General features: G+C 53.9%; 7 protein-coding genes and 1 non-coding gene across 21 annotated transcripts; 4 read left to right on the forward strand and 4 right to left on the reverse strand.

Annotated features, from left to right (window-relative positions):
- The first annotated feature begins 378 nt into the window (after positions 1-378).
- P2RX6 (purinergic receptor P2X 6) lies at positions 379-10,716 on the forward strand. The gene is made up of 12 exons (XM_036013626.1): positions 379-600; positions 1,327-1,477; positions 2,841-2,912; positions 6,294-6,369; positions 6,549-6,642; positions 6,715-6,795; positions 6,879-7,020; positions 7,109-7,218; positions 8,542-8,635; positions 8,726-8,791; positions 8,953-9,030; positions 9,117-10,716. Exons 1-12 carry the CDS (start codon positions 467-469, stop codon positions 9,198-9,200), a joined length of 1,182 nt encoding a protein of 393 aa, XP_035869519.1. The 5' UTR covers positions 379-466; the 3' UTR covers positions 9,201-10,716.
- A 1,505-nt stretch (positions 10,717-12,221) lies between these two features.
- On the reverse strand, positions 12,222-14,857 carry SLC7A4 (solute carrier family 7 member 4). Its single transcript, XM_036013658.1, is given in 4 exon segments — positions 12,222-12,751; positions 12,753-12,800; positions 12,802-13,121; positions 14,843-14,857. Coding segments are annotated over 4 exon segments (582 nt in total). The 3' UTR covers positions 12,222-12,552.
- Positions 14,858-16,486: 1,629 nt separating this feature from the next.
- Positions 16,487-21,035, forward strand: LOC114510140 (tubulin alpha-3 chain). Its single transcript, XM_028528854.2, is given in 5 exon segments — positions 16,487-16,519; positions 16,521-16,776; positions 17,628-17,776; positions 18,045-18,725; positions 20,582-21,035. Coding segments are annotated over 5 exon segments (1,416 nt in total). The 3' UTR covers positions 20,879-21,035.
- A 616-nt stretch (positions 21,036-21,651) lies between these two features.
- On the reverse strand, positions 21,652-27,922 carry MZT2B (mitotic spindle organizing protein 2B). 2 transcript variants are annotated; one of them, XM_028528855.2, is made up of 4 exons: positions 27,460-27,922; positions 27,056-27,204; positions 25,970-26,149; positions 21,652-21,916 (listed from the first exon to the last, which is right to left on the reverse strand). In XM_028528855.2, exons 1-4 carry the CDS (start codon positions 27,615-27,617, stop codon positions 21,759-21,761), a joined length of 645 nt encoding a protein of 214 aa, XP_028384656.1. In that variant the 5' UTR covers positions 27,618-27,922; the 3' UTR covers positions 21,652-21,758. The 2 variants fall into 2 exon arrangements, with proteins under 2 accessions (XP_028384656.1, XP_028384657.1); XM_028528856.2 differs by lacking the exon at positions 25,970-26,149 and having other exon boundaries at positions 27,460-27,915.
- A 20-nt stretch (positions 27,923-27,942) lies between these two features.
- Positions 27,943-50,983, forward strand: SMPD4 (sphingomyelin phosphodiesterase 4). 3 transcript variants are annotated; one of them, XM_028528850.2, is made up of 20 exons: positions 27,943-28,306; positions 30,592-30,675; positions 32,071-32,157; positions 33,250-33,392; positions 33,542-33,617; positions 33,908-34,016; positions 34,126-34,178; positions 34,695-34,846; positions 37,564-37,696; positions 39,869-39,940; positions 42,898-42,984; positions 45,709-45,854; positions 46,569-46,659; positions 46,962-47,062; positions 47,624-47,787; positions 48,276-48,481; positions 48,839-49,069; positions 49,314-49,445; positions 49,618-49,746; positions 49,874-50,983. In XM_028528850.2, the coding sequence occupies exons 2-20, from the start codon at positions 30,637-30,639 to the stop codon at positions 50,201-50,203; spliced, it is 2,481 nt and encodes an 826-aa protein (XP_028384651.1). In that variant the 5' UTR covers positions 27,943-28,306; positions 30,592-30,636; the 3' UTR covers positions 50,204-50,983. The 3 variants fall into 3 exon arrangements, with proteins under 3 accessions (XP_028384651.1, XP_028384653.1, XP_035869509.1); XM_028528852.2 differs by lacking the exon at positions 42,898-42,984 and having other exon boundaries at positions 27,944-28,306; XM_036013616.1 differs by lacking the exons at positions 27,943-28,306; positions 30,592-30,675; positions 32,071-32,157 and having other exon boundaries at positions 33,308-33,396.
- LOC114510541 lies at positions 36,051-36,157 on the reverse strand. The gene has a single exon (XR_003685701.1). It is a non-coding gene; the product is annotated as a U6 spliceosomal RNA (small nuclear RNA).
- Positions 50,984-55,217: 4,234 nt separating the features above from the next.
- Positions 55,218-61,012, forward strand: CCDC74B (coiled-coil domain containing 74B). Its single transcript, XM_036013627.1, has 8 exons — positions 55,218-55,934; positions 57,118-57,162; positions 58,235-58,294; positions 59,222-59,381; positions 60,041-60,230; positions 60,314-60,393; positions 60,474-60,530; positions 60,649-61,012. Exons 1-8 carry the CDS (start codon positions 55,676-55,678, stop codon positions 60,785-60,787), a joined length of 990 nt encoding a protein of 329 aa, XP_035869520.1. The 5' UTR covers positions 55,218-55,675; the 3' UTR covers positions 60,788-61,012.
- A 642-nt stretch (positions 61,013-61,654) lies between these two features.
- MED15 (mediator complex subunit 15) lies at positions 61,655-115,774 on the reverse strand. 11 transcript variants are annotated; one of them, XM_036013617.1, is made up of 18 exons: positions 115,610-115,772; positions 94,657-94,744; positions 87,997-88,048; positions 86,283-86,312; positions 84,364-84,576; positions 79,739-79,986; positions 78,373-78,699; positions 77,106-77,213; positions 71,906-72,025; positions 66,472-66,608; positions 66,248-66,375; positions 65,882-66,016; positions 65,737-65,800; positions 64,772-64,838; positions 64,200-64,360; positions 63,932-64,098; positions 63,385-63,504; positions 61,655-62,667 (listed from the first exon to the last, which is right to left on the reverse strand). In XM_036013617.1, the coding sequence occupies exons 1-18, from the start codon at positions 115,675-115,677 to the stop codon at positions 62,531-62,533; spliced, it is 2,370 nt and encodes a 789-aa protein (XP_035869510.1). In that variant the 5' UTR covers positions 115,678-115,772; the 3' UTR covers positions 61,655-62,530. The 11 variants fall into 11 exon arrangements, with proteins under 11 accessions (XP_035869510.1, XP_035869512.1, XP_035869511.1 ...); XM_036013619.1 differs by lacking the exon at positions 115,610-115,772 and adding an exon at positions 99,312-99,330; XM_028528088.2 differs by having other exon boundaries at positions 62,029-62,667; positions 63,385-63,483; positions 115,610-115,773.
- Between the last annotated feature and the right edge of the window lie 9,346 nt (positions 115,775-125,120).

Raw genomic sequence — 125,120 nt, forward strand, 5'->3', positions numbered from 1 at the left:
ATATGCAGCTTCCTCCACCAGGAACATCCATTCCTCCCCAGCTTTGTTGAACTTCAGCATCTTCAAGTGTGAGTTCTTTCTGAAGATTTCCTTGGCCCTTCCTGTGGACTCCTACAGCCCCAGACCGTCCTCTCACAGCACCTATAACACCTATCATCCCCTCGTCACCCAAAGAAGTGAGGCCAGAGGGCAGCAGACAGGGGCTGCTCCTCTCTGTGGGCCCAGGGTTCCCCCAGAGAAAGACTGGAGAGGGTGAAAGGTCCAGAGTGGCTAGGGAATGGGACTGAACCCAGGGCGGGGGGGTGGGGGATGTGGGGTGGAGGCTGGATTCTGGCCCAAGTGGATTCTGTCCCTTTAATAGCTGCTGGCCTGGTCCTCCTTGGGCTCCCGCTTTATCTCCTGTTCAGCTGTGACTGCAGCTGCTGTGCTGACTCATGTGCCCCAGAAGCCAGCAGGAGCTGGGAGCATGGGCTCCCTAGGGGCCTTGACCTCCTGGGGGCTTCTGGATTACAAGACTGCGAAGTATGTGATGACCAGGAACTGGCGGGTGGGCGTCCTGCAGAGGCTGCTGCAGCTTGGGGTCATGGTCTACGTGGTAGGGTAAGAGAACGGCTCTTGGCCACACTGGCCAGAGGGACCGTGAGCGGTCCTGCTGGGCTGAGGGTTGAGGGTTTGACTCTTCAGGGGCCGGGCTGGTGGTAGTGAAGGCAGGGCAGGTTGCTTTACAGGGTAGTGGGTAGGAGGAAGGAAGGATCTCTGTCTGTGTAGGGGCCTGTGGGCACAAGAGCAAGCTGTGTGTCTGTGTCTTCCTGTGTGCCCACTGCCTCTTCTCCTTGGCCTTGCCCTCAGCCCCTCATTGAGCTGTGCACACAGAGCAGGAAGGGCTCCACCCCCGCCCCTGGCAGTGCAGGGTGTAGTCTCTGACACCTGTGAGAGCTGGAACCTAAGACCCCGGACAGAGAGCATGAGTTCTGGCTGGGTCAGGGGAGTCATTAAGGAGGAAGCTGGGTCTGGCTGGGACAGAGGGAGGGGGTTGACTGATGAAGGAGGTGGTAGTGGGCATATCCAAGCCCATGGCTGCCTCATAGGAGACACCCATGTGGGCACTGGCTCCCCGATGATGGCCTGGGCTTGTAGCCTATTCAGGGTGTTTGGGGCGGGGGGGGTGGTTGGGGGACGTGAGGGTAGAGAGGAGGCAGGGCACCTGAGTGGTGTACTGGTAATCTACAGTGAGTGAGGGAGAGAGACCGAGCAAGTAGGGCCTAGCTCTGCCACTGCTCACAGTGTGCCAGGGACATACCATACTGCCCATCACCTCCTCCCCAGGTGGGCCCTCCTCGCCAACAAAGGCTACCAGGTACAGGACGTGGACCCCCAGATTTCTGTTATCACTAAACTCAAAGGGGTTTCTGTGACCCAGATCAAGGAGCTGGGCGATCGGCTGTGGGACGTGGCTGACTTCGTGAAGCCAGCACAGGTGGGTGTCTCAGGGCTGCTGCCAGGCACTGATGCCTCTGATACCACAGTCGCAGCAAGTGTGTGCAAGAGAGGCATGTGGTACCAGAGGTGGGTGCTGGGGGCTGGGCTTGGGAAGGGCCTCACAGAGGAATGGCACCTGGACAGGGATATAGGGGGTGTGTAAGAAGTGTCCAGGTGAGTGAGAGGAGGGATCAGAAAGGCAGGCCAGGAGAGCTACATTTACAAAGGCTCCATCTGAAAAAGGATGGCATGTCTAGAAACTTGACATTGAGCTTGAGCTTGAGGGTAAGATGGGAGGGGATTGGGGGTGGGGGGGCTAGGGCCTAGAATTTCCTGCATGCTCACCTCCCTGACCCAGGGTGCTGCTGTCAGGCCCTCCTCCTCTGCTCTTCCACACTGTACTTCTGGCCGCTCCTCCTTCTACCCAGATTGTCCACAGCCTGTTTCTCCTCTGTCCTGCAGGTGCCCAAATTGTGACCCCAGTGAGCAATGGCCCCAAGCACACCCACCATGTCCAAAGAGAAATCTTCTCCCTTTCCCAATGTGTTCTGGGCTCATCCATCAGTGCCAGAGCTGGACTCAAGTGGACATCTTCCTGTCCCTCCCCTGTCCTATCCATCTCCTAACAGTTTCCACTGCAGCACATGCCCTGCCTGGCGGAGGCTGTGGCCTTCTAGTGAGTCCCCAGGTGCACCCATGCTGAGCCTTCACATGTGACATCACATGTGCACCCAGGTGCAGCAGCCAGGCAGAGCCTTCACATGTGACGTCATCCGAGACTGCCAGCCCTTGCTTTCACCCTCGGAAGGCTCCCTGTCCATGATGGTGGCCACCAAGTCCTGGCCACTGCCATATCCTCTCCCTCTGCCCAGCCCTTGCCTCCCCTTCCTAGGTGTACGTTCCCCCAAGTTCACAAAGCTCTTGCGCTCAGCACATGGGTGCCAGCCACCTTTCCCGTTCCTGGCCACCTTTTGCCCAAGCAGAACTGACCACCTGCTCCCCTGGCTCTTGGCCATGCCTGCAAGGAGGGGTCCACCTTCCCACCAGCCTGGGCAGGTGCTCGGCCTCACTCAGTGCTGGATCTTTAGTGCCTAGAAACAAGGGGCTCTTAGAAAATCCTGAGTGAGTGAAAGTGGAGATGAGAAATAAACCTCAGAGAAGCAGACATCGGCTCAGAAATGGCCAGAAACTCAGTCAGCCTCCCATCATCTCTCCTTGAATTTGCCCCATGGAGGCATCGTCCTGGGCCCGGGTGCTGACTTGATGAGGCCAGGGCTCCTTCCTCCCACACAAAGCTGCCAGCGCTGTCCTCTCCCAGGCAGGGAGCCTTGCAGGTGCAAGCCCTGACCCTTGTCTTCCAGGGAGAAAACGTGTTCTTCTTGGTGACCAACTTCCTTGTGACACCACAACAAATTCAGGGCAGGTGCCCAGAGGTAAGGATGCCCAGGAGCCTTGCAGCTTTGGGTCACCAGCCGCGTCCTCCCTTCTTCCCAGGGTGACTGATGGCTCAGTACGTGCTGTTGTGTCCCAGGCACTGGGACAAAGCCTTTATGTGAATGTTCATTTAGTTTTCACAAGCGCCCTGCCTGCTGGGAATTGCTGCAATTCCCATTTAAGATGAGAAGGCTGAGGCTCAGTGAGTTGAATCACTTACCCAAAGCCTCCCAGCCTGTGGGTAACAGGACTCTGGACCTCTGAGAGGGAGGCTTCCAGAGCCTTCCACTGTCATTCCCTGTGGGGTATCCAGGCCCCTCCCAACCTGGCTCTGCCCCTCGGCGTGACAGTGTGACACCCAGAGCTGGGCACAATGCCCAGGGGGTCTCTAGCAGCGAGGGCCAGGCTGGGAGGTCACCTCCCCTTCTCTGTGCCCAGCCTCTACTGATGTGTCCCCAATTTTCATTCTGGGTGACAAACACGCCACACTCCTGCGTGTGAGTTCAGGCGCACTTATGATCTCCGGGAGCTTTTTGCTGTGACTGTGGGCAAGCAGGAGTCCCCACCCTCTGTTCACTTCTCAACAGAAATGCAGATCCTCCCCCTGAAATCCCACCTTTCCCCCTCGCCTGGACCCGTGACTGAGCAAGAGCTTGAAGCCCAATGCGCATATGCAGAAGCCCACACTGTGATGCCAAAACTGTCACCAAGCAAGGGCTCACTCCCCAACGCACACTGGGGCAAATTCTGTGGCACCAGCTCTTGGGAAAAGAAAGTTTTTATTTGCAAGTTTGGCCAGCAAGGAGATAAGCAAGGCTCAGATTTGCCTTAATCCAGGGTTGGGGTAGAGGGGGCATTATAAGGGGTCTCAGCTCCCATTCTTCCTGGACAGCAGACCCTTTGCTCCTGAAAGTTCCCACGTGATCAGGTTCTGGTCCTGTCCTGGTCCTTAGGTCCCGTGGTGGTGGCGGGGGCAGTTGAAGGCTCACAAGGGTTAGTTTGTACCTGGCGTCCCAAGGCATAAACTCTGGCTCTGCGTCTTGTGAGAAGCAGGGCCAGTTTTAGTTCGTCCTGCAGGTACAGGCACGCCCCTGGGATCCGGGTATGTCACAGAGCACACTCGCTCTCCTCCCCACCTGTGGGGTTTCCACCCCAACTTTTTAATTGCAATAAAATACACAAAACGTAAGATTTACCATCTTAACCATTTTTAAGGGTACAGTTTCCCAGCTATAATTTCGTTTGAACAGTCAAGACCAGGACATAGCCCTGGAACCTACTTCCAGGTGACACCTTCCCTGGTGACACCTTTCTTCAATTGAGTACAATATTTAATTGCTTGCTGGGCTGGATTAAATACTGGACTGTGTGATCACCTGTCCCCTGAACCCTGGTGGTTGGTCCCGCCACAGTTGTGGAGGGTGCCACATGTCCCTGGCGGGCCCTGTTCTCAAAGGAGGGGAGTCACATGCACAAAGCTTATGCTTGTCCTTCCCCCTCTAGTGCTCAGAAGACATCTGTTTCACATTCAGTTTGTCGGCTGTTCTGATTTTTGCAGGGGCCATGGTTCTGTGTTTTCTGGCTCCACGTGATTCCTCTTTGCCCATGTCCTGACTTTTGGCCCTTCCCAAGAAACTGCTGGGGCTGGGAAGTAATTAATTTAATCTGAAAACTCAGCTGCCTAAGGCTAGCCAGAGTTCCTGCCAGCTCCTCTCAGGGGCCCTGGTAGTCTGGTCCCTCCCAGCACATGCCCTGTGTTCCTACAGCAAACACCTGCTGAGCCTCCCCCAGGCCAGTGCTGGTCTTGCAAAACCCCATCCCCGTACTTCAAGAAACAAACCCCTGCCCGGGCAGCCCAGCCAAAGGGATGATCCCAAGATGGGGGCAGAGGCTGCAGCCGGAAGACCTAGGGAGGTGCTTCTGCCAGCCCGGGGCCTCAGAGAAGGTTTCCCGCAGGACTGGAGGCTCAAGTAGGATCTTAAATATGTGCAGGCAGAGGGGGCCGTGTGGGCAGGCAGCGTGAGCTATGGGAGGTAAGGCAGCTCCAGAGTCAGTTACTGCCGAGTGGGTCTGGAGCCTAGATTTGGACTGGGGTGGGCAGGCAGTGACCCGAGATCTCAGGGCCCTGTGAGTCCCACTAAGGACTGAATTCGGTCACAGGAGCAGCAAGCAGCCACAGACGGGCTCAGGGGGAGGGTACTCCATCTCCTGTACATGGGCAAACAGTTGCTGGTGGAGGCAGATGAGGGCAGAGGCAGGGCCCTGTGGTGGTCACAAGGGGGTCCAGTTGGGGGATATGGTGGCCCAGTCAGCGTGGAGAAGAGGGGCAGACTCAGGACTCAGGTGGGGACAACTGGGCAGAACAGGTGGCGCCACACTGTCTCCAGCCCACTTATCACAGTCCCGCCACCCACAAGGTCCCATGGTCTCATTTGGCTGTTCAGAGTCCCCGAGCCCTTCCCTGTTCCTCCTGCTGCCCCTGAGCTGGGCTCCCTGGACAGTGGTGTCTGTCCTCCACCCCAGGCGGAGCTATGTCTGTGCAAGTGCCTGATGCCCAAGGGTACCTTCCTCTCTGGGGTCTGGGACCCCAAGAAAGCTCACCACCTCCCCCCTGCTAATCCCCAGAACTCTGTGCACTCACTAATGCCCTTGTTTTGCTGAAGAATAAGCGAGGAAGGGCCTAGCCTTTAAAGTCCTACTTCCCTACCCAGGTGCCTTGGACTGGGGTCCCATCCTTGTCTACCACATCCAGTGCCTCTAGCACGAACTTACCCTTCCCAGGGCCCCTCCACCTTCTCTGTTGTGTGGTCTGAATTAGGGTAAGGCCTGACCAATTAGGATGTGGCTCAGTTCTTGGGCATCATTCCGCAAAGCAAAAGGTTGCTGGTTTGATTCTCGGTCCAGGCATGTGCCTGGGTTGTGGGTTCAGTCCCCTGGGTCAGGGTCAGGGTCAGGGTTAGGGTCAGGGTACATATGAGAGGCAACTGATGGATATTTCTCACTCACATAGATAGTTCTCTCCCCCTCTCTACTTCCCTTCCCCCCTCTCTAAAAATGAATAAATAAAATCTTAAAAATAAAAATAAATTAGGATCAGAGGAGCTGGGCCTGGATGAATCACTTCTGCCCCCATCAGAGAGAGAACCTCCAGGAGGAAAAGTCTTGCCCTGCCCTGGAGCACAGCACCTGCACCCCGTCTGGTTGGGGGCTGCCCGTGCCCCCAGCTCTGACTGCCTCCGCTTATTTTCACCCTCCAGCTTTTCCATGTGCCCCCAAACTCAGGGAACCCTGAAGGGCTAAGGCAGGAGGGACATGTCCCCGAGGACAGCGGGGCTGGTCACCCACTGGGCCATTGACAACTGTGCTCTCATTCATCTCAGCACCCATCCATCCCACTGGCCAGCTGCTGGGCCCATGAAGACTGTCCTGAAGGGGAGACAGGGACACACAGCCACGGTAATGGTGGGCCCTGCCTTCCAGTGCCTCAACTGGAAGTGAGGTTCGGGGGGCAGACTGGGACCCTGGGTGGCTCCTGAATGTGGGCCTGGTGGTGCCTCTGTGTCTCTCCTTTTTGTCAATAGCCCCTTGTCCACCCAGCCCTACTTCAGGTCCAGAGACTGTCTTGTGTTTTCAAGGCATTAAAACAGGCCAGTGTGTGGTGTTCAACGAGACCCACAGGACCTGCGAGATCCAGGGCTGGTGCCCAGTGGAGAGTGGCACTGTCCCCGTGTAAGTCTCTCCCAACTCCCAAGGCAGGGCCCAGGACGGCAGAGCCTGCCCCTGACTTCCCCTTACCCACAGGCAGCCCCTGCTGGTCCAGGCAGAGAACTTCACACTGTTCATCAAAAACACTGTCACTTTCAGCAAGTTCAACTTCTCCAAGTAAGCGTGGGTAGGTCTTCACAGGCCCAGGCCCTCCTTATCACCATCCTGTCCTGACCTTTCCTCCCTGTGGCCCCTCTCAGGTCCAATGCCTTGGAGACCTGGGACAACACCTATTTCAAGCACTGCAGATACGATCCCTTCTCCAGCCCCTACTGCCCAGTGTTCCGCATAGGGGACCTCGTGGCTGCAGCTGGAGGGGACTTTGAGGACCTGGCATTGCTGGTGGGTGTGTGGAGGACAGGGTTTTGGGAGGACTCAGGGGGAGGATCTGAGCCCAGGTGCCAGCGGAGCAGCGATGTGCTGTATGCAGGGTGGTGCTGTAGGCATCCGTGTCCTCTGGGACTGCGACCTGGACATCAGGGGCTCTGACTGCCGACCTGAGTACTCCTTCCAGCTGCAGGAGAGGAGCTACAACTTCAGGTGCCACCCCCACAGCCCCCAGTGCCTGCATGCTGCTCCTCGGCCAGGTCCACCTCCACCTGTCCTCCTGTGGAGGCCAAGACAGACCCCAGCCCCCTGGATGCTCTGCTCTGTGTAGGAGGGGGTCCCAGGAGCAGAAGGGGGGATTCTCAGCTCCAAGTCCCCCAGCACAGGTTCTGTCCAGCCTCTCTCCTGAGCTCTCCCCTCTTCACCCCATATGTCCCCACACCCGTGTTATTGCTGGGACCTGTCACTTCCAGCCTCTCCTCCACGCCACCCTGCCTCTAGCTTCTACTCTCCACAGCACAGGGAGCTTTCTTTCTCACTTTTCCCTTAAGGTTTTATTTTTGAAATCTACAGAAAAGTTCAAAAATTAGTACCATAAGCACCCAAATACTCTATCTGGGTTCACAGGGTTTGGGTTTTTTTGTACCCTTTTGCCACCCTTGCTTCTCCCCACTTCTCTAGAGTGGGCCAGATGTATTTAGATAGATTTCGAGTGCAACCATTTAAAAGTAAGTGGCAGACATCCAGATCCTCACCCCTCTCAACACTGCGCTGAGCCTGAGGACCTTCCCCGTGGGACCACTGTCCTACTGTCACACTCGAGAAATGTAACATTGGCAGACTAAATCTCATGTTCCAATTTCCCCAGCTGGGCCAATAATGCTCCTAAATTTTTGTTTTCCAATCTAGGATGCACTCGGGAATCTTGCATGGCATTTACTGTCACGTCTTTGTGTCCAGCAGACCTCCCCTTCCCTGCCCAGAATCCTTCTGCCACCTCAGGCCACCTTCTCACTGTTGCTCCCACACACGTGCACACAGCCACCAGGCCTGGACTCGGCGCTCCTGACTCCACTGCCTGGCCTGGCCTCGCTGCCTCCCCAGACCTTGGCTCCCTGCCTGCACCCTGCTCCCCTCACCTCTGTGTTCTCACCGGCCCTACTTTCTCAGCCTAGAATCCTTCCAGAACCCTGAAGCACCGGCCTGAAACTCTCCCCTGCAGGGAGCCTGCCCCGGTTCCTGCAGGAGCGTGAGTTCCCCACTCTGGACCCTTACAACCCTGGCCTAACCCCACGTCCTCCCACCCCCACCCACTGCTGGTGTCTATTCAGAGACTCTTCCGTCCCTGTCCCCTCAGGAAGCAGGAAGCTTCCGAGAGGCAGGTCCTGGTTTGCTTTGCCTGTGTGCCCTCAGCAACGACACAGAGCTGAGCCCCGGGATCTGGGCTAGGGCTGGGGGTTGATGGAGTCAGTGGATGAACAGAAGGAGGCCAGGGAGTGGGGCACAATAGGCCACCAGACTCTCTCTTGCCCTCAGGACAGCCACTCACTGGTGGGAAGCCTCGGGTGTGGAGGCCCGGAGTCTGCTGAAGCTCTACGGGATTCGCTTCGACATCCTAGTTGCTGGGCGGGTAGGAGCAGCTGGGTAGGGTGGGCGAGGGTAGGGGGATGGGAGGAGGTGACAACCATGGACTGAGAGGCTCAGCCCAGGTATCTCTCAGGCAGGGAAGTTCGGGCTCATCCCCACAGCCATTACTTTGGGCACCGGAGCAGCTTGGCTGGGCGTGGTGAGTGTGGCCAATGCGGGCTCCCTATGGCAGCAGACAGGGTGCACCCAGCCCCACCTGCATGCACATGAGCCCCCTCTGCCTGCTGTTGAGTCTCCGGGTAAGGGTTGGGGAGGAGGGTAGGCTGGGGCCCAGACACGGGTCTATCCTGACTCTCCTAGATCACCTTCTTCTGTGACCTGCTGCTGCTGTACGTGGACGGAGAAGCCAATTTCTACTGGACGACCAAGTATGAGGAGGTGAGCTACAGGCCTGCTATGCCACCAGGTGCTGCTCCACTTGGAGGGTGTTGGCCAGAGCCCCAACCGAATGTCCTCATCTGCAGGCAAAGGCCCCGAAGGTGACCACCAACCCTGAGCAGAAAGACCTGGCCTCCGCACCTCCGAACCCGGCTGCCCAGGTGCCTTAGAGGAGGCCCAGCACCTGCCCCCATGGCTACTGCTGCTGCTGGGAGCTAGACACTGAAGCCAGAGTGGCCCTGTCCACGCTCTGGCCCCCACTTGCTTGCCCATTCTTGAGGCCTGTAACCATACCCTGTGGCTGGGAAGGGTCGGGCCCCACCTTGGGGACGTCAAGGATGAAGTCCCAGCAGAAACACTGTTGGGGGGTGGAGAGAATAATACCTTCAACTCCCAGGCCGACAGTCCTTCAGCCTTGGCTCCAGCCTTTGGCAGAACGCTGCCTGGGGAGCGAGAGAAGCCAGTTTTGCACAGAGATCTGCAGTGGCACAGAAGCCATAAAGAAGGGGAGAACCCTGGGCCTATGTTTGGAGAACTCTCTCCCAAACTCCACCCCCTGTGCTCCTAGCAGTGGCCTGCTCACCAGCTGTCAGCACTGACCCTCTCACTGACTGTAGTCAACCCCATCCCTGCCTGGCTTCCAGCCCTCCTCCCCATGCCAGCGCCCCCCTGGGAGGAAGAGCCCCTACCCTATCAGCTGTACCGTGATGTGCTGCACTGGGGGCCATGTGGCTGGAGTCCACAGCAAGGTAGAAGGAAGCCTGACAAGAGGTGCTGCCTCGGCTGCTCTGGTGTTGGGTTGCAGGGGGCAAGTGCCCCTAGACTTGGGCCTCTTCCATGGGAAGGGAGTGGGTGGGCAGAGGATCCCACCAGGCACCCCAGGCAAGGGCACAGGCACCTCTTGGGCCCATACCTGCTCAGCTTATGGTCATCGGGGCCTTCGTGACCTTCTATATGCCTCCTTGGTGACCATCCCAAGACCAGCCCCCTGGACCCTGCTTTCTGGGTTTCCTGGGAGCCATGGGGGTGGGAAGAATATATATCTGAGACCCAGTCCTGTCCACTGCCATGCCTAAAAACCTGTCTGGACAGCTGCAGGCAGGAGGCCTTGTCTATGACCGCAGGTGAAGCCCAGTGGCTGAAGGAGTGTCCCTGACTTAGGACACAGAGCCCCCAGCAGGCTGGCCCAGTTTTGGCTCTGGAATCCATTGAGGCTCTGTGTCCTGCCTGCTGGAGAATTTCCCCAGGTCTGGGAGATCCATGGTCAGGAGCGGAGGGATGGGGACTACAGGAGTCAAACCCTCTCTTAGTCCTGGGGCAGGGATGTGGGGGTACTCACCCCAAGGAGGTGAGTGCTGCTTCCTCATGGGTCCCTGGTGATCAGGGGCATGCTGGCAACTTGCTAATGGAGTGATGTGGGTCATTTGGGTAAGGCTGGGGTGGGGCTCAGGCCGGGTGAGCATCTGGAATCATCTGGGGCCTGAGCAGAGCCGTGGGCCCCTGCTCCTCTCAGTCCCTAGAGCAATGTGTATGAGGAGGCAGGTTCGGAGGGGCCAGGGAAGGGAACATGGCCTTGAGGCCTGGTTGTTGGAGCAGGGTCTCATGAACCTGGTTGTCCTCAGGGCCCAGACAAAGCTGATAACATGGCTGCAGGAAGCCAAGGAGTAAAGCCTGCCAAAGCCAGCAGCCTCCTGTGTGGTCCTTACAGGCAGGAACAGGGAGCTGGACATGTCTACATTTGCCACAGCCCAGTGTGGGAGGGGCAGAGTGGGCCTGAGACTCCCCCAAAGGACTGGGGTCTCACAGCCACCGAGTGGGCTGGAAGGTACTTGGAGCAGGCCCAAATGCTTGAGCACCCATACATAAGCGTGTGTACCATACACACACCATTCTAAGCCCTTATCACAAAACCCTTGAAGGGGCAGAAGGAGAGAAAGAGAGAGAGAGAGGGAGGGAGAGGGACAGAGGGAGAGGGACAGAGGGGGAGGGAGGGGGAGGGGGGGAGAGAGAGACAGAGAGAGAGAGAGAGAGAGAGAGAATGAGAATATATATGAGTGCCAGCTGGGCCTGAAATTAGAAACAGGTATTGCCTCCATCTGCACACATCTGTGCTCCCCAGAGCACCCTCTCGGACCACGTGGGCTCTTGCCTGAGAAGAGCCTATGCCCATGCAGGCATGCCTCTGCATCCCCGTGCAGGCTGCAGGCACACACCGTGTTCTCTGGGAGCCTGGGGAAATGAAGACAACCCAGAACTCCCCTGCCCTTTCCAGGCCGCTTGCTCTCTGGATGCACCCCTGAAGGACATGTGGAGAGCCTGTGGGGAAGCCCTGATCTCACCTGTCACCAACCCCTCCTTGCCTGGTGCTTTTTGGGGGTTGTGGCTCCCTCTGAGGTCAGCAGAAGGCACTGGCCTGAGGACAGGACCCTGGGACCTTGGACTGGCTGTGTTCCTGAGTCAGGGCTGTCCCAGGGCTGGTGCCTCCCCGTTGCAGAACCTAGGTGCCTTTGCTGGGGATTGAGGACAATCACCCAGTTCCTGGGGGCAGGCAAGGACTCAGTGCTACAAAGAACATCACAGTGGACAGGGTGGCAGATGGTTGCTTGAATAGTTATTGTAGATCCTTGGGGCTATGGGCCTCTTACCTACGCACCCCACCCTAGCTGCCCAGGTGGCTGGAGTTGGTCATAAACTGGAAGATGCTAAGCAAAGTATCCATCACACCAGCCCTGGCCATGGCCCACTCCCAAAGGCTGATAGCATGGAACCTGGGCTGAGCTCTTAGGTCCTGAGGACTACTCCATGTGAGTAAGCCTGCAAACATGAGCTGCCCCAGACGGAGGGGACTCCCAGGCCTCCTGAGGAGGTGTGGGAGGGTGGGCAGACCTCCAGCTCTCCTCACAGACCGATGGGCTGCTCCATGAAGTAGAGCTGCAGGGCTGGTGCCCTTGGGACTGCATGACCTGCACTGTCTCCTCCAGGCTGCCGTGGGGGGACACCATGCAGTGTGGGGTGGCTACCTGCTACAGCTGCTGCTGATTCTCCATGCTGTGCCAGATACCAGAGCTGAAAACACCACAGGTCCTGCAGGATTGCACAGGCCTGAGGGGCAGGTTCCAGCCCTTTGCCCTCCTTGCCCTCCCTGCTCTCCTGCAGCCCACCCATGGCCCCAGCTTGGTCCACATTCACCCAGTAGCAACCAGATGGACAAGCACAACCAAGTCAGGTAGATCAGCTTCAGCCTGAGGCAGGTGTTAAGGAGGATGATCAGGGCTGCAGTCAAAGGCACCAGGAAGGTCTGCAGGCCCAGGACCTGATTTCTTGGGAATCCACAAAGCCCTTCACTTCTCCAGATTCTGGAGACAGCTGCCCACTCCCCATGCAGAGAGGGGTATGCTGGCCTCCCCAGCCTTGTGATACCCTGGCTCATCCTGCCACAGCAGAGGAGGAAGGGGCAGAGGGAGCTGGCTTGGCTGACAGTGAGTGGGGGTTGGCCACGGGATGTACCTGGAAGGTGACCTGCTAATGAGGTTGCTGGTGGGCCCCCAGGATGAGGAGACTAAGCACAAGCAATGTAGTGCTGAGTAGGAGCAGCAGGATGTAGCCCCAGCGTGGGAGGTGCACAGCTGAGTCCCCAAAGACCAGTGCACAGCCTGGGCTGATGGCCGAAGCCACCATGACACCTAGTGCCCAAGCCACAGGGGCTCCAAGGCTGCACCCCCAAGAAGCCCAGGTAGGGCGTTAGCATTGGCCATAGCTGCCTGAGCTTGGGCTGAGGCCTGATCAGTGCCCACCAGCTGGCAGCAATTTTGGAAGGAGTTGTATTCCTTGGCCATGAGGCCAGAGCTGGCTGGGGCTGGGGAGCTAAAAGGAGGGAACTCCTGGAAGCATAGCACGGTTACAGTGGTGGCCACAAAACTGTAGGCCAGCAGTGTGCCAATGAACAGGAACTGGACTACTGTTTCAAGGTCTAGCAGCAGCACCATGAAAGCCATGAGGACCCCAAACACCAATATTCTCACCATGGGCACCTACATCTGGGAGTGCATGTTGGCAAACACCTGGAAGAAGAGTCCATCAGTGACCACTTCCTGTCAGCCTCTTTCTGCCCAAGGCTGACCCTGGTTCCTTGCACTCACTGTAAGGCTCCTTGGTAAGAGTCCTATATCTGATTTTCCAAACACCAATCCCTGGAAGCCCCAGCTAGCTGCCTAACCCTCTAACCCCCAGACCATGCTCTCTGAAAGCTGCCAAGCAAAGAATGAGTAGGCAGCAGAAGAGATGGCTCACTGAATCCACAGTGTGTGGGGTGGGGGTGTGGGGAGGATGTTGCTTAAACCCAGACCATTTGAGCAGCCACTGTGAAAATGACCCCATGCCTCCCTTGACCTAGCAATGGTAGGCAGGGTAAGAAATCTGCATTTTGCCATTTTTAAAATTTACTTCAGCTATTTCTTATGTTATCTATATTTAACTCCTTTCAATTTCTCTATGAAAATTCTAGCTCATCCAGGTTACACTTAGAAGAGCTAAGAAAAGGGGCTATTTCCTCTGTGGGGTAAACACACACACACCCATGGGCCAGCAACAGGCATGGAGGGAACTGGAGCCAGAGGTGAACTGAGGGCTCAGTCACCCTTCCAGGAGCCTTGGGAATTCTGTGTGTGTTTTCACTAAGGTGTGTGCATGTGTGGGTAATCCTTTGGCCTCCTGCAATGACTCTTTGTGGGGTCCCCTGCCCTATCTCCCCCTCCTGCCATGTGCTCCCCCTAAATGGCCAGTTCAACCTGTGTGTATTGCTGGCTGGCTTCTGCCCACCAAAGTCAGGCCAGTACCCAGGCAAACCTTCCAGTTCTCTGACCTTCTTATTCCACTGCCTGCCCTGCACACACCATCCATCCCTCTTTGCTGAGATGTTCTAAGTCTCCATGAAGGTAGAATTAACACCTTTCTCCCTCCTAGAGCTTCCCAGCCACTTCCTTCTGGGACCTTATCCTGGTGGTCCATATCTCATACTCCTGCAAGAGCTCCAATGCATAGGTTGGCCACATGGCACACTCTGGACTTTAAAATTCTTACCAACCTAGGACACTAACATCAGCACCAGTAAAAGGATGCTAACTGAATAGCCCTCACAGGTATTTGCTCTAGCTTAGGTCTGCAAAGGCCCGTCACAGTTACTGGCCGTCCTAACTCCCAACACCCCTGGACAGCTTTGTAGTAAGACTATATTTTGTCCACAAACACATGGAACTCAGGAGGTGTCAGCTGCTAAAGAGTGGCCTCCACTCATAAGCAAGGGCTCTTTCTTTGCCCTGCCGCCGCCTATCAAAGCTGCTCAGCAGGCGTCTGCTCACTTGGCCGCGGTGGAGTCGCCACTTCCCGCCCAAAGTGAGGACCAATCAAAAGAGGTTTTGTAGCTTTAGATAGAAACTGACCAATCACAATTGGGGTTCCAGTCTAAGGCCTGCCCCCTGGAGTAGTCAGAGCCAATTGAAGTTGTACAGGCGGCGTGTCAATCAGGACTCGGTCCGCAGCGTGGAGGGCAGGCCATTGGGCGTGTGGAATTGGACGGAGTGGAGGTGGCAGCGCGGCGTGAGGCTAGGAGGTGACCACCATGGTATGGCGGGCTACATAGTGGGGGGTTAGGCCCAGGGGGCCGCAGGGCAGGAGAGTGTCATCCCTGACCCGGTATCGCTGAGACCCGGGTGTATTCCGGGGTCATGTCCGGAGCCGTGTCCGGAGCATGTGGGTCAAAAGTGGAAGCCGGACACACTCCGCAGATGCAGTCATCCTCTGCTCTCACACTTACTTTCCAAAGCAACATCGTGTTGACCTTGAACTCTCTCCTATTTGCCTTTGCGATGCTGTGTGTGAGCTTCTGAGGGCGCTAACACAGAGAGGCAGTATTTACAAGGTCTCGAACAAAGAATGATAGAAAATTGTATATGCTGAAAATCTGGCTTGTTCCATTAGGTAGGATTTTTAATTTTTGCTTATTTGTTTATACTCATAATTCCTTAAAAACGAAGCCAAACAAACAGGCATAGATATGCTTATACTGTCCCCTTTCTTGCACCAAAGGTAGCACATAGTATATGCTCTTGAGCCTTGGTTTTTTGTTGGGCAGAAAAATCCAACTCCCTCCTTACCAACATACAAAGACCTGCATTACTGTTCACTGCTGCATAGTATTCCAGCGAGTGGCTGTAGGTTATTCGGCCTGTTTTGTATCGCTGGTTACTTGGATGTTTTGTGGTGTTTTACACATGAAAAGTACAATAAGTAATCTGTGTACCAGCCGTTTCCTACCTGTGTAGGTGTGTATGTGATGCCAGAAGTGGATGGCTGTGATTTTGTAGATATTATCAGATTCCTTGTCATCAGCAGTATATGAGAATTACTGTTTTTCCACAGCATGGTAGTCTTGTGCCTTTATTTTGCTGATTTTTATCTCCTTAGTGCATAGGTATGTACTAGGTATTGTTGAATTAAGACAACGGATAGTTTAAACATTGATGGAAACCAACGCCCCTGTCACCGTGCACTTCTAAAACAAGTGGCGCCTAAGAGACAGCCGTATGTGGAGCCAGGCCAGAATGACCCTCTCACAGGAATTGACATGACCCAGTTCAAGTGTCACTTGTCAGTTAACGGAGGCTGACAGCTACTGATTCAGCCTCAGTTTCTTCCCCTAATCCCCATGGCAGCTTCCAAACTTTGTCAAAAGTGCACCTACATAATTACCCACACTAACCTCAGCTTTCTCCCTTTGTAAAAGTTAGTTTCAGAGCTTCTGTTGTTGATCATTGTATGGCATGAAATCAAGCTCAAAAATTTTTTTCTAAGGGTGAGTTATTTCAAGTGTAAAGGAAAGGTAACATCTATTACATGACAGCTAAAAGAAACTTCAGGACTAGAAAAAATGTGTGCTTTTCATCATTTTTAGGAGTTGTTATTTTTAGCAAAGACTTTGTCTTAAGAAAAATGCCATGATTAGTACTTTCAGAAGAACTATTCAGCTATTGCTTGTTGGCATGATAGGGTTTTCTCAAGTTGAAATGCCTAAACATGAGTTTAAAAGTTCATAGTACTTACACCAGCCCTGCAAGTTCCCAGGTAAGTGCCCTATACAGGTGTACCTTTTTAGAAATCTTTTATACTGTATTTTCACTGTACTGTACCTTTTCTGTGTTTAAATACACTGTTACTTACCATTATGCTATAATTACCTACACCGTTTAGTATAGAAACATGCTGTACAGGCTTGTAGCCTCGGAGCAACAGGCTGCAGCAGTAGCCTCAGTGTGCAGTAGGTTATGACATCTAGGTTTGTGTCAGTGCACTCTGATATTTACACAAGGACAAGAAATTGCCCAATGATACATTTCTCAAAATGTATTCCCGTCATTAAGTGTTACATGACTATGAAGTTATGGTATCAGCTTTTGTTTTCATGCCATGTAGTGATGATTGCCTTAAAGATGAGGGGCAGGGTTCTCACATTATGTTCTGTTTTCCAGCGAGAGTGCATTTCTATCCACGTGGGACAGGCCGGTGTCCAGATCGGCAATGCCTGCTGGGAACTGTACTGCCTTGAACATGGAATTCAGCCTGATGGGCAAATGCCAAGTGACAAAACCATTGGTGGTGGGGACGACTCGTTCAACACGTTCTTCAGCGAGACTGGGGCTGGCAAGCATGTGCCCAGGGCAGTGTTTGTGGACCTGGAGCCCACCGTGGTGGGTAGGTACTCGGGCAAGTAGGGTGGCTTTCCAGGGAGGCAGGGAGAGCCTGGCTAAATCCCTAAGGGTGCTCCTCGGAATCCCCCTGCAGAAAGGATGGATGGACACACAAGTATATCTGTAACCATATTGGGCAAGCAACTGAAAGATTAGTGCTTGGAATGTAGGGTTTAGGCTGCTGATTTAGAGCAACCTAACATACAGAGAAAGCTACTTTGCCAGAAGGTAGATGGGCTGCGGACAGATACATTCATGGCTGCCTTAGCCCCAGGCAGCTGTAGACCCTGCCTACGGGTGCTGGTGGGCTCATCCCTCCTTATGCCGTGCACTCTCTCAGGCTGGTGCAGGAGAGTCTTGACCTGTATCTCAGACACAGAAATGTAAGTAGGAAACATTCATTGGGTTCCTCCAGATTAGACACCTGAGGTAGTTTCTAAGGAGGGTGCAAAATGGGCACCTGTCAGCAGCTATCCAGGAGATGACAGTGTATCAAGACAACACTGTAACCAACTGGGCTAACCGGCCAAGGCCTGAAGGGTTTGTTTAATCATACCTTTTGGTGCAAGAGAAATCTGCACATGTAGAAGTGCCTGTGTGCAGGGCTGTGAGCTCTGCTCCTTCTTCGGGAACCACTCAAGCTGGTATCTGTGCCATGAGCTGAGTTTACCTCCCTAGAGCCACAGAATGCAGGAGTGCTCTGTGTATTGCAGAGCGAGTCCCTCTGATACACTGATGCCGTGGAGATACGAGGAACAGCACGTGCTTGGTAGAATTGAACGGGCCCCAGGTCTGTCTGTGCTGGCGAGTTAATAGTGTCCTTAAAGAGCCACTGCACATGTGTCGTCTCTGTAGATGAAGTGCGCACGGGGACCTACAGGCAGCTCTTCCACCCAGAGCAGCTGATCACCGGGAAGGAAGATGCAGCCAACAATTACGCCAGAGGCCATTACACCATCGGCAAGGAGATTGTGGACCTGGTCCTGGACCGGATCCGTAAACTGGTAAGAAGAACGCCGGGAGGCCCTCCAGGGTCCCTTTGGCAGAACCCAGGCCAGAGTAGCGGACCCGTGGTGTTCCTTTGGGGTGTGGCTGCAGTGCATCCATACATCTTCATGCCTGCTCTGCCTGGGCCCTAAGTGCGATGCGTGTTCCCTGGGGACAACTGGGATCCATTTGCTGTTGTGGAGGCCGAGACAAGCGAGCTGGGCTTGTGGGAGGCTGGTGGTGTGGCTGGGACAGGCGCTGCTCACAGTCTCTGCTTCCTCTCAGGCGGATCTGTGCACGGGGCTGCAGGGCTTCCTCATCTTCCACAGCTTCGGGGGCGGCACCGGCTCTGGCTTCGCGTCTCTGCTGATGGAACGGCTCTCGGTGGACTACGGCAAGAAGTCCAAGCTGGAATTCGCCATTTACCCAGCCCCGCAGGTGTCCACGGCCGTGGTGGAGCCCTACAACTCCATCCTGACCACCCACACGACCCTGGAACATTCCGACTGTGCCTTCATGGTGGACAACGAAGCCATCTACGACATATGTCGGCGCAACCTGGACATCGAGCGGCCCACGTACACCAACCTCAATCGTCTGATCGGGCAGATCGTGTCCTCCATCACGGCCTCCCTGCGCTTCGACGGGGCCCTGAACGTGGACTTGACGGAATTCCAGACCAACCTGGTGCCGTACCCCCGCATCCACTTCCCCCTGGCCACCTACGCCCCGGTCATCTCGGCCGAGAAGGCCTACCACGAGCAGCTGTCTGTGGCCGAGATCACCAACGCCTGCTTCGAGCCGGCCAACCAGATGGTCAAGTGCGACCCTCGGCACGGCAAGTACATGGCCTGCTGCATGTTGTACCGCGGGGACGTGGTCCCGAAAGACGTCAACGCGGCCATCGCCACCATCAAGACCAAGCGCACCATCCAGTTTGTGGATTGGTGCCCAACGGGGTTCAAGGTAGGACTGGGGGGTCGATAACGAGTGCTTTTGCCTTTCAGCATGCAGCAGACCCTGGGGTCGAGTGCTGCCCTTGTGGAGAATCCCGTTCCCTGGCAGCGAGGCTCTGGGCATCAGTTAGTGAACCAGAGTGATCACTTACCCAGTAGTGTCTTTCTTTTTTTGATACTCACCCAGTGATATGGTGTTTTAAAATGGATTTGAGCAAGCGAGAGGAACATCAACAGGTGGCCTCCCTTACATGCCCTCACTGAGGATCGAATCTGCAAACTAGCTGTGTGCCCTGACCTGGAACTGAACCTGCAAACTTTTTGTTACGGGGTGATGCTTCGGCCAACCGAGCCACCTGGCCAGGGCTGCACTGGTGTCCTTTGGACTTCCTGAATCATCACGGTGTCTTTGTGTGGTGAGAGAGGTTTTTTTTAACAGAACAGGAAATTTTCTGCAGTATCTCTGTTCCCCTGTTTGAGGGTGGAGTTAGTGTGGGAAATGTTGGTTAGCCTTAAAAATAAGACATTTTTTTCTTACGATAGGAATTTTCTAGGCATTTTTGGTCCTTCGTGTGGATATTTGAAATTGGGACATTACTATTGGTGTCACTAAATCCCACTTAACTCTATACACATATAGAAAGTAAACCCAATTTAAATGTCCTATGAAGTGTTTGATTTAAAGAAAAACCGTCGTGAATCTTTTTATGGAAAAAAAAATGATGACATCTTTCTTTTTCTCGGTAAGCCTAGAAATTCTGGCCTGAGTGTACCTCTGGCCTCCACTTCGTGCGAGCCTTCCATTCGAAACAGCGAAGCAGCCGTGCCGTGGAGTTTCAGTCTCGCGCTGTGCTTGACTCCTGAATCCTGCCTGTTCTTTCCCTCTGGGAGCTGTTGCTTCCCTGAGCCTTGCTTTTCATGCCGCCTCCTCAGGCTCAGATTCTCACCACCTCTGGGGGACTTGCTGTGCTGGGGGTTCTTAACTAGGCCTTCCTACACTGGCTTCTCGTCCTCTAGTTCAGGGGTCAGTGTGGGTGGTGGACCAGCGCCTGATTATGTCAAGTTTAACATGAACACAGCCTCCACCATGTAGTGGCCTATTGTTATGGCTGCTTTTGTGTTCCAAAGACATCACTGAGTGGCTGTAACACACTGCCTGGCCCACCCAGCAGAGCTTGTGTACTGTCTCACCCTTCATGGACAAAGTTCGCCGACCCTGGCTTGAGCTAACCCTGTCTGATTCTGCTGCCCAAAGCTCTGGTCCTGTCTCCTCGGGTTCTGAAGCCTAGAATGGCACCCCCTCCCTCCTACTTAACACACACACAGACCACCTGCTTTGCAGTTGTAACAGTGGCCCTGGGTCGTCTGGCCGTGTACCTTTTACTCTGCTGTGCACACGCTGATTGTTTCGTGGGAAAGCTGGGGTAGGTTCTCCCGTGAAACACCATCACAGTTGTGTGCTGGGTGAAAGGGCTTCTGCTATGGAGATGGACTCCCTTCTTGTTGAAGCTTAAGGAGAAAGTAACCTACGAAGAATCCAGGGCAGTGCCCTCCCTCAGAAGGAAGACAGTTCTATCAACCGGGTGCCTATCACATGTCACAGTTGCTGGGACACAGCCCTTCAGGCAGCTTGGGACTGAGCCAGAGTGGCCGGCTCTAGCCACTTCCTTGTCTGGAAACCGGCACCCTGCTTTCCTGGCACCTTGCCTGGAGCAAAGAAGGGCTCAGAGACCGCAGGGCGAACCAAGCCTCTGCCAGGTCACCAGAGGGCAGGGCACCCATATGTTGTATGTTTCTGGGAAAGCAGCTACCATTTCTGGGTTCGACAGAGGCTTCACACAGTGCTTTATTCTCCTTCTCTGGCAGGTGGGCATCAACTACCAGCCCCCCACCGTTGTCCCAGGGGGAGACCTGGCCAAAGTGCAGAGGGCTGTGTGCATGCTGAGCAACACCACCGCCATCGCCGAGGCCTGGGCCCGCCTGGACCATAAGTTCGATCTCATGTATGCAAAGCGAGCCTTTGTGCACTGGTACGTGGGGGAGGGCATGGAGGAAGGGGAGTTCTCCGAGGCCCGGGAGGACCTGGCAGCTCTGGAGAAAGATTACGAAGAGGTGGGCGTGGACTCCGTGGAAGCGGAGGCTGAAGAAGGGGAAGAATACTGAGTGGGAGAGCAGGGCTGGCAGGTGTACCTCTCTCCCACCCTTTCCTGCCTCCTCCCAGCTCACCTGGTTTCAAGCTGTTTGCCATTAAAGTTTCTGTATCACACCTGCCTGCTGTGATGCCTGGCTGGGACACACTCATCTGCCCGCTGGAGTGGTAGGACCCCAAGGCCAGCCGGGCCTGCGTGGAAGGCTGGTCTGGGCTACATGGTGCTATGCTTTGGGTGGGTGTGGCACTGACCGCACCTGTGAGGAGCTACTGCTTACAGGACAGACCCAGGGGAAACAGTATTTCCGATCCAAGATTTCAAAGCATAAAGATTTACTAAATTTCAGGAAAATCGAGTTAGGTTTTTCAACTGAATGTCATTAAGGCTGCCATTTTTAAGGCCCACACTGATGAGATGTATGGACTAAAGTATAAAAGCTTAGAAGTGGAGTTTTAGAATCTGAGATCCATAGATGGGGAGTGCCTGCAGAACCCCTAAAACCCTGAGTCACATGTGTAAGGTCAGGACATTTGGGGCAGGGGTTTATTAGAGTCCCCAGTGGTGTGCCTGGCCCACAGGTTAGAAGCCCTGCACAGTTCATCTGTCCTGTGGAAACCCCTGCCCCCTCTGCACCTGAGCACCTGGGAATGGTCTCCAGGAGAGTGATGTCACTGGTTTAAGTCACTGGGTCAGTTCAGCTGCAGTAGAATCAGGATCTGCACAGAATTCTAAATATCTGTACCTTAAAATATTGAAAAGATGGTAGAAAACATCTTGAATGGATCCTCATTTTTTCAAAAAGGTTTATTACCAACTGGAGGAAATAATACATAACCTCAGCCAGGAGGTCGGTGGAGCCCACAGCAGGTGGGAGTGACAAGTCTCTGCTTGGCTCAGGTGCTGCCGCGGGTGGGGCTCTTCCCAGGCCCGCCCCCCTTGGGCAGCCTGGTAGCACTGGGCTGTCGGGGCATCCTCTGGCTGGATCCTTCCCTGCCGCTTCGTTCTGCCAGGCCTGGGCCTCCACCAAGAGCAGTGCTGCCTTTGTTTCTCCCTGAGCAGACACAGAACGATCGTTAGGAACCAGGGCAAACCCCACAGTCAGAGTACCTCCCTAAACACTGACACATAGTATGTTTCTGAGGTCACAGTCCTCTCAGCCAGGGACCCTCTATCAGCACAGGGTTCTGAGTCTGAGTAGTCCTTGGCAGAGCACAGGCACCCTCGAGGGTGTCCTAGGACGGAGGTCATGCACGGAAGGAAGGGGAAAGTGTCGACAGTCAATTTAGGGGAAGCTCAGAGTGCTGACTCCGACTCCTGCCCAGGGAGATGTGTACATGGTTGTAGCTACAACTGCCGGTAGCACAGGAGGGCTCGCTATCAGCAGGGCCACCAGCTCACTGCCGCCCGGGCACTCTCCTCCTCCCTGGATGGTCTGTGTCTGCGCAGATCAGACTGGTAACAAGGAAGCACCTGAGTCATTTGGGTCTTCTGTAGCATCTGGGTTAGGGACCCCAATCCTGGGTCCCTGGGCACCCCACAAACTTTCAACAGGGGTGTTTGCTGAAGGACTTAGACGTACAGCTCAGGCATAGCTCACCTGCAGCAAGTGGCAGGGCGGGTCTCAGAGGTGGGCCTGACTCTGAAGCCAGCTTGCTTCAGCCTGTCATGCGAGTTCCCCCTCCCCCTCAATGTAATGATGAGGGTCCTTTGGGAAACTCAAGGATGAGGGAAAAGAAGAAACGGGCAAATAATGTTTCTCTGTAAATCTGACAAGGCCCTGAACTCTGGAAATAAGACACTACAGTGGCTTTGAGCCATAGGACATTAAAAAAGCCATCTAACAATGAAAGTAGACCATTTAGTGGGCTCTGTGTGATTCATGAAATGCTCAGAAATCCTGTGCTATTGGGGTTACTGGGGAGATCTGTTCAGGCCTCTTCAAGGAGACGGAGGGTGGAGGAGAAGGGTCTGCAGTGGAAAGACCCACCGTGTTCAGCTGGGCTCAGGCTGAGGCTCAGCCACGCCCTCCCTGGGGGACCCAGCACGGGACTTTTTGGAGCAGGTTGAGTGGAATGGGGGGCCAGGCTGGGCAGAGGATGACCACGGGCTGGGGAGGAGTGGGATGTGCCCAGTTCCTGAGGGCACACCGACTGACATCACTGGACACTATGAGCGGTGGTCTGACTCACTGTCTTCAGAAGTCAGTGTTCCTCTACCCCCCAAACCAGGCTGTGTCCACTCAGGGTTTTGTGACCCCCTAATGAAGTAAACTCCCAAAGCACACCAGCCTGTCCCCAGGTGACTTAGGGAGCCCCTGAAGCTGGGGAGATGGCCAGACATAGAGGGACCCTGTCTATCATTCACCTTTGATGTTGCCCACCCACGTGAGTCCCACTCACCAGCCCCTGCAAGCTCTGCGGGCAGAGCTGTTTGGGAACAAAGATTTATAAGAAGTCCCAGGAGGAGCTGCTGGTCCCCAAGAGGCCTTTCTCCTTTGCGGTGCGAGCGCCCCCTCATGGCAGTATGGGCCAGTGATGCCACCAAGACAAAATATTAGTGACTGGCCTGAACCTGCAGTTGAATGCATTTTGTATGAGGAAGAAAAAGAACCGGGTTGGCCAGGGTGGGTGGGGGGGTAGGGACGGGGGACAGGGGAGTGAGAAATGAGGAGACGGAAAGAAAGTGCTACAGGCCACAGCCAGGTGAGGCAGCACAGGTCACCTTAGCATCTTCAAGGCCACTGGCCATTCCTGGAGAGCCACCGAAAGTTCTGCCCTCTTTTTAGGGCTGGGCACACAGGGGTTAATCAGTGCTTCCAGAACACATACAGACAGTAACAAAGACTGGCATGCCACATGGATGTGCACACATGTACTTCTAACCCTTAACTTAGCCCATGCTTCGTGGAAGGTGCTGTCCACAAATGCACCCGGCGCTGACAGTGTTTCAGGAACAGCGTTACTGCCACGTTCTGCAGCAGCGCTTGCTGTCCGACAGAAACATGGTACGAGCCACATACGGCATTTTAAACTTCCTAGCAGCCACATTAAAAAGTAAAACAAAAACCAAAAAAAGGCCCCAGGAAATTAATTTATGTAATATATTTTAATTAACTAAAAAGCCCATTTCCAACATGTACTCAAGGTAAAAGTTATTTGTGAGGAGTCACGTTCCCTTTCTGGGCCCATTCTTCGGCATCTGGGCCCGTGGTGCAGACTCGCACTCACGGTGCCTCTCGAGCACACCCCAGGGCTGTGGCTCCCGCACTGGACAGCAAAGCTCTGGGCTCTGCACGCCACACTTCACCTGACACGTTCTGGAGGGACATCTTTTTAAAACTTAACAGTTTCCCTAAACTTCAACAGACAGCACTTAGCTGAGTTAAGTTTTTTCCTCAGTGATACCACATCCTCCCCATGACAAGAATTACTCTTCTGTGTTTTGGGGCCCTGTTTGCCCCTTTTCTGCAGGAACAGGCAGAAAGGAGTCAGCCTGCCGGTGAAGTCCCTGCAGGCCACCTCGATGGCTGGGGGGTAGAAACCCAGACAGAGTCAAGACCGTGGCCGGGAACAACTCTAAACCCCAATTCTTTGAGAAGCCTAAGGCCAGTCAGCCCCAACAGCCCCAAAGCCCCATCGTCACCCTAGGCCACCACGGTCCCCAGAGCTGGATGGCTCTGACAATTCATTTTCCCCACCCGACCCTGCCGTTAATGAGGTGGCTGGAAGGTCTGTATGAACAGATGCTGCAATTCGTGGCCTCAGAGATGTCTTGTCTGGTGGCCTCTGCCTCTCGGCTGTAGCACACTCCTGGCAGGGCCCCTTAACTGCCCTGCTCCCCTCCAACTTCTCCCCATCAACAACCACCCAGGCTGCCTTCTGTGCACACCATGCATCTCCCCAGGGCCCCCCGTGTCCTCCTAGCCTGGCTCCTGGCCACCAGCCTAACAGGACCCAAGGCCTGAGCACCAAAGAGAAGTGACCTCAGTTCTCCACTCCTGTCCCCACCTACCTCTGAGCTTCCCAACCCCTCTAGGCTGGTGCTCCCAGCACCATATCCGTGGCGCACCTCCTGACTCTCCATCCTCCTCTCGCCCCCACCCTCCAACGCAGGCCCAGCTCCCACCGTGGCCTGGACCATACCATGCATTTCAGCCACCCCTCCTCTCTTAGCACCTCCCGGGGCTCTGCAGCTGGCAGAGGACCCTGTCCCCTACCCCCCCCCCCAACACACACACACCCCACAGCCTGCTTAACCCCTGCAGCTTCAGTTCCTGTCTCTGTCATTCATCTAGCCATCTCCCTCACCGGACTGAGAGCATATCCATCTTGCAGCCCCACTGTGCCCTTAGCACTGAAAGGTGGCCTGGCACCCAGAGTCACTGAGTGAACAGTGCCACCCTTTCGAGTAAGGAGGGCTCTGTTCCCAGTTTCTCCCTCCCTCTGGGAACTCACCCATCAGTTCCTCAGCTCAGCCTGTAGTCCACCCACCCCTACTCTGAACTGCCTCTTAGCCCTTCCCTACACCTCCCTGGCCTGAACTCCAAGTGACGCCTGGAATGCTGAGGTGAGGAATGTGAGGCGGGGTGTGTAGGAGAGCAAAGCCAGAGCACCTGTGGAATCTGAGGCCCCCAGCCTCCTCACACCTGGCAATGCCTACAAGGTATCCGCAGATCTGGAACCAGGCAGGAAAGGGGAATCATGGCTTTACCCTCCAGACTGCCCATCCAGTTATGTGACAGCATCTAAGAGACCAAGGTGTTTTTCACACCTAAGGCTTTGCTGTCCACAGCATGTCACACGCCTCTTCCCTGCTCCTCAACCTCTTGTCTTCCTCTGGTGCAGGGGCATTTCCATAGAGCGCAAGTCTCACTCAGCAGAGTTGGTCTCTGTGGGGTAAGGGGTGTTGGTCCCATCCTAGAAGTACTGGGGTTGTCTCTTAATAAACCATGAAATCATGTCCTCACTCTCTAAGCTGCATGGCAGAGATGGCCAGCAGGACCCTGCCCTTGCAGCTAAAAGCTGTCCTGGTTTTCTTGAGGCATAGCAGTTTCCATGGAAACAGAGAGCACACCATCCCCCAGAGATAAACCAATAAATGCAACCTGCAAAAGGAGAGAACAGGCAGCAAGAGAACCGTAGGGAACCGGGGGGCCCCGGAGAGAGAGGCGAGTGCGTGGCAGCTGGGCTGTGATGCAGAACCGGAGAGGCCGCAGGCCGCGGGGCTGAGGAAAAGGAGGGCCTTGCAGAGGGGCTACAGTTCTTGGCAGAGAGAAAGGAGGCCTCTGCAGGTCAGAGAGAGACACAAAGAGAGGAGATGGAGCATGGGTCAGTGAGGAGGCTCAGGGCCTCTCAGGAGAGAGGGAGCGCATGCCTAGGACCCTGGCACTCCCACCCAAAGGAGCTAGCCTGCCCTTTCCTCCAATGTCAGCTGCTTCTCAGAATGTAAGTGCCTGCGTGCTCTGGCCAAGAAGGTTCTGCTGCATCTCAGAGGGTTTCTTACAGCCCTCACGAGTATAAGTGACATGGTGTTCAGTCATAACATCCTCACCACCACCAGCACCTGTTCATCCCCTAGTCATGACCCTTGAGGGTAAGACGGTCCCTCAAGCCTGAAACCAGTGCTCTGCCACTCAGGCCTCTGCCCGCTGACTGTCTAGGGCAGCAAGGACTGCCACGCTGACGCCTGGCCCAAAATCCAAGGAATGCTCAGCTGGCCAGGCTCCTGGACAGGATCTGAAGCTGGGTGAGGTACATATAGGGTAGCGGGCTGTAGGAAGGCCTCTGCCTGCCCACTCGGAAAATTTCTGTGGAGACCTCACACACCAAGAGAACAGGAACCAGGGCAGTCTCGTCCCTGTATGTGTGGTTTGAAGGCATGAGTGATGAGGTGAGAAGAGGCTGGGACAGCAAAAGTCCCAGATGAACCCTAGCCTGCTTGGGCCACGCTGGGGCACTCACTCTGCCTCCTCCCTCTCTAGACGTGCTCTCAAGGCTAGCACTGAAGCCAAAGCTGGGAACTGAGCCAAAGGGGAGAGCCCTCGGATGGGGCCAGTGGGTCCTGGGAGAAGACCTACAGAAAGGCCTGGCCCCTGAGGATCTAGCCCTGCTGTGCCGGGCACTGCCCACCTCCTGGCCCCGGAAACCCCACCTCCTTGGCCACAGGGGCAAGAGAGCACCCCAACTCTGACCTCGGGTCTCCGGCATGCTCGATGTGGGCAGGGACACAGCCGCAGAGTCCTGGGGCTCGCTCGCCAGTCTCTGCCCGGCACACATGGACTTGAGCATCTGGAAGACTGCGAGGGGCGCGACGTTCAGCTTCAGCAGGTCCACCAGGATCCTGGTGAGAACAGACGCGGTGCGGAGTGAGCCCTCCTGGTCACCGGCCCACGAGCTCTGGAGAGAACGGGCCAGACATAGCTACCAGACTGGGGTTAGGCCGAGGAGGGCCACCTCCCTCAAGGCCCAACTCTACTCTGGGTCCCCAGGGGGTTCCGACAAGGACAGGGGACTCATACAGATCAGTGGCCCGGCGGGGAGCTGGGAGCAAGAATGTCTGGGGATCGGAGGAGCGCGCAGCCCCCCACCCGCTCACTTGAACACATCGGGGTCCATGGCACCGCCAGCCGCCTGCGCCAGCTCGTACAGCTCCATCTCCTCGGCGCTCAGCACCTTCTTCCGCCGCAGCGCGAGCTTCTGCAGGGCCGCCTCCAGCCCCGGGGGTGGCCCGGGCCCGGAGCCCGGAGCCGCCATCTGCTCGGCCAGCGGGAAGAAGAGCGTCCCGACCCCACCCTGTCTGGCTGGGCGCTCCTAAGAGAGCCCTGGGCTGGCCCCTCTGGCCGTTCCTCTCTCAGCAGCGCCACCGCCTGGCCTCCGCGACAACCCAACCCCGGAGGGCGGGGATTGGGCCGTCTCCCCTCCGCCGTTCTATCCACATTTACGTGCTGGGCAGTGTTAGGCGTGGGGATTCCGGTGGCGGGCCAAAGAAACCTGGTCTTTGGTAATAAGGACTTCCCTGCTAGGCTGCACTGGTCGTTGTCGCTGAAATAAAAATATCGCTCAATAAATCCTAGTGTGACGAAGGGAAGCCAATGCACAAAGTGTAATTGTTCCGCGCCAGGACGCCCCTTTGGAGGAGCGCTCTGAGGGCCCTAATTAACAGCTTCTCCTGATGCGCATGCGCGCTGCTCGCCGCAGATTCAGTGCACAAGTTTAGGCTTGAGGGGCGCAGAGGCATCGCACCTACCGCGCACTCACACGCAGAAGTGAACCCATCAACCTGGGCCACCGTCGCTTTGCGCACGCGCCATTTGAGGTAGCGGCGCGTTTCCCGCCAGGCTAGGGGGCGTGACGCCACGCGCAGCTTGATGACGATACCGCGGCGCCGGGTAACTGAATGGTGGCCGCAGACGGTGAGATGAACGAAACTATGGACTCCACAGGTGAGTGGCCAGAGCCACGCGCAGGATGGTCCCGCGTCCCGGCAGCCTCTCCGAACTTCCGCCGAAGCTGTCTCAGTTCCTCCGCGAGCCCCGGGTTCGGGCCGGCGGGGAAGTCGGGGGTCCGGGCTGCGCTCTCCTGCCACCTTCCCGCGCGGCTCGCCCATGCCGTCCCGGTGGGTGCTCGGTTAACGTTCGTTGATTGAGTTGAGAGGAAGGAGAGCTTTGAGTTCAAGTTTACTCTTGGACTCAGCAAACCGTGTAGGAGCAAGAGCTGGGTGTGAGTCTCAGCCCGAGCCTTCTTCCCTGGGAGGCTCGATTTTTTTCGAGCCTCAGTTTCCTCACCTGTGGTAGCTTAGAGCAGCTAGGGGGAGTCCTTGGCAGGAGCATGATGTGCTTGACAGGATCGGCGACCGAGGGCTGCCGCCCCCGGAAGAAACCCCCAGGCAAGGTCCGAAGCAGCTCTTGCAAAAAGTGGTCTTTGAAGTGGTGGGATGAAGCAAACGCTGGGTGCACAGTGCAGAAGGGGGTCATGGGGGGCACCTGCCTGTGGCAGGGCCAGAGAACAGACGCTGCTACCCTTGGAAAGACTCCTAGTTTGGCGCCTCTGGCCTCATTCCTTCAGGCCTTGCCTCTGCAAGCTTCCTCTGAGCAAGGAGGTGCTTTCACTTCATCTCTAAATCTCTGCCCTTTGCAAACAGTTCAGGATTTTATAACGCTTGGTCATTTTAGAATAGCTCTCTTGGCCATTTGATTTAGGACTGAGGTGTTTTATGTGTTTTAAGTCTTTCTCAAAACTGGAACTGAGAGTTAGTTTAAGAGTTGAGCCCTGGCTGGTGTAGCTCAGTGGATTGTGTGCTGGCCTGTGACTGAAGGGTCGTGAGAGGGATTCCCAGTCAGGACACACGCCAGGGTTGTGGGCCAGGTCCCCAGTTGGACGTGTTTGAGAGGCAACCGGCTGATGTATCTCTCATAGGTCGGTGTTTGTCTCCTTTTCTTCCTCCCTCCCTTCCCATCTCTCTAAAAGTAAATAAACAAAAAAAGACTTGAGAAAAACCTTGGAAGTCTTTGTGTTGCCGAGTGGCAGATAGGCACATCTGTCAACCCCTCAACTGCCTACGCAACCCCCTTGCACCCAGCCACTCCCCACCCAAGTTAAGCTGTGACTTGCCCCCTCAGTGCCTTTACTCAGGCCATGGGCAGGGCTGTGCCAGGAAAGCCGTCAGTTAGCCCATCCTTGGAACGAGGCAGGCTTCCTCTCTATGCAGTCACGTCTGGATTATTTCATCTCCTGACCTGAGCGGGCAGAGAGGTAGGAGTATGGAGAGCTGCTCCTGACTCTCTGGTGGCCAGACCAAGGCTCCTGTGGCAGGGCTTGTTCACCCCTCCCTTCGTTCTCCTAGAGCACAGGTAACAGGGGAGATTTACCCACCTGTCTCTGTGAGAGATGGGTGGTGGGGGGGGGTCTCTGTATTTGAATGTTGGTTCTGCCATTTACCAGCTTGGTGAGGGCCAGGGCCTTGCCTTCTCTCTGTCTCCGTTTCCGCATCTGTACTGACCTTGTAGGGTTGTTGTGTGGATGTATTTTCTTTTTCTTTTCTTTTCTTTTCTTTTTCTTTTTGCGTAACAAATTTAGCAGCTTAAAATGTCACCCCTTTATTATCTCACAATTTTATAAGCAGGCTTGGAATTCTCGGCTTAGGGTCTCACAAGGCCGAAATCAAGGTATGGGCTGGCTTTGCTCTTATCTGCATGCTCTGGAGAAGTATCTCCTTCGAAATGTATTCAGGTTGCTGTCAGAATCAAGTTCTTGGGAGTTGTAGAACTGAGGTCCCTGTCTCCATGTTGGCTGTCAGCCAGAACAGCTGTGTTTTATTTTATGGTCCACTGACCTGACCCTTTAATGGTGTCTGTGAAGTCCCTTCACAGCAATACCTAGATGAATGTTTGATTGAATAACCAGGATGGGCACTCGAAGGGCTACCTTTAGAATTCTGCCAAACACCGAGAATTAAGTGAGAAATACATGGAGAACCCTTAGAACCAGGCCTTACATGTAGCAAGTACTATACAGGCACGGCCACGAGTTCCCAAGGATTCACCACCACGGAGTCGGCTCTGATGCTGGCTGCTGTGGACCTCGTGAGAACAGCATGTTTATAATGCGTGGGGCATGGCAGTGCAGTGTGTGCTGAGTTACACACAGGTTCTCCTGGGCATTGTGAAGCAGTGCAGTAAGTATTCTGTGGTTGGCCAGGTGTTGAGATTTCATCCTTGCTTTTCCACAGTGGTTTCCTAAGACAGCCATTTTCAACTCTCCACGGGAGGCTGCTATGGCGTTCCCTCACCTGCAGCAGCCCAGCTTCCTGCTGGTAAGTATCAGGTGCCCCTGTGAGTGCCCACATAATGGTAGTTCCAAGCTGGGGGACTGGAGAGTTCTTTCCATTGGCTTAAACTCCGCAGTGGTTGTTTGGGGGGCGTGTGATGGAAGTAGCACTGCACTTGGGATTGAAATCCTTAGGCTGCCTCTGCCTCTGCCGGACCTTGAATTTACTCACCCGCTGAGCCCTGGTTTTCTCATCTACAAGGCGAGTTGATTCAAATGCCATTTTCCCCTGCTTCTTGGGGTGTGAGGAAGAGCAGTGACTCAAAAGGATGTACATTTGAATTTTTAAGTACTGTAAATTCTTACACAAAAGAGTAATAATTACAATTGTCATCAGTGAAAGATAGCAGGACACCGCTTTGCTGAGGACGACCAGGCCTGCACTGTAAATATTAATCATGATGCGGAGAAGTTGAGCGTGAGGCAAATGTCAGTGGTAAAAGTTTCAGATTTCAGTTCCCAGAAGATACTTCACGTAAACATTTCTTTGGAAGGACATTCTTCCTCAGTGAACTCACTTGGGCCGATAGAGCCAGTCCTGGCCTCCACAGCCCAGGTCATTGGCTCTGACTGAGGCCCCAGGGACTCCACCCTTGTCTGGAGGTGGACAAGGCCTTAGATAACTCTTTGCTGAAACTCGGGCACTTCCTCTCGATCTTCATTTGTGCAGCGGCTTCTTTTCTTGGTGTAGTCAGGATTCGCACACCCCATGACCTCGGGTAGATTTCTTCGCTCTGTCCCTGAATGCCTTCTGCTCTTTCCGTCGCCTTTGTGATTAGTGCCAGCACCTGGCTGGAGCCGTCTGTGGTTTTGAACCTGCCTGTTTCTTCAGGTTGTGAAGGTTCAGTAGGTTCATTAGCTACTGAATAAAGGATAGTTTGGTAAGGGCTTAAATGGCAACAAAAGACACCCTCATTTCATTGGACATTCTTACCGACGATCATAGTCGTGTGAACTGTGGGTGGGCAGTCACACAGGGAATTTCCAGTTCGTGCACACACACCTGGTGGATGCTGTGGTCTGTGAGGGGAACCCTGCTCCCAGGGGCCTCTCCTGGGTGTGGGGCTGACCCCCTGCTTATGGGCCAGGCAGAAGTCGATTTTATTTGAGAACGTGCAGCTCTTTGAGGTAACTGGCGATGCCTCACAGTTGCTGGTCTAGAGAGCATGGGGCCTCAGCCTCTCTTCTAGTAGCATCCTTTAAGTCACTGACACGTGCGTGACCTGACGTAGGAGGTATTAGGGAATCAGGCCAGTGGTGTGTGTCTCCCTCCTGAAGTCCAAGCCTGCCACTTGGGCTTCTGTTTTGACTCCAGCCAGAATATCATCAACAGCCGCCAAGCGAACATGCTTATGATTTTTTTTTTGGTTTCTTCCCCTAGGCTAGCCTCAAAGCTGACTCTATAAATAAGCCCTTTGCACAGCGGTGCCAGGACTTGGTTAAAGTCATCGAGGATTTTCCAGCAAAGGTACAGCTCTGCTAGCTGTGGCGTCTCTTCGAGGCACGTCTCATGGCGTGTCTGTCACTGCCCTTGACAATGTTGTTGCAGACCCCGGTTCCTACCCCCAAGCACTGCCCTGCATGGAGGCCTGACCTGGCACTGTCACTGTGACGTTTGCAGACACATGTAAATGTGTGACTGTGTAGACCAATGGTTTTCCCTTATGGACGCTTCCATCCCACATGGGGTGCTTGGCAACATCCAGGGACAGTTTTAGTTGTCACATGGGGTTGGTGCTACTGGCATTGAGTGGTAGAGGCCAGGCGTGCTGGTAAAGCACCTCGTAATGCACAGGACAGCCCCCACAACAAAGTGTTCAGCTGAAAATGTCAGCAGTGCCGAAGGTGACAAACCTGATCTGAGCACCGAAAGTGTGTTTGTATCACCCCCAGAAATGTCCAGTAATAAATGGGGTAAGTTCAAGAAGCCAGCCTGGAAAGGGGCAACTGCCAAATAAATGGTGGCAAGTCTCGGTTTCAAGGGCTCACTCTGAGAAAGAATGTTGCCACCTTTTATAATAAAGTTCTCTTCAGATGAGAAGTTTTTGACATTTTTTTTTAAAGATTTTATTTACTAGAGAGGGAAGGGAGGGAGAAAGGGAGAGAGAGAAATATCAATGTGCAGTTGCTGGGGATTATGGCCTTCAACCCAGGCATGTACCCTGACTGGGAATCGAACCTGTTACACTTTGGTTCACAGCCCGCGCTCAATCCACTGAGCTATGCCAGCCAGGGCTAGTTTTTGACATTTTTAAGGAACTTTAAAGACGCTGACTTGTGTAACTGGCCCAGATAAGAAGCAGCACTGCTCAGTATCTCATGGGGCCACCGTGAAGGAATCCACAGTTGCTGTGCCTGTCGGTGCAGCTGTGCCAGGGTCCCTGAGGGTGCCGGGCTATCCGTGGGCCTTTGGCCCAGGGAGTGACATCCCCAGAGGTCAGGTCCAGCTAGGGAAGTGGGCAGCGCGTGATCCACTGGAGCTGGCACATGGCCCAGCAGTGGGCTAGTGGGCACTGTCTGCAGCAGGCCCGGCCAAAGCCCAACTCACACACTGTTTTAGGAGCTGCATGCCATCTTCCCGTGGCTGGTAGAGAGCATTTTCGGCAGCCTGGATGGCGTTCTCCTCGGCTGGAACCTCCGCTGCTTGCAGGGACGCGTGAGCCCTGTAGAGTACAGCCTCGTGATGGAATTTCTAGACCCTGGGTAGGTAGGTTTGTCACCTGAGGAACTGGATGTGTCCTCTGGCAACCCAATTTTTAAATCACTGTATTTTTCAAAGTTAAGAAACCAGTCAAAGCAAAGTGGTCTGTGGTTCATTTGCCCTATTCTTGTTGGTTTAATTTCATGTTCAGTGGCCCAATGATGAAGTTGGTTTATAAACTTCAAGCTGAAGACTATAAGTTTGATTTTCCTGTCTCCTACCTGCCCGTAAGTAAGCCATGGGGGTGAGAGCTGTGCTTGGGGCAGAGAGCCCTACCCAGTGGCTGCAGGGGTGGTGGGTGGGCAGGGGCCCTTGATGTTTGCCGATCTTTATGAGGAGGACGTGAAAGATTCCAAGTAAAGACTCTTTGGCTCAGGTGCTGTGCAGAGCATAGTGCTGTTCCCACGGGCAGGGTCCATGTGCTGGCCGCCACCTCAGCAGCTTTCCCAAAGGGCTGCGCTGCATGTGGGGCGCCAAGCCGGAGCCTGCCTGCGAGCCTGCCTCCCTCTCCCCACAGGGCCCCGTGAAGGCGTCCATCCAGGAGCGCGTGCTCCCTGACAGCCCTCTGTACCACAACAAGGTCCAGTTTCCCCCCGCCGGGGGCCTCGGCCTGAACCTGGCCCTCAGTATCCTTTGCTGGTACCATGGGTAGGGAGGCCGGGGTGGCCAGCACAGTGCAGGGGTTGGGGTGGTGGCCCAGCAACTCTGCCGTTTGCCCCCTGATGCTGCCTTCAGATCCGTTCGAGTATTACATGTTCTTTTTCGCTTTGAGCCTCATCACTCAAAAGGTATAGAAAGAATTCCTCTCTGCAGAGCGATTTTCTGGAGACCCTGTGAGGGTTGGGGGCCATGGCCCTGGGCTTTTGTTTTCATCCAGCAGGGGGAGCTGGGGACCTGCCTGGGAGCCGGCTGCCAGCCTTTCTTTGCCTTCCGTTTCTCCTCTTCCTTCCTTGCCTCCTTTCTCTGGATTCTCCTCTCCTTCCTCCTCCAGCCTTTGTCCTTCTGATCATCCTCACAGAGGGGAACAGTCGGGTGGGCGGACTTGATAGGGGATGTGTGCTAACCTAGGCACCAAGAGTGGCAGGTGGGGCTTCCTGCAGGAGGTGCCCACTGGATGTTGGGACGGGTGGGACTGCGGGTTTCGTCAGGGTGTCTGGTGGGAGCTTTTCTCCTGGCACCACCCTCAGTGGACTGGCCGCGGGCACAGCCCACATCCCACATCCCAGGGCCTTCGTGTGATTGCTGGGCTCAGCAGCCTGGGCCGCTGCCCAGAGCCACGCACTGACTCAAGTTTTGTTTCCCAGCCACTCCCTGGGACCCTCCACGTCCGTACTTCAGACTGCGCCTATTTCATCCTGGTGGACAGGTACCTGTCGTGGTTCCTGCCCACAGAAGGCAGCGTGCTCCCCCCGCTCTCCTCCAGCCCAGGGGGGCCCAGTCCCTCCCCAGCTCCCAGGTAGGCTCTCTGGCTACCCTGGCCCTTCTGCAAGGGAACGGCCTGGTCGGTAGGCATTGCTCATGGGACAGTGGTGCCACTCTTTGTCCAGGGCTCCCTGGTGTTTCCTATGTCTGAGATTCCCCAACCCCAGCTGCCATAGCACGGACCAGAGGGCAGGGGTGAGCAGGGGTCTGTGTTTTGGCTTTCAGTGGCCATCCCTGGTCAGTGGTCAGGCCCTGTGGCTACAGGGCTCTACTGTGAGAACGGGCTACATTCTGCCCATAGCAGCCCTCCCCACAAGCAGCAGCTAAGCCCTACCCTAAGGTGGTAAGAGGGTGGCAGGTGACTCGGAGCTGCACGCTGGTTGAAGGTGCCGGGCTGGTAGTTCTGGAAAGAAAGACCTTGTAGGCAGCCTCAGAAGAGCTGACCTGTGGGCAAGTAAGACTGTCATATATCACTTAATGATGGGGATACATCCTGAGAAAAGTGTCATCAGTGATTTCATCGTTGTGCAAACGTAGAGCATACTTACACAAGCCTCGATCGTGTGAGCTACTGCACACGGAGGCTGTATGGTGCAGCCTGTTGCTCCTAGGCTGCTGCACGCACAGCACATCACTGAGTGCCGCAGGCAGTTGTAACAGGATAGGTTCGTGTGTCTAACGTAGAACAGGGGCCTGGCCGGGTGGCTCAGTTGGTGAGAGCCTCATCCTGATGAGGCGCCACGGTGGCGGGCTCCACCTCTGGTCAAGGCGCACAAGAGGCGACCAGTGAAAGCATCAGTAAGTGGAACAACAAGCCCATGTCTCTCTTTCTCGTTCTGTCTCCCTTCCTCTGTCTAAAAGTCAATTGATAAAGAAAAGGACTTAAAAAGTAAACATAGAAAAGTTAAAATGTGGTATAAAAGGTGACACCCCTGCACAGGGCACTTCCCCTGCTTGGGGCTTCAGGACCGGAAGTTGCTCTGGGCGCGGCAGTGAGTGGGTGGTGAGTGAAGGTGAAGGCCTAGAACATTACTGTGCACTGTCGTCGGCTTTATAAACTCTGTACACTTAGGCAACGCTGAACTGGTTTTTTAAAAACAGCCCAGTTAAAAAAAAAAGAAAAGGAGACCAAATAATAGTGCAGTGTCACATTCAGAGACCCCTAGGCTGCAGAAGCCTCCCAGCTGCGTTGTAGCTGTCAGGAGGCTGCCGCTGAGTGTGTGCGCTGTGGGCTCTTTCCTTTTCTTTAAAGCCTCACGCATGTGTGAGTCACCCTTGCGCAGGGGCCACGCTAATGTTCTCTGGATCGGTCCAGTTTTAGTAGACGCGCCACTGAAGTGAGCACGCGCTGTGTTGTTGGCCAAAACATGACATGAGGCACGACTGTAAAGGGAATCTGAGAGCTCCAGACCCTGGTCTTGGCCTGAGCCAGAGGTCCCGGGATGGAGAGCCTTTCGTGCCGGTCTGAGCAGACTGGACTGTGCTGAAGGAGTGTGTGCGGCCGATCTCAGCCCTAACGTGACCTGGGGCCTTTGAGCTGACCCTCCGCAGGAGACCGTCCTGCCCCAACAGCCACTGCCTGTGCTCCTCTGATCCTCCCCCGCCTCCCTGGCCCACTGCTTCCCTGGGAGGCGGCAGGCAGGCTCTTTCTTGCACATGCTGGCCTACCCCACACCTGGCGCGCGCCGTACCCCAAGCTCACATGTGTGGACAGAGGCACCCAAGGAAAGGGGGGTTGAAAGGGGAGGGGGGGGACTTGGGGTGGGCCAGATTCACGCCCTCTCAGAAAGGCAGACTGCAGCTGCCAAGTGGTTTTCTGACACTGATTTTGTTTCCTTGTTTTTACATATTTAAGACTTACAAAAACAGTTGCTATTTTTAGACCCTTTGTGGGTCTACACAGGTTCTTTATATTATGCATAGACCCAGATCTCCAAATTGTTTTTATCCTCTATTTATATGTGTTTTTTCTGGGCCCTTAAGTAAGTTATAGACACGATGCCCATTATCTCCTGATATTTCAGAGTGTATTTCCTAATAGCGAGTTCACTCCTTCGTAACCACAGAACTTATATCCAAACCAGGGAATAAGTGTTAGTTCAAGGCCACTATCTAGTCCTCAGGCCCCACTAATAGCTGTCACCTAACCAGGATGCAGCGCGGGGTTACTTACTACATAGAGTTGTCTCTCTAGTCCTCTTCAGTCTGGAACTGAATCTCGATCTTTCCTACCTTGACACCTTTGAAGCGTGAAGTCTAGGTGTGTGTGGAGTGCCCTTGACCTGGCTTCTCAGTTATTTTCTCAGGTTGGGTGTTGTTTGGTGGCAGCACTGGCCCTTGGGGGCAATGGGCCCCATTATTGGCAGCATTAGCTCGATCACTGGGCCAAGGGGGTGTTGGCCGTGTTTTCCTGCTGCAAAGTTAAGTGCTTTGTGCCTAAATTCATTGAAAAGGGGGATTTAATGGGAAGATACAGACTCTGCAGTTATCACTGGTGTTAGCAACCCTTGGCCAGATCAGTCATTAATACGAGGGTTGCTAAGTTGTGATTTTTTTTTCATTTTCATCACTTCTGTGTTGATTAGGGACTCTCGTCTTCCCATTATTTATTTGTACATATCAGCACAGACTCGGGGGTCGTCGTGTGATTCAGTGGGTTGTAGCTGTTCCTGTGGTCATTGATTCTGATGTCCAGGTCGCCCCTGGACAGTGGGAGCCCCTAACAAAGGCCTGTGTCGGTGTCTCCCTCAGGACACCATCCATGCCTTTCGCTTCCTACGGCCTCCACCACACCAGTCTCCTGAAGCGACACATCTCTCATCAGACATCTGTGAACGCAGACCCTGCGTCCCATGAGATCTGGAGGTCAGAAACTCTGCTGCAGGTGAGGACCACGGGGGCTCTTCCCTGCTTTCATTTCAGATAAACGGCTCAGCCACCTTCCACCCCGGGGGGCAGAGGCTTGAAGACCTCCGTGACGTTTAGAACACAGACGGGAAGAAACTTACCCACCTGCCTAACCTGTATCTCATTGGCAGTGTTTGTCATCCCAGGATGCCCTGTCCACCCAGATTTGTTTGTTTTTCTCATGGTGGTGTAAGCAGTGCCCACTCCTGCAGTTGCCAGTGGGTCTGTGTGAATGCTCTCCCCACCCCCACCCCGCCGCACTGACCCACTCCCGTGTGCTTAGTGGTGCTTTCTGTGGTCACTGTCCTGTGGATAGTAAATGTTGCCCCGGCAACATTTTCATGATGCTGAATAGAGTTCTTTGAAGCCTTCACCTTGGTCAGCAGGCAACCCCCAGCCCTTCTGTGTCCCCGGTCCACCTGGGAGGTAGCAGTGCCCCTTGTCTGCCCTTGTGCGGCTCCAGGTTCTCCTGCAGGCTTGGTCCGGCTCACTGCCGCCGCACAGTACCGGCCACCACCCAGGCCTGGCTGTCTCACCTTGGAGAGTGAGGTCCAGCTGGTTCTGACGCAGGATTCTGCGGCTGAGTTGGTAACAACAGACATTGTTGGCAACGTGGAATGTGGATAAGATGGGATTCTGACCCTCCCACCTTGTGTATAACTCTTGGCGTGTGGGTTGCTGTGTTTTTAGAGGCTTCTATGTTCTTGTCACAGCTGGGAGGTGGGATGGCTGGAATCCATCTTCCCTGTTCCCCAAGGAGCCTGGTGCTTCAGATGGCTCCTGGTCAGTGTGGACTGTGGGCTCCGCTGGCCTGGGGCGGTGGCAGGTGACCACGGCATGGCCTTATAGGACAGCACTGGAGGGGTCTGTCCTGGACTGAAATGCTAGTACTTTTTTTCTTTAAAGCTTCTTTCTAAGTTACAGTAAAATACACATAACATAAAATTTACCATCTTAACCATTGTTAAGGGTCTAGTGTAGTGTCCAGAAAGTGTGCAGCCATGTAATGCAAGAAATAGAAACATTTATTGAAGAAAAAATATGAGAAATATTATACATAGGACAATGACACTTCCGTTCCCTTCAAAGTAAGTGCCCTGCGACCTCACACAGTTCTCCTGGCGTCTCTTTCACTGTTCAAAACGCTGTGAAATCCTTTGTTGGAGCCACCATCAGCTGCCCCGTCGTATTTTCCTGAATCTCGTCAATGGACTGAAATCTCTTCCACGGTGGCTGCATCATTTCATGTTCCACTAGCAGTGCATGAGGGTTCAGTTATTCCCCTCCAGCGCTCATTATTTTCTGCTTTTTTGTTATAACCACCCTTGTGGATGTGAGGTGGTGTTTCACTGCAATTTTGATTTGTGTTGCTGGAATAATTAGTGGGATTGAGCACCTTTTCATGTCCTGTTGTCTGTTTGTCTATCTTTGGAGAAATGTCTATTTAAGTCCTTTGCCCATTTTTTAATTGGGTTGTTTGTTTGTTTTTTGTTACTGCATTTTAGGCATTCTGTATATATTGGGGGCATTAATCCCTTATCAGATACATGAATTACAAATATTTTCCCCCACTCTGTGGGTTCCTTTTTTTTTAATATTTATTTATTTTTTTAGAAAGAGGGGAAGGGAAGGAGAAAGAGGGAGCGAAACATCAATGTGTGGTTGCCTCTCATGCTCCCCCTACTGGGGACCTGTCCTGCAACCCGGGCATGTGCCCTCACTGGGAATCGAACTGGCAACCCTTTGGTTTGCAGCTCATGCTCAATCCACTGAGTGTGGGTTGCTCTTTTACTCTCAATAATATTTTTTGATGCACAAAAGTTTTTCATTTTCATGAAATCCAGTTTGTCTGTGTTTCCTTTATTGCCTGTGGTTTTTAAGTAATGTCTAAGAAACCATTGTCAAATTCAATGTCATGAAGGTTTCTCCCATACTTTCTGCTAAGAGTTTTATAAGTTTGGCTCTCACATTTAGGTCTTAGATCCATTTTGAGTTAATTTTTGTCGTGGTATTAGGAAAAGGTCCAGTGTCATTCATTTGCATGTGGATATCCTGTTTTTTCAGCAGCATTTGTGGAAAGGACTGTCCTTTCCCCCATTGGTCTTGACACTCTTGCTAATTCATTTGACCACCTGATGCTCTTTTGCAGGTTTTTGTTGAAATGTGGCTTCATCATTACTCCTTGGAGATGTATCAAAAAATGCAGTCCCCTCATGCCAAGGTATGTCACCACAGTTTTTCTTTCCATCCCCTGCTCTGGTCCTGGTGTGTCTGGTCAGCCTGCTACTTCTTGTCCTCGGTGTCAGTCAGTTTCCAAGGGCTAAGGGACCCTTGATGGTGGGGAACAAGCCTGCCACCAGCCCTCACTGAGATGCTGCACTGCAACTGCATTTTGTTGTGTGGCCGCCTCACACCCAAGGGCTGGAGGCCTGTCCCCTCTGGGGTCCTTCCGAGCCACGTCCAGAGCCCCCTTCCCAGTAGTGGAAGCAGATGAGGTGGTGGTGCTTGCACTGTTGGGGGCAGGGGAGCTGCTGATGCTCCTGGGAGTCGCATCTGGGTCCCCCTCTACCATCATAGTGCCTCTTTCTGCTGAGGGGGCGCCCAGCAGACACCCACTACCCTGGTTCTCCACCTCCTCCAGAGCATCCGCAGGCTTTTTGGTTGTGGGGCCTGACGCCCTCCTGCATGTGGCCTGGCCTGTTTCCTCTCCTTGCCTTTCCCCCTTCTTTGGCTGGGCTGCATACTCATGTGCAGAGGTGTGGAGGGGGTCGAGACCCTGGCACCCTCCCAGGGTTGCTGTCCCTGGGGCCCATGGCCCACTGGCCCATCAGGAACAGAACGGTTCTGTTCGGTTAGTAAGGTGGGCACTTGGGTTCATGCTCGGAGAGACTGCAGTGCATGGCTCCTTAGACTTGGCTTTTTCGTCACTGCCAGACAAAACCCTCACAAGCTTCCTTAAGAATTAGGACATGGGGTTTGTTTAAAAATGGGAAATGGCTGTCTGTAACTTTCCCTCCGTGATTCTGGGAAGAAGTGGCGGTTCTGTTCCTGCTGCGGAGTCTCAGCAGCCAGTTGCGTGGCCCCAGTGCTCTCCGTGTGGAGGGCTGGGGTGCGGCCCCCCCATCACTGCTCTTCTGAAGTGCAGGGCTCCCCGAATCCCCTTCCCTGATGTCACACAGGAGGAGGAGGGGAACAGGGGGCTCTATTCCGGGCTGGGCCTCTCACGTCACAAAACTCTTGCGCTGCCCTTCCTGCTTCCAGAGTGGACTCTGCATGTTCCTGGCTTCCTCGTGGGATCCTGGGAGGCTCGCTCGCCCTGTGCATGTGGCTTGGTCTTGCAGAGGCAGAAGCCACTTCACTGCGTTGCCTTCCTGGTCTGCTTATTCTTGGGTCTTCTGAGCCAGTGGAAACACGCCCACTTTAAATTTTAGCAGATGTGTGAGGCAGAAAGGCCTTTCTGGGCTGTCTGTCACCTGTGAGGATTCTGAGTCCACGTGGGGAAGGGGCAGTAGCCTTTCTGTGCTGGGACAGGGGGCCTTCCCCTTCTCCCCACATTTGCTTCCTCTTGGCCAGACCACGGGGCCAGTGAGAGCTGCTCAGAATGGCTGGGAGCAGGTGGTGGGGAGGGCAATGGTCATTCCCACCAGGCACCCAGGGACATTCAGCCCTTTGCCTCCTATTGAGGTAGAAGAACAAAACCTGAAAAAACAGTGTGTGGCAGAAGCCGGGCAAGACTGCTGTAGAGGTCTGCTCCATCTGCACCATATGGAAATCATGGCAAACGCTGGTTTTAGGGAAGCAGTTAAGCGTAGCTCCCGGAAGTCCCCCAGTGTGCCCGTGGCTGGACTGGGTGCAGCGGTGCATGCTCGCTCCCTGGAGGCCTGGCCTCCACCCCACCCAGCTTGCTGAGTGGCGCTTCTGGAAGGGCAGTAAGGATGGCTATAGCCCTGCAGGCTGGTGTGGAGCTGCCCTGTGTCTCCACAGGCCAAGGCAGGGACCCAGTAGGAAAACTGTGCCTGGAATCCTCACCGAGGACTGTAGTTGAGCCCAAGGTCTGGCCCAGAGGAAGGCTGTGAGCAGCTAACACCCCCTTGCTCTGCTCCTTCCCGTCCTTGCTCTGCGTGTCTCTGGTTGCGCCTGTCTCCTTGGAGTCTGGCACACTTATTCTGCCCTCTCCCGTGTGACGCACGCTGCTCAGGCATGGCCTTCCAGGTCAGGGTGTGTGCTGGGACTGCCTCTGGGCTTGGCTGATGGAGGGCTGCTTTCGCGGGGAGGCAGGGCGGAAGGTCCCAGGGTGGGCCAGACAGCATGCTTGCTCAGCTGTCATCCCCGTGTCCCGGGCTCAGGGCTCCAGCTGCCTCTGGGAATGTGTGACCGTAGCCAGATTCTTGCCATCGGGACTGATGAAAGTCTCCATGTATCTGGAGGCTGGGAGCCCCTGGTGAGGTAGAGGCTGGTCTTCCCAGAATTAGAGCCAGGGAGCATTTGTGCCTCCTTTAACCGTATCCAGAATGTCCACTGTGGAGGGCGTTTGGCAAGGCCTGGAGGGCTGAGCCTGCACTCACCTCCGCACCGCCTTTCGGAACCAGCCACCATCAGGACAGAACACTGATTGGATCTTAGACACATAGGGAGTGTGCTGGCAGATTTCTCCTCAGGGCAACCCAGGGAAGTCCAGTAAATTTCATATTTTTGTGTTCTCGGCAGGAAGGTCTCCATCTAGAACTGGCTCCTAAGAAAGTTTCTTTCCTGAGCCTCGGGCCTTCAGGGCCTTGGTGGTTGGCTGTGTGTCCTAATGAGGCACCTGGGTTCCTGGCGGGTTGCAGCGTGCATGCGCAGTGCTAGCAGGGTCAGGGGAGAGCGGGAGCCTCTGGAAGGAAACTGAGGCAGGCCGGCTTCAGGGAGCTGGAAGGTCCCTCAGGCCCCAGTGACCTAGAGGGTCTGTCTACTCCTCCGCTTGGCAGGTGCCACTGGGAGGGGCTTGGTCTGGGTTGCTGAGAGGGTGGTCTCACTGGCCTGAGGTTGGTGGGCCGTGATTATTAGGATTGTCACTGACGTGCTTTTGTTTTTTGTTTTTTTCTCCTTACTTATGGGCTTTCACTTTTTCTTTCTTTCCCCACTCTCCCCTTTCCCTCCCCTTCTTCCACCCTGTCTGGCTTCTGTGTTTTGTTGTCTCAGCTGGAGGTTCTGCACTACCGACTCAGTGTCTCCAGCGCCCTTCACAGCCCTGCCCAACCCAGCCTCCAGGCCCTCCACGCCTACCAAGTACTGGCTACTCTTGATCTGTTCCGTTTCACCCCTGCCCTGTGGTGTAAGCCACAGAGCTCATATCAGTGCAGTGGTAAAGCGAGGGCATGGCTGGGAGCCTGCTGGGGCTGCTGCAGAGACCTTGTTCACACAGAGCAGGGTCCTGGGGCTCAGGGGGGAGCCTGGCCTGGCCTCCAGGTTTGCAGAGTGGCCAGGGTTTAGGATGTGCAGCCATGTGGCAGGGAGTGAGGCACAGGATCCCTGCTGGCTGTGGGGTCATCAGATCTGCCTGGCCAAGCCTCAAGGCAGCTGAGGTGTCACAAGTTCTCGGGTGTTGTGGGGGCTCCATGCTTGGCCCTGATTCAAGGGAGCGAATATCTCTGCCTGTGCCATGGCCTGCCTCACCCTGCAGTGCAGGCCTGGTACTGAGGAAGTGACCGAGCATGCAGGGGCCCAGGGGCCATGGGCAGTGCACCTGCTGACCCGAGCCTCTGTGTGAGGCAGAGGGGCAGGAGAACTCTGGGCTTGGCCCTCTCACCTGGAGATGCGGTCGGTCCCTGCGCAAGTAGGCCTGGCCTTCTACAAGCTCAGCCTCTTGTGGACGCATGGAGTCCTCCACAAGTGGACAAGAGTGAGCTGTGACCTCATGAAGATTGTGGTCTGCTTAGGCAGAAATGACCAGTGTGATAGATTAGCGGTCAGCCCTGCAGGGTGTTTTCTCATAGCTCCCTCATGTATGAGATGAGCCCGGAAGTCTGGGCAGAAACGGCCAAATGGTGTGTGTGGAGCCATGCTCACAGCCAGGGCCTGTTTCACATAGCACTGGATTTGAACTCAAGGTACAAAATCTTGTTTTGCTGGGGTGGAATAGTCAGCGTGCAGCACATAGCAGGGTTTCTGCTCAGAAGCAGCCGCAGCTGCAGTGAGAAGGGAAGAGAATGTTCCAGAAGGTTTAGCATGGGCCAGCTGACCACAGGAGTGGGTGCCGCTCCAGCCTGTGTTGGGAGGATCTCATTCAGCTAAGGGAAGGATCCCTGGAGAAGTGCCTGGCTGCACTCACTCCACAGCCGGGGCCAAGAGCCCTGGACTGGGCTTTGGAAAAGTGTCCTTAAAAGGTAGAGGAGGCCACCTGCAGCTGTAGCCAGAGTCCTGCGGGGCTTTGGCTCAGGAGGGTGTGGAATTGGAGGAAAAGACTGACTTGACACACCTAGAGGGAAGGTAGCTGAGGGGATTGCGGTGTGATTGCTGGGGGCCTGTGGCGGGGAGCCTGGCTCTCCAGGAACAGCAGGAAGGACGGGTAGAGAGGGAGCAGGCATCCCAGTTCCCCTGTGCGTGTCCTTGGAAGGGTGAGCGGCCAGGAATGAGAAAGGGGAGGGCTCTTGGCCAGGAGTTACGGCCTGGAATTGATGCCCTTCTAATCTTTTTTAATCCTCACTGAGGATATGTGTATGGATTTGAGAGAGAGAGAAACATTGATCAGCCACCTCCCATATGCAGCTCAGCTGGGGGGATCGAATCTGCAATCTAGATACATGACTGAGAATGGAACCTGCAACCCTTTCGTATATAGGGCAACACTCCAACCAACTGACCCACCCGGCCAGGGCCCAATCTTATTATTGTTAAATAGTGCAAATTCATTGCATAAAGGCTTAAAAATGCAGATAAGCAGAAGAAAATTACCTTCTGCTCCATAGTATCATCCCTAGATGTAGGGACCTGCAGGGTGTGTCACCTTGGCCTGTGGTGGCATTTCCATGACAGGGAGAGCTGTGTAGACAGTACTGGGAGCAGAGCCCAGCAGGCTGGCTTCCTGAGCCCGTGGGGGTCTGTGTCACTGGGTGCGCCAGGAGGTGGGGCCTGCACCAGCCTCAGCACCGCTCTGCGTTGGGATGAGGCTGCCAGACCTCTTCCAACAAGTTTGTTGAGACCCTAGAGGGCTGGGGGTGAGTGTGGGGAGAGGAGTATGTCAGCCTGGACAGCCAGAGTGTGTGGAGTGGGGGCAGTGGGTCCTGCCTTCCCATGTGTCCTCTGTCACTCAGGGGGCTCCACCCTGCACTCTGCCCCTGAACAGCTGGCAAACAGGCTTTTCTCTCAGTTCTGGCTCTCAGAGATCCTACGAGGACTCTGCATCAAGCATTCGGCTCACGAGATGGCGGGTGGTCTGGCCTTTGGGGTTGCGCTGACTCCAGGTTCATTAGCACGGGGAGGGCTGTGTTCCGGAGGGGGAGCAGCAGGAGGAACCAGGGAGTGCTTCACCTGGAAAAGGGAAGCCATGGGCCACAGCGAGCTGTCTGCACATACCAGGGAGGCCGGGGAGTATCCTGAGTCCAGATCCCAGATGGGATGCTGGCCTGCCCGCCCCCTGCTCCTCATCCTCTGGCTGGCCAGGCGGTGAGGACCCCTGATGACCCGGATGGACAGCCACGACAAGGCACCCACAGGGGGGTTCAGATAAGGGGTTCGAAGTGAGCAGGGAAGCACTAGGCCAGCTTGTTTGCTTCAGCAACTGCCCTAGGGCACGCTGCAGGCTTTGCAATTCTTAGCCAGTCTCAGACCCTGTGGTGCCGGGGTCATCAGCGGGTGGCAGGCTGGGTGGGGCCCCAGATGGTCCTGCTTCCAGCCTGGCCCACAAATCCTGTGGGGAGAGCAGAGAGATGGGCCCTGGTGGGACGTGGTCAGACCTGGGGGTTCTATCTCAGAAGGATCTGGATTCTGACACCATGCCCCTCTCTACCTTAGGAGTCATTCACGCCCACCGAGGAGCACGTGCTGGTGGTGCGCCTGCTGATCAAGCACCTGCACGCCTTCTCCAACAGCCTGAAGCCCGAGCAGGTCTCTCCCTCCGCCCACTCCCATGCTACCAGCCCCCTGGAGGAGTTCAAACGGTAGGTGTGGGGCTGTGTGCCAGGCCGCTGTGCTTCCGCCTGCCTCCATGTCCTCCACACACGTGTTGCCCACGGTGACCTCTCCCCAGGGCATGTGGGCCAGGTGAGCAAAGGCATGTGAGGCCTCTGCAGGGTGGGTCAGGTGCGCAGTCACTGTGTCCCCTCCTGGCTCTGTCTCCTCACCCCCACCCTCGCCTCAGAGGTGGGTGGGGGCACCCAGCTGCTTCTCTGGCTTTCATAGCCTTTCCCTCCAGGCCAGCCCTCTCTGGTGGAAAGAGCCATGCTAGCGAGGGAAAGGCCCTGTCTTGTCCTCTTGTCCCTCTTGTCCCTTCCTTCCAAGTGGCAGGCAAAACCCATGGGCTGGGAAGGCCTTCACAGCAGGGCGGATCAGTTGCCACAAGAGCGAGTTCTGTGCGGCCCCCTCCCCCTCCTCAGGCAGGGAGAGGGCTGGGGCCGTGAGTCAAGCTGACAAGTACAGGAGCCACACTGTACGGCCGCCTGCATGGCCATACACGCAGAACGACCAAACGACACACAGAACGACACGCAGTTGACACGCAGTTCGACTGGACCGAACGACCCAGTGTGTCCTTGGGTTGTTCCCTAACCTCTCTGAACCACAGTCTCTCTTCCTTGGAAGAATGGGGCTAAAAATACCAAGTCTTGCCCCCAGGGGGTGCTGAGCTGCTGAGGTGCACAATTCCTGTCCTGCAGGGCTGCCATCCCGAGGTTCGTCCAGCAGAAGCTCTACCTTTTCCTGCAGCACTGCTTTGGCCACTGGCCCCTGGATGCATCGTTCAGAGCTGTGAGTGTGGGTCCTGTCTCACGTCACTGAGCTGTGCGTGGCCCCACTTCTGAAGGGATATTGAGAGGGTTAAACATCCCAGGGGGGTTACTGAGTCCCTCCAGTGCCCTCTGAGGGGAGTGCAGGCAGAAGCCAGAACCTGGTAGCCCCCAGCCTACCCCAGCAGAGTCAAACCCCGCAGCTGGAAACGTGCTTCTGCTCCCATGAGCTGCCTCCTGGGCCAGACGGCCCAAGGATCTGGCCCAGAGCCTGTCCCCAAGCCTGTCCCCCACAGCCCACTTGTGTGCACACACGTCTCACAGGTCCTGGAGATGTGGTTAAGCTACCTGCAGCCCTGGAGGTACGCGCCCGACAAGCAGTCTCAGAGCAGTGATGGCCAGGCTCGCTGTGTGTCGGAGAGATGGTGAGCCTGGCACCCTGCCCTCCCCAGGACAGCTGCTCCGGGGGCCTGCTGGGGCTCTCCTCTGAGGTCCTGCACATTGGGGGCACTGGCTGCCCCTCCTTGATTCTGCTGTGCCTTGCCCGGGACCCGGGGTTGGTTTCCGTGGAAATAACAGTCACCTGCTTCCCCTCTGCCGCCTTGCCATTATTGTCTCGTTCCGATGTATGTTCCCGCTCATCCCCAAACCTCCCTCGGCAGCTCTTTCACAGCAGCTGCCGCACTTCCCCGACATCTCCTGGCCGGCCCCATCGGCACCTCCAGTTGCCGCCTCCTGCGCATCGCTCGGCCGCCCTGGCGGCCTTGGCCCTCTCAGACAGGACCTCATTCTGGGGAGGATCCTTTGTCCTCAGTGGGCCTACATCTTATCAGTCTCTGTCCTGCCACCTCCTCTGCCATCCCCAGACTCCCACAGCCTCCATTCTTGATACCTCCATGAGGTCATGACTGGGGAGGGGGGGCAAGGACCATGTGGACTTGCCCCCAGTGGGAGATCTGGCCCCTGACTAGTGGCCCGGTCCCCAGGGCACCCTTTGTGCAGGAAAACCTGCTGATGTACACCAAGCTCTTCGTGGGCTTCCTGAGCCGTGCACTGCGCACCGACCTGGTCAGCCCCAAGAACGCACTCATGGTGTTCCGAGTGGCCAAGGTCTTTGCCCAGCCCAACCTAGCTGAGATGATCCAGAAAGGTAAGCCCTTAGCCTTTGGAAGCTGCACTTAGAGGGGGACCCCCAGACCCTGGATGTGCCTCACGGTTGTAGGGGGCCTGGCAGGGAGTGGCGTGGGGAGTCCTGGTGCCCAGCGGCAAGGTGGAGGTCTGAGCCTGGCTGAACCCTCCTTCTCCGTAGCTCAGCACGCTGGGCCAGAGTCCGGTGTGCCTGGCAGGAGGGGAGCAGATCCCTGAGCTGTCTGGCTGGTGACGCGTGGCATTCTCGGTCCTGGTCCTGCTTTCATCGAAGCCTGCTTTGTTGGGCGTTAACTCCCTGTGCTGTCTCTTGGCAAGTGTTGGCCTTCCGGCTGGGCCCAGCAGGGGCTCTGGGAGCTTCCGGACCTGGGCCCTTTGCTGCATGGTCACTGCTCTTCAGAAACCTCAGGAGGCACTTAGGGAGCTGGCCAGTGGTAACTGGGTATTTTGTGTCCTTGGAATCTGAAGCCAGACCTGTGTCCTGCCTTCCAGGCGAGCAGCTGTTCCTGGAGCCCGAGCTCGTCATCCCCCACCGCCAGCACCGGCTCTTCGCGGCTCCCACGTTCCCCGGCAGCTTTCTGTCGTCTTGGCCACCGGCCGTCACCGACACCTCTTTCAAGGTGAAGAGCCACGTTTACAGCCTGGAAGGCCAGGACTGCAAATACACCCCGATGTTTGGGCCAGAGGTCCGGACACTGGTGAGTGTGTCGGGGCTCCGCCAGCCGCAGGGCTGTCCTGAACCCCTGGGGCAGCGAGCCAGAGAGGGTGCACGCATTTGGGGGACGGAGGAAGGTTAGGTGTTGAGTACACACTGTTCCTCCCCCTCCCCTGTTTTGTTCAGTGAAGTCTAGTTTATCTCTGATAATAGAAGCAGTGTTTGTTGGAAATTTTCCACAAATAGAATATGCATCTTAGTTTTTCAGACTCTTCATTAAGTGGAGGGCACCCCTCCTGGCCCCTGGCAGGCTCCCCCGGGGCGGCCTGCTGGTCTGTTGGTGGCTGGCTGTCATGAAGCGGCTCCACCAGAGCTGGCTGACCTCCCGTCTGCCCCGCAGGTGTTGCGCCTGGCCCAGCTCATCACGCAGGCCAAGCAGACAGCCAAGTCCATCTCCGACCAGTGTGGGGAGAGCACAGCCGGTCGCCCTTTTCTGTCATGGCTGGGCTTCTTCTCAGACACAAACAGCTCCTACCCAGCCAATGACCTGGACGACATGGGGCAGGACAGTGTCCGCAAGACAGACGAGTACCTGGAAAAGGCCCTGGAGTACCTGTGCCAGATGTTCCGAGTATGAGCCGTGAGGCCGTCCCTTCCCCGGATGGGGTCCTGTGGCCCTCGTCCCACTGCTCAGCCATGGGCCCGGGCCCAGCATGGGTTCTGCCATAAGGGTTCCTGGGCCTGTGTGGGAGACGCTGGCCTGTGCCTGCAGTGCCGTGTCTGGGTCCCATCGTCGTCACTGCGAGGGGCCCAGTGGGTTGAAGAGTTTCCTCCCTTCACCTGGAAACTGAGAGCAGGTAGTTTCTCTCTGGCAGCTCAGTGAGGCCCAGCTCGCCCAGCTCACTCTCGCCTTGGGGACGACTCAGGATGAGAATGGCAAGAAGCAGCTCCCCGACTGCATCGTGGGTGAGGACGGACTCATCCTCACACCCCTGGGTCGGTACCAGGTAAGGCCCACATCCCAGAGGGGCCTAGCTCTGCGGGCCACTCCAGGCAGCGTAGCTGGGGGTCTCACCGGCCTGTCCCCATCTCCCATGAGCAGAGGTGACTCTGCTGAGTTGTGTGCAAAGGTGTGTTTCCTGGACTGCTCCTGGGGCTCACCTCTCCTGCTGCTTCTAGATCATCAACGGGTTGCGAAGATTTGACATTGAATACCAGGGGGACTCAGAGCTACAGCCCATCCGGAGCTATGAGATTGCCAGCCTGGTCCGCTTCCTCTTCCGGCTGTCCTCCACCATCAACCACAGGGTGAGTGTGAGTGGGGGGCTGCATCCTCGCCTCTGTGCCCCTTTTGTCTTAGAGCTGTGGGGAGGGGCTGGGTGGAAAGTGCGGCCCCTGCCTGCTGCCCACTTCCCTGTGCCTCTGTCCGCTCTAGTTTGCAGGCCAGATGGCAGCCCTGTGCTCCCGGGCAGACTTCCTCGGCAGCTTCTGTAGATACCACCTCATGGAGCCTGGGCTGGCTAGCAGGCACCTGCTGAGCCCTGTGGGGCAGGGGCGCACGGCCAATCGTGTCCGGGGCCCCAGGCTCAGCCTGCGCTTCCTGGGCAGCTACCGAACGCTGCTGTCACTGCTGCTGGCCTTCTTTGTGGCCTCTCTGTTCTGCATCGGGCCCCTGCCCTGCGCCCTGCTCCTCGTGCTGGGCTACTTCCTCTACGCCGCGGCCATGACACTACTGACCGAGCAGGGCAAGCCGCACCAGCTCTGACCACAAGCCAGCCACTGTCCCCACACGGCCCTTCCTGTGTTCGTGGGAGTCCACCTCCGAGCCTGAGCCCTGTCATCTTCACACTTCTGGGGGGCGCTTTCCCATAGCCTCTGAAGCACTGGGAAGAGACCCTGAAAAGAAGGTGTGCAGGCCAAGCTCAGCCCAGAAGGGAGCAGTGCCCGGGGGCCCCCGAGTTGGCGGGACAGGAGCAGTCCAGGGCCCGGCCCCTGGGCCTCCCTCCTCCCCGCAGTCAGAGGCCCCGCAGCGAGATGGCTTTCCAGGCCTTTCTCTTTTTCACCCGTGTCAGGATTTAGCCATGTGAAGCCAGGGCCCTTGAGGTGGGCAGTGTGACATGAGTCTCCTCTCCCCAGGTGACACCAGACAGTAGCTCAGCCTCTGGCTGCAGAGGAATCAAAGATCCGAAAAGAGATCGCTGAGGAAATTAAGTGATGGTTCTTCAATTCCTAATTTTAAAACAAAGTTTTGCCACCACACTTGGCAAAGCAAGGGTCAGTCTGCGTTCTAGCAATTCGAAGCTTGGGCAACACAGTTCGGCTTCTGAGGAGAAGAGATTCTTTAGGAGCCCAGGTGCTGGGGGGGTTGGCGGTGGCTGTGCCCCCACCTGGCCGGATAGGACTCTCCTCCCCTGCAGGCATAGGGGACACGACAGGACCTCCAGGTTCATTCTGCCAGCCTCTGGTCTACAACCAAAGATGACCAAAAGCATTGTTTGTACCTTCAATAAAATCAAGTGCACAAAGATAGAACCTTTTGATACCACTTCAGTATTCAAATTACATAACGACACGTTCGCTATCAGAAAGCCCCACAGGGCTGGCGCCCTTCATCGCACAGATGGCACACCGGAGAGGGCAGCTGTGTCTGGTGCGTGTGCTGGTGGTGGTTGTCCTGTTTTCAAACCAGCAGTTGGGCTGTGTGTTCCAATGTAAACTGGCATTGGGTGGCCTGTGACCGAAAACCCCATCAGGCTTGTAACTGACTGCGTCTGAACACACCCATTCTCAACCCTGAGTCTTGCAGTGCCTGGGCTCAGGCCTCTGGGTGTCCTGCTGTGCCTCAGCCCGGGGTCAGGGGGTTCACTGGAAGCAGCAGCAGACAGGCGGGTGCAGGCAAGTGGCTGTGATGGAGGCTGGGCCCCAGAGGTTGGGTGTGCAGGCCGTGTGGGCCTCCACCAGCTCAACCCCCAAGATCCGTCTCAGCTGTGATGACTTTGCCTTCTATTTGGGTCAGAGTCCGCTTCAATGTGGGAAAAATCTAGTGATCCTGGAACACGTGTTGCACTTTCTATGGCATCTGGAAGCTCAGGGGGTCACACTGCTGCTGGGAACCAAGCTGGACACATGGCCCCACATGAGCATCTTCCCAGGAGTGCCCTGGCCTGGCCCAAGGTCAGAGCTGACAGACGACTGGCTGCTGTTATCAGACTCCAAACGAGAGATGAGCCCTCTGCCCGCTGGTGGGCGGAGTGAGAGATCAGTGGTGCCATTTCCACACCACACCCCCTTCTCGGCTTCCCCTGACAGAAGTCCATCCCTGCCCACATTTCTCTTTTTTTTTTATCCTCACCCGAGGAAACATTTTCTTACTGATTTTAGAGAATCATCGGGTGGCTGCCTCCCCTATGTGCCCCAGCCAGGGATTGAACCCGCAGTCTTCTGATAAGGTCTTGGATAGTCTGTTCTCTTGCATTCATTTTTCTCTTTGCATTTCTGTTTTGGATTGAGTACCCACCCGCCTACAAGCCAAAAAGTCACTGGTTTGATTCCCAGTCAGGGCACATGCCTGGGTTGTGGGCCAGGTCCCCAGTAGGGGGTGTACGAGAGCGACCAATCTCACACTTCCTTTTCATTCTGAGAGTTTCCATGTCTCTGCTAACATACCCATCTGTTAATTCATGTCCACTTTTTCCTTTACATTCATTAGCATATTAATCAGTTTTAAATTTCATCTCTGCCACATGAGCCTTGCTCTGATGCCTGCTCTGTCTAGTCAAACTGTGTGTTTCTTATCTTTTAGTATGTTCTGTAAATTTTGGCTGAAAATTAGACATGACCTGGCTGGTGTGGGTCAGTGGGTTGAGCACTGGCCTGTGAACCAAAAGGTTGCTAGTTCAATACCCAGTCAGGGCACACGCCTCGGTTGTTGGCCAGGTTGGGGGCGCGCGAGAGGCAACTGATTGATTTCTCTGGCACATGGATGTTTCTCTCCCTCTCTTGCTTCCTTCCCCTCTCTCTAAAAATAAATAAAATCTTAAAAAAAAAAAAAAAAGAAAGTGGGACATGATGTACTGGATAGAAGGAACTGAGGTAAATAGGCTTTCAGTGTGAAGTTCTTTGTTTATCTGAGTAGGGCTTAGTTCATGTTCACTGTTTGCTAAAATCACGGGTGTCAGAGGCACAATGTTCTCTTATGCCTTTGTTTTTGTCTTCTCTACTTGGGTTTTACTATAGGCTTATTTTTAAATTAAGGCTGAGAGGAGCAGTTCTTTCACTGTTTCCCTGTTTGTACTTTTTAAAGATTTTATTTATTTATTTATTTTTTAGAGACAAGAGAAGGGAAGGAGAAAGAGAGGGAAACATCAGTGTGTGGTTGCCTCTCACACATCCCCCACTGGGGACCTGGCCTGCAACCCAGGCATGTGCCCTGACTGGGACTCGAACCAACCATCCTTTGGTTCTCAGCCCACACTCAATCCACTGAGCTACACCAGCCAGGCCAGTTTCCCTGGTTTTATACAGAACCCCTGTTGATGTGGGGAGAGAGGGAAGGTGGGGTGGGCTAGATTTGGGTATTTCCCTTCCTCCAGATGAGTTGGTCTCTGCTAAAGTCTCAGTCAGTTTAGCTCTTAGGGTGTTTTTTTATTTTTGGTGGGGGGTGGGGGGCCGAGGCCTAGTAAAGAACAAAACGTTGTGAGCATATTTCAAAATGGCTACTTTCCTCTCCTTGTGCTGGGACCACAAGGAGATTTTTCTTCATTCTTCCCTATAGAACATGGTAGAGCTCCTGGAGGCTAAACTCACCAGTGTGAGGGCCTGGTAAGACTGGGCCCTCCCCTTGGATTTTTTAACTCCCAAAGCGAGCCCCAGTGAGCCATGCCAGCAATTCCTTGACGACAGTACAGACTTTCCCACAGGTTCCCGGGAGGCCTGGCTCCAGTGAGCTGTGGCTCTCTGTGTCCACCCGTCTCTCCAGTTGTGGGCCAGTCGTTTGCCCTGTGACCTCAGTCCTCTAATGGATCTAAGAGTTACTGGTTTTTGGTTTATTCAGCTTTTTTCTTTTTGCGTTGATGGGAGTGACAACTTCAAAGTTCCTTATATGCCAGACCAAGAAACCAGAAGTCCAGATATGTTTTTAGTTCTAGGATATCCTTTTAAAAACAAACCCTGAATGTTGAGGCTCGGTTGGTCGGTCATTGTCCTGCAAAGCAAAAGGTCACAGGTTCGTTCGATTCCTGGTTAGGGCACGTACCTGGGTTGCAGGTTCAGTCCCTGAGAATCAACTGATTAATGTTTCTCTCCCTCTCTTTCTTCCTTCCCCTCTCTCTAAAAATAATAAATAAATAAATAAATACTTTAAAGATGTACATGCATACATATACTCTCCCTATTATTTTGAAAAATTCCTGATGGTTTCAATCACTATAGCCATTTTTTTCTGTAGCTTTTTTAGGATTTTTAAAAAGATTTTATTTTTAGGGGGAAGAGAGGGAGAGAAACATCAATGTGTGGTTGCCTCTCAAGCACCCCCACTGGGGACCAGGCCTGCAACCCAGGCATGTGCCCTGACGGAATTGAACCAACTATCCTTTGATTCGTAGGCCTGCACTGAATCCATTGAGCCACACCAGCCAGGGCAGCTTTTTAAATACATTTATTATAAAGCACTTTTCTGTTAATTCTATTACCTAGAATTGTTTGTGGATCTGTTTCTGTTGACTGAATCTGATTTTTTTTCCTCTTGACTCAAGTACATTTACCTGTTTCTCTGCATGTCTGGTATTTTTCTTGTATTTCAGACATCACAGATAATGTGCCATAGAAACCCTGGGTTCTGGTATAATTCTCTGAAAAGTGTTTTGTTGTTGTTTTCCTCTCGGTAGAGTTGAATTACTGGAAGATCACCATGACCTTGTGGAGGCTTGGCTTTAAATTTTATCTGGGCAGCCCTGGCTGGTATAGTTCAGTCGACTGAGTGTGGGCTGCAAACCAAAGGGTCTCTGGTTCGATTCCCAGTCAGGGCACATGCCTGGGTTGCAGGCCAAGTCTCTCATTTAGGGGCATGCAAGAGGCAACCACACATTGATGTTTCTCTCTTTTTCCCTCCCTTCTCCTCTCTCTAAAAATAAATAAATAAAACCTTTTAAAAAAATAAACTTTATCCGGGCAGATATACTTTGATTTTTCCCACAGTCTTGGTGCAAATCCCTTATTTCTAGAACATAGTCTTTATTCCCAAGGTAAGGCCCTTTTAGGGTTAAATGGAAAATTAGGTGTTTACCAAGCCTTCCCTGGAGTTGCCAGAAAATGAATCTTCTCACTTCTATGCCCTTTCAGCTCTGTCTTTTCCTGGGATCCTGGGATTTTTATCCACACACGTGCAGTTCATGCCAGCCATCTATTGGAAGGGAACTGCAGCTTCCCACCTCTCACCCGCTGAGGATCCAGACTACCCAGCATCCCCCCCTCAATTATCAGCTGTAGCAAACTCATCGTCTTCCTCCTGGAGCCAATAAGACTATAACAGCTTCTTGAGGTCTGGCTGAGTAGAGAGAGCCCTCAGAGGATTTTAAAGACTTTATTTATTTATTTTTAGAGATAAGGGAAGAGAGGGAAGCATCAATGTAAAACAAATACATCGATCAGTTGCCTCTTGCAACCCCCTCCCCCAACTGAGGAATCAGCCTGCAACCCAGGCATTTGCCCTGACTGGGATTCGAACCCATGACCTTTAGGTTCTCAGGCTGGCATCAATCCACTAAACCATACCAGCCAGGACTCTCAGGGAATTTTAAGAGCTGCCTCTTAGTTTCCACCTGCTTTTTGTCCTTCTCCAGTGCCTCAGACCTAGCTGTCTCATATATGTTGTCCACATTTCATAATGCATGGGAGTTCTGTAGTTATTGGAAGTGCAAACACTACCTTTTGACTTTTGAACCTATAATCGAATCATTTGTTCCAAAACCAAACCATTAAAACACGACAAGAGGACAAAATTAAATATTAAGGCTTACTGTGAAGGAGTCGATTCTTTGACGGTTAATTAAGCCAGAGAATTCCTTTTAAGTGACATCGCACTCACCTGGGCTCCACCCGCACGCCACGCCCCCGCCGTCCTGACCCCGCCCCATTCACGCTGCACGGCCCTGGTCGCGCCCGTTTCCATGGCGACGCGGCACTAGGCCGGGCCTGCCCGGCCACCCAGTGAACGCGCAGCGGCAGCAGCTACGGAGATATGAGTTTGGCAGGGGTGGTGGCCGGGCAGCGGCCCCCCAGCTCGGGGATCCCGAGCTCCTGGGGGACGTCGCGTCCGCGCCAACGCCAGCCCCCAGGCCTCCAACACCCGGGGCAACACAACGCGCAAGTCGGGCTCAGCGAGGCGCAGAAGCGGGTACTGGACCTGGAGAAGAGCCTGCAGTTCCTGCAGCAGCAGCACTCAGAGACTCTGGTCAAACTTCACGAGGAGATTGAGCACCTGAAGCGGGAGAACAAGGGTGAGTCCAGGGGGCGGGGCCGGGGCGGGGCAGGGGCAGGGGCAGTGCGCCCCGCTCGGTAGGGCCCCGAGATACCCAAAGACCTGCCTCCCTGCTTTCAGCACCGAAACAGTATATGGACTCTACACAGAGTTCTGGCAGTACGCAGGACAGCAAGCCCCACCCCCGAGTCATACATGAGTTCCGACTCCCTGCCCCAGGCCAAAAAACCTGGCCTCGGTCATGTAGGAGGTGCCCTAATGGTCATCTGCCCATCTGGCAGGGACGGGTCTGGTGGTGTCATTTCCCTGGGCAACCCAGCCAGCCTTCTCTGTAGGCAGGGCCTCCACCTCGTTTTAAGAGCTTTTTAGAGGAGTAAAACATTCCCCTGAAAGTACCAGGATACAGCTGAGTGAATTTTCCCACTCTAAGCCACCCAGATCAAGGGCAGGCATGCTGGCCCCAGAAGGGTCCTGGGGCCCTACCCAGGTCCTCCCCAGACACTTTGGGCCCTGTGCCCTGTGTAGGGCAGACCTCCCTTCCTACCTACACCCCTTGAGACTCCTCCGCTGCCTAAGCCAGCCTGAAGCAGAACTTGAGGCCTCCACCACCGGACCTTGCGCCCCTCTCGGGCCTTCCTCACACTGTAGCTCTCTGCCCACACATCTAGGCCTGCCTAGGTTTCTCACTCCCCTCCTTTCTCCTCCTGCCCCTACCCGGAGTGCCAGGCACGCCAACATGGGGTCTCCATCGTGTCAGGACCCTCCCCTCCCCTTGTCTTCATGAGATTCACCCCGGTCCCTTCCTGACACAGGCCAGATGGGGATGGCCGGTGGGTTGGGCGTCACTTGGCTGGTGCACTGACTACACCGGCTCATCCATGGCCAGGGGCTCCTGGAAAGCCGGGTGGTCATGACTCACTCCTGCACCACTGGGACCAAGCCCCCACCTGGCAGATGGTTGCCCTGTAGGCGTCGTGGATGAATGGTGGGATTTCAGGCGAGGCTCTCATGCAGGGGCTTTGGCTCAGGGAATAGCCAGAGGCATTCTGGCCCTAGGGTGCCCAAAGCAAAGGCTTGGCCCATGGTGCCATGTCCCTGAGGCCTCTTAGGGACTCAGCCGGGAGGGAGTGGTCAGGGCAGGCCAAGCACCTCTCAAAATGGCTGTGACCTGGAAAACGACAAGAACCTGTGCTTGCTTTCAGAGCTCCATTACAAGCTGATAATGAATCAGAAGCAGCAGAAGAAAGGTAAGACTGAAGCCCTCGGTGCCTGATGGGAAGTCACCACCGCCAAGAGCAGCCCCTCCAGACTGCCTGTGCCCACCCAGCGGCCCTGGCCCAGGCGCTGTCCTCGTGGTGAGGGGCCCTGGAGGATCTGGACAGATAGGCACCACTGCCTCCAGCCGCGGCCTGGGTGACGAGCACAAAGGTGCCACTCACAGGGAGCCCAAGGCCGGAAGTCTGAACAGTAGGGTCAGTGGGCAGAACAGCTGCGGGTGGGGGGCTGCCTGCACCCTCCTCCTGCCCTCCCCAACCTTATTACCTCTTAGCCTGCTGCGCTGGCCCGCTCCAGGTATCTCTGAAATGCTGGGGAGCCCAGCACAGTCCTGTGGCTCTGGTCCCTCACTCGCTGGGACAGATGGGGGGCAGGGGAATCCTGCCTGCCATCTCAGAAGCAACTGTGGGCGCTGGGAGAAGGAAGCACAGACCTAGAGACCCGCAGCCACTTGTCTGAGGCCCTTCCCCCAGCCCAGCCCAGCCCAGCCCAGGCTCTCTTAGGCTGGTTCTCCCCACTAACCTTTGTGGCCAGGCCTGAGCCTGGGAGGTAGTCCGAGTGGTGATGGTGCCAGCCTGGAATGCCCCAGTGTGAGGGGCACCTGGGGATCTTTCTTTCTGAGGGACACACAGAGAATGGGGTGGTGGGAGCCCTTCCCCAGTGGGGCAGAGCAGCTCCAGTGAGCTGCCCTAGGCACACAGTGATGCCCATTCAGCAGTCAGGGGGTCTCTGATGGGACATCAGGAGAGGTTGTACTCCTTCGAGACCTGCAAATTCTAGGATCCCAAGCCCCCTGCTGTGTGGAGGGCCTTTCAGGAAGCCACTTTTCCCACGGTCTTGGCTCCCTCAGGCACTGGCTGTGTCTGGGTCTGCCTCACCAGAGCGTTGGGGAGGGCTCTGCATGAATGCCTGGGCCCAGGAGCTGCAAGGCCAGCAGACAGGCAAGATGCACCTGGCCCCTTGCTGTGCAGAAGCTGCTGGGGAAGCCAGGACCCAAGCATCACTATTGCCATCTTGGGATGACCCCTGCACATTTGCCCACAGGTAGCATCTCCAATTCCAGCTTTCAGTCCAGCAAGCCCACCTCAAATTCAGCGGTGTCAGGTGAGCATGCTCAGTGTGCTCAAGGTGGAGGCAAGTGCCCCACTGTTGGGCAGCCCTGGGGCAGGAGTGCCTTTGCTAGGCCCCTCGGACTAGAGAGTTAAGGGGCAACTGAAGGGAGCCAAACAGGGTGTGGTGAGCTGAAACCACCAGCAGGGGGCTGAGGTGGGGTGGGACAGGACTGGGGGGCCGCCAAAGGGAGGCTGCAAAGACTCCATGGGCCTGGCTGCCAAAATATGTCATTTCAACGAGGGGCACAAGGTCCCAAGGCAGGCCCACCCCCGGAGTGGGACGGTGGGCAGGCAGATTCACTGACGGCCTCTTTGTGGGGTCTTCTGGGGAGGGGTGATGAGCTGGCTGCCCCCAGAAGCCCTGCGTGTAGTGTGCCCACAAAGCAGGCAGGACGCAGGGGCACTGGCCCTGGCCAGAGTCCTGGGCTGTGGTGTCCTCTGCAGCCTGAGGGAAGTTCAGAGCCTCTGCTCCCCACTGTCTGCCCCGAGAGGCCAGGCATCCCGAGGAGCAGCAGCCCCTTGCTCTCAGTAGGTCCCAGGCAGCCCGTGGACCTTGTCCTTGGAAAGCAAACCTGTGCGGGCTGGGTCAAGATCTCATTCGGTTTCATTTTGCCCCAGGCGGGGTGCTGCTTCAGAGTCAGGACAGCTTGCGGGGCCCACCCTGCCCCCAGCATTTTCCAAACCCTGGGAGGAGACTGACCTCGTTTCCAGTGTCAGAGCGTTCAGCAGGCACCGCCCACAGGCTTCCTCTTCAGACCCTCATTCTTTTCCAGCAGGAGGCTCTGTTATCATCTCTTTACCAGGAGGAAACTGAGGCAGGGGGCGGGGGCTCCTTGGGCGCACACCCCTGATCCTGGAGGACTTGGGCACCAGCGCTTGAGGCCCGCAGTGACTGGCCCTGTCTGGGTCTGACCTGTAGCCAACCCTCAAGGCAAGGCCAGGCCGCAGCCCAGCTCAAAGAAGCAAGAGTTGAAAGCTGAGGTTCCCCAGAAGATGGACCTGGAGGAGAAGAACTCAGTTGCTGCCCTGCTTCACAGCAGCAAGGTGGACAAAGTCGCCGGGACACAGGGGCTGGCCAAGTAAGGCACTTAGTAGGTTCACAACCATGAATCCACCCACGGCTTTGCCTTCTGACTGGGCTGGCCTCCAGCATGAACCAGGTTGGGGGGCCTGCCGGGTGCCTGTATTGACCTCAGCCCACAAGAGGGGCCAGCAGCAGCCCCTAAACCACTGTCTCAGAGTTTAACCTCCAAACGAGTGCTTTGCATCAGGAATAGTGCGTCAGGCTCCCAGGCCCCACCCTGGGAAACTCACTTGGCCCCTGGAAGGCAGGACACCCCAGCTTTTGAGTCTGGAAAGCAGCAGTGAGTCTGTACTTTGCACCAGAAAAGGAGACCCCGTAGTCCCCCAGGTAGCAGAGCCAACGGGACAGGCTCCTGCTTCTCTGCACAGTCCTTCGATTCCCTCTTGACCAGCTCTACGGGGTTTGGGGTCAGGACAGCTTGAACCATATCTGACCCTTAGTGCACCTTGAAATGGGAAAAGACGGGCCTCAGAACCCCACCTGAGGCCTGGAGCACCCTGGCCAGCAGAAGGCATCCGGGCCCCTGAGGAGGCCATGTTGACACCCCTCTTCCCTGCGCTGGCCTCACGTTGGTGAGGGCACTGCCCTGAGAGTTGGTGGGTGGTGAGGCCAAGCCCGGCAGGCTGCCTCTGGGCTGCTGCATGACCGTTTCAGAGATGAAGAAGTGAAGACCTTCAATCCAGAGGCCACCGTTGCTGCGGGCAGTCAGCACAAGGGCAAGCAGGTGATGGGGGCACACCCCGTGATGAGCCTGCCCCCGCATTTGCGCAAACCCACCTCGATTCAGCAGTGTGAGGTCATCATCCGCCAGCTGTGGAATGCCAACCTCCTGCAGGCCCAAGAGGTAAGGTTTGAGTGGTGGGGGGCGGCCCTGGAGTCTCCATGGCCTCGGCCACCATGCCTCTTCCCCTTTCCCCTGCCTTTCAGCTGCAGCATCTCAAGTCTCTCCTGGAAGGGACCCAGAGGTCATCCCAGGTGACACCTGAGGATCCTGGCCCAAAATCCACGTAAGTGCCCGATGTGGCTCTTCCCCAGCACAGTGGGGGCCTGACTGCTTGGGGCTCACTGCTTGCTCTCCCTTCATCAGGGACCAGGAAGCCTCGCAGCTCCCCAAGGTCCCCACCAAGGGTGTCTCTAAGAAATGGTGAGTCCCAGGGGCACGGGGTGGGTGGGGGACCTGCAAAGAGAGGAAGGCCAGCCCAGCGTAGACAGGCCCTGGCAGCCACTTGCAGGCATGTCTCTGCTGCCCTCTGCCCCACCAGCCTGATCCTGAGCCCGATGCCTGGGACGGAGCGCGCCATCCTGCCCGCACTGAAGCAGACCCTGAAGAATAACTTTGCCGAACGGCAGAAAAGGCTGCAGGTGGTGCAGAACCGACGGCTGCACCGCTCCATGCTCTGACTGCCCCTGTGCGGGACCACAGCTGGAGACACCGGCCCTCTCCAGGTAGCGTTCCCAAAGCATTCTAGTGCCACATAAACCAAACTGACTGCAGACAAGGTCCTTGGTCTCAGGACTGAGAAACTTTATTTTCTTGCTCGGTATTTTGCTATTCTGCATTTACACAAAGAAGTGTTAAAAGTATTACCCCACCTGTAGAAGACGAAATAAAGCTTGTTTCTCCCAGTCCTGAGTCTGGCCCCTCACTGGCCGTCAGGCACTGCTGCCCTGGAGATGAGCTCAGGTGGAGCACGCACCTGGGTGGGAGAACAGGGCCATTCCCCGGCCTGCAGCCAGAGGAGGGGCGGCCTTCCAGGCACACGTGCATGGGGTCTCCTGCCTGACCAGACACTCCTTGGGCAAGACGGCGTCCTCCAGCCTCAGAGACAGCTTGAGTCCCTCGACTGACAAACAGCCGAGAAGCTGCTCCTCCAAGCCCACTGTCCTCTGTCAGGGCTGGGGACCCACCCTGTGACGTCCCTACACCGTGAGGGCCAGATGTCAGCCCCTCAAGTGCCAGCACAGCAGCTTCATCCTCTGTCTCCTGGGGGTGGCCAATTCCGTGCCGAACCTCCCCAGACAGGACAGTCGTCCTGGCCCCACCGGCCGTCCCTCAGGGCTCATCTCTGCCTCCTCCGGCTTCAGGGAGCAGGGGCTTTGCGGGGGACCCAGAGGGGAACTGGGGTGAGGCATGGACAGTCAGAGGAGGGGGAACGAGGTCTGGGCGTCCATGGCCATCTCCAAGGTGGGGAACTTGGCTCAGCCCTGACAGAGTCCCTCACTGAAGACAATCACGGGGTGGGGGTAGGGGGCACAGCAACAAATTCATGACAGACACAGGAATAATACATTTATTATAAGAATCACACACGATAAGGTAGTGCACATAAAAAAGAGGGCTGGCTGATGTCCCGTCAGCGAGTCCTCACTCTCTGGAGCGGCTCTGAGGATGCCAGGCCCAGAGAATGGTGCCCCGGCCCTAAGTGAGCCCGCTAGTGCACACGGTGCCAGAGACAGGATCCCCCAGATGCCTCTGCCCCCAGCACCCCACAGTGCTCAGCAGGCCCCCTGGGCTGGAAGGGAAGAGCCGTGAGTGTGAGGTCCAGCTGGTAGTGGGGACTCGCCACCACCCACAGGCCAGACTTCCCTCTGAGTCGCAGCCGGCGCCCCTGGATGCAGGAGCCTCCTCACGGCGTGCCGCGTGTGCCAACGGCGGCAAACTCTGGGCATGGCACTGTGGTCAGGGAATCGTGTGTGTCTGACGGGTTTCCTACGTTCGCCGTGTCCCCTACAGAGACGGGCAGAGTGTTTCCTGGGCACACACACGGGGCTCTAACAAGGCCCTGCCTTCTCCCCCGTGATGCGGAGAAGGACACGGGCCCTGCAGAAGCCAGAGGGACAGCAGCCCGAGGAGCACAGGCCCAGGGGGCGTCTGCCTCCCTAGAGAAACTCTCACCGCCACCACCGATGCAGCCAGCTCCGCAGCCACCTGTCCCAGTCCTGTACAAGTGTGGGAAAATGGCTGGTAGGTCCCCAAGGCAGGAGATAAAAGCAGGAAAGCTAACCTAAGTCCAGGCTCCCTAAGAGAGCCAACAGCTAGAAGTGTCTGACACGAGACGTGTGTCCTCTGTGGCCCCAACAAGGCTGCCAGCTGACCCCATGGTCCCGGTGGGCTGGCAGCCCGAGATGCAGCAGTGGTGACGGCTAGGCAGCCGAGAGGCAGGCCTGGTGGATGCTCTGCGCCCAGGTGTTGAGCAGGGCTGTGACCGAGTGCTTGTCGGGGAGCTGCAGCAGCCTCGAGGTCATGAATCGGTGCACCGACTGCAGGAAGGGGTTGGCGTCTGCAACAGAGCAGTGGGTGTGAGCACCATGCCCTTTGCCAGGACAGCGTGGCACCAGGCCTGACCCTGGCCCACACGAGCAGCTCCCGTGGGGGGCTGGGGAGAACCTGCTCTCGCAGGCACAGGGCTGGCATCTGGGGCACGTCACACAGCCACTGGGGATGCCATGTCCCATGCACCGCTGGCTCTCCCTGGCCCACATGTCACTGGAGAACTGGAACATGAATGCCCTGGAGCCCAGGGCTTTCCCTCAGGGACAGCCTCAGGGTGCAGGTCCTGGTCCCCTATGTGCCAGGTCTGAGCCTCAGGGGACTGTCACTATCACTGAAACTCTCTGGGCCTCTTGCCATAGTGCCATGTCACCCAGATGGGTCCCCATGAGCCCAAGCTCCTGCCTGCTCCCCCATGTCGGCTTGGCAGAAGCCCCAGGGGCCGCTGGAACAGATGGACCGCTCACCCCTCACTTATTGGACATGGACGCCCTGCAGTTGCAGGACAGGCAAAGGGACATAATGGGGGCAGAGACCCTTCTTTCTCCAGTGACCGCTGGGCAACCTGCTCTTGTCCACAAAGGGGGAGCCAGAGGAGGAGAGGGAAGGGCCATGCTTGGGGGGGTGCACATGGAGAAAAGCTGGGTTGCCCAGAGCTGACCCCCACCTGCCTTGGGTCCCTAGGAACAGCCGAGAGGCCTCCCCACAGCCACCCGGGCGCACTCACCGTACTGCCACTGCCGGTCGATCCACAGCGGACTCTGGGCGGGGTAGTCGGCGGGCACACTGAGCTCCAGCGGCGGCACATTTGGGAGGTCCTTGTCGTCTGCAACACAAGAGGCTGTGCCTGTGACCCCGCACAGCCTGCCTCCCAGCCCTGCTCTGGTGAGGCTGCAAAGCCCAGCAGCCACTGACTCTCAGGTTTCCACACCTGGACAGGAGGGGGCTGCCCTGGCAGCAGGGGGAGGTGAGAGTGCGTGGGCGCGTGGTCCGGCCCTCGGTAGGTGTCCTGGGGCCAGGTGTGTCAGGATCAAGGACAATGCAGGCAGACTCCTGAGAGGGACAGAAGGGCTGTGGGCCTGGGGCTGGGGTGTGATCCTGCGTGTCTGTGGGCAGCTGAACACTGCATGGAGCACAGTCCTGGTGGGGCCAGTTCTGAGGCAAGGCCTGGAAGTCCATGTGCTCGGGGCACCACGGCCCGGGGACACGGCGGAACCCTGGGGCCGAGCTGCAGGGCTCCCTCCCTGGCGGCCCCGCCCTCCCTGGGTACTCACGCAGGTTGCAGATCAGGTGGACGGTGCCGTTGTTGCTGCAGTGAGAAGGGTCCAAGTTCACCAGGAACTTGGGGTCTAATCGGGCCACCTCCCCCTGGAGCACGTTGGGGATGCTCTGCCGCTCGTCCTCTTCAAACTTACGCTTCCGGGCGCACACCACTGGCAGCCTGGAGAGGCAACCATGGTGACCACACTGGGCCGAGCTGCGTGCGGCCTGCGGCTCGCCACCCACTGCCCACCTCAAGGCTCAGCCCTGGGCTGTACACACGTGGGGGGTGGGCCGTGGATGGCCGTCATGGCTGGCATGAACGTGCGGTACAGAGAATGGTTGAAGACGGGCGAGCGGATGTTGGCCAGGACAGCGTCCAGGAGCGGCTGGCACAGGTACTGCTGTTTGGTTGGCGGTACTGGGGGCGGTGGGGGCGTGGGCTGGAACAAGATGGGTGGGGTAAGCAGCCCACTCTTGGGAAGGCTCTCCAGACCCCAAGGCCCTCATCCTTACTTACAGCCAGACTTCCCAAGGCTCCCCCACCACCTCCAACCCCTGCAGACAAAGGTGGCCAATCCTGGACACATTCTCCCCAAGTCCCCTCCCACGGGGGCCTGGCCTGGCGCCTGGCAAGTGGAGGCAGGATGGCGGAAGCAGCTCACAGAAAAACCCACAAGCCTGGGGGATGGAGGCAGTACCCACAGCTGGAGGGCGATTTCTCCCACATCCCCACCACCCACAGCAGACCTACCTGGAAGAAGGCTCCAGGCAGGGTCCCCAGGCTGAGCCCTGACATTCCCAGGGGTGCCCGCGGCCCTCTGAACTCCACCAGACCACAGCGCCTCACTCACCACTGCCATGTCGTTCTTGAGTTTCTCCAGGGCGATCTCACACTTCTGCAGAGTCTTCAGGGGGCACCTGCAGAGAGAGGGCGCATGCTGACTCTCTGTGCTGGAGGACGGGGGAGCTGGCAGCTCTCACGTGCTAACTGCAACCACACCCATCCTCCCCAGACAGAGCCAGCCCAGGGGCCTTGGCCACTGGGACCCTCCACAGGAACCCCAGCCAGCTGACCAGCCACTCCCAGACCCAGAGTCTAAGGCGTGGTGATCCCACCCCCAGGAGCTGCTCAGTCCTGGTCGGCAGAACAAGGCACAGGCGTGATGGGCCACGGGGTGGGACCGAGGGCCTGGAGCCCCAGTGAGGAGGGGTCGAGCCGAGAAGGCCTGGCAGGCCATCAGGCTCTAACAGGCCCGTCCTGCAGTGCCTAGCATTCTGCCCAGAAAAGCAAAGCGGGATGACCTCTCAGGAGGAGAAAACCGCCTGAGCCCAGGGAAGTAGCCTGAAGGCCAGTCCGCGTGCGCAGTCTCGCGGCACTGCCCAAGCTCGGCGCTACGGAAGGGGCACGGTGCCCTGCTGAGAACCTGGCTCTCCACTGCCCCCAAGTGCTTCTGAAGACACTGTCTTATTTCACATTCACAGCTAACACATGAGGGCCCCCGCGGCCCCTCGTGCAGACGGGGGACTGAGACACCGTGGCTTGTCCAAGGCTACTGGCCAGTCACGGGCAGGGCTGAAAGTCAGACTGAGGTCTGTCTCATGCGGCTGGATTAGTGAGGGTCACCACAAGCCCAGAGCTGGCCAACGGCCCTGTGAGACACAGCTGTGACGGCAACAGGGTAGAAGGGTGAGGACCCCAGGGCCCTTCTCTAAACTCTGCACTGCCCTAGGCTGGGCCGGCCGAGCAGCCAGGGGCCCTCCCTGAGCCACGGGCACAGCGCCACCCTTCCCCTGGGGGCCTGAGGACAAAGCTCACCGCTTGGAGGGGTCTGTCAGGATGTCCAGAAGGCTCTTCATCTTACTCAGGTCCTTTTTTCTGTCTGGAACAGAAGCAGGGACACTAAGGCACAGCCTGGGGATCTGCAGGCCCTGCCCCAATCCCCGGCAGGCCCCACCTTCACCTTCATTCTTGTCGATCTTGTTGATCATACGGCGCAGGGGCTCGATGTACTTGGACAGTTGCTTCAGCTTGTCCAGGTACTGCTGCTCCTCGGCCTGGCTGGAGCCCGCTGGGCTCATGACGGAGCTGGGGTTCACTGCAGGGCGCGGCCCTGTGAGCGCAGCCCACCCACAGAGGCCCAGCTCTCTGCAAACCCTCCAGGCGGGGCACTTGGGCTCCCGGGGGTGTGCGTTTGCTCACCCCCTTACAAGGGGGGCCTCATGAAGATCTTCATGAGGGGTGGCCCTCGGCACCTCAACTCCCAGGCCAGTCTGTGGGTGACCTGACTGGGCCCCAGGCTACACGCCCCACACTGAGCCCCACTTACCAGGGGTGTTTAAAGGTCCCGGGGAGGGTACACTGAAGTTCTGCGGGGTGCGTGCCGTCACTGGACTCTGGGAAGGCTGTGGTGAGGGGCTGGGCAAGAAGCTGCTTGGGGATGGGGCAGGGCCGGAGCTGCAGCGAAGTCAAAGGGAGTGTGTCTGTGGGCTGTGGGCACCGGCGGGGCCCCTCCCTGTGAGCCAGGCAGTGGGGCACCCCGGCAGGGCCTACCTGACGTTGGAGTTGGGCTGTGAGCTGGGCTGGCCGGGCTGCGGGGACGGCTGGGGCGGAGGGGGCATCGACTGTGGCGTCTGCACCTGCTGGCCAGGCGACGGCGACGACAGCATGGTGAGGCTGCTCTGGCTGACCTGGAAGTGGAGGGGGCTCAGCCTGCTCACCTGCCACACACTCTCACTCCTGCTGCCCAGTATGCCCACCCGCCCAGACTCAAGGGCCCCACTGCGCGCGCAGCCCCTTGTCTCCCCCACAGCCTCGCCGCACACCCTTGTCCCTCTTTGAGGCCCTGCTTCTCAAGCACTGATACAGGCACAAGCCCCACCTTGTGGGCGCACACACACGCACACGGCAACCAAGGCCAGGCTGGGTGGCCCTCGATCCACAGTGGGAGACCCACGAAGCACTGGGCCTTCTGTGTTGGGACAGGACGCCCCCGTGGCCCTGACTCATGGGTGTGGGAGACTGCAGAGCACAAGGCCAGGGAAGGCTTACGGCCTCAATGTGCGCTTGCTTCTGTGGGCCCTGCTCTGACGGGCGAGACCACCTTCCCTGCTGCCCTGAGCACCGCCATCCCCGGTCACAGGGGAAACTGCTCTTGCACTTGGTGGGAGCACGGTGGCCCCTGCATCAGCCCTCACCAGCACACCTCTCCGGGGGCTCCTCAGGCCGGACCCGCAGGTCCCACTGAGAGACGTGAGTGGCTTGGTGTCATTCTCAGAAGCCATTTATTTCCTTACCTGCAGAGCTGGGGCTCACCCCACTCCCGCAGTCCTCACTGAGGAAGACACAACAGTCAACTGCACCAGTGTCGTCACTAGGACAAATGCCCTATGAGCCCGTGAACTCCACGGGGTAGAGCCACTCTGCCCCAGGAGTCAGGCACAAGGATGTGTGAAATCACCACTTTCTGGAGAACCTCGAGACGGCAATTCCAGGGGCTGAGGACGATGCCTGCTGGCCAGCCCAGGATAACCAGCATCTCCTGGAACGAGTGAGGCAGAGAGCTGCCTCTTCTGGTGCTCGGTGACGGTGGCATAAAGGCCTGGCCCCTCGACACATTGGGATCACTCCAAAGGCCCTGCCAGCCTCAGTGCTCCCAAGTGTTGGCAGCGGCTTCACCCACAGCCCAGTCAACCTCTTGCAAGCACCTCCTCAGAGGCTAATTTCTATAGCCCTGCCCATGCCCCACCTCCTGAACCACCCATTTCTACAGGCCGACTCCGCCCTCTGCCAGGGCACCCTGGACACGGCGTGGTCGGAGGCCTGGGCTTCACGCCGCTCCCCCATAAGCTGCTGCACCGTGGCACCGGGAGTGCGGGATCAGGATCGCTTGGAGGGGACTGCTGCATCTCAGTCCTCCTGTCAGGGAGCAGGAGGGAACATTTGGCAGGGCCCGGCTCCCACCGGGAAAACAGGATGCCACCCTCCTCACCGCCACCCCACTGGCTGGGCAGGGTGGGCCCGGGCCCTGCCCTGTCTCTTGTACGGCCTGAACAAGCTCCAGGAAGGAAACGGACTGCCCCTCCTGTTCTCCGGCTTCCTATCCCATTCCACTGAGTGTGCACGACGGAGCTGCAGTGGGTAGAGGCCACACGACGACACTTCCAACACGGTTGGGTCAGAAAGGCACAAACCCAAGCCAGATGGGCTGTTCCCACCCCTTGTGACCAGACCCCCGGCTGGGAGTGGAGGGGCTGCACTGAGGGAGCTAGAGGGGAGCAACACGGTCGCAGGTGCTCACACTGACGCCAGCAGGGGCACACACGGGGCCTGGAGCGGCCTAGCTGGCAACCGAGCAAAGAAGCTTTCCCTCCGGGTAGGACTCACCCTCGTCGCGGCCCCTGCACTAGAAAACACACTCTGGAATCTACTCAGGGGCCAACAAGGTCCCAGGACTAGGAAGAGGAACAGGCTGCCTCAGAAAAGTCCACTCAGACAAGCACATATGGTGCCCAGGAGAGGAAGCGAAGGCCCTAGGGCCCCACCCCAGGCCCAGCCCGTCAGGCATGGACGCCCTCCCTGTTAAGCCCTGCTCCTCTCCTGCCCCCAGCCCCGACCTTTCCCAGACTCCAAGCCGTTGCCACTCTCTGCTGCCCTCAAGTCCCTGAAGCTGCCTCTTGCCTTACCCTCTTCCTGCCCACAGGTCAAAGCCCTTCGCCGGGCCTCGCTCTGACCACCTGGGCCGTACCAGCTCCCCACCTGCCCAAGAGAAGTGCTTCTGCCTCTGCTCGAGCAGCTGTCCCTTCTAGAAGATGTCCAGCTCTTGCCTGTAGCTTCAGGCTGGTGCTTCTCTGAAGCAGAATGAAGCGCCTGCTGGCATGAGGCCACCGCAGTGGGGAGGCCACTAGACAGCCCACTTTCCACTAAAATGTCTGAGACCGTACAGGGTGGGCAAAAGTAGGTTTACCGTTGTGAGTACACAAAACACAAGGTTCATTCTTGTGTTATTATTTACTAATGATTGTATTATTTTCCCTACGAACAACTGTAAACCTACTTTTTAAAAAAGGATTTTATTTATGTTTTCGAGAGAGGAGGGAGAAAAAGAGGGAGAGAAACACTGATCTCACAGCCCCCAACCAGGGACCTGGCCTGCAACCCAGGCACGTGCCCTGACCGGGTATCGAACCGGCAACCTTTGGTCACCAGGCTGGCACTCAGACCACTGAGCCATGGCAGCCAGGGCGTGCAAACCTACTTTTGCCCCACCTTGTATGTTAAGATGCTCCCTCAGCACTCAGACTGTGGGGAAGCAGGGCGCACTTTGCCCACAGCCTCTGCTTTTGGGTTCCACGGAGCCACCGACACGCACGGCGCCCAAGGCACGAGTCAGAGGATCAGAGACATGGTGAGGCCAGCCTGCCCAGGCTGCGGGCACGAGCTCAGCGGTTCTGCCTCTTCCCCAAGCCCACCTCTTGTGTCCAGCCCCAGGCTCTGCCCTTCTGGCCACTGTGGCCACCACTCTCAAGGCTGCTAATGGAAACCCCTTGGCCTCCAACATCCAATCCAGATCTCTGCACCTGACAGGTCCTCTGGAAAAATGCACAGTTCCTGTCGGCAGCAAACATTACTCCTCACAGGTTTTCAGGACGCCTCTCTGGGTGCCGGTGCTGTGAGGCCCCAGGCTCCCAGGACGCCCAAGTCCTGAGTCACCAATGGCACACCTGGGATGGGACGCAGTCACCCAAAGGCCCATATCAAGAAAAAACTGGCCTAGTGAGGCAGCGAACACGACAGTAACCCTGGTCTTCAGGTTCTCGCTGGGTCCAACTGCCTCTGGGACAGAGAAGAGCAACACTGCTCCCTCCGTTCCGTGACAAGCCACCAGGGGGCGCCGCCCTCCAGCTCTGCATCTCTCACCTCTCTGGCACCCTCTGCCGCAGGCATGGGCGTGGCTCTCCCAGCTACTGGCGAAGCCACGGAGTGCTGCCCCTTCCAGGGGGGGAGCTGGAGTGCCACCCCATCACCCGCACATCACACACAGGAAGTGAAAGCTCAGAGGAAACTGGTTTACTCGAGGTCACCTGGCTAGTGGGAAAGGTGGAGAGTCCAGGCACCTCGGTGCCATCTGTGTCCCAGGGGAAGCAAGGACAAGTAGAAAGGGGGCCTTCAGGGAAGCAGATGGAAGGCAGGGTGGATGCAAAGAGCACGCAAGGGGCAAGCAAACAGGCAGGCAGGCGGCGGGGCCGGAGGGTAGGAAGGCTGCATGGAAACCTCCAGGGAGGCTGAGGGCACCTCGCACTGCAGCCCTCCTGGGACCCTCAGCACCCATCGGACATCCTAGGGACTGCCCCATGCGCCTGGCCTCCTGCACACAGTGTGTCCCCAGAGTCACTTTCCAGAGCAATGTGGGTCCCACTGTGGAGCCGCCTGCTTACACCCACCAAGGGAGTGTTGGTACAGAAAGCCATGTCATCTCTGAACTCCCACCTGCGGGCACTGTGTCCCGCACGTGTCTGGCACAGAATTCCGCTCGGTTACAGCCATTCGCATCTGTGAAGCATTCGTACCACAAGATGAAGAGGCGGCCAGGGGCTGGGGGCCGGGTTGGGAGAGGCAGAGACCAAGGAGCCCTGTCTCGAGGAGGGCTGATGGAAGAAGAGCTGGCATTCTGTTCTGTTTTCTTGATCCCAATTTGTTGCCAAAGGTCCCAAGTAGGCACAGCAGGTGCTGAGCACAGCCTGCCAGGGGCTATGTGCTGGGGGGCCGGGGGCAGACGACAGCAGCCACATGACAGGCCGTGTGCACGTGCCAAGGTCTGGGGGTGCCGGCTGCTGAAAGCTTAGGTGGGACCCCCTACTGGGACAGCAGGGGTGACTCGTGGCTACGTTTCAATAATACATTCTTAGAATAAACTCTCTTTTCTCAGAAGGGACAGGATTAGAAATATACTGGCACAAAATCGGCTGCACACCGGTTCTGGAACCTTCTCTGCGGCCAGCTGAATGCCCGGGGTGTCCCTGACCCTGTGGGGGGGGGGGGGCGCTGAGGGGAGGGCGGGTTAAGCCCTGGGATATCAGGGAAGGGCCACTGTCTCCTAGGACTGTAGATGCATCTCCCTTACATCAGAAAACGAACGTTCAAGTTTTGGCAAATCTGAGGTTTTCACAGCAAACCCACTAAAATGAAAAAAAAGTCCATAAGATAAGGAAACCTTATCTCCATTTTATCCTCAGAATCTTAGACTGGTGCCTGGCCCGTGGAATGCACGTGCCTGTTTGTTACACAAAAATACCACGGAAGAATTCCGAATTCCCTCATAATGAAGAACCAGAAATTCACATCCCTGAAAAAGTGTGAGGTGCACAGAGGCCTTCATCCACCTGGACGGAGGGTGTGAGCAGTGAATTCTCCACGCGACTTCAGAAACGCCGCGACAGCGCGGCCTGGAGACTTTCCACATCTCGGACTGACCAGTCCAGCAGTCCGTGCTGACGGGCATGACCGCCGCTAACTTCCCCAAGGGACTTCCGGGCGCTCGAAATGTAACTGAACTGACTGAAACTCGAGGAACTGAACTTTTAGTTTTACTTCATTTAATTAATTTAAATGTAAATAGCCACGTGTGGCGAGTAGCAACAGTGTTAGACGGCACAGCCCTGGAAAGTGAAACTACGCTTAGCTCCTATTTTGTCTGACCACAGAAATGACAACAGCAGGACCGTCTGAAAGGCCAACATTAAAAAAATATTTTGCTCCCACATTCTCCAGAAAATGAAAACATCAGAACTATCCAAAACATTACAGCACAAACAGCCCAGATATTTACTCACATCCCCTCAAGAAACGAGCAGGCTCTGGCCTCGTGTGGGCTGGGCCGGGCACTGAGAGCCCCTGCGAAGGGAGTCACAGAGGTTACGGTGGCCTTGCCAAGGCGCTCGGAGGACCCCGAGCTTCCCAGGGGCCCTGGGCACCGCCCCGTAAATACCTGTGCTGAGGGCTGTCCGCCCAAAGGGATGGAGCTGGACTGGATGGCAGACACGGCGGTGGTGGGCGGGAACCGGGCTGTTACTTGCATCCCGCCTTGAGCCAAGGCCGCGGTGATCATCTTGAGGACAGAGGGACAACAGACAAGGTGATCGCAACAAAGAAACGCAATGCGGGGGCAGGCGGAGAGGGGTGTGCAGCCTCCGTGACGAGGGTGAGGGGCCTCCAGGGGCGAGGGGCAGCCAGGTCTGTGTTCGAGCCCACGGTGTTGAGGCCCCTCGAGGTACCGCCAGGAATGCGTCCCGCAGCCCCTCCTGTTGAGCGGGCCGCCCTCCCTCAACAAGCCTCTGACCTGCCGATGTGCCCACAGAGCCTTCAGGGCCAGACCTGGAGGGTCGGGGGTGGTGTTTCTGGGAGGCCAGGCTCCTGGGACAGACTCGGGAAAAGCACACTCCACCAAAGCTGGTCAGGGGAGTGTCGGCTGCCACTGAACTGGAGAAGGTGTCCCGGCTGGCCGGCCACGGCACCTTTCCTTCCCAATATCCACGGCCTCATGAAAACACTGCCGAGGGCCTGGACTCAAACTGTCCTGCTCTCCTCCAGGAGTCTGAGTTTCTTCCGGGGAACTAGTTTGTAGCCAAAATCAGGGGCAGGTCGGCAAGGGATGCCCGGGACCCTGCCTGAAGCCTCCAGCTCTTGAGAAGGTGCACCTCCCCCGACAACATGGGCCAGCTTGTCCCCGATATACAAGACGACTCCAGACCCCAGAACCCCAGCACACACTGGGGCTGCCCTCCTCATCAACCCCGACTTCTGCCAAGCGTCCAGGCAGCCCTGCGCTGAGTCCCGGCCTGGCTCACACTGACGGGAGTGGCTGGTCCCCTGAGGCCTGGTCACTCTCACTCTGGGCTCTGAGCTGGGGGTGGGGACCAGGCCTGCGCACACTCACAACTGTTCAGATGAAATAAAACTTCAACAACGCAGCCCTTCAGAAAGGAAGTGGGAGGATCCACGGAAAAACAAAACATCTGTCCCAGGAGGCTATGAGCCAGCCCATGAGATGGAGGTGGGGTGACGGCCATTCAGTCCGTGCAGTGAGGTGTGCCAGGACAGAGCTCTGACGCCGTGGGGAGGCCTGAGGGCTGACCTCTGGTGTCACAAGTGCGCCCCACACTCACATCCACGGTGGCATGCAGCAGGCACTGCAAGCTGCACGTGACACGCAGTAGCAGATTCCAACCTGAGCCTCCCCACAGCTGCGGGAGGGGGCGGTGCGCACACAGGACTGGAAGCAGACATTCCTGCAGCAGCCCCAATGAAAGAACTACCTGGTGGGGTGGGGGGGATGAGGAAGCCATTATGGTGTCTGCCAAACACTAGCAAGGTCCTGAAGAGCCCAACACTCACCAGCCAATCAGACACAAAGCAGGGTGCTGGCGAGGGCATGAGGACGGGAAGCCTGGGAGAAGCTTGGCTCTCCCCACACCCGGGGCGGGGCAGAAAGCCCCTCTGTCCTGGGCACGGCTCTCAGCCCACGGTCAGACGGGGTAACAGCGAACAGTGTCCGTCACAAGTGCCGGCGCACTGCACTTGGAGGAGCCCCTCTGAGCCCAGGGGCCACGCGGCAGGGCTCCTTCCAGAGGGACAGAGGCCTGGAAGTAAGTCGGGTGGTGCGAGAGAGTTGCAAGTTTTCTTCCAGGAAAAAACAAAATTAATAAGGAATGAAAGTTTAAATCTAAGTTGCTGCTGACTGGTTTTCTTCTGAGAACTCCTGGGAGGAAAAGCGCATTTTCTTTTAACCGCAGGTTCTAATGAAAAGGCAGCAGTAGTGTTCACTGCATCAGAAGGGCCAGGCAGCGAACGCCCAGCGGCTGACTCTCCCAGTCTCCCAGATGACTGCCTTTTCCTGCCTCCCACACACATCTACCCAGAAAGGGGTTCAGCCTCCATCCCAAAGGCTGTGGGCCTGGCTCCCCTTGGTCACTGGGCAGCAGGGCTCGGGAGAAGGAGGGGGGTTCATGCAGGGCACCACGTCAGGGAAGTACCTTTGACAGTGACTCTTTGTAATGAGAATTACAGTTACGTTTCCACAAACTGAAAGAATAGAATGTTAAAAGATAAAAACAGGGACTGTTCGGAAATGGAGACACATTCTGTTCTGGTTTTATCTGCGGTCACAGGTAACATTTGGGAAAGAAACAGACATTAGTGAGGCTACCCCGTGTACTCGAGCAAATCCCGCTGCGGCACGGGTGGCGTCCGTTTCCTCGCTCACAAGAGTGACGTCAGATGCAAGAGCCAGGCACATGAGCACTATGTACACCAGTTTTCCTGGAACACCAAAACCCCAAACTCAGGCCATGGCTGAGCCCCGCAGAGTGTCCAGCAAGGCCCCCCTTTCCTTCTCTGGGGGCAGCCTGGAGGGACAAGGCATGCAGGCTGCCGGCTCCGGCTCGGTCTCCGCACTCCTGTTGAGGAACCAGCGCTCGCCCCTGCGTGCAGCCGCTTACATACGCAGACTGTGACCTGAGGCCGCTGTGTCCTGATGTGTGGCCACCACACAGGAGTCCTAGCTCGTGTCTTCGAACTTCTGGTATGTGACTGGCTGATACAGTTCGAGGACACCCAGTGACTCAGTGACTCACTTCCGGGAAGTGTCAGGAAACAACCCACAACCCAGCCAGGCATCAGGACACACATCGCTGGTAACAGCAGAAAACTAAAAATATTATCAGGATCCAAAAACAGGACAGTAATTAAGGTCAGTAGGATGCTTTCATAAGAGGAACACTACCCATAACATAATGTTGACTGAGAGATTTCAATGACAGAACATTTTACTTCTGCTGTAACGTGACGAGGAAATGAGCCCCGCAGAACCCTACGTATGCCCTATGACCGCGACTACTCGAGAACTGAGGACGCCGTACTGTCCTGCCCTGAAATGCTCCCCTTGTTTACCATTCTCTCTTTCCATTTTTAGTCACCACATATTTTTACAAGTTTTTGGGTCAGAGTACCTCTTGCTTTGTCCACTGTGCTGACCACCATTGCAAAGGAAGGCTGTGAATCCAGTGACATCACCCCCCCACCCTGGAGAGCTTGTCCCACCCTGGGGCCCCACTAACAGAAAGCAGGGATGCCGGCCAACCAGCACCCACTGCCGGCCACGAGCCCAGAGATGAACCAGTAGACCGGGGCAGAGGACTGCTGAGGCCTGAGTCCGGGCTGAGAGGCAGAACACGGACATGCACTCGCATGCTCGGGCTTCAAGAACACCCGCTCTGCTGCCAGCACCTGGGAACCCTTCCACAGGCCACACTCTGCCCAACACCGGGCTGTGACCCGTTGGAATGAGGTGGACATCGCTCCTAAGAAAACACTGGAGGCGCACTCTTCACAACACCAAACCCACCTGTAAGTACTCAGGTGGTGTTCTCCTTCACCCCCCCACCCGCCCCCAGCTACCGGAGTCCCACCTGAAAAGAGACGCAGTTCCCCCCCCCGCCCAGCACTGCCTGCCAGCAGCCCAGTGTGCTCCACCCACAGGGAAAGAAGGTTCCTATGAATCAAGGTTACTCTAGAAGTGACTGAGCCCACGGCTGAGCCCACAGTCAAGCTCCCAGGCTGGCTGGACCGAAACCTCCAGCAGAAGGGCAGAGGGCCTGCTGGGAAAAGCAGTGCTGAGCACGGGTGCAGGGCACCGAGCGCACACAACCACGTTTGCTTTTGGAAGGTGGTGAGATGCCAGGGACGTTACAGGGAGTAGACTCCCTTCAGCTGGAAGCCCAGGGATGAGCCAGCAGGATGGGCCCAGACCACCGTAACTCATCCCTGTTCCACGGCGGCGCGTTCCCAAACACTGTGGAAATGGAATGAAGAGGGAAGCTCTGCTTCAGAACCGCCCACTGCACAGTAAAAAAGGTCAAGCCTCTCACTTTCCTATGAGACTGGATCCGAGAACCAGAAGTTTCCATTAAGAATGGTCCTGGGGCAGAGGAGGGAGGGTCACAAAGTGGCAAGGGCAGAGGCTTCGGTGGGCTGGGTGGGTCGTGGTTCTAGACAGGCACCACCTCCTTCTCTGCATGAGACACCAAGAGTGGGGAGTCCTAGGAGACCTGAGGACAAGCCCAGGACACACGCGGTGGCTGCAGAAACGGACTCCGACCTGGTCACAAGGGGAGCCACCCCCTCCCCCGCTCCAGATGTGAAGTCCAGGCTGTGTTTTGCATAAGACCGTGTCTGGCAAGCTGGTGACCTAGGGGACTCTGGGCCCAGGTCATTTGGTGCAGCAACCCCGGAGGCCGCTAGGCTGACTCAGCTACATCCACACACCTCAGGCCCCTCGTCAGCAAGCTTCTCCCCAGGCAGCTTCCCGAGACTCCAGCAACGCGAGACTCCAGCAACGCAGCTGGGACCAGGAAAGACCGCTTCTGAGCTCACAGGGAAATGTCATCTGACACCGAAGGAGCACACCAGTCCCCCAGTGGTCAACACGTGGTCCTGTGCACCAGCAGGGAGCTCGGCGCACTCACAGGGTCGGCACCAGCGCAAGGGCAAGGGGGTGTATCTAGGGAGAAGTCACAGGGCCAATCTCCAACCCCCTGGGGCCAACAAGAATCTCCCTCTACCAGGAAAGGCGGCTCAAGGCCTCCTCCACCCCACTGACATCCAGTACACAGAGGGTAGATGTGGCAGGCCTTGGCCACATTCCCCAGTATTGGGGGTGAGCACCAGGAGTCAGCCAGACAGGAGGCCACAGCATAAGCCTGCGCCATCAGCTGGAGCAAGACACTGCCATTCTCGTGCTTTCCCCAGTTTCTGCAGAGCTACCATCCACCCCCTGCCAGCCCTTTGCTCAGAGCTGACGGAAGCACGGGACTGCAATGCCCCCCCTCTCCACTGAGTGGTCTCAGAAGAAGGAAAGAGGTAATGAAGGACATCAGAGGAGAGGTGGGAACGACATGTGCAGCTGGGGGACCCAGACATGATCAAGCAGAGCTGGCTACCCCATGAGCACAGGAACCAGCTCCAGGAAAGCCGGCGTCTCACAAAGTGCCGGGGAAGAGGAGCCCCATGCTTTACCAATCTGGCCCCCGATCCAACCAGGACCCTGGCCACACTGCACAGAAATCCAGCTCCATTCCCAAGTGGACATGCACCTGCTAGCAACTACAGCTCTCGGCTCTGACGGCCCTCACCTGGACTCCAGAACCCACTATCTGGGGCGCCTGAGCTGTCGGCACCGCTGTCTGCTGCTGCACCTGGGGCTGTGCCTGTGGCTGCTGCACCACCATCGGAGCGCGGACCTGAAGGAAGAAGGGAGGGAGAATGCAGCTGGAGCCAGAGAGAGCAGAGCATCCACTATCTCTGGGGGAGCTTTGAATCTCTAAGCTTTTCCTGAGGAGGACGGGATCATTATGACTTTGCTGGGTATGTCACTTTACTGGCCGTTCCTTATCATCCCCTAGCCCATCAGAAATGTCCCATACCAGCCTGGCTCTGAGATGGCACAGCTGGGCCACCTCCTCTAACTCAGGTGAAAAGTGCAGCCTTCCCACTGAGATGTCACCATCAGCACCACTGCAAGCAAACGAATGGCCCCAACTGCACAGCCCAGTCTGCTCCACCTCTGGGCCAAGCACGCTAACAGTCTACCAGAGTCCCACATGGAGCCCTGACGCCTCAGAGGAGACCAGGGTGGCTGGCTCCCAGGGGACAGGTGTGCCCACACCTGCTCCTCACAACCACTGCTAGCTTTTCAGCCTGTCCCTGAGGGCCTCCTATTCACCTACCACTCAGTTCAGGCCTAGCCTGTCCCGACTCCAGTCAATGAATCACAAATAGAAAAGGCCGTGAAAACCAAGGAAGTGAGCCAAAATAATAAATAAACCCACCCCCCCCCCAAAAAACATGAAAATGGCCCCTTGATGCAGCTACTCCTAAATCGGTGACAATATGCTGTCATCTGTGTGAATGTCACTGACTGAATCTTTGAACAGAGATGCCTAATGAGAAAGTAACATTTTATATTAATATCCCGCTAAGAAATATGGTAACGACAGGTATCTTTGATCCGGAGCTCTGAACAGCTAAGCAAATCACCGTGGATACTCAATGGAGGCAACATGTCCTCCTCACAGTGAGCGTGCACGCACTCTGTCCATCTAATTGTCCACAATGCTAAAATGGCCATGGCCACCACCGAAAGGAGCCACGCTGCTTGGAAGACAAACTGTTATCCCAGGGGCAGGGCACCCTCCGTGTAGCACGCCAGAGCTCTTAGAATGCACACTCCTTCACTGAGTCAGAAGGGAAGGCCAGCATGGGGAAGGGTCACCCAAGTACCCTGTACTTGAAGAGAGGGCGTGCCACTACAGCTAAGGAGCCCCAGAAATTGCTCATGGCCACTGGCTGCATGTGATATGAGAGAAGAGCTGTGACCCACCACGAGTCACGCATACTCACAAGTTTCAGCTGTGGTTGGGCGTACAGCATCTGCCCAGGGAGGGCTGGAGCCTGCGACACCAAAGGCTGGGTCTGTGACTGTGGCGGGAGCTGCGATGGTTGGTTCTGAGCGACTGGTGGTTGCTGGGGCTGCGGTTGGGGCTGGTGGTGCTGTGGGTGGTGCATCTGTTGCAGCTGCTGAGGCAGGGCCTGAGAGAGGGGAGGCTGCGGCTGCTGCATTGGTGGCTGCTGTATTGGAGGCTGGGCCTGCAAAGCCTGCTGCTGTTGCTGCTGTTGCTGCAGCTGCAACTGTGCCATCCTCTGTAGCTGCTGCTGCTGCTGCTGTATCTAGGGGCAGAACAAGCAGCACCCCGTCACCACATCAGCCTCTGGGCCCTGTGCCAGCCTTGCCCCCAGGAAGCCTGCCCTCACAGGGGGCAGAGGGAGCACTTCCCACAGGATAGTGAGGACACACGCCATGGACAGCAGAAGCTGGTCCACCCGTAGGCCTGGTAGGCCGAAAGAAGATTCAAGGGAAATATTAGGAGGGCTTAGTAAGCGGTTAACATATGGGTACAACCCCATGGAAGCTAGGATAAATGCTTAGGTGACACAGATCTCTGAAGGCACCCCGTGATACTGCTTGGTCCCCTACAGTGGTCAATAGTACAGGCCTCACAAAGATGGCCAATGTCTGCTTTTCCAAATGAGGATGAAGAGCAGGACTGAAGATTCCCTGTTGGCTCTGGGAGAGAAGCCTCCCAGATCCAGGAGGGCGGCCACTGGGAAAAGGGGTCAGTGAGCCAAAGCCTGGAGGAGGTGGAAAAGGGGTGAGGTCCCCTCAGAGACTCTCCCTCAACCAAGAGCGGATGTAACAATAGGTGCTTAACACATCTGGATGCTGACTGCAAGCCACGGGGGGAAGAAAGTGTTTTCTCAGCAGCAGGGTTCTCACGGACATGGCCATGACCCTGCAGGCCACCAGATGGAAGCCGATTAGTGCTGCATCCAAACACCAAGCAAGCCCAGAGACGGTTCAAGCATTCCTGCATCTTGGAGTGTTCTTCTCACTTCTTGATTCACTTAACTCTTACATGAATCACTTGACCACAGAGCCTCTACTGAATCAGTCCCCAGAACGTAGTAAGCCTGCAGCTAGACACCCAAGCCTGGCAGGGAGGCTCTCCTTGTATAATCACAGCACTCTCCTGCCAAGTCAGGGCCTATTCCTCCTCCACGTCCCAGGCCCTGCGGAGAGCCCACGAAGAAGGAAGCCGAGGCACCGGGGGTCAGGAGGATCTGCTGCTGGCTCTGGGCCCCCACACCCCACACCGTGGCTGGTGTGTGTCCAGGGCTCAGATGTCACAGGAGGGAGAGCACCTGGTACCTGCTGCTGGTTTTGATGTTGCAGTTTAATCAGGTGCTGCTGCTGCTGCTGCTGCTGTTGAAGCTGCTGCTGCTGCTGCACCACTGCCTGGAACTGCTGCTGCATAGCATTCTGCTGAGCCTGGAACTGCTGCTGTTGCTGCTGCTGCTGTTGCTGCTGCTGTTGCTGTAATGCCACCTGCTGCTGCTGGAACTGCTGCTGCTGCTGCTGCTGCTGCTGCAACGCCACCTGCTGAAGCTGCAGCTGGGCTGGACACCAGACCCCGGAATCAGGACCGGCAGTATAAGGCAGGCACCAGGCAAAGGCCCCTTTCCCGATGCCATGCACTCGGGTAGGGTGGTAAGACCACCCGAGGCCCTGCCCACTGCTGGGATTGAACAGATGTAATGGGAGCAGTATTCACATTGATTATGGGACTTACTATTACAAATGGCTCTATAACAGTAAAGAAAAAAGAAAAGGGCTGATTCTTGTAGATGGCCAAAAGGCCCAGCCTCTTGTGACCACTGATCTACTTTCTGTCTTTATGGATTTGCCTATTCTGGATATTTCAAATTAACAGAACCTCACAATATGTGGTCTTTGTGACTGGCTTCTTTTGCTTCACATATTTACAAGGTTCGCCCATGCTCTAGATATATCAGTATTTCATTTCTTCTTCTTTTTCTAAAAACCTTCCTGAATTTTCTTTTCTTTTTTAAAGACTTCATTTATTTGTTTTTAGAGGAGAAGGGAGGGAATAAGAGAGGGAAACATCAATGTGTGGTTGCCTCTCAAGTGCCCCCCACTGGGGACCCAGGCTGCAACCCAGGCATGTGCCCTGACTGGGAATCGAATTGACTACCCCTTGGTTCACAGGCTGGCACTCAACCCACTGAGTCACATCAGCCAGGGCTCTGTTTCATTTCTTCTGATTGCCAAATAGGATTCCACTATACAGATTTCCCACACTTAGTTCATCCATTCATCAGCTATGGACATTTGGGTTGTTTCCATTTTTGGCTGTTATGAATAATGCTGATATGAACAACCATTTACAAAATTTTCAGTGGAGCAGTTTCTTTTTTTTTTTTTTTTTAAGATTTTGTTTGTTTATTTTTGGAGAAAGGGAGGGAGAAAGAAAGAAAGGAAAAGAAACATCAATGTGTGGCTGCCTCACGCACACCCCCCACTGGGGACCTGGCCCACAACCCAGGCATGTGCCCTGACTGGGAATCCAACCTGCGACCCCTTGGTTCACAGGCTGGCCCTCAATCCACTGAGCCACACCAGCCAGGGCTGGAGCAGTTTCTTCTGGAGTGATGAAAAGGTTCTAAAATTGAATGTGGTGATGGTTTCACAATTCTGTGAATATACTAAACACTACTGAAAGTTTCACTTTAAATGGGTCAACTACAAGGTACACATACCATACCTCAATAAAGCTGCTATAAAAAAAGAACACAGAGAGATCCTTTCTACACTTTGACCAATTTCCACCTAAGAAAACACCTATTTTTCATTTCCTCTTCTCTGGGCTACACTCTATATAATTTCTTTAAATATAGCTTCTATTTCACAAATTCTTTCTTCATCTGTATCTTTTTTACTTTTTTTTTAAATTCCAGAGAGAGAGAAGGTGGGGGGGGTGGAGAGAAAGAAAGAGAGAAACATGGATTGGTTGCCTACCATAGGCACCCCAGCAAGGGATTGGGGATCGAACCCGCAACCTAGACATGTGCCCTGACAAGGAATTGAACCTGCGACCTTTTGGTTTATGGGACAACACTCCAACCAACTGAGCCATACCAGCCACAGCGTTTCTTCATCTATATCTAATGCATTGTTTATTCAGCCACACTTTCTTCTTTCAATAATTTTTTTCCTCAATTTCTACAACTTCTATTTGGTTCCTTTTCAGACCTGGCTTGTCACTCCCGGTAGTGTATCACAGTGCTTGTTCACTCGGAGTCTGTCCTTTATTTCTTTAAGCACGCCAAGCCCACATCTAACAATTGGTATGTGTGTGGTCCCTGGGAATTTCCACATCTGTTTATTGTTTCTGTTCCTCCCCATGGTGTCTTTGCTTCCTTTCATGCCTGCTGATCTTTGATTGTGTGCTTGACCGGAACTACAATTCCCACAGTCCTAATCTTGGAAGTATTCTCCAATCTGCCCTTGCCTCTGGGGGAGCTAGGGATGCCAAGGGCCTCAGCATGAATCCTGCTGGATGGAGGGACTTGCTTTCCCCCATCTTGCAGTGGGCCAAAGCGCAGCAAGGCAAAGAGCATCCCCTACCTTCTGGGAGCCCAGCAGTCCAAAATGCAGCCTACCCGGGACCTAGTTATCCAGAAGAAGGAGGGCTCCTCAGCACCCAGTCTGTCAACCATCCACAAATAGCACTTATTTTTTTAAAGTCAGTTTTCCACACACATGATATAAAATTCACTGAGAAACAAAAATGTACAGAGTGATAAGTCAGTCTCACTCCAACCCTTTACCCAAACCCACAGCCTCGTCTACCGTCAGAGTGGTCCCTGGGACTAACCCGGGCCACTCGGAGACCATCGCAGTGTGCCCTGCACCACCCTGTGAGAGCCCTGGCCAAACCTCTGGCCAAGGCCCTGCGCTCTGGGGGCACTGGATGAAGGCTTGAAGTGGAATCTGGAAAACATTTAGAAAGGGACGGCAAAGGCCTAGTGGACCGTGCCACCTACTTCAGGTAGAGTAGGCAGGCGAGAGGTCAAAGGCAGGGAAGGAGGGTCTCTGAGAGAGGAGGCAGCAGGGCAAGAAAGTGGAGAACCCACTTCACCCTTCCTCTGGTGCCACACAGGAGACCAGGTCCCTCAAAATCTGAAAACAGGATGTGGGTCAAGGTCAGGTTGGGGAGGGTGCAGGCAGGATACCGAAGCTTTTGCCACTGAACTGACAAATAAAGTCTTAAGTATGAAACTGCAAGACAATCACGGGAACATTCTAAAGTCATGTTTTAACACTATTTCTCATTATGAAATATCAGTTTGTGATAAAAGAAATTCAACCAGTATGCCAGAGTATAATGTAAAAAGCAGCCAGGGCCAGCACCTCTCCTGCACTTGCTTCCGTAAGCTGCCTTGTATGTGTATCAGGCGTGCTGATGAGACAAAAGGGGACAAAGGAGCCCAAGATGAAGAACTGAGCAAAGACCTGAGTCTGACCGCAAGACATCAGTAAGGAGAAGAGAATGAAGACCCGAAGAAGAGGTGACGGCTGTGGATGGAAGGTTCCAGTGTATGAGTGGGCAGAAAGGAGGACACACGTGGCACCTGAGAAGAGCAAGGCAATGCCAATACACGGCACTCAGGGTCAGGAAGCTTGAGTTCAACCCCAGCTCCAGGCCTTATGGGCAAAGCAGAGGCAGTGACACTGCCTCTTCACAAGGTTACTTTAAGAACCATGTGACAAAAATACATCAAACCGCCGCCACCTGCACATGAGTGTTCACAGCAGCTTTGCACCTCCAACAGCCCCCAATCGGAAACAACCCAAATGCCCATCGAGGGTGAACACACAAGTAAACCTGGTGCTCTCAGTCCAGGGATGCTACTCAGCAACAATGAGGAACAAATTACTGATACAACTTGGAGGATCTCAAGGGCATTACGCTGATTGAAGTCAAACACCAATGTCGAAAGGACAGATACTGTGTGATGTCCCTGATGTAACCTGGCAAAGCGACACAATCACAGAGACAGAATGGACTGGTGAGTGCCGGGGCCCAGGGCCGGAGGGCAAGTGTGATCGTTAGGGGGCACACGACTGCTTGCTGGTGGTGCTGCAGCAGCTCTGCATGCTGACCGTGATGACAGCTGCTCAAGTCCGCGTGATAAAGTCTCACGGAACTACACACAGAGACTGTATATAAAAACTGGTGACATCTGAATAGTCCACCTGAGTTGACAGTGTTCCCACGTTCATTTCTCAGTTTTGATGATGTACTAAGATTATTATCGTTGGGGGAACTGGGTGAAGGGCACAAGGGAACTCTGTGCTATTCTGCAACTTCCTGTGACTCAAACTATTTCAAAAATAAAATGTTCTACAAGGGGAAAAAGTACTGAAGGCTTTGCAGTCCTGAAGTACATTCAACGTACTGCATACATGTTCGTGAGAATCAAAGGTCCATCAAGACCGGCCCTGGAAGGAAGAGGGAGGCCTGCGCTGCAGTCCAGCTTCTAGAAGGGGCAGCTGAGTGCAGAAGACAAGGGGCCGTGTCCTGCAGAGAAGTGCAAAGAGGCTCCTGAGACCAGGGCAGTCTGGGGGTTGGGGGCTGCTAACAGCACTTCTCGGCCAGGAGCACTGTGAGATGTAACTGTTTCCATTACGGCTTCAAAATACAACCCCTTGGATGGAGCACCAGGCCTCCCCCACCTCCTCCAAGCCTCCACTCCCGCCCAGGGGTACAAAGAGGGCTTTGGTGTCACTTAACTCTGTTGGTAGCTTACAGAAGGCTTGGAAACTTTCCTCTCCACACCAACAAAGAGAAAAAGACAGAGCCTCCTAGAGCTTCCCCACGACTCTCAGGGACATCCCATCTTAAGCAAAGGGATAAAATGCGTGTGGCCTCCAAAGAACACAGCAGGTTCTCTGAGAGGCAGAGTACTTACTCTGCGGAGCTGCTGTGGACACAACAGCCATGCCGTGGGGGGCCATCCCTGAGGTGCCGGGGGGCGGCTGCCCGGACAGGGGCATCGGCTGACCCATGGCGCCAAGGCCTCCCATCCCACCTAGGGACTGTCCTGGGCCCCGAGAAGGCATGCCGATTCCTGCTGCTCCTGCGGCGGGTCCGCCAGTCAGGCTCTGAAGTGCATTCATGGGGTCTGTGGGAACACAGGGCAAGACGTCTCGGGGAAGCGCCCGCTGGGCTGGTGGGGCTCAGAAGGCTGTGAGACCTCCCGGAGCACACACTTCCTAGCGGCCTCTGGGCTCAACTCCCTCCAAGTCCCAACTGGTGACAGGCCAGAGTCCAGGAAGCCTCCCCAACTGCTGTCACACCCCAGGGGGCAGGACGCCTTGTGTGTTTTTTACTGCTTCTAGAGCCCTCCTGGGCAGGAAGCAAGTCCCACGGTCCTAGTCTGGCCCATGCCAGGGTCCTAATGTTGAAGGACAGACTTGCCCTCCAGGGAAGGTGGTGGCCCCCAGCCCTTCTGGCTGCACATCCCTTCCCGCTGGGCAAGCACACAAAGGCCCTTCTCCAAGTAAACAAGAACATGGGGTGGGGGGGGGGAGTGGGGGCGGGCAGATGTTTTCCAGGGAGGTCACACTCTACTTGCACACCAGGAGGCCACCTCTGCTCATGTGCAGGACCCCACTGAGGAACAGTTCTCAGGCACACTCTCCACCCAGGGCCACCACTCCAGAGCGAGCGAGGGTGCGGCGGAGAGGCCCACACAGTGCCCGGGAGCACCATGGCACTTGCCAAGCCCACCAGGTCTGCAGGCTCAGCTCTGTGATGAATGCTGAACCGGGACACGGAATCTGACGCTCTCCTGAATGTCAGCTCATGGCAAACGACTCGCTGCAGGTAGGCGTGGCCTGGCTTGGGCACCTTGCTACAGAACTAGGTGCCCAAGGAGCCTAGTTCCAATGCCGAGAGCCCAGGCGTCCTCCTGGCTATGTATTTTGATCCCATCCGGCCCCGGATGGCTGAGAAGCACTATACATGCAAAGAGACCCTGAGGGGAGATAGGGAGCACACGGTCAAGTGCAGTTAGCTCAGCTGAGGCCAGCATGGGTGTCTGGCATATATACATATGGTAGGCCGGCTCCCTTCCTGACAGGTTGAGGCTTATTTGGCCATCTTGGATCTAAATCCCTTCACTGGCAGGTCTGTCAGTGAAACCAAGGCTGAATCATCAAACCAGGTTTCCCTTATGTGCGATAAAGCCTTAAAATTAAAAAGTAGTAATTTTTAACTAACGAAGAAGCTTTGCAACTTAAGAAAGATAATTCTCACTTAAGAACTATTATATGCTGTTGGGGAGAGGAGAGGGAATTTCAGGGGAAAAGGGGAAGGGTTTGCAGGAAGAAGTTTAAAGGACACATGGATAAAAACTAGGGGTGGGTGGAGATGGGAGGGAGGAGGGGAAGGCTGGGTGGGTGGGTTGGGATGGGAGTAAAAGATAGAAAATTATACTGCAACAACAATTAAAATAAAAAATATTTTTAAAAAAGAACTACTATATGCTGTTATACTAAATGTACCACAGCAGTTCTCTCCCAGAGAGCTGGAAATTTTAGATAATGTCTCAACACCTATGTGAGTTTTATCATCTTTATGCTGGGCAAAAACCATATTGAAGTGAAATGCAATGGGGCAGCATCGTCTCACGGGCACAGGGAGAGGAGGACGGGGAGTGTGGGGCACAGCTCCACGATCCTCATGGCCACCCAGAGGTCTGTTCTTGGTGAACTCTGCCCTCTAGTAGCAGCTTAACCCCCGGCATCTGTGACTTCCACAGTCTCATTCCTGCTGTCCTAGGGCCAAGGTTGGGGAAATTTGAATTCAAAAAGGAAAAATTCTTACCACTGACAGAAGCCTGAGATTTCTTGTTATCTATATTAAAAGAGAAAAGGTAAACAAAGTTTTACATAACCACATATTTCCATAGTAAGTCACTTTTACAGGCATTTGCCCAGAGGTCATTTGCTAAAACTGAGCTGGCCCTGCCTAGAAACTAGATAAAACAGACCCCAGAGCTTCAGTGCGTGTGAACGTGTGAACATGTGCACGCGCACGGTGTCCCACTCCTCGCAGCGCTGACACGCGAGGAGGCTTCGGGGAAGAGGGTGCAGAACTGCCCATGTCAACCGGGGCCGCAGAGAACAGCCCCCAGGTGGAGGCTTGCACACCCTGGGCCTGTGCTACCTCTCCTTCCTTCCCAGGTCCGCGGTCTCAGCGCATGCCCTGAGTGACAAGCAGGAAAGCCATAGGGATCTGTGACAGGCCCAGGATGGCGCTGAGAACACGACACCTCCCTCGTCAGCCCACGCTGGTGAGGCAGCATCTCCATTTTCCAGAGGAAGCTGAGGCTGGCTAAGGTAGGTGTGACATCGAATCTAGCTGAGGTGGGAAACCTCTCATGAGGAACTGGTGAGACGGCTGTGGACACCCTTGTCCGCAGGGCTGTGTGTGCCAACATGCCAGGGCCACCTCCTAAACAGGCCAACTCCGCCCCAACAGGCAGAGCCTCTGCCAGGACAAACCAGGGGGGTCCATCCAGGCTGTTCATGCCCCAGGCTCCTACTTCCGCCTCCTCTTGTTCTGTACTCCACAGGATCTTCCCAAACCCAGCAAGAAAATGAAATCAAGTGAGGTTCGCCCGGCTGGCAGTCCTTGTAAAAAGTCAGTGAGGAAAGAAGCAAACCCTGCTGGCCACACAGGGGCTCTGGGGTTCTCACTTGGCCCAGGGTTACTGACAGTGAGTCTGCAGGGGCCTCTACAACTGGGGGAGCAGCCACTGGACCTACCACATGCACGCTCCCAGGACAGGCTGCGTCAGGAGACCATCTCCCGCGGTAACACAGCTGCAGGCAGGCAGGAGGCGCTGCTGGCTGAAACCACAGCGTGCCCCACCAGCCCGTTTCCTCTCGAGACTGCAGCCATCAAGGACCCCTCCCTCACTGTCTCCACGGAAGACCGCCAGGACCCTGACCTTGGGATGCCATGACATTCACTCCTGAAGAGCCCTGGCTACTGCTAGGCCTGGCTGACAGGGCCACAGCAGGACCCAGGGAATCAGAGGAGGTGGAATGTGGCAGGACCTGGGTGTCCCTCACCACGGCAAGGAGCTAGAGGCGGGACTGAGGAAGCTGGCCTGGGAAGCTTCCAGCCTGACAGGATCACACATTTAGGTCAGGCCTCCATGGGTCAATAAAACCACCTATCAGGGAAAGAAGTTTCTATTCCGGGGTAAACTGCTTAAGGACTGCCTAGAAAGAAAAGCAACAGTCCTTTTTAAAAAGGAGATTAAATGGACAAGCAAAAACAGCAGCCCAGTTTAAACCACTTTAAGGCTAATATTTGCATTACACCAAAATCAGCATTTCTGAGGCTGAGGCTCTGGGGACGGGGTGGATGGGAAATATGGAATCAAATGCAAAGCAATGAAGAACTTTCCAGAAAGCAGGAGTTTCTACACAGACATTCCGAATCAGGCACTGTGGCCAAATAAGTCTCTACCACAAGACAGGGCTGCCTCTAGCAGGAATCACGACCAGAAATGTAAAATGTTACTTACGAATGTCTCGAAAATGGATAATGAGCCTGGCCACGAGAGACAGGTATTCGTCCTAAAAGTGAAAACAGGAAACAGTTTAATCCAAGATGAAGAAACGAAGCTGCTGCCCCGCCCCTTCCCACCCCCCTGCCACCAGGCTGAGGGCTCTTCCCAAAGGGCCGAGGGGCTGGGCCTCCTCTGGAATCTCTCTCAGAGAGAAGTTGTCAGGGCTCAGCTACCGGAGGCGAAGAAAAGGCGCAGAGAAACAGAAAAATAAGAAGGGTACCAAGAGACTCCAAACTGCTGCTCCTACCTCCCTGCTGTGAACCGAGAGGCCTGAGCACCAGCACACGTGCCCCTCTTTTCACGAGTAGGTCCAGTGGGGAGGAGGGGCTGTTCTAAGGTCACTTGGCATTATCAGAAGCGATCATGGGCAGGCCGCTTTTGTCTTTGCACTATTTGCATTGAAGTGCTTTCGCTTTTACTACCCAGCCTGTTGCTTTTTCACTGCTGACGTCACACTTACATGCAAATCTGGATGTGTGCCCCTGGCTGTGCTTTCGGAGATGTTCATCTGAATTTACTGCACAGGCAAGGGAGAGGACACTGGGTCACTCAAGGGTGGCAGGTGAAGGCCACTGCGGAGGGCCCTCTTTGTCCCAGCTGCTGTGTTTCTGGAACTGCCCAGCAGGGCCTGCCTTCCACCAATTGTACTCCTTGCAACCAGGGACACTCAGTCCCGGGCGTTCCGGGGAAACCACTACTGCAGATTTGTCCTACAGTCAACAAAGGGATGTCTGAGTTCCAATCTTATTTCACAGGAGCTGAACCCCTTCCCCTCCTCAAAATGCCCATCTTTCCACCAAGGCAGCCCCCAAGGGTCAAAGCCTTCACTCTCTGTCCTGCTCACGTGACTCTCCTCCTGTGTCACTGACAGTGAGGGTCCACTGGACCACAGACTGGCGAGACAGTGCCCAGGACCTGGCCCCAGCACCTGTGGCAGAACTGCCTGGGACACGCACCTGTGAGCCCGGGGACACACGGTGGTGAGCCTCTGTCACAAGAAGACCTCCAGGAACAGGGGATCAAATGAAAGTGGGCTCGTGTGAATGTAAAACTGCAAGTACACTTTCTAAGTCTTTACTCTCCCTCATCTAACTCCAGGCTTCACCCCATCACTTTTTCCCGCCAGGGGAGCCAACAGAGGAAACCACGGGAGGCAAGGCCCGGGGAAAAGGCAGAGCTGGGATGATAAGCGCACCCCCGGAGACTGGTACGGGACAGGGAGAGTGAAGGCTGCTGGAGTGAAGAGACACGGAGGGGGTTGTCAACACTACCAATTCCCACTGCCCCCACCAATTCCTAGCAGGAAAGATGACGTTACAGGAGTAAAGAGGCCACTGGTGTCAGGGCTCCTGCATCTGGACCACCTGCGGAGGCTGCTTCTTGGCAGACAGCAGTTTGGTGAGTGAGTAGCCAGGAAGGTGGCAGGGGCAGTGGGGCTAGGAGCAGGCGTTTTGTCTAAAGGAAGCTCAGGAAACAAGGTGGCCAGGTATGAATGAAGTGACGAGGACTGGGAGTTGTCAGGCCAAAATCTGTATGTGATATCTTGTTAGGGCCTTGGACCACCTTTTAGGTGGGCAATACCTTAAAAGAATTTGTGAAGTTTTATCCACTTCTATAAAAGGTAAAACAAGAGGAAGCAGGTTTAAAAAGCAACCAGATACTGTTACAAAAACACAAGATACAGTATATGGGGCTCAGGAGCCTGTCCCCAAAGCCCTTCACATAGAACCCGGATGAGGGCTCAGCCAGGTGGGCGCACACCACCAGGCAGCAGTCCCAGCGCCACTCCCTGGCCCAGGGCAGGGACGCGGGCACAATCTGCTCCTGGCTGAGCTGCCCCACCAGTGGAGGCTCTCGGGACCAGACCAGGGTGAGGAGGCCCAAGGGGATGGGAGGGAAGGAGGGATGTGACCACCTGACGGGAGAAATGGACACAGGACACAATTAAGCCATACTGCTGCCAGAGGGTTTTCTTACAGGTTAAACATATCTCTGAAATTCTTGCAAAGGCTGGGTCACTCCAAAACCACTGGGGGTTGAGCACTTCAGGTCTGCTGCAGGCACTCCCTTCCGCAGGAGACCCCAGGATCTGAAACCGCACCTCTCTATAGATTTGCTGTACCTGCTTCACAGGGCTCACGTGAGGTCAAAGGAGCTCACACAGGTGAAGCACACAGAAAAGAGCCCTGCAAGGGGACATCACTTTAGAGGGAACACATGGGGTCTGGCCATTAGGCAGGGAGCCACCCGATGACAAGCGGGGAGGGTTTTACCTTAGGCTGGCAGCCCTCACACTGGAAGGATGAGCCCACACCAGGCAATTTGGTGAATTCTTTCTGACAAATGTACTCAAGGTTTTCCTTGCCCTGGGCAGCCCATTAGCACCTCATTTTCCTTCAGAACGGTCACTTGTGGACCTGCCAGCTTGCCAGAGTTCCCAGGTTAGGTCAGCCCCTTTTCTATGGCCTTCTTCACCCCCCAGCCCCTCCTGAAGTCCAGAAAAACACAGAAATCACTCTTCCCCATCCTCTTCCCTGCCCTGGGGTCCCACCTTTTAAATTCTTTCACAGTCACTCTAATGGGGTCGCAGGTAACAAGGATGCCAGGTGCCGCCTGACCTACAGAGGGAGTCCTTCCAGTTCCCACAGTGATGAAGGGCCTCACCGACTGCCGTGCGGCTGGCTCCCTGAGGCACCTGAGCAGCGGTGAAAAGCTGGGCACCAGGTCACAGTGCTTACGCGGTGTGTCTGTCACCGTAAAAAAGGTTCCAACACCTCTTATAAATATCTCTTCCAAACAGGGCCTCACCTTGGAGTCAGGGATTCACAACAGAACCAGATCAGACAAAGGACTTGGGGCTGAAATTGCAAAGGCCCAGTGTGTGGGCTGCAGAAAGGCAAAGGCTGAGATGGGGGAGGAAGCACTGCCTGCCAGATGCTCACTTTGGGGTATTAGGCTTACTCCCCCGCTGCCTGCCGTGAGTCTGCATGGCAGTCAGTCTCTGAGGGGGCCGCTGACAGTCACTGGCCTCTTTGTTCCCCCATGCTGCTGCTCACATCTAAAGGGGGAGGAGATTCCCACTCCCCTGAATCTGCACTGGCCTTCGGGCCGGCTGTATCCATGCAATGCTCTAGGACTTCTGAGGACAGGCAGCCTCCACTTCCTACTCCTTGGAAGCCAGTTGCCATGCAGTAAGAAGCCCGGGCTATGCTGCTGGAGGCACTACGTGGAGGGAAAACCGATGTGCAGACACGGGGGTAACGCCTTGTGGACCCTCTGGCCGCACAGCTGCCAGCCAGATGCAGCTACATGAGAGGTCACAAGTGAGACCAGTGGAATGCCAGACACGCAACTCCAACCACCCCAATTCCTGATGTACAGAATCAGAAAAAATGACTCACTGCTTTAGGCCACTAAGTTTTGGGGCAGTTCCATATGAAACAATGTATAACAAACAATACAGAACCAACAAGTTCAGCATTTCACAAATTGACACAGCTCAATAAGCTGTCATCAAAGTTCTTTTTTTTTTAAGATTTTTATTTATTTATTTTTAGAGAGGGAAGGGAGGGAGATAGAGAGAGAGAGAAACATCAATGTGCAGTTGCTGGGGGTCATGGCCTGCAACCCAGGCATGTGCCCTGACTGGGAATTGAACCTGCAATACTTTGGTTCGCATCCACTGAGCTATGCCAGCCAGGCCAAAGTTCTTTTAATTATAATACAAGCTAACAAAAACAATAGAAACATCATCCCACCCCCCCAAAGATTTGCAAATGATATATCTAATAAGAGACTCGTATCCAAATACATAAAGAACTCTAACAGTCTAACAATAAAAAGACCAAGAACCCAATTTTAAAATGGGCAAAGGGTTGGAATAAACATGTCTTACATGCAAATGGCTTGTTAGAAAATATGCAAATGGCTTAGAGCACATGAAAAGATGCTCCATATTATTAGTCACCAGAGAAACGCAAATCAAAACCACAGTGAGACACCCCTTCACACTCATTACGAAGCTATAGTAAAACAGACAAACAATAACAAGTACTGACGAAGAGCGGAAAAACTGGAACCTCGCACATTGCTGATGCGAATGTAAAATGATGCAGCTGCTTCGGAAAACTGTCTCACGGTTTCTCAAAAGGTTACACATAGTCACCATATGACCCAGCAACTCCACTCCTAGGTATATGTCCAAGAGAAATAAAATTAAAAACGTGTACACGAACGATGATAGCAGCATTATTCATAACAGCCAAAATGTGGAAATAATCCACATGTCCATCAACTGAGTACACAGAATATGGCACATCCACATGATGGAATGTTAGTTGGCAACTACCAGGAATAAAGTACATGTTACAACATGAGCTAAGAATGAGCCTTGAAAATATGCTAAATGAAGAAAATCAGTCACAAAAACATATGATGTATGATTGCTTTTATATGAAAAGTTCAAAACAGTACAATTCATAGCAACAAGAAGCAGATAAGTGGTTGCTCAGGACTAAGGATCAAGGGAAAACGGAGAGTAACAGAATGGATATGGAGTTTCTCTTTATTTTTAAAAAAGATTTTATTTATTTATTTTTAAAGAGCGGAAGGGAGGGAGAAAGAGAGGGAGAGAAATATCAGTGTGTGGTTGCCTCTCGTGCACACCCCACTGAGAACCTGGCCTGCCACCCAGGCCTGTGCCCTGACTGGGAATTGAACCTGTGACCCTTTGGTTCACAGGCTGGCACTCAATCCACTGAGCCATACCAGCCAGGGCTGGATATGGAGTTTTTCTTAGTAAATGTTCTAAAATTTAGATTGTGGTGATGGTGGAACAACTCTGTGAGTATCCTAAAGACCACTGAAACGCACACTTTAAATGGGTAAATTGTATAGTATATGAAGTAGATCTCAATACATTGTTATAGGAAAAGGAAAAGAAAAAGAAAAAGCTTATACATCCACAGGCACAGAGCCCTCCCTTGCATGTACATGTGCTCACAAACACACACTCGTGTGCTCTGACCTTTCACACCAAACTGCACAGGCAGTTTCTGTTCTGGAACCTGCCTTCTCCAACCAGTCATCTCTGCCTTCCCACTTCACAAAACGTTCACCTCATCTCAGCACACAGGCCACGCATAGATTTCCCCAACTGACCGCTAGGTGACTTGCCAGTCGGTTATCCAACCAGTATCCAATCAAGGGCCATAAATAACACCTGCTTTGAATCTGCGACGCATGAGTGTGTCTCAGAGCTCCAACACCGCACTCAGGCACCAGGTCTCAGAGCACAACCGATGCGGGGGCGGGGGCGGGGGGGGGGGGGCACTGACGGTCGGGAGCTATTAGGTAGCCAAAAAGTTCATTTAGTTTTTTCCACAAGATGACTCTAGCAGGGCTTAGTTGTCTTTAACTTCATTCAAAACAATTTTGTTAGACTGTATTGTGACAGCTGTCATATCACCGTGTGTTTTCTTAAAAATTATCAAAATTGGTAAATGTGTAGCCATTTTAATAATGAAGATGGGAGAAAATAAGCAACATTTCTGGCATATTATGCTTTATTATTTCAAGAAAAGTAAAAACAGAACTGAAATGCAAAAAATGATTTGTACAGTATATGGAGAAGGTGCTATGACTGACTGAACGTGTCAAAAGTTTGCAAAGTTTCTAAGTACTATTGACATTGTGGCCAAACAATTATTTGCTGTGGGGCTGTCTTATGCACTGGAAGATAGTTAGCAGCACCCCAGCCTCTACCCACTAGAGGCCAATAGTGGGAGATAGCTGACATACTCAAAATATCCAAATCAATAAAGTTATTGGTGAAAATGAATAACATGTCTTTTATTTTACAGAAAAAACATAACAAACTTTTTGGCCAACCCAGTACAAGGAGTCGGACAGGGCAGGATGGTGCAGAACAGAAGCTCCAGGCATTAGTCCCACCTTGCACAAGCTGGGTAACTCTAGACAAGCAGCCTGGCTTCTCTGTGCCTGTTCTGCTTCACTTCTACTAACACAGCTCCGCCCAGGGAAAGTGCACGCACAGGAGGGGGTGGACAGCCCAGGGCGGTGCTCACACATTGGAAACACTCCCCACCTACTCCACTAGTGACATTCCTCTGTCTGGTTCCTTGATGAAGGCCTCAATCTCCACTAGCACCACCTTCATCCCTTAACAAAAGGGGACAGGAACTTTCTGGGTCCACATGTCAGAGCCCTGTGGGACTTAGGTAAAGACCCCCTGGTAGGGCTGACACTCAGGCAAGAGCCAAAGTCCTCATCCCTTCTACAGGAGAAGCTGGGGCCTGAGTGAACACACTGCAGGATTCATGGGTGCCAACCACGAATGGAGGACGCTTGTAGTGAGGTGTGGAGTCAGATGCTGGGCCTGCATCCCCAGAGTTCACCCAGTAACCTCCCTGCACCTACACCAGGGACACAAGGGAACACCCACGGAGTGCTGCAGGCACAGCTGATAATGCCTGTGGCCAATCAGTGAGTAGCCACCCTATCCCCACTCCCCAGGCAGAGGGGCTTCCAGAATCTGCATCACACCCTGCCTTTCCTGAGTCTCTCTGCCATGGGCTCTGCCCAGCAGGGTCTTACCCGGGTCTTGGCCTTCAGGAATACATGGCTCTCCATTTCCTTGCTGGATTTACTATGGGCCACACCAGCTTTTCTCATGGCATCCTCGCTGAAAGACAAAAAAAGAGAAGATGTTGACACACCTATGAGTCTGCTACCACAGGGTTCCTGGCCAGAAGGCCCTGCACAGCAACTGCCCCTAGGTGGCAGGGGTCTGTCCGCCAGCACACCAGCCTCTCTGAGGTCCAGGAGAAGCAACATAGGAGGGGTGCTCAGCAAAGCAATGAAAGGTGGCTGAGCAAGGGAATAAGAGGGCAGGGTCACTAGAAGGAAGGCACAGGAAAGGTGGTCACCATGAAACAAAACAGCCACCACCAGCACAAGGGGGCAGTGGGGGCAGAGGGGCCAGGGCCTAGGGATAACTCACAACCAGCACAAAATCAAGTACACATTGGAAGGCTGAGTGGCCGGCCAGCCTCAATTTCCTGCTCTCTGAATGGTCTTGGTCCCCGCCCAACTCTGGCATTAAAAGCAATGGGATCCCAGCTCCACTCTCCTTCTCTGACAAGTCACCTCTCAGTCCCTCCCAAGGCAAAAGGGGGGATGTGCAGGTCCTCCAGATGGAAGCCAGGAGACAGACCACACACAAGGAAAACATCTTAAAAGCACATTTGCCAGTACATGTACAATAAAAGGTGAAACCCTATCACACGCTTTCATCATGTCAATGCTCCACTGGGGTACATGCACACTAGTGAGGCTTGAGCTCCCTTGGAATGGCAGCACCCACATCCGTGTGCACACACACCAATGAGAACACACATGCATTTGTTAGAAAGGAAAGGGCATCTTGGGCCTAGGGCCCAAGGCCTGGCCCCTACCCGCTCACAGGCTGTTTTCTTCCCTACAGAACAGGTCTCCCTGCCCATCTCCCCAGCCCTGGGGCTGCCGGTAAACACATGAACAAACAGGTCAGGGCTCTGCTGCCTCCCCCACGTGAATCAGACAAGCCCAGTCCAGCTGCTACTGGAAAGCCTTCCGACCTTTCCAAACAAAGAAACCCAGACACTGGCAGAGTATGCACGTGAGGCTGCAGGGTCAACTTGTGATTCTTCAAGAAATCACAGAAAGGAGGCTAAATGCTGAGAGAGGGACAAATCTGCATTAATGTATAAAGAAAAATAAAATGACACCGACCCACTCAGCCAACGCAAGTGAGTTTAGGGTCCCTGCCCTCCGTCTGCTTCCTCAAGGCTGCACCGGAGGCAGCACCAGGTTCCTGCTGGCAAAGCCCCTGAGATGGAGCAGATGCTGCACACGGGGGTGCATAAGTGGGACCACAAGAGGCGAGAGGAATGACGCAGAGCAAAAACTCAAGACCCAACGCACAGGGAAGTGAAGCTGGCAGGCCAGGAGGACTCGGCACCACAGGAGGCAAATACTCCTCACATGGCATCGAGAAACATCACCTGGTAGGCTCTAAGTCACTAAGCACTTCTGACAAGAGAAGTGACTGAGCAGACCTGTCTTCAGAAGGGTGTCTCACCTGCACCCTGCAGGAGAGCACCTGTTCCCCTTGCCACCCTCTGATTGCAGTGTGAGGGAAACCCGGCCACAGAGCCAGGGACCAACAGGATGACCTAGAGCAGAGCAGTGGACACGGCAAGAGGGCACTTGCTGGTCAGCAGGAGAGCCTGGATGCTGAGTGGATGGGGAGTGGGGAGGCTGTGGATAGAAGGTGGAGCCAGGAGCCACGGTGTGAAGCACAGAGGCGCAGAGAGGGGTGCTGAGATCTCTGAAGGTGAGACTAGGTTACACAGATGGGCTCTTTGCCCAAGAGCAGCTGTCCCCAAGGGCTTAACCGGGCTCCTGGCTGGCTAAAAGATCTCCCCCTGAGCTACTGGCTGGCCCTCTTTTATAGGGTCAGCAGACTCATAGGTCCCACAGACACAATGCATTTTTTAAAGACTTATTTATTTTTACACAGAGGGGAAGAGAGGGAGACAGAGAAGGGGAGAAACATCAGTTGGTTGCCTCTCACATGCCTCCAAGCAGGGACCTGGCCTGCAACCCAAGCATGTGCCCTGACAGAGAATCAAACCCACGACCCTTCAGTTTGAGGGACGACACCAAACCCACTGAGCCACACCAGCCAGGGCCGGGCACTATGCATCTTGACCACAGCGATGACACCTGGCACATCCACGAAGATCACACACAGACACTGGTTCACTGTAATAGCTTTGAGGTGTGTGTGGGACCACAGCAGGCCCGAAGGTACCAGATACCAGGAGCTCTGCTGGAGGAGCCCTATCCCGTCCCAGCCAGGGCAACATCCCAGACAATACGGATGGCACAGGCACCAGCTGTCAGTGACTCAGCCTGAGGAGCATCGACAACATTGGAGGCCAGAACAGGCATATCTTCCTTTTGTTTTTAATTTTTAATCTTCACCTGAGGATATGCTTGGGGGGCAGGGGGGAGGGGAGAGATGGAGAGGGGGGAGAGAAAAAGAGAGAGAAACATCAACCGATTGCCCCTTGTACGCACCCTGACCGGGGATCAAACACACAACCCAGGTACATGCCCTGACTAGGAACTGACACTGCAACCTAGCATGTGCTCTGACTGGGAATTGAACCTGCAGCCTAGGTATGTGCCCTGATCAGGAATTGAACCCACAACCTTTTTGTGTACAGGACAATGCTCCAGCCCACTGAACCACCGGCCAGGGCAGAAACAGGCATATCTTGACAAGCTGGAGCACACACCTTAACAACAGGAAACAACTGGGATAAATGTCCAGTTCTCCCGTGAGCCACGAGAGGAGTTGCGCCAGTACAGTGCCAAGGAGGAAGGCCGCTCCTTGGCCAGCCTCCAGGGCCCTGCGAGGCAGCGCTGTGCCTGTGTCATGCACATGTCCCTCCCACTGCTGCACGTAGGTTGGCTGAAGAATAAACAGGTGCTCTGAGCAACATTTTCAGGTCTGCAAACCATACTTTTAACAATGTTTTTGCTCCTGTTTCTAGTCTGCAGATCATGCCCCTGAACATAAAAGATAAGGCAAAAAAGGAACCAGGCAGTTACGCTCTCTGTTAGTATCTTACATTTCCCCCCAAGGAGAGGGCCTGACCTTTCCTATCCGGCTGTCTCAGCATCGTGTCGGAGGCACCCACCCATATCAGGGCTCTGACTGCACGTCACACCACATTGCATACTCGTGCCTGGGTATGGTGTCCCTCCTCTGCACTCGGGACCTAATACGTCCACTGTGTAAGGCTGCCGTCAGGACCCAGGCCCACGCTGGAAGTACTCCGCACAGGGGCAGAACCGGCTGCTTGCCAAAGCCCCTCCAGTCTCCCCGAGGTGGGCTTTGCTGATGTCCCAGAAGGCCTGTAGAAGCAGCTGTACCTGAATGGCCACTCCTCGGCCTCCACCCCCAGAAAACCAACCCCTTCTAGCCACTGTCCCTAAACAAAGGCATCCTACCGTACAATGAGGAGAGGCCCCAAACATAGAGCAGAGCGGAGGTTACAGCCTCAGAGACACAACAGAGAAGCGCCAACGTGTCCAGGTGCGCTCTGCCCCACACAAGCAGGCCCCAGCTCTGTGCAACCTAGCTGGGGTGGGGCAGGGAGCAAAACCAGTATCGGCTCACAGAGGCAGACCTTAAATGGCCATCCTGCCACAGTCCCAACACCAAGCAGCCACCACCAAACCCAAAGCTGCCAGGGAGGCGTTAGCACCGTAACAGAAAGGCTCTATCTGCCCGGGCTGGACAAGCCCCTGATAAAATGAATGGAATAACACGGGCTCAGAGCACAGAGCTAGCTCTTGGTGCGACCTGGGCTCCTCCAACTCCCTCAGCCTGCTTCCTCCTGGTTCCCACAGCTGCACCTGCCTGCCCAGGTAGGGCTCCGGTGTCTGGCTTAAACCAGAGCCAGCTGAGGGAGGACCTGACCCATCACACAGGCCTGTGAGCTCTCCCTCCAGGGACCAGAGGAGGCCCTCGCTGTCCAGATCCTGCCAGAGCAGAAGGTGGTGACACATCAAGAAAACACCCTGCAATCTTAGACACAAGAAGAGGTTAACGCCATGTATTTTAATGAAACATGAGGTGCAGAACCTGAGGATCTGGCACAGGGGAAACCAGGCCTTGAACAAGCACGTCCAGGCTGCAGAGGCCGGATAAGGGAAAGGCATGTGGCGGAGCAGGCGAAAGTGCTGGGCAGCTGGGCCTGGCAGGGAGTAGACAGAGGAGGGCGGGCCTGGGCTCTGGAACCCTGCAGACTGCGGCTGGAAGTCCAGCCTGGCCACTCGCCCGCTCTAGTCTTGGGAGAGGCACTCGGCACCCCAGGTGCATCTTCTTCATTAAGGAGCTCTCTGAAAGGCTGTGGCCCGGATGGAGGGAGGCGTACAGAAGGGGCCAGGATGTGAGGACGGGCCGGCCTCAGCATGGCCTGCTCTGCTTCACCGGTCCTCACCCTCTGACCGCAGGCGCACAGGACCCCACTGCCCACCCATCCGTGTGAAAGACTCTCACTTCGCCCTGAGGAAGCGTCTCCTGATTTGAGAACCACAGTACCCTCCGCTCACTAACCCCTAGTGGGGCAGGAATGTTCGCCAGCCCCACCCCACACACCCCAAGAGAAGCCTCCTGGTGGACTGCCACCTACCTGCCAGTGGGACAGGAGCTGGAAGCTCGTGTGTGTGATCCTGCGTGTGTAAAAACCCCAATCCTAAACCAGCAGATGACAACAAGAAAACGGTGACACAACTGTGGGACGAGGAAGGCTTTCCTAAGCACATCACAGAAAGTAGACCCCCACGAAGGGAAAAAAAACTTGCCCGATGAAAAAAGATGTTTACCGCACTTTTACCAGCCATCTCCTAGAGAAACAGGAACAGATGCCCCGATAATCCAGGCTCTCGGCGACTCGAGCCCAGCCCTGGTGTTTGAGGGGTAAGTCTCTGGCAGCCATACTGCCCTGTCAGGGTGCTCGGGGCAGTGCCCATCCTATCCGCACTGCGGTGCACGCCGTGGCCTGAATGTTTGGGGGCTTGCTCCCAGCATCCATGGAGCAGCCCCGCGGTGCTCCGTGTTTGGTAAGGCACAGTGCAGGGCAAGCACAAAAAAGAACTGTCCCCTCTCCCTAAGTGCCAGCTGGGCACGAGGATGGCAGCACAAAACTTCTGCCCCGCTCTAGAGCCAAGGAACTCTGGGAGCCTGCCTTCGGGAAAAGGGCCAGGAGGTGAAGACAGACTGGACGAAAGCAAACCACCACAGGGGCACTGAGAGGAAAACACAACCGTGCCTGATTCTTGTCCCATCTGTGGGTTTCCTATTTTCAATTCAGAAAAGACCTATTTTTTTTTCACTGTAATTCTGGCTTGTTCCCCCAAAATATTATACTCTTTTAGGTGCCAACTTTTTTTAATTAGGAATTTATTTGGAGAGCAGGAAGATAAGCGATCAGTCAAAATGAAAAACATGATTCCAAATGTAATGTTCTGGCCCTCTGAAAAGAGGAACCCCTATCTGTGGGGGAACAAAGCCCTATGAGGGGTGAAGTGCTTGATTTAAATGAAGCTTGCTTAAGTCACAATCCAAATAAACACACATTCCCCACAACAATTTCATTTTGAAAATAAAATTAAATGAGATATAACCTCCAGGTTTGAACGACGCACTGAAGCCACATATCTGATTTCTTCTACCCCAAAACAGCACTAAAGTCACAGAAAAGAAAAGGATTTTGTTTTTCTCTAACACAAAAACTCACAAACATGAGAAGAACGGGAGGGATGGCGCCAACACTTCTGGAGGCTGGAGGGCTGATGGCCGAGTGAGTGGTGAGGGACACAGCAAGCCAACCAAGAAAGCATGGCTGAGGGACAACCAGGAGACAGCCCACACATTCGCATGGCTCAGGACAATGGTGAGTGTCAGACGCTTGGGACCATGGATGAACAGGAGGATTCCTGGGTGAAAGCCACCCCACATCCCTCCCCAACTTGCACTGCTGTGTAACCATCCCCACATCAGGAAACCGCTAGAGAGGACTGTATTCTGTGGAAAAGCACAGAATGGAGAGTCACTGGACTCGAGGGCCAGCCCACCCGGCTGAACAGGCACGGGGAGGGTAATGAAACAGGCAGGCTTCAGCCCATCTGAGTGACTACATCCATATGAACTGCCAAGACCCACCCATTCGCCTGCAGCCCCTCCAGCATTGTGCCCAGCAGGCTTTCCCCCTCGGCCCAGCATTTGAAGACCATGCTCCAGAAGAAAGACTCGAAGAACCTGCAGCTGCAGGAGCTGCTGGTGAACCTCCCAGTGGACAAGTCCAGGTGCACAGTGTTCATTCTCCTATGTGGTGCCCCACTCTTGGAGTGAGAAGCCAACCAAGGGCTCCCAGACACCCCAATGTGGCAGATAAAGACCCCTGTGCCCTGAGTGGTGTGGCTCAGTGGGTTGAGCATTGTCCCGCAGGCCAAAAGGTCGCTGTTTGATTCCTGGTCAGGGCACATGCCTGGGTTGCAGGCCAGGTCCCCAGTTGGGGCTACATGAGTGGCAACCGATTGATGTTTCTCTTGCACACTGATATTTCTCTCCCTCTCTTTTCTTGCTCCTTTCCCCTCTCTCTAAAATAAATGAATGAATGAATAAATGAATGAATGAATAAATAAATAAATAAATAAAATCTTTAAAAAAAGACCCCCTATGAGAAATGTTGTTTGGAGCTGTCAGAAACTTAGCAGGAAGAATAAAATATCCAGAAACTGTCTTGATTATCCATAGAGAAAAAGCATTGCATCTATTTAACAAGAACAGGATGCTACACAACAGAAGTCAGATTATAAAAACAAAGTATTCTTTTTTTTTTAAGATTTTATTTATCGCCCTGGCTGGTGTAGCTCAGTGGATTGAGCGTGGGCTGCGAACCAAGGCATCGCAGGTTCGATTCCCAGTCAGGGCACATGCCTGGGTTGCAGGCCACAGCCCCTAGCAACCACACATTGATGTTTCTCTCTCTCTCCCTCCTTTCCCTCTCTAAAAATAAATAAATAAAACTTAAAAAAAGATTTTATTTATCTATTTTTAGAGAAAGATGGAGAGAAACATCAATGTGTGGTTGTCTCTCACATGCTCCCTACTGGGGACCTGGCCTGCAACTCAGGCATGTGCCCTAGACTGGGAATCGAACCAGCGACCCTTTGGTTTGCAGACTTGCACTCAATCCACTGAGTTACGCTAGCCAGGGCAAAAAACAAAGTATCCTTACAAATAAAAGCATGTTACTGGGAAAAGTCAAAGACAAATTTGAGGAAATCTCCAGCGTTGGCTGGGTAGCTCTGCTGGTTAGAGCGTTGTCCCAACTGGATCCAGAAAGGGAGACCTGACACCAGAGCCATGTGGCCGTGCAACTGAGAGGCAAGCCCGCGAGGCCTGTCCTCCCCACACTGCTGGCCACTCCCTGGGAAGGGAAGTCCAGGGAAAAAGCTGGAATGCACAGCCTGGTCACAGGATAATTGTGCCCAGAGGCTACCAAAAGGTATGGGAAGAGGTAGCCACAGGTACACAGAAAACTAGGCACATTTTAAGGAGGCAAATTTTTTTCTAGGAGAAAAAAAAAAATGATCACAGAATGCCACTACGCTCCACTGCGACTCTCATTTGTGTAGGCATAAAACATCAGCATTCCTGACCCACTGACCCCGAAGGTAAAACACAGGTGGGCCGAGGCAGAAGCAGAGGTAACAGCTGTGTAAAGGGAACTGCACAGGAAATCAGCGGATAACCCCTAAAACTCACAAGCAGGACAACTCAAGAGAACACTCGTGCACACCACTTCGAGTCTCGGGCGTATGCCAGAAGAAAGAGCTGGGATTCACAGGGGAGGACTTGGTGAGGAGGGAACCACCACAGTTTCTCGTAAGTCTTTCATCATTCCTTGACTTCAAAAATTCATGTGCACATATCATTTCGTTAAAAGTAATTAAAAGTTAAATGACATAATTGACCTGAAAAGTGTGCCACAGACTCTGCCACAGAGAAATACTCCATGAACGCCAGCTATTAAGAAGAGTCTCCCTCACCTACCCTAACTCCCTTACTCTGCCAACATAGAGACAGGAAGCTTCCATTTCATCAGCAATTCTGACCTCCAGGAGTGGCCCGAACAGCCAACCACACATTCATTCCCATTTTCCCAGGGGGCCGCGCAGTCTGAGCACAGTAGAGAGGCGCAGGCAAAGCAGTCTCCCCACCACCCCCACAGCTGGAAAACCCCTTCCCTGTCCTGCGTCAGTGCAGGGCTGTTCACCAGTCAGGCGACCTTTGCCAGGTCCACCGATGGCTACAGAGCAGCCTCCTGCACCCCCTCAGGCCTTCCACCACTCTGCAACAGTAGTGCTTTACTGTCCCAGTGCCCCAGGTGGTTTCATCTCGAGGGCAGGAGACGATGGGACACTGATTGCACAGTCACCAAAAATAACCAAAGCAAACATCTGGCCTAGACACGGAGGGAGCCTTCTCGGCCCACAGGTAGTAAAAAGCCTGCCGGCCCAGCTGTGTCCCAGACTACAACTTCTTCCTCTTCTCTGTTAGCTCGCTTCTGCATTCTGGTTCTCTGACTTTCTAAACAAACATAAAAGTGTTTTTTTTAACAAGATAAAAATACGTATTTCAGAAGCTAACCATCCACCTACACGTAGGAAGGGGTATTTTAGTCTTGCAGAAATAAACTTTTTAAGCATACAAACACAAGAAACTCAAACACTTTCTCCTCACTATTACTCTTGTTTCATTCAATTTAGCGGGCTAATTTCTGCTCTCAAGATTCCTCCATTCCCAATAAACGAGACCAATGGAAGAACCACACCTACAGAAAACACCACTGTCCTTAAAAGGGCATGCTGTTATTTGAGCTAGTTCAGAAGACTGCACAAGCTTCTCTGAAGTCTGCCCTCAACGGAACCAGGAAAGCTGGAGAGGCCTCTTTTCTGTTTGTTTAACCCTCACCCAAGGATATGTTTATTTTAGAGAAAGAGGAAGGAGGAGAGAGGAAGAAAAGGAGAAACATCGATGTGAGAGAAAAGCCTCCTATATGCACTCCCACTAGGGATCCAACCCGCAACCTTTTGGTGTACGGGGACAACGCTCCAACCAACTGGACTACCCGGCCAGGGCTGGAGAGGCCTCTGGACCCTGTCCAGGCACTGGCTGCTGGGCTCCAGTCCTGGAACCACTGTGGCTTCCCCCAGATCCAGCCCCAGTCACATCCCACTCACCACCATGCAGCCACGCGGGAAGGATGTTCTCTGCCAACCCATTAACTTGATAAAATGCTTATCTCACTTGATTTCGTGGTAGTTGGGCACAGGAGGTAAGTTCTATCTCTTAGAGATCTGCACTCAAGTATGGGCACTGGAAATCACATGGTGACTGGGATGCGATTTAAAGAAGAGGTGAGGAGTGACAGATGACCCAGAGGCCACATGCTGCTACCTCTGGAAGTAACTGGGAGACAGTTTTCTATTAACTCTACTTCTGTGAATGTTTGGGAAAGTCTACAATGGAGATTTTAACAAGGTAAGTAAAATGCTCAGGTCAAGCAGGCAGATGACTGTGCAGGGGAGCCTAGAAGAGGTTTAGCTCCCAGAGTGCTCCCCAGGGAGGCTGTCTGGGCTGTCGCACAGGGAGTGAGTGGCCCTGCACGCTGAGTCATGGCAACTGCAAGTTCCTCCTTCCACCTGAAGGAGCCTGGGCCTCTGGGGGGCAGTAACCAATAAATGTTTTTTAAAAATCAGCCTTGGGCTCTGGACGGTGTGGCTCAGTTGGTTAGAATATCGTCCCGTAAACTGAAAGGTGAGGGTTTGATTCTCAGTCAGGGCACATGCGTGGGTTGTGGGTTCAGTCCCCAGTCCAGGTGCATGCAAGAGGCAACTGATCTATGTTTCTCTCCCTCTCTCTCCCCCTCCCTTCGCCTCTCTCTAAAATCAGTGAGCTACCTGGCAGGGTAGCTCAGTGGGATAGAAAGCAGCCCCAATGCACCATATTGCAGGTTCAATCCCTGATCGGGGCACATACAAGGATTAACCAATGAATGAACCAAAAAGAGAAAAAACAAATCGATGTTGATGTGTCTGTCTCTTTCTCTTTTTCCCTCTCTGACCTTAAAATCAATAAATTTTAAAAAGTTGTTTTTATTTAAAAAAAAGAGAGAAATAACTTCCTCTAAAAAGTTTTTAAAAATCTGCTCCCTCAGCTAGAAGTCAGTCTAGCTCCCAGACAGAGCCTCACTGTGTGAAAGAGCCCCTCAGGCGAGGCAACTTGCTGTGCATGTGCAGTCTCTGCCTTGCAGGAGCCTGGGAGGCGGGCACAGTCCCAGGCAGACGCCACTCAGGAGACGAACACAACCTAAGCTGTGAGAAAGTCTCCACTCAGTCTAAACTCAGAGCTTAATTCCACTTAGAAATACAAATGTATTTACATATTCAAAATACATACAAATAAAGTTATATGCACACAAAAACAGGACTGGAGGAAATAGATCAGAAAGTCAGTAACAGGCATCTCTGGGCAGAGAGATTAGGGGAAACATTTTCCTGTTTTGAAAGCCCCCACAGTGTCATCTGGAAGGGAATGAAGCCCTGCGGCCACAAGGCCTGAACACTCAGACCAGAACAGGAGGTGGAGCCAGGCCTGAGCTGGGGGACTGGCTTCCCTGTGCCCAGATCCTCTCACTCCAGCCTTTTGCCACATCTGCTCTGCCCCCATAGCCCTCCCACCGGGCCATCTGCTCTGGCCTCCCCTGCCGCCCCAACCCGAGGACGAGGACATCCTACCCATGCCACTCCTGCAGCTGACAGCTCTCCCGGATTTGCTCTGTGCATCTCCCACTGGCTGATGCGCTTTTCTCCCTTGGAAGGTTTGGCACCCCCACACTCTGCACATCAGTGTCTGCACCCCACCTCTCAGAATCAGGGCTCTTCTCCTTCTGGTGTCTTTCTCCTCCCCCTTCCTCCTACGTGTATGTACAACAACACACACGAGCACAGTCACCAAATTCTTTAGTTTCTTTCCTTCAGTTTCTCTCCCTCCCAAATCATTCTTTCCATTCCTGTCGTCACTGCACCCAGCAGGTCTCAAATTTGAGTGTGCATTAAGATCAACAAGGGTGCTTATTATAACAGCAGGTTCCCTGACAATGTGAGGTGTTGGCAAGGATGTCTAAAGCAGAACTCCCCCACATGGCCTGTGGGAATGTAAATTGGTACCACCTAGAAAAACCGGTAGACCATGCTGCAGCCAAGGCCATGCCCCTGGACCCAGCCCCAGGTCTACAGCCCAGAGAGTGACCACCTGTACTCATCAGAAAACAGAACCAAAACACCCTACTACTGCTAACGAACTACAGAAATGATCCCCGAAAGTATAGCCTTCAGAGCCTCCTACTGACACTAACCCCAACGTCCATCAAGGGTAGGACAGAAAGTAATCTGTGGTAGAGTCACGCAATGTAATGACACAAGGCATAAATAAAAATTGCTACCTACAAAAATAAATTTCGCAGACATACTGCTGAATGAAAGAAGTCAGATGCAAGACTGCACAGAGTGTGATTCCACTGACGGGAAGTTTAAGAACAAATGTCCCCATGGCTGGGGAAGTCAGAGAGTGGGGCAGGGTCTGCACTGCTGAAGCACAGGGAGGAGCCTGCTGGGTGCTGGGCCTGTTTAAGATGCAGGTCTTGGTGGTGGCTATGGGGACATTTACATGCATGAACATTCATCTTGCACTGCCATGCCCAAGATTCATGTCCTTAAGTCATTCACTGTAGTAGGTTTGTTATACTTAATGTAAAGAAATATTTTGTAAAACAAGCAAGAGCTCTTGAGCCCTGGCTATAGGATCCTGCCTATGCCCCATCCTTGGGTTTGGGCTTGAACGGCCTCAAGCCTGAGTTCCTATTACAGAGCACCTGGCAGAGATTCGGCAGAACTTCCACAGGCAGTGCTTGCACAGGTGTGAGTCCTCCCTTGCATGAATCGAAGCAGACCTATGGTGATTGAAGGGCCCAGGCTGATCCATCAGGGCCTCTCGTGGTAAGTCCAGCATTCTTTCTACTTTATAATGGGACCCCATTCATACATGGCAGCCAGATCACTTCCTCAAATGTCACTTCTGATGAGGACTGAAAGGAAGTTGGAGAGAGAGGAGCAGAACAGAAGGACAGTGGAGAGGGGGATAAGCCAGTTCATAATCAAGAAGCACTGCTTCCCAATACCCACCAGAGCCTGTACAGGAAGGAATGGGGGTACACAGGCTGGAAAGAACAGGAGCCCCAGAAGCTGGAGCCTTTCTAGTCCAGGAGTTTTGGCCTGGATGCCACTCACCTGCCTTGCTGTCCCTCTCACACACTGTAAGAAGTGGCTCAGCTCAAAGGCTGATCAGCAACTAGGTCATACCTCACCTGTTCCCACCTGGCCCCATCCCTCTAAGCAGATTCCCACACAGAGACCCTGTGGGGACAAAGGGTCCAGAAGCAGGAAGAACAATCATTGGCTGCCATTCATCATACAGGAGCCCCAGGAAGGCATTTGTGAGACAATGGTGAATGGGAGGGAAGGGTGTGCCCGAGCCTTCTCTTCTGTCCTTGCAACTCTGGTAGGTTTAAAACATTCTTCAAATACAAAGCTCAAAGTAAGGAGAACTGGAACTGAGAGAAGTCAAATGTCTTTTCCAAAGACTCAGTGCCCTAAATCCACCCTGAGATGCGTAACTAATTCAACCGAGACCTTTATTAACAAGCCCCCACCTAGGTTAGAAAGAAGATTCGTTATTAAAGTGGAGGGAAATGTCCCCCTCATGGTGGGTTTCAAGAGGATTCAACCTAGTCCATCCCTCTTTGTTCTCTGAGACAAGGTACTCATCTGCTTATCTGCTAAACAGAACCATCTAGAAACAGCCTAGATTCCCCTTTATCTTTAAACAAATGTCTCAATTAAAAAAGAAAAAGGCTGGGAAGGAGAAGTAGCCGAGTGTTCAAGTGGCGCTAATGGACAAAGCCATGGCAGGCTGCAAGAACAGAAGGCCGCACTGCTTCCTACAACCCTACCTGCAATTACTGTGCGCACCTCATCTAAGCCATGCAAGGAGCTAAATGAGATGTGGGGGTGTGAGACCAGCTCCTACACTCAAGGAATTTACAATGTTGTTGGCAAAGAGAAATAATAATAACAATGAGTGCAAAGATAGCAAAAAAGAGTTCATCTCTTCATTTCATGCCAGGATGCAGCCAATGAAGGCTCTACAAACTCAAGAGAAGTAGGAACTGCAGTGGGCTGAGCCATCATCCCACGAGGAAGGGATGAGGCCATAGCCAAACCTCCAACAGGGAAGGGAAAGAATGACAGCGGGAGAACCAGCTGTAATGGTGACCAGAGGGCGGGGCACAGAGCAGGGAGCATTCTGGAGCTTTCGCACTAGCACAGAGGGAGTGCCAGCTGGAGGGACGATTTCAGATTGAAAGGAGAATGCTTCTTAGCAGGGGTGGAAAAGATAGAATTGTCTTAAGAAGGTTGTGCAGGCACTCAGGAGCCAGGTGAGAGAGGACCTACCCTGCTGACAGAGCACATGGTGACTTGCCATCTATGGAAGCTGTCTGTGACCGCAGCTACCGCATCTCATCTTCACAAGGTTTCTGATTACAAAAGGATGCGTGTTTATTGTTAACAAAAATACATGCATATATATATATATATATGTACTAAAATTACGAAGAAAATTAAAATCAGCCAGCTAAAGACATCTATTTAACAAAATTCAGCCTGCACCATGGCGTCCTACTTGCTAAGGTGTTCTTCTCAATAGTGGCGTGTTATGGAGGATCGCTCACGTCCTCTCTCATGGCAGCACCAAGCCTACCATTTGCAGCTGCAACAACTAGTCGGACCCAGCTCCCAGTGTGGGCTTGTCTCCCCGGCCCTGCTCCAGACGTGATGTGGAGACGAGCAGCCTCATCACCACCAGACTTTGAACGCTCCTGCTAAGAACCTTGGAGGAAATGCCGAAGGAAAGGAACATTTTAAGGTTACTGGGATAAACAGATTGCCAAACAGCCTTCCAGAAAAATGACCTAATTTATGTGCTCCAGCGGCAGCTTGTAAGGATGCCTGTGTCTTCAGTTGTGAAGTGCCACAGCTTTCAACTCTGAAGCGAACGCTGTTTGGTTTAACCCACTATCACCACAGAGCCTGACAGGGCCATGGCGCCGCTGGTGAGACAGAGACCCACTTTGATTCACGAACCCGTACAGCCTGAGGCATTCCAACTAAAAAGCAGGGGCAGTTGGAGGCCCAGTATCCTTGGAAAGTGAGTAGGACGGGGCTGTGGCACTCAGCTACGGGAAGAATCTCTAGGCAGGGGAACCAACAGGATGCAGAGCAGCTAGAGTGAGAAAGAGCTGGGCTCCTGTGAAGGTCCCTGGGCAACACAGCATGGTAGGCAGGGTGGGCAGGCAGGCAGGCAGGCGCAGACCCAGGGGAAGGCGGCTGGGCTCAGAGTTGGACCCACAGGCACTGGGCAGCCACTCACACACTCTGAGCATCAAAATATTTGGGGGCGGGGGCAGAATCCATGAAGCAAGAGTTGCTCATTCGAAGCTGAGTGGTGGGTACATGGGCACGAGGTCTTTAAACTATACTACTTGGGTTTATGATTTAAACTTTCCAGTTTGAATTTTTAAAAATTCATTGGAATTCCTTTAAAAATGTCCCTTCTTTTTTTAAAAAAAAGTGCCTTCTGGGTATGTAACCAACATTATTACTCTAAGGAATGTTTTAAAGGGGGCAGGTGCCCCCTTGTCCTTTGTGACAGATAATCATGTGGCCATGGTCCTTCCCACCAGATAACATGGGTCCTGGACTAGCCACAGCCACCTCGTCAAGAAAGACATAAGCAGTTGAAAGAAAGACTCTGGTCAGGAACAGACATAAGGGCTGCAGCTGTGGTAAGTGGGTGGGGTCACCTACAAAAAGAAGCTGGTGGAGTCTAGGGACTGGTTGCAGCCTATGTGGAGGTTGAAGCTCTGCAGGGGCTTGCTGTGCTGAGCCAGCGGTGCTGTGCCGAAGAACAGAAGACAGCACCGCTTTCCACATCCCCACCTGCAATCGCTGGAGGGCCAGTCACTGTTTGGGGCCCAATGACTCTCGGGGAGTTGCTAAAATTGCCAAGAGGATGCCCACCGGCAGCAGACTCCTCTAGCCCACTCTTCCAATGCCACGGGCTTGGGATACCTTCCAGGCGCCATCGCCCCTCTACCCTCCAAAAGGTATGACCTCTCTCTTTCAAAGATTAAACAGCGGTTTGCCTCTCCTGTTCTGCTACAGCTCAGCAAACACTCATTCATAAAGTGCAGAGTATGACTTTTACAAGCAGCCGTGGCCTCTTTTCTATGCCTGTTTCCTCGTCTTAAAAATGGCAGTGAGTGGGGGGAAGGGGGGAGGGTTGGGTGGAGGGGCTGGAACGGGAGTAGGGGGGAGAAAACTGTACTTGAACAATGATTGAAATTTTTTAAAAAAAGTCAAAAAAAAAAGAAAATATATTGTGTTGCAAATAAAAAAAAATGGCAGTGAGAAGTGCATCTACTGGCATGGCAAGCATGAAGAATCAATGAACTAACGTGTCAACGCCTGCACAGGGCTCGGCACAGCACACCCACTGCATGTCGGTGCTCTTGTTGCTGCAGTTGAGAAAGCCCCAGACTCCAGAGCAGCTACGTGACTGAGGACTTCGTCCCCTCAGGTCACTCACTCCTGGTCTAGAGGCAGTAGAGAGCCAAGGGTCAGAATGCTGAAGCCAGTGTCTCGACAATCACTTCCTGATCGCCATCAGGGGTACTGGGGCTTGAAGGTGATCACACAGGGCCCCTACCCTCAGGGAGCAGACATCCCAGCAGTGGGTCATACACAGAAACCAGCCCAGGCATTTAGACTTCAACGAGCCTACGAAGAAAGCAGCAGGGCGCAGCGGGAAAACAAGGGCCAGAATCCCACCAGGAAGGCACCAGGCTGCTGGGGGGCCTGAGTGGGACAAGCCCCAGAAAAAGCAGGGCCAAGACACTGGCTTCTGCCCCAGAAAAAGCTCACGGGCAAGGTCTGGATGTGAGGTCTCGGGGCACCCCCCCACCCTCTGAAGGCCACTCTAGGCCCTTGCAAGTTGCCGTGCAGTTTATTCTTTATTTCCTCTGGGGGTTTTTGTCTGGTTTGGGAGTTTTTTGTTGTTTTTTGTGTGTGTTTTGCTTTGTTTTTGTTTCTGGCTATATAGTACTTGGCTTTATCCTCACAGCCTAAGCTAAAATCTCTGCACCTCCTAAATCCTCAACCTGGAGTTCACATCTCTTTTGGGCTCTTCGCCAGAAGAGGTGGCTGCCTGGTCCGCTGTGACTCCACTCCATGTTCCCTGAGCCCCTCCTAGCACTCGACTAGCACCCTGAAACAGGGCTGCCCTCCCCTCAGAGTCTCCTCCCCTCTGCAATCTGTTCAGCCCAACAGACATTTATTTATTCCAGGCCTATATGTGGAATCAGCTGTACTGAAGGGTGGGAGGCATAAAAAGTTCAAGGATAAGGTGGTAGAAAAAGAGTTGGGAAGAAATGACTAATGAAGTCCTTTCATGCACTAATGGCTTACCTACCCTCTATCAGGCACATGCTGGTCACTACTCACACACGCCTGTTCTCTAAGGGCCCACAGACCAGACACGTGCTCAACACTAACCGGAAAACCCCACAGGGAAGACCCACTGCCCCCAGCGACCAGCTCAGGAGCTGTAAGGGGGGACTTCTCCAGAGGTTTTGCAGACAGTGGGAGTTCACCGAAGAGCGGAGAGGAACCCAATGACAGTTTCACAGCTACCCTCCCCACAGGCTCCTTTAAGGGTCATCAATTTCCCTAACCAGGCTCAGGGGGTTCACCTTTATCATCCAAGGCTCCTACTCCTGCAAGGGCCCAGGGAAGAGGCACCAAGAATGTGACACTAAGGGAGGGCTGGCTGGGATGGGGGTAAAAGACAGAAAACTGTACTTGAACAACTAAATTAAAAAAAAAAAAAAAAAAAAGAATGTGACACTGAGTCCCAAGGCCTCTGCCAGGGCTCCAGCAGGGGTCTCTTCACTTTCCCTCCCACCTGCCCCATGACACATTGGACTCCTCTCCTTTCATAGATGAGGGAGATGATCCAGAAAGGTCAAGTGTGTTGCCCAAGGTCACTCGACTAACAAGTGGAGAAAGTGGGGTTCCAGAGTGTCACAATGCGCAATGGCACAGGTAAAGAAGGCCACTGTCAGATGAGAGGGGGGTGCGCAGACCCGGGAAAATGCTCTTGCACTCTTCAACAAGTGTTTTACACACCAGGTGCCATGCTCCAGAGGACTGCAGTCCTATGCAAAACTAAAAGGGGCTGAGATACAACATACGAGACCCATTTTGGGCAAGGTGGGCGGGAAAGGGTCCTGAGAATTTGTTATTTAAGCAGACACCTAAATGAAGAAAAGGAACTAGTCATAAATATAATGTGGGGAAGTCTATCCACTGTCAAATATTGACTTAAATACTTGATAATACATTGTTTAAAGAGAGAACAAAGAAAAAACTTGGAACGTTCAAGAAGCTGAAAGACCAGAGGGGCTGGAACAGGGTGCGGGGTATATGAAGACATGGCTAGGCCAGGCCAGGGTGAGGGACTGGGAGAGTGGGTCATCTAGAGTTGTCCTAAAACCATGAAAAGTCACCGCTAGGGTTTCAGCAGGGCAGGGGAGAGGGAGGGAGGGAGACAGACGGCGGTCCAGGATGGACCCGGATGAGGTAGAGGACGTGGAGGGCTGAGAAGGGACTGCACTAGAGAGTACCTGTGAGGACTCTCCTAACCAGCCCCAACTCAAAACTGCTTTTTCTCAGTGGGAGCTGGGAGGCTAGTTTATTTGGTCTGTGCTCTGAAGCATTACTCCCTGGGTAGCTATTCAAGAGCGAGGCAGAGCCAGCGAGCGAGCTATCAGATGCTCTCCCTTCCTGGAAACTTCTCAGTTCTTCACTATGCTTTCTTTTTAACCTCACTCAACTATAAATTACTTGGGTTCAAAACATTTCCTGAGATGGCCAACTCTTAAACAACAGCATAAACACTGAAAAAAAGTCAGAACAATATGTCAAGTATCCTAACCCAAGTCCTCTCACTTAACCCCGGGAACACAGTAGCCCAAGGCACCAAGAATCACAATTTTCAAAGGGAACCCAAGAGAGAACACAGATCCGAGAACTGAGCACACCCAGGTCACGTTGGGAAGACAGCCTTTGGAGCTGCTCATGCCAGTGGAAAGCAGAAGAACTCCCCCAAGATGTCCATGCCCTCGTCCCAGGAACCTGTGAATATGCTACATTCCACTGCAGAAGGGACTTTTCCAGATGCAATTAAGGTTTCAGATATCAGAACAGGGACATCATCCTGGATTATTGGACATCATCCTGGATTATCGCAGTGGGCCCAACCTAATCTGAGCCTTTATTAGGGAACTTTCTCTGGCTGGAGTCAGAGAGTACGCAGAAGAGCCCACCCTTGCCGGAGGGGACCGTACAGAAACTCTGAGGAATACAGGCAGCCTCCAGGACCGAAGGCTGACCCCTGGCTAACAAACAGCGAGGAATGAGGACACCTCAGTCCTACAACTGCACGGAACCAACCCTGGCCAGCAACCCAAATGAGCCTGAAAGCAAATTCTACCGCAGACTTCCCAGGAAGAAAAGCACCACTGCCGACATCTTGATTCCAGCCCTGTGAGAACCCTAGGCAGAAGACTCAGCTGAGCCTCCCTAGACCTCTAACCTTCAGCAACTGTAAGATAATAAATGTATGTTGTTCTCAGATGCTCTATTTGTGGTAACTTGTTACGGCAGCAATAGAAAACAAAGCAGCCCCCATCGCTGCATGTGACCACATAAGCAGCGATGGGGGGTGGGGGGTAGGAAGAACTTAGTTTTCCTGGAAGCAAAAGGAAGCTGAATTATGAGGTATCCAGTCAGTCCCTGACACCCAGACACCCTACAATCACCCTCCCAGCCCTCTGACACTCTCCCACCCTCCCCACTGTCTTTGATTGCAACTCATTTTTCTTGTTCTTAAATTCTGGGCTTTCCCACAAAGGACGCTTTTGCCTGGGGGCGTTTCTTGCTAGAGCCCTGAAGTGGGCCATCCTCTGCAAACAACTCCAGTACATCAAAGCCAAGCCAAAGCAAACCAAACACAAAACACTGTTCACTGCTTCTGCAGTATCTGCAGATTTGTCCCCAGACTATTCCAGAGCAGTGCCCAGAGCCACTGCTTCTACAGCCCCCACTCCTCCCACTGCTGTAGAGATTCCCCAGCATTCCGCCCCACTTCCTTCCTTCCACATGGCTGCGCCCCACCCCCTCCATCCAGTTAGTCATCAAGGATGACTGTCAGTGCTCGCTCTCCCCTTTCTCTGGAATCGCCTTCCCCTTTCAGTTTCTAACACCGTATAATGCAGGCCTTTATCATCTCTTGCCTGCTTAGGTCATTCCACAACCACTCTATGGAGCCATGTGACAGGCAGTGATCTAACAGTGGAAATACAGGCATGAAGAATGACAGGTCTCCAAAGCCCAAGAGCTCAAAACTCATAATGGCCTAACTGGTCTCTCTCCTCTGTTCTTGATCCATCTCCTGGGACTCAAGGGATCTTTCTAACTCCGGCATTTCACTACTTCAAAGCAGGCCACATGCCAACACAGGCTTGGCTCCTTAGCACAGCACTAACGTGTCAGCACCTGCTCACCTTCATTCCATGATCATCTGCTGAACCTGCTAATCCTCAAGCCCCAGAACTCTCAGCCTACAGCAATATCTTCCATGCAGTGAGTGCTCACCCTTCCCCACTCCTTAGCTTGGAATGATGGCCCGCCATACTCCTGCTTGTCTTTTTCGGACTTAGCTTATTCATCCGCTTCACAAGGCTGCTCCCGGACTGCTCAAGGCAACTGTCAATTCTTCCTCTGGGAGAAAGGCTGCATTGTAACCGTTCCTTTATAGTCGTACGTTCCCTGAGGGCAGGAGCTGTCTCAGGCAAATCTGTGGCTGGCACGACATGCCAGTAAGCTCAGTAAAAGACTAAATGAAACAAGCAGTGCGGGGTGAGGAGCTGCAGTTCCGTTAGGGTGAAGCCTAGGGTGCACTGGCAGCCCCTGCACTGAGGGGTTCAACAACTGAGACTGCGAGGATGAGGCACTAACCCTAGCTCTTCACTCCCTCCTCCCAATCGACGTTGGTTTCCTGACAGCTTCTTCCTGTCGCCCTTCGGGAAAGTCCACTCTGGGGGGCGAGGGGGAGAGGCGGAGGCGGCGTGGGGTGGAGGATCCCGCCGGCGACACCCGCAGATCCTCAGTCCCCACCGCCCACGGCCCAAGTAGCTAGCCTTGCAACCCCATCTTACATCCACCCCTTCCAATCTTTCTCTTCTTACCCTGATACGCTTTTCAGAAAGAGAAATCACAACGTACCCTGACCTGCTAAAGCCACTATGAGCTGCCTTATTTCTTTTTCTTATGCAGTGTGATTCAAAGCAGGGGAAAGCCTGCACCCAAAGCACACACACGACGAGTAAGAAAGCTCAAGACGATGACTCATAAGCCAAGGCTCTATGGTTTTCATAGTTCGGCCCCAGGAACGCTAACAAGCAGTCTCTGTCCGCCGAGAACCGGGAGGACCGCAGGAGGAGGGCGGCGCCGTGGGACTCACGCGGGTCCCCGACGCTTTCGGCCTCCGGATACCCTCGAGCCCCCGCGGGTCCCGGCGCCCTAAGTGTCCCACGGGTCCCGCCAGGGCCTCGCCAACCAGGATGGGGGGGCTGAGGGGAAAGGTCCAGCGATCGCGCCCTCCGCTCCAGCCCCTACTCACATTTGACTGACCAACTTCTGCCGGAAGGCGGCGCTCCGCCAGTCTGCCTCCTGCCCCGAAACGTCCATGCCGGTCCCCCAGCTCCCACCTCCCGTGTCCCACTCGGCCGCCACCACCGACACGACCGGAGCGCCAGGCCCAAACCCGGAAGCCGTCCACGGCTCCTCAGCCACGCCGGAAGAGGAGCGGGAATTGTGGGAAATGGAGTTGCGCGTGCGGGCCTGTGGGAAATGGAGTTTCGGTCGCTCGGGGATGTCCTCGGCATCCCCGGAGTCCCTCGAGCCATGTGCACCTCTCCAAGCGCGACTGTCACGCGAGGAGGGGACACCAAGTACTGCAAGCTGATGACAGCGGACTGCGCGATGCTACTGGTGCTGTCGCAGCAGGTGCGGAAGATCCGCACCCGTCGAGGGTGCCGCACGAAGCTACCAAGTATTTATAGCTGATGCAGTGGAGAGATGGTTTATCAGCTATTTATCAGTACCTACTGGGTGCCAGGTACTATGCCCACATGATTTGGGCCCTGCCTTCCTGCGACTGCCTTCCAGCACCGTATAAGAGTGACCAGATAGACATTCATCGTTGCTTCTTACCTCCGTTAGACTCTTGATATCTCATATTCCACCAATGGCAGTATTTTGTAGAGGTTGGGGATGTAAGGAAACAAATCCACATTTATTAATTTTTAGACATGGGCTTACCTGTTTGGCCCAATAGCCATGTCCTGTTCATGGAGAACACAGCCCAGATCCTGGCTGGTGCCTGGATGCATTCAGACTTGCTGGGAGGAGGCGTGTCAGATGGAGGCTGGGTGGAGGGGGATGGAGAAGCCTTTTAGAAGGATAAGAGTTCTGCCAGATTAAACCTATGGGGCCCTTTTCTGTGCCCCTGGGGAAGGAGGACAGGTGACAAAAGTCTAGAGCCTAGATGGTTCACAAATGCTAAGGGGACAGTAACCAATATGGACCTCAAAAAGTGTGAACTGGCACCTACTGGTGTCAAGTAAATGGCAGTTCCAGGATGGACTGTGTACACACGCTGCCCCTGTACCCCAGACAGGGGATTGGGGTGGGGAGTGTGGACTGAGAGAACTGGGAGAGGAGGAAGTGAGCAACTTCCCCAGAGGGGCCCCCTTGCCTACAAATTTTCAGGTCTTGTGTTGATAGGAGAGCTATTCACATCTTCAAACATTTTTACTCTCATTCTCCTGAAGATAATTAAAAAAATAATAATAATAATTACAGCCCTGGCTGGCGTAGCTCAGTGGATTGAGTGTGGACTACTAACCAAAGCATCGCAGGTTCAGTTCCCAGTCAGGGCACATGCCTGGGTTGCAGGCCACAGCCCCCAGCAACTGCACATTGATGTTTCTCTCTCTCTCTTTTCCCCTCCCTTCCCTCTCTGCAAATAAATAAATAAAATATTTTTTAAAAATAAAAACATAAAAAAAACAGCCCTGGCTGGTGTGGCTCAGTGGACTGAGTGCCAGCCTGCAAACCAAAGAGTCGCCAGTTTGATTCCCTGTCAGGGCACAGGCCTGGGTTGCAGGCCAGGTCCCCAGTGGGGGCTACATGAGAGGCAACCACACATTGATGTTTCTCTCTCTCCCTGTCTCCCTCCCATCCCCTCTCTCTAAAAATAAATAAATAAAATCTTTAAAAAAAACCACCCCTGTATCTTTGTGATCAACTTGTCCTGGCTTGCCCAGGACTCTCCCCAATTTTAGCTCTGAATGTCCTGCATCCCTGTGACCTCCTCAGTCCCAGGCCAACCTGAATGGTTCGTCACCTTATCTGTATCCCTCTAGCACATTTGTAAAAATTGAAATATAATTCACCCTTTTAAAGTGCACAATTCAGTGTAATATTAGTATCTTCACATAGTCATAAGGCTGTACCACCACCATCACCACTCTCCTGCACTTTTTCTCTATCCTTTTAAAATTGTTTTTTTCTTGCACATTTTAAATTTGACATGTAAATATTTCTCTGTGAATCATGTATTGGAAATCTATAACGGCAGAGTTTCCTTTTTTGCATATGACTTCAGATGCATTTTGTTATTTAGATCCTTGGCTCTGCAGATTCCTCCATTCAGCAATTTATGGAAAATATTGGCCTCGTATAATCTCATTGGCAAAACCACTTAACTCTGCCAAACTCTCTGGGAAATTAGACTCCCTGGGGCTTCCAGGCAGAAAGGGTGGACATCACGTCCAAACCAACTGCGAGTGTTAAGAGAGTCACCAGTATGACTCTACCCTTTCTGTGCTCTGGTTCTAGGAAGGCCCATAGAGAAACAGACACACAGATTTCCAGCCAGACACAGGCCTGGAGCCTCTGTCATCAGGATAAAAAGAAGTATTTCCCCCTTTGGTGTTTACTCCAGAGCTCTATTTCTACTTGTCCCTTCATTTGGGGCCCAGAGGTAATGATGCCCTGGGCAGTGGTCCTTGGTTAGTGTGTCCAGGGAAGTAGGGGGAGGTAGAAACAGCTACAGACCTCCTGGCCTCCAAAAGAGAGAGTAGCCACGGGAAAGTCAATCCTGAAAGGAAGCTGTACTCTCTTGACACCTGCAGACCCTCCTGGTATCTCCAGTCTTAAACCCTGAGAAGGTGGTTTAGACCCTGAGAAGGAATTATGGAGGAAACTGAAGCCTGACCTGTATCCCACACCATTTGAGGTTGTCTCCACTTTGCTGGGTTCCTGCAGGCTACTGTGGCCACACATTTTGTGGATACCATCCTGGGCCCCGTAGGAGGTGGGAATTGGAAGCATCCTGGCAGATAAAGCGTCCCTCTAGAGAACCTTGCTCATGCTTTTTGAGCCTCTGGCTCTCTCCCTTCAGCCTCATGTGGGATCCCCCTCTGATCCCCCTCCTTGCTTTGGTGCTCTGTCTGTGGAGGATGCTGACCTGCCCCTCCTTCCATCCTAGCACCTGCTGGATGTAACCCCTTTACTGTGTTTGGCCTGGAGCCTTCAATCACTTATGCGTGTGGAGGTGGGGAGCAGTTAATGCTTCTGAAACCAATACATGGTAGGAACTTTACAAAGAACTGAACACTGTAAATCTCATCATTCCGAGAGAGCATTTTGCATACCCACCAGTGGTTGTCACATTATAAACTGTGAACTTTAGCCTGGGTGAGGCCACAGGACAAACCAGGTCCCAAAGGACCCAGTTGTTTCAACAAGAAGAAGAATACAAGACAGAGGAGCACCCAAAGATTAAAAGAGACTTTAGAGGCATCCCAACTGTCGGCAATGTGAGGTCCTTGTTTAGATCTGGATTCAAATAAACTTCAAAACTAACAAGGAAAGACACACGGAGGATAATTGGGAAATGTGATCACTTGACTACTTGATGGTATTAAGAAATTATTGTTGCCCTAACTAGTGTGGCTCAGTGGGTTGGGCGCCATCCAGAAACCTAAAGATCACCAGTGAGGTTCCCAGCAAGGGAACCTGCCTGGGTCGCAGGCCAGGCCACCGGTTGGGGATGTGCAAGAGGCAACCAACCAGTCGATGTTTCTTTCTTACATGGGTATTTCTCTCCCTCTCTTTGTCCTCCCCTCCCCGCTCTCTAAAATTAAATAAATAAAATCTTTTTAAAAAAGAAGTGATTCTTGATTTTGTGTGGGTGAAAATGGAATTGTGTGGGAGGTGGGATGTTTATACAGGGTGGGGCAAAAGTAGGTTTATAGTTTTGAGTACATGAAACACAGAGTTCATTCTTACATTATTATTAACTAATTATTATATTATTTTCCATGTGAACAACTGTAAACATACTTTTGCTCCACCCTGCATTTATAAGGCTTTGGCGGTGGGTTCTTCAATATTGGAGCCTGACAGAATACTTCAGGAGTGATGGAGGTGAGGCAGGAGAGAGCACAGGAAGAACCCTGAGACTGCAATACTGTCACTGGCCAGCAGTTGGCACCCTGGTTACCAGGAAACGCCTTTTACCAATTAGGTAGAATAAATAGTAAACCGAGGCAGAGAGGAGGAAGGAGATAAGTCTCACATGCTAACTCAGCAGTCCTGAGCCTGGTCTGATAATATTGCCAGGTGTTCCAACATCACAAGAAAGCCTTGAAACTGTGCTTTCATCCCAAGGCCTGAATGTGGGAGAGGGTCCCCGGTGCCCAAAGAAAGAGCCCATAAAACAACTTTGGTTAATATCCTACCTCTGGTCACTATCTGTTTTATGAGGGAGTCCCTGATGCTTACAGGAGCCCATAAATAACTTTGGAAAGTGCCCCAATTTTAATTAACTACCTCCTGTCATGTATTTGTTTTACAACAAGATGACCAAATGGAGTCTGGAGCAAGATAAGAATTCAAGTTAACAGACCCCCACACATACCTAAGTTTGGGTAGTCAGATTCCTCCAGTAAAGCTGGCACCACACTTACCGGTTAATTAATATGTAACTTTTTTCCTTTTTATCCCACCAACTATTTAAGTTCTGAGAACAAAGAACTCACTCTCTCTCTCTCTGTCTCCCCTCCGCCCTCGGGGCTCAGGGTGCTCTTGGCTCCTGGGCCACAGGGCCTCTGGCCACCCAGCCTCAGGCTGCCCAGGGGCTTGCCACCCTGGTCTTCAGCCTCTCTTGCTTTTCTCACCCTGCTGTGCCCTGAAATTTTGCCTTTCACCCCCTACTCTACCCAGTCCTGTTCTCTTCCGTGGGAACAGGCCACTAATAAACTGATGACATACTACTAGATTTGCTAATATGTAATTCTTTACATGCATCAGCAAGAAGAACCAGGTCTCTCCCGTCAACAGAGGGGTTGGAAGCAGCCCTGAAGAGTGAACAGGCCTTGAAGATACTCAGTGTAGAGCTCTCCATTGTTCTGAGATGGGACTATACGCTCTGATGGTCACTAGCTGAGTAGCCTGTTGTTCAGATAAATAGATTCTCAGGAAGTTCCTGAAAGAAACAGTACAGTTATTTGCAACTTTATCCTCCCACATACAATTCTGTTGGAACATCATGGCATCATAAGAAATCATCTTGATGGAAACAGTGAGCTGGAGGTTGTGGATGGCTTCAGTCCTCAAAGCTTTGGTTGTTTCTTACATAAACATTATACTATGTATCTTTTAACAATTTGTTCTTGTCACTTAATAAGAGCTATTGCTACATCACAGCCCCTAGATCACCCGGCACAGGTCATTCCACCGTACCAGTGCACCAGAGTTCACGGACATTCACTTTTTCACAATTGAAAATGTGTTGCAATAAATATCCTCTGCTGTACTGCTTTTTTTTAGACTATTTATTTATTTATTTATTTATTTTAGAGAGAGGAAGGGAAGGAGAGAGGGAGAGAAACATTGATGTGTGAGACATACATCAAATACATCTATCGGTCGCCTCTCACATGCCCCCAACTGGGAACCTGACCTGAAATGCAGGCATGTGCCCTGACTGGGGATCAAACCGGCGACTTTTTGTTCACAGGCCGGCACTCAATCCACTGAGTGCACCAGTCAGGGCTTTTCTTTTTTTTTGTCTTCACTTTTTTGAAATTGATTTTAAAGAGAGAAGAAGAGAGAGAGAGAGAGAGAGAGAGAGAGAGAGGGAGGCACCGATTTGTTGTTCTACTCATTCATGCACTCATCATTTGATTCTTGCGTGTACCTGAGGAGGAACCAAACCCACAACCGTGGCATATTGAGATGATGATCTAACCAACTGAGCTACCAGCTAGGGCTGCTGTGCTGTCTTGATTCCATCTGGAGGTATTTCTTCAATACAGATACCCAGAGTGGAATTGTTGGTTTGCCGAGAGTCACTTTGCATTTTATTTAAGTGGTACTAGCTACTGCCAATTGTTGTAGGTATTAAGTTGTCTAATGCTGTTGCATAAGAAATTACAGTAGTCCCTCTTATCAGTGGCTACTTTAAACCAAGGAGAGTTCTGAACTCTATGTATACTATTTTAACAGGTAAAATGCTTGGCCTCTCTTAATCCATCCTGTTGAAGCCTGCTTTGTTCCCATGGCCTTCAGGCTAATAGCTTCTGCTTTGTCTTGCATACAGACATGCTAATCATTAGAGGAATTCTGCTTGAGGCTTGAGTCTTACAAAAACAGCCCCTTATCAGAAGGTGCCTCTCCGGAGGAGATAAGGAAAGAATGTGCAAAAATAATGATTGTTTATCAAACAATCCTTTTATTAAAAAGCCTTTTTTTAAAAAAAAGTTTTTATTTATTTGTAAAGAGAGGGGAAGTGAGAGAGGAAGAGAGGAAGAGGAACATCAATATGTGGTTCCCTTTCCTGTAGTCCCCACTTGGGATGTGGCCCAAAACCCAGGCATGTGCCCTGACTGGAAATCGAACCAGTGACTCTTTGGTTCTCAGCCTGAGCTCAATCCACTGAGCTACACCAGCCAGGGATATAAAGTAATCCTTTCATTAAAAAAATAAGATTTGCAGGAACCTCTTAACCAGATTCACATCAACTCAAGTCAGCAAACTAAACACATTCTCCCTCTTCCTTAGACCTCTACTGGTACCCAAATGTCTGCAAGGTCCTAAATCACCTCTTGCCCCTTTTGTTTTCCCTTGCCCTGGCATAATAGAAGCCTAAACTCTGTACTATTTTAATATGGATTTGAGTCACCAATAGGTTTTCCATCTCCTCAGTTTGCCTTCTCAACCAGTAAATATTTCCTTACTTCATACTCTGATGTTTTGAGTTTCGACCTTTTGAAGCATCAGGTGCATAGATTTTGATCTGGTAAAACACTATGGGTTTTTTGTTTTAATTAAAGTGTAGTTGGTTACTATGTTTTTTTCCTATATGTACATACATACCTATAATAGAGTTTAATTCATAAAGAAGGCACAGTAAGAGGTTAACACAATAATAATAAAATATAACAATTATAACAATATACTGTAATAGAAGTTATATGAATGGCTTTGAGGCCATCATAATAAGATAAGGGATACTTGAACATAAGCACTGCGATACCACCGGTCGATGTGACATCCAGGATGGCTGATGGAGAGACTAATGGGCAGGGAGCATGCACAGTGTGGGGATGCCAGGCCAAGGAACGCTTTACCTCCTCGGTGGGATGATGTCAGAAGGTGCAAGATTTCATCCTGCTACTCAGAAGGGTGTACAATTTAAAACCTATGAATTATTGCTAGAGTTTTCCATTTATTATGTTTGGACTACATTTGACCATAGGTAACTGAGCCCACAGAAAACAAAATACCACAGCCAAGCAGTTGAAAACAATAAGAAATATATATCATCTTCCATAGTTTCTGTGGGTCAAGAATTTAGGTGAGGTTTAGCCAGGCTCTGGCTCAGACTCTGCTGAGGTTCCTCTGAACGCTTGAGGCTGGAGGATCTGCTTCCAAGACTTCTCAGTCCTGGCTGACAATTGGTGCTGGTTTTGACAGAGGCCTCAGTTCCAGAGTCCTCTCCTCAGGGCTGCTTCAGTGTCTTCATGACCTGGTGGCTCACTTCCTGCACACTGAGCAAAACAGAAGCTCCAAGGACTTTGATGACCTGGCCTTGAAGATCACATTTTTACTTCTGCCTCATTCTACTCCTGAGAAGCCAGTCACTAAGTCCAGCCTGCATTCAAGGGGAGGAAGATAGGGTTTGACTTTTTCAAGGGAAGTGAGCCAAAGAATGTGCAGATGTATTTTCTTTTAAAGAATTTATTTACTTCTTTTTAGAGGGAGGGGAAGGGAGAGGGAAAGAAAGGGAGAGAAACATTGATGTGTGGGAGAAACACTGATTGCATCATTTGCCTCTTGCTCCCCAACCTGGGACCAAGCCATGTGTCCTGGCCAGGAATTGAACCGGTGACCTTTTGCTTTGCCGGACGACACTCAACTAACTGAGCCATGCCAGTCAGGGCACAGACTTGTTTTAAAATCACTGTATGCTCCAAGTTGCTTGTTCTAATTTATTTATTTTAAAAATATTTTATTTATTTATTTTTAGAGAGAGAAGGGAGTAAGAAAAAGAGGGAGAGACACATCAATGCGTGGTTGCCTCCCACAAGTCCCCACTGGGGACCTGGCCCACAACCCAGGTACATGCCCTGACCGGGAATCCAACCAGCAACCCTTTTTCTGATTTGCAGGCCAGCACTCAATCCACTGAGCCACACCAGCCAGGGCTGGCTGTTCTAATTTATATTCCCATCAACAATGTAGATACATTCCCACCCTTACCTACCAACGTTTGATCTCATCCTATTTTGTATTTTGCCATGCTGATGTTGACAAAGACTCTCTCCTTAACCAAATTTCAATCCTTCTCCTCCGAACCCTCTTCTTTTATGTATTGATTTGAGAGAAAGAGAGAGAGAGAACATCAATCTGTTGTTCCACTTATTTATGCATTCATTGGTTGATTCTTGTATGTGCCCTGACTGGGGATAGAACCTGCAATCTTGGTGTATTCAGATAATGCTCTAACCAACCGCGACCTCTTCTTGATGCGGCCTCAGCCTTGGCCCTGTCCTGTCTCTGCCTTGCATAGGCCAGTCTTAGCAAAGAATTCTGCTAAGTTAGTTTAGGGAGAATCTCCCTACCCTTGATGTCTTATCTTAGTAATTTTACATCCACTGACCCCTTCAGTCTGATCATTGGTTATAACCCCCCAACTGTCTTTGCTGCATTCAGAGTCAAACCCTATCCCCCTCCCCCACTGACATAACTCTATTATGATGGTCTTTCTGAATAGTCTTCCTTACTGTTTTAACAAGTGTCAAAATAATTGTTTTCTAACAATATGTGAAAATGTGGTATATCACATGCATTTCCTGATTGTTACTGACATTGAACTCAACTTCCTTTGTTTTTGTCTACTGAGATTTCCTCCTTTGGAGCTTCCAGTAAACAGCCTTTACCATCTATACCAGTCCTTCAGCCAATCTCTCTGCTTTTTATTTCTCTCTGTTCCAATTCCCTTGACCTCTTTTTAGTTGGTAACTTACTGAGTGCCAGCCCTGTTCTAGGTGTTGGGAAGACAGCCATGAAGCAGCAGATGAAGTATGTACTCTTTGGGAATGGGAACACATCCATGGGAAGATGCCAGATTATCTTGCAAACTGCAGCTTCTGAGGCCGCAGACTATCTTGCTGCTACTCCCCTCCTCTGGAACATTCCAGTAGGGGAATCAGTGACTTGGTCAGTCCCTCTCGTTCGGAGAAGACTGGAAAATGTCCCCTCCCCTCAGTCCTGGCCAGGCCAGCACCCCACCTTCTTTTGGCCGTCTGCCCCCCCCTCACTCATCCTGCTCTCTCCACCCACTAGCTCCTCCCTCCTACCCTGAAGGTACACTCTTTCAGTCTCTCCCCTCCAACTGCGGCCCCTTTTTCCTCAGCTCAGAGACCAGGCCTATCCTTGCAGACTTCCTGTCCTTACCTCCTTTCACACAACTCACAGCCGGCTGGCTTCTGCTACTTCAAGGAAAGGGCTCCTGTGAACACATCAAAAGCCTCCCTGTTACAGATCTAAGGACTTTG

Source organism: Phyllostomus discolor, chromosome 13, assembly GCF_004126475.2.
Source record: "Phyllostomus discolor isolate MPI-MPIP mPhyDis1 chromosome 13, mPhyDis1.pri.v3, whole genome shotgun sequence".
Lineage (NCBI taxonomy): Eukaryota > Metazoa > Chordata > Mammalia > Chiroptera > Phyllostomidae > Phyllostomus > Phyllostomus discolor.

Excerpts from the sequence above, each read along its gene's own strand:
- P2RX6 (XM_036013626.1), top strand. The coding sequence starts at position 467 with ATGGGCTCCCTAGGGGCCTTGACCTCCTGGGGGCTTCTGGATTACAAG. Across the intron at positions 1,478-2,840 it reads ACTTCGTGAAGCCAGCACAG|GGAGAAAACGTGTTCTTCTT; the intron begins GTGGGTGTCTCA and ends CTTGTCTTCCAG. Across the intron at positions 7,219-8,541 it reads GAGAGGAGCTACAACTTCAG|GACAGCCACTCACTGGTGGG; the intron begins GTGCCACCCCCA and ends TCTTGCCCTCAG.
- MZT2B (XM_028528855.2), bottom strand. The coding sequence starts at position 27,617 with ATGGCGGCTCCGGGCTCCGGGCCCGGGCCACCCCCGGGGCTGGAGGCG. Across the intron at positions 26,150-27,055 it reads GAGCATGCCGGAGACCCGAG|AGGCCTCCTTTCTCTCTGCC; the intron begins GTCAGAGTTGGG and ends TCTGACCTGCAG. Across the intron at positions 21,917-25,969 it reads CCTGTTCTCTCCTTTTGCAG|GGAGAAACAAAGGCAGCACT; the intron begins GTTGCATTTATT and ends GTGTCTGCTCAG.
- SMPD4 (XM_028528850.2), top strand. The coding sequence starts at position 30,637 with ATGGCGTTCCCTCACCTGCAGCAGCCCAGCTTCCTGCTG. Across the intron at positions 30,676-32,070 it reads AGCAGCCCAGCTTCCTGCTG|GCTAGCCTCAAAGCTGACTC; the intron begins GTAAGTATCAGG and ends TTCTTCCCCTAG. Across the intron at positions 34,017-34,125 it reads CGGCCTGAACCTGGCCCTCA|ATCCGTTCGAGTATTACATG; the intron begins GTATCCTTTGCT and ends TGCTGCCTTCAG.
- CCDC74B (XM_036013627.1), top strand. The coding sequence starts at position 55,676 with ATGAGTTTGGCAGGGGTGGTGGCCGGGCAGCGGCCCCCCAGCTCGGGG. Across the intron at positions 55,935-57,117 it reads CCTGAAGCGGGAGAACAAGG|AGCTCCATTACAAGCTGATA; the intron begins GTGAGTCCAGGG and ends GCTTGCTTTCAG. Across the intron at positions 59,382-60,040 it reads GGGACACAGGGGCTGGCCAA|AGATGAAGAAGTGAAGACCT; the intron begins GTAAGGCACTTA and ends TGACCGTTTCAG.
- MED15 (XM_036013617.1), bottom strand. The coding sequence starts at position 115,677 with ATGGACGTTTCGGGGCAGGAGGCAGACTGGCGGAGCGCCGCCTTCCGG. Across the intron at positions 79,987-84,363 it reads GTCCACAGCAGCTCCGCAGA|CCCAGCTGCAGCTTCAGCAG; the intron begins GTAAGTACTCTG and ends TCTGGTGTCCAG. Across the intron at positions 66,376-66,471 it reads CAGCCCAACTCCAACGTCAG|CTCCGGCCCTGCCCCATCCC; the intron begins GTAGGCCCTGCC and ends ACTTCGCTGCAG.